Genomic DNA, 144,179 nt, shown 5'->3' on the forward strand with positions numbered 1-144,179 from the left:
TCCTGCTTCTGCGTCTAACCTCTTAGCCGCCTCTGCCTCACCAGCACACACCCTGTGCAACATAGGACAGGCATCTGTATGTGCTTGCCTGCTTCTCTGCAGCCCTTCCATCTAACTTACAGCCTTCCTTCAAGACTTGCTCATCTGTATTTAAACTTGCCCTCCTCCCCCAGGGTTTGTGACGCTACAACACTCGGCACACCTATTCTAGCTCTTATTATACTAAATTGAAATTATTTGCAAATATGTCTCCTCAAAGGCACGAGGAGTGGCTATTCCTCTTTTGCATCCCCAGTGCCCCCCACCCCCCACCCCAGCACAGGGGCAGAGGAGACTCTCAAAGCTTGGCTGAAAGCCAGGATACACACAGGAGGCAGCGCAAGGATTCCCCGGCCAGGTGAGCATCCCAGCACCCAGCACCGAATGAAATCCTTGGGGATCCGCACTTGCAAGTTTGAGAGAAGGAAGATTTTTGGAAGCACAGAAGGCGAACCTGGGCCACCCTCAGTTGGCTGGGCAACACAAACGGGGGAGATGAGGAGAAAAAAGAAGGCCTTAAGGTTTACCTCTTCCATAAGTTTGATTGAGCTGGCCCCACCATCGGTAACTTTTTAAAACTGACCCTGATTTAATGCCTTCCAGCACCTTCCCGGAGCGAACCTGTCCTTATTGCACACCCATGGGGTGGCTCAGACAGGAAACAGGGCTCACAACTGATCTAGGTATTATGGGCTACTTTTAAAGCACCACTTCAATTAGTCTTCTTAACAACTTGTGAAGTATTTTTACCTATTTTACACATTCGAGCGGTTAAAGCATCTTGATCCCACCCCCTTTCCCGGTGGCTGACCTCGTTCTCTGAACGGAGGGGTCCTTGCCCGCCACCTTTTTGGGGTTCAGGGACGCCTAACGCACAGTGGTCAAAAAGTAAGTGCTGAACTCTTTCTCTGCACGGTGAAAAAAGTTGAGGGCAAGGTGCACTTGAGGAGCGGGGTGGGGTGGGCCAAGACGGGAGCGAAGAAACAGGAGGGGCGCAGGGCAGTGCGAGAAGGGCTGGGGAGCCGGCCGGAGCGCCCGGGCGCCGGGAGCGGGGCGGGGCGAGGCACTGGCGCCACGCCATTGGTCCGCGCTCCCGGGAACCGCCCCTGCGTGCCCGCCCGCCGCCCGCAGAGGGGAGCCTGCGGCCGCAGCCGGGCGCGGACAGCGGTGGGGCAACACCTGGACGGGTGCGGGCCGCAGCGTCCCGCGCGCTTTCTGGGGAGAGGAGGCTCGCCGAGCCGCGTCTGGAGGAAGGTAACGCGCCGCGCCGCGAGTTTCGGGGTTTGCACCACTCCGCTGGGTCTGCGGACCTGGGGACGCGGGATGGCGAGAAGCTCTCCCTGCCCGGCTGCGACTGACAGCGGCGGGGTTCCAGTCTCGATTTCTCTGCCCGCTCGGCCAACTTTCTTGCCCTCTCCGGGTCTCTCGTAAATGAGGAAGGTGTTGCTGTTGACGATGCTTTGTAGTGTTCTGAGTTCTAAAACGCGAGGAGCGTTTCGGCACCCGGCAAGCTCCCTCCTTCAAAACCCCGCCTGTAAGCCCGCGGAGCCGAGGCTTCAGGAAACCGAGGTACCGGGTAGGCGGGGGGTTCTGCTGCTCTGTCGCGTTTCTTGGGGCTTTTGAGGACTGACCCTGGGCTTTGGGCTGGCTGTTGGAGGGACCTGGCCGCAGAGGTACTGCCCCCAGATTGCTCAGGTGAAGTCAAGTACGGCGTTAGGACCTATCTACAGGTGGGGTGTTGGGAAGGGGAACTTGGGGACTGATGATTTTTACTTGAAAGCAAGCAGTTTTTGTTTTGGAATTATGTTCCCACACCCAGACCTGGTCCCGTCGTGAGTTCTAAATCACAGGATTTATCATCCTCCAGGATCAGCAACCAGCGCTCCATCCGCAGTGGGCCTCTCTCTCCGCACCCATCCTGTTTCCTCCCTCTTCCCTTTTCCCCCTCCCGCCTTTATAAATCCCCTTGGACTTTGAGGGGCTCCATTTTCTGTCCGAATGCGAAGTCCTTATTTTCATTTAGTGCTGGTTTGTGAACAGCGGCCTTTAGAGTTTTGGGCTCTGGGTTGAGATGGAAGCCTGGAAGAACAGAGGGTCAGCCTCCTGACCCATACAGCCTGGCAGGGATGTGCGGAGGAAGCCCAGTGGGCTGGACACAGACAGACATGGGAATGTGGGATGGATTCAAATTGCTGTCCAGCTTCCCTTCTTGGCAGTCATTCCCAGTGAGGGAATGGTGGCCCAGCTGTCAGTTGGATGCAGCAGCCAAACAGAAGATGATTGAAAGGAGGTGAAGTCTTTGATAGGGTGTGTGTGTGGGGGGGGGGGGTACTGTGGAAGGTCTCCAGGTGCTCCCTCCCCTCCCTTTACCCCTGTAGGGCTTCTGTCCCCTTAGCGTGGTGTCTGGATGACATCAGATGCCAGGACCTGCCCAGAGTGGTAGGGAAGGAGGCAGGGCAGTGACAATACTGACTGTCTTTTTGGGGCATTTATGGGCCATTCTTCTTTGCATATCATATGTCTTTAGTTCTCACAAAGCCACATGAGGAGAGGTATACTGACATTTACCCCATTTTACAAATGAGAAACTGAGGCTCAGAAAGTTTGCTTCCCTTAGTCACATAGCTAGTAAGCAACATAGCTGGGATTCAAATCTAGTCTCTCTGATTCTAAAACCTGTGTTTTTTCCCACCTTTTCTGGTGCTGCTTGAGTAAGGGCAAGTTGGAATTGTACAGCAAAAATAACTATTACTGAGCTCTTAGTAGGTGCCAGACACTGTTTAAAGCATTTTAGAGAAGTCACGCCATTTATGGTGCAGGAGTTTCAGTCATTCTGGTGGGAATAAGTGACTGCCTTAGCCTCTCTCAAACAGCAGTCCTTTTCCAGAATGCCTGCCTGATTCCCCCCAGCTGCTAGTAAGTGAGTGGGGCAGGAGCCCTGTTTGCTTTATCCTAGAAGTGGTTTGAGGTCTAATAAAAGATTGATTGTCCACATCTGATCCGTTAGACATGACCGTTGGCTTGTGAATGATCCCGCTGTCCCCTAAGAGGCCTTTCTCAGGCTTTGCTCAATAAACATTTGTGGAATGAATGAATTAGCACCTTGTGCAGAGTGGTCTGCTGTCCTGTCGAAATGGGGCAGCCTGGGCCTCACCATCCTCAGAACCAAGGGTGCCAGGCCAGGCAGTTCTCCCCTCTAGGCAAGGGAGGCAGAGTGAGCTATGCCCCTGTGGCCTTCCAGATTTGCCTGGTAATGTGTTTTCTGCCACCTGTTTTATAAAGAATTTGAAAGTTATTATAGATGAAAAAAAAAAAAGATTTTTTTTTTTTTTTTTTTGGACTGACAGGTCTCTCCCAAAAAAGAAGGTAGATAAGATGGTAGTGTTTGCCTTAGGGCTTCCCAAACATCTCTGTAGAAGAAATCTCCAATAATGAAACTGACAAGGGGTTAGGGTATAGTTCAGATTGATCCCAGCAAGCTTGAAAATTATTTTAAGAATTTATGTGATTTTTTTCCATGCAATTTCATATGTTGAACTTGGTTTCAATATATAAAACAAGTTTTTCCCCTAAAATATTTATGTAAAATTGGTGTCCTGACATATTGTTTTCTATTCTTGGGGGCTGACAGTATCCAAATGGAGAAGTAGGGAAAAGATACTGGTCTGGTGGTTTGGATACTATTTACGTTTTTTATGCACATAGTTTTCTGGAATAGAGCTTCCCAACCCCTTGTGGAGACAACCCTTTTCCTATTTATCCAAATGAAGAGTGTGTTTTAAAAATAAAAAGTTCTTTATTGTTTGATCCCCCCACCAGCTTTATTAAGATATAAGTGGAATATAACATTTTATAAGTCCATGATGGTTTCATATGTATATATATTGCTACTATTTTTTTTTTGCAATGAGAACATTTAAAAGTTAGTTTCTTAGCAAATATATATATGTGTATATATATATATATAGTGTTGCTAAAAACAGTCACCATGTTTTCTATTATATCTTCAGAACTTAAGTCATCTTTTAACTGGAAGTTTGTACCCTTTGACCAACATCTCCCCATTTCTCCCACTCCCTGGTCTCTGGAAACCACCATTCTATTCCCTGGTTCTGTGAGTTCATCTCTTTTTAGATTACACATACAAGTGATGAGATCATTATTTGTTTTCTTATTACCAGTGGGGTGTGTGTGTATGTATATATATATAAATATATTTTCATTGTAGAAAAAGACAAAATACAGAATAATAATAATAATAATAGATCCATACTCAGAAACACCCAAGGCAAACCTTGGGAGCTAGCCTTCCAGATCTTTTTCTCTGTATCTATATGAATACAATAAAAAAAAAAATGAACTAATGATGGGACACCTGGCTGGCTCAGTCAGAAGAGCAGGTAACTCTTGATCTTGGGGTTGTGAGGTTGAGCCCTATGTTGGGTGTAGAGATTGCTAATAAATAAATAAATAAATAAACTTAAAAAAAAAAAGTCATCTCAAACTCCCTGGGTGGCTCAGTCAGTTAAGCATCTACCTTCAGCTCCAGTCGTGATCTCAGGGTTCTGGGATTGAGTCCCACATCAGGCTCCTTGCTCAGTGGGGAACCTGCTACTCCCTTTGCCTGCCTCCTCCTGCTTGTGCTCTTTCTCTCTTTCTGACAAATAAAATGTTTAAAAAAGAACTTATAAAAAATATTTAAAGTCATCATAAGGTTAATATCGTTTGTGAACCCCAAAGTCTACCCTGCCCCATAGTTAATTCCCTGGTGTCATAGAGTTTCCAGCAGAGGGAAGTGCCTGCCAGCGGGTGGCGGACGAAATGTTACTGGCCTTCAGGATCAAGCTGTGTTTCTTGTGAAATGACTCATGTGTCTCAAGTGTCTTAAAGGTCTCAAATGTAACCAAAAAGGTAGCTCTTCAGTGTTGTTGAAGTGCAAAATGTGAGCAGAAAACTCCAAAACTAAACTGTGCAAGAAGGAGCCTTCGATAAGGTCATTGCTTCTGCAATGCATTTTATTACCTGTGTGACTTCGGGTAACACAGGTAGCTTCTCTGAACCGGTTTTCCCTTCTGTAAATGGCGGATAATGACACCCGCTCTGTCTTCCCCTACCAGAGTCACTTTCGAGGACCAAGGGTCGGGTGTGATTATTACTTGAATTGTGTGCAAGTGTATGTGCTATTAAAAAAAAAAAGATGTTTAAATGTAGAAAGATCAAAAGTATTAGAGGTCTTTATAAAATGCTGGAATCCAGCTCATGGGTTAACATTTCTGTAGGACTTAACTACAGTGCAAATGCTCTATTGGATTCCTACTCTAAATTTTCTTGAAAGAATATGATACCTTAATGGCTAGCATCTCGTTGATCATCATCACAATTCTAAACTGAAGAAAAGGACAGGAAATAGTCCCATCTCACAGAATAAAAGGTGGGCTTGCCATTCATGAGAGCTCTTCATTGGCACAGAGAATCCTAGAATCCCAGGGCTGTCTCTCGTTGCCTTAAGCAAGGGCAGAGGTGTACAAGGAAGAAACAGGGAGAGTAACTGGAAAGGTGGGGTGCCTGTAGGGGCGTGGCTGAACACGGAAGCCACTGCCTCAAGGGCTGCTCCCGGCATGCAAGCATTCAGCTCCTGGCAGTTCTGGAAGGGTCCCTGTATTGGGAGGCAGGCTTCTCGGCTTCTTTTCCTGCCCCAAAGACAAGCTGTGTATTCTTAGTTATGCCTTCTCCTTGAACCTTGGTTTCTTTGTAAAGTAAGGAATTAGGACCAGGGGAGGGAACTTTGAGTCTTAAAAATCTATGATCCTGGTTGTTTTTTCATCTATATCTGCCCACATGGAACTTTGGTAGAGAATTACCGCATCAGATAAATCACATGTGGGGAAAATGTTTCCAATTCCTGTTGCTTCCAGCTTTTAATGCCCCTTATAATATTCTAAGCGTCTCCCCCGTTGACACCCTCACCCAGAACACATGATCCATAGATCAATGAGAGAAGAATTGTTTCTGCTCATCTCTTTATTACTATTAATCTAGAACCTTCTTAGATTTGGGGGAGGGAGAACTGCTTTCGGGAACTTTGGGGAAGATTGGTTGACAGAAGTGTATAGTAAAAGGTTATTTCTGGTTATGAGGCTCTATGTGTCACTACGTACTGGGTACTTGGCCTTGTGCTGTGACTTCTGCAGAATGTGGGAGAAGCACACTCTTGAATGTCTCAGAACTCAAGGAGAGGGAGATACAGGGAAGGAGGAGGGAGAGGGAGAGAGACAGGAGAGAGCAGAGAGTACCGGGTGGGGCTGGAATATGATGGAGATGAAAAGACCAATTTGGGAAAAGACTGAGCTCCCACAGACTTGGATGGGCTGGTTTCATTCTGCACCTACATTGCGTAACACTCAATGGGAACTTAGTAAAGTATTTTTAATGAATTACTAAATGAACAAATGAAAGAATGAATGACTCTTCTGAAATGAAATTTTTGCCGAAATATGGTACGGTGACTGTCAGGTAGTTGCACTGATGTCTTTATGTATGTGAAATGCATACTTTCAACTTACAAAAACACTTTCCTATGCACTATCCTGCATAATAACAAGATTTTTTTTAAAGGCCAAAATAAAGCCTTTCCTAATGCCACACTTTTTAGACACTTCACAGCTACTACTAATAGAAATGGACTTGGTTTATTGTTTTTACATAAGTCCTCTTTCTGTAAAAGCACCAAGAAATACTTGAGGGGTAGGAATATAAGAACCAGTAAACAGTTCCACAAATTTGCGTTCCAAGTCAGAGGGAGAAAGACTGGCATTGTTAAACTTCTGGGTGACTAGACATTTCTTTTTTCCCTTGCAGAAGCATTCTTTTACCCTAAGTATGGACAGAACAGATGCCATCAGCTTCTGATTAGACAGATGTGTTTTGTGCCACCATTACTCATGGCCACAGGCGCCTGGGCTCTCCTGCCACTGACTGAGTCAGCTGATTAAAACACAGGGCTTCGGGGTTGAGGGCAGGGGATGGATCCCAGGCCAAGCCATGTGGCTCAGTCAGATCTGTGCCTGCCCCACTCCCACCGCTTCTACCAGCAATCTGCCCTGGGAGAAAGGCTGGACTTTGGCATGTTAGATTTATTAGGGAAGATTCTTTACCATTGCTTGTTTTAGACTAGTCATTTGAGTTTTAGGAGTTAGGAGTCTGGGTTTTCAGTTTAATTCTTGGACTCTCATTAGAGTGGTTCTCCGATTGTTTCAGGCTTCCCATCTTGGCACGTGGTCACGGTGTGCATCCTGAGACCTTTGCTACCCCAAGTCTGCGACTGTCGCCATGGCATTTCATTTCTCCAGTGTGTCTTTAAAATGGGAATGATCACACCTGCCTCATTAAGTTGCTCTGAATATTAAATGAGGTCACATTGAATCAATGAAACCAGCAAAAATGTCTTGAGATAGTGTTGCTGGGTGTTTGGTCAAAGACTCATCTATTAAGGACTCACCTGTCTGGTGCCATTTTTGATATAACTACAGTTTCTCTGTGTCATGTATTTGAGGTGCCTTGTGAATAGTTGAAACCTCAAGCATTCAGGGGCAAATGTTACTTGTCTACTGTACTGAAGCCCCTGGGGTCAGTAATGGGTTAGGTAGGGCTCATCTTCCTCAAAAGTCATTTCAAAAGTATTTTTGGCATGTTCAAAATTCTGGTATGTCCTTTATTGCTAATATAATATTTCATTATCGCTCTTTGCTTCAGATTGCTTTTTTAAACCCTGTGAGGCAAGTAAATGATGATGATGATGTCTGGGCCGTCACTATGTACTAGGCAGTGTTCTAAGTACTGTACCTATGTCCATTTATTTAATCCTCAGAGTAGTCTCTTATCGATACTATTTTGAGTACTGTTGTTTTCTCCCTTTGATGATGATGAAATTAAGGCACAGATAAGTTGAATAAGTTATCCAAGATGACGTAGCTAGTAAGAAGGCGACTAGGGATTTGAACCCTGGTAGTCTGACTCTAGACTCTAGAGTCCATGCTTTCGATCCTCAGAGAATAATCTTTCCAAACAAAAATGTCACTTTCATTGTAAAATATGAGGACTTCACATTCACCCACAGGGTGTCTGCCTGTACCCTCATAGCATTCCACTCTGTCGTTCATGGAAGGAAGACGCTGAAAACAGTTCTATATGCAGAATGAGGATACGTAGCTTGGCAGATGCTTTGACCTTACAAGATAATACTTGAAAATGAGCCTGTTGCATGATATTCAGGAAATTTTATTACCTAGAGACAGTGGTAATTAAGTTGAAGTCTTGCAGGAAATATCTGGGGGTGAGACTAAGTTACAAAGTGATGAGTCAGCAACTTAACGCCCCATTTCAGTATCAGTACTGGGCTGTAATATAGTAGCTGAAGTGCTATGTCTTAGGAAGTAAAGTAGTAGCTCTGTTTCCATCAGATAGATCACAGCATTTATGGTCTTTGCTTATAAGTGTGAAATTGGGGGTGCCTGGGTGGCTTAGAGGGTTAAAGCCTCTGCCTTCAGCTCAGGTCATGACCCCAGGGTCCTGGGATTGAGCCCTGCATCAGGCTCTCTCCTCGGCAGGGAGCCTGCTTCCTCCTTTCTCTCCGCCTGCCTCTCTGCCTACTTGTGATCTCTGTCTGTCAAATAAATAAATAAAATCTTTAAAAAAAAAGTGCAAAATTGTATCTTTCTTTTTTATTCCTTTTAGGGATGTTATGAATAGCAAGAATATGGTGATAAAAAGAATGTTTACTGTCAACTGAGTATGTCCTATGTGTCAGTCCCTTGCCAGGCCTTTGCTCATCTAATTGGAAGGACAGGTCTCTGAACTAGAAGATGATTACCCATTTTACTGATGAGGAAATAGAAGCACGGAAGTTAAGTACATTGCCCAAGGTCAACAGTTAGTGAATGGCAAAACAAATACTTGAATTCTGGTTACTTACCTTCACTGGAAGCCTAAGCTCTGTCCCCTAGCCAGTACTGCCTCTTTTGGGGGACTTCTGTAGAGTGAGGATGTTAGATCCACATTTACTCAATGCTGGGTTGAAGCAAAATGCTTGGCATGAGGCTCATAACAGATTATTATATTTGAAACTGGGACTGTTCTAGGAAACTGGGAACATTTCTGTTACCATAGAAGCAGTAATGATGGACTTGATATAAGTCTTTCAGGAGAAAAATCTGGTTTTCCCATCATACCATAGCCTAAGGGGTCAGGTGCCTACTTGGCAATTACAAAGCAGGATTGCCCAGGACAAGAATAAGTGAAATATGATCTAGAGAACTGGCAAGTAATTACTTCTTTATGCTTAATTTCTCGAAGACCCCAATTACATTTTATTTGGGGGTATTACAACTTGATAAATGAGAAGGAATATATGAAGAATGGGAGTAAAAACAAAGTTGGTCCTCGTGTTGTAGAGATTTATGACAGAATTCTTTGTACCAGTAACCCTACTCAGACCACTTGAATATGATACTTTTTTACTCTGATAGCATGCACCTGTAGGTGTTTTTCAACTAGCATAATACCCCACCTTTCTGCAAATATAATCCCTATGTTCTTGCTAGAATCCTGCGGATATGTTGCCCTCTGATGGTTAGTAACAGATGGTTGTGAGGTGCAGTCACAGGTGGAGCGTCAGATGCTAGAATCTTGTGAAGCATAGTGGCTGGCAGGGTGGTAGGGGAGGGGCTATAGTGAGGCAAGTGTTTCTGGATTGTGTCCTTGGGCAAGTGTGAGTCTGGAAGTGCATGTTCCCTAGGGAGGCCACAGTTGTGGAATCAAGTTGGCTTTGCAGTCAGACAGCTGTGAGTCTAAACCTCGGATCCATTTATTAATTGTGTGATTGAACAAATAACTTACCCCCTCGGAATCTGAGTTTTCTTTTCTGAAAAAATTGCATCTGTCTTCCATTTCTCACAAAGTGGCTCTGAGGAATCCATGAGATAATGGATATATTAAAGTGTCTTACATGGTGTCTTGCACAGGATGGCTGTTGAGCACCCGTTTCCTTCCCTCTCTCTTCTCCTCCTCCTTTCTTCTTGGTTGCCTCTGTTGGCTCATGAGAATTCCTGTTGTACAGGAACTCTCATGAGTTTGCCATCATCCAACTGTATTTCATCAAATCCTTTAATTTTACAGATGCTTCCATTTCCCTAGAGAAAATAGGAGCTGATGATATTTGCCCTACTCTTTTATAGGGTTTTTATCTCATCATTAAGTTGACAACTAGATTCTGTGAATTAAAAAAAGAACAAGAAAATGCCCATGATAAGGCAACAAAGGTAAAGAGTGCTTACAGTTCAGTGGAAATGTTCTGGTGGAGATACATACAGCTCGTTGTGCAGAAAGCACTGCCTGGGAACGTTGTGGGCAACAGAGGAGGTGGAGCCATGGCCCAGGAGGAGTTTGCTAGATTGAGAAGGGGATGGGGTAGAAAGGACAGGTTCAAGGACTTTCATGTTCCATGGCACCGAGGCAGGAAGGATGTGGGATACCAGGGGAGAAACCATGGTGTTGGCGTACAGGGCTGAGAAGTTGTGGCTGGAGGGACTGCTCAGGTGGTGGGTGGAAGCCCAACAGGGAAACCAGGCCATAAACCTGCCCTTTGCCTTGCAGGCTTCAAGGAACTAATGAAAGTGTCTCAATCTTGTGAATGAGATAACTGGATTTCTTTTTAGGATGAACAGCCTAAATTATGGAAATGATTAACACTGCCCAAGCTATGGAAGATGGATTGACTGACAGCACATTTCTTTGGACTTAGGGGTAGAGATAAAATATATTTTAAGGCTTTCTGCAAAAAATGCTTGTAGAGATGGGGCCACTATTTATTTCAAGACTTCAATAGGAAGGTATATATGTATAGGAAAATAGTGACTCCATATACTAATCTATGGGCTGGACCACTTGGAGCCATATTATTCCAAGAGAATAAATACGCTCTACTTTGGAGCTAAGCATATTAATTTTTCAGTAAAGGACCAGATATGCTTTTGGCAAATGATTGAGGCTTAGATCCAGAAAGATATTAATATATATTTTTTCAAATCTCTGGAATTGACTTTAAGATGCAAGGAGTAGTTGACACCGAGTGCATGCTGAATTTGGGTGGTGGTTTGTTCAATGTCTTGTGCTCAGCAAGTGCCGCTGCGGTTAGCAGTCCCTGGTTTTCCTCAGTGGACGAGCAGATTGTTTTGCGCCACAAAACAATCATTTATGGGCAAATTGCAAGAAACTGGCTGGCCTTTTACCTTCAGTAGTCAGGTCAAACACAAGTATGTACAACTGTGTTTGTGTGTTTCTAGGTCTGTATTTATGTTTTCCTGAGTGTTGTCTGCTTTATCCATACCAGAGGGAAAACCTGATATATGCCCAGAGTTCCTTGGGGAGAGCCATTGGGGAGGTTCATCTTGGTTGCTAGAGATACCTAGATGTAGAGAAGACACTTGCTTCCCCACATGATCTGGGCAGTGACTGGGAACCAAGGGTGTGGGGAGATGTGGCTCCAGCTGCCAGATTCTGTGGGGACACATGTGACCTTACCATGGAGCTGAGCACCAGGGTTTGCTTGGTGTTTGAGGAAGTAAGGCTGGAGTGGATGAGCTTGCTTTTTCCTTCTCTGTTAAGTTTTCCCCAGGATCACTCTCTGGGAAGTCAAGAACTGGAAGCAAGTTTTGGGCTGACATATGGTGCTCAGGGAGCAATATGTAACCAAAAACTCCTGAAGACATCCCTCCTGGGAGTGTTAGCTATGAGTCTTTGAACCTGTCTTCTTCTTCGGCCAAGTGCAGGTCCTTCTCACTGGGTTAATGGAGCCTAGGCAGAATCCTTTGATAGATTTGGGATTAGTCTCTTTCCTTTGTGACCAAAGGCACAAAGGCTGAGGAACTGTGGGTGGGAGGGGTCAGGTCTTTGAATGGTGTATTTGTGTGTTTCCCTATTTCTAGTTACAAAGACCTAGTGTTAGTTTTAATATTTAAATACTGTATGATTGGTTGGTTTTTGTTTCTCCTCTTTTTAGACTATTACTAGATAGTGAACATTTGTTAATGAAAGGTGAGGTATGCTCTAGTGGGAAAAATATCAGATTTTGAGGCGAGAGTTCATTAGACAAACACATGCTGATTGTTTATCATATGCCAGAAATTGTTTTAGGCTCCGAAATCAGTGGGGAAGGCAGACCTCTGTGATTACCATGCAATGTGATGTTAATAGATATAAGCACAGAGGAAGGAGGTGGGGTCATGAGGGAAGGGGGATCAAGTGCCAAGGGCTCCCTGGAAGAGGCAGCACTTGAGAGGAGATTGATGGCTGACCAAGGATTAGAAAGTTAAGAAGGGCAGGAAATTGTGTGGTGGGCACAATTTTATGTTCAAAACAAGACTGGAAGGAGCTGAGGCCAGAGAGATAGGTAGTAAGCTGATCAAAGAGAGCTTTGTGTAACTTGTTGAGGAGACTTTTTAAGATCCTGCCTTGTGTCCTGTTCTGTGTGAAAATTATTCACGTTATTTCTTCTCTGAGCCTCAGTGTCCTTGTTAGTAATAAGAGATATTAATGATTACCTAGCTTTACTTCATGGAATTATAGTGAGACTCAAATGAGATAGAACAGCTAACGGTTATTGAAAACTTACACAAATTAGCTCATTTAATCCTCACCATGACTTTAGGAGATAGGTACTATTGCTAAGCCCATTTTATCGGTGAGAAAGCACAGAGGTTAAGTGATGTCTCAGATCATAAAGCTAATAAGTGGAAGAGTCAGGATTTGAACTGAAGTAGTCTATCTAAAGAGAACTTCTCAGTGTGTGTGTGTCTATGTGTTTATGTGTTTGTCAAGCTCGAGAGCCAAGTTCTTTTGGCTTGAGGTAAAAGAGATGCATAGCTGTGGACTTGCCATGTATAGTCTTTGGCTTTTCCAAAATGCTGATTACCAGTGGGTCTGTGTGTTGGGTGAAAAATATTGTGCCTGCTGCTGGATACCCAACAGGTAAGCTTCTAACAGAAGAGAGGATCACTTTTCCCCAAGAGGAACATTTAGTGACCGGCAAATGATTAATTCTGGAGTGAAATGAACCATCTGCCTCTGATAGGGAGGTTTTTCTGTTGACACATGTCTTGCTGAAAATGGAGTCTCCACCACTTTCACACCAGTGTCCCATTGGAAGATCCAGGGCAGTTCTGCCCTTTGAGTCCCCCTTCATTCTGCCATTATCCACTGTGGCTGGCTGAGGAAGTGGCTGCTTTGCACAATCATCACTGTCCTTTTGGACTGTGAGGAGCACCTTTGACTATCCCTGAGCATCTCCTTTCTGCCCATTGAAAGAGAAGGAGCAGGCAGCCACTCCTAGCACCATAGCCAAAGGCACTGTCACTGTCATCTCTTCTTTCTACTACTCTCTTTCCCCTTTCTACTATTTTCTCTAGTCTCCAGAGCTTCATCTCACCTTCTTTTTCACAGTGACAAGAGGCTTTAGCTCTCACACAGTTTTCTGTGGGACAATTTTCTGTTCCTCCCTGTCTTTGATTGGCAAAGGTCCCTGGTGACATGCCCATTGCCAAGTCTAGGGTTATTTTCTCTGCTCCACTCTGCCTCTGCTCCTTGCGGGACTTGGCTAGGTGGACAGCTCCCTCTTCCCTGAAACTCTTTCCCCAGCTTTGTGACACACTACTGTCTTGTTTTTCCAACCTGACTGCTCTTTCTCTTTTCACTCGACAAGTACAATATCATCTGCTTTCCTCTCTGTGCTTACCCCCCCCCCCCCCCATCACTTCTCTGTGCTTTTTCAGTGCATTCTTTCCCTTGCTGAGTTCAACCATACCCTGCTGAGACTCTAGGTTGGCAACTGCCATGTTTCTAGTTCCAGCCACAGCCTCTCTCCTGAGCACTGGTTCCTCATCTCCCTCTGAGTTCTAGATATGTCCTCTGAATTGTCTGCTGTGTTATTAGTTTTTGCCTTTAACTTGCCTATCTTTCTGAACATTCTTGGTTTGGTGCACAAATTAACTCTGTTTAAGAACTCTTGAGTCTTTTTTGATTCATGCATGTTGCCTGAGGCAAGTTGTTACTGCTTCCTTCCTCGTGTTCTCCCCAAATGATATTTATGTTTCACCTCCTCTGCTTCTTCCAGCCTTCGTTGGCTATTGTCAAGTTTACTGAAAAAGTCTTGGCCCTATGGCTTATAGTCACTAACCATGCTAAATTTGCATGATTGAAAAAGTAAACACACACACACAACACGTGCTTCCCATTACATATCACATAAAGGACAATCTCAGTCTGACATTTGAGACCTTCACTGATCTGATACCAGCCTTTGTTTTTATTTATTTTTTATTTAAGATTTTGAGAGACAGCAAGAGAGCACATGAGCAGGGGAAGACATAGGGGGAGAGGAAGAATCTTTTTTTTTTTTTTTTAAGATTTTATTTATTTATTTGACAGAGAAATCACAAGTAGGCAAAGAGGGAGGCAGAGAGAAAAGGGGAAGCAGGCTCCCTGCTGAGCAGAGAGCCCGATGTGGGGCTCAATCCCAGGACCCTGGGATCATGACCTGGGCCGAAGGCAGAGGCTTAACCCACTGAGCCACCTAGGCACCCCCCCCCCCTTTTTATAAAAAGATTTTATTTATTTTTTTGAGAGAGAGAGAATACAAGTTTGGGGAAGGACAGAGGGAGAAGCAGACTCCCTGCTGAGCAAGGAGCTTGATATGGGGCTCATTCCCAGGACCCTGACATCATGGTCTGAGTCAAAGGCAGATGCTTAGCTAACTGAGCCACACAGGTGCCCAGGAGAGGGAGAATCTTAAGCAGACTCCCCACCCATTGTGGAACCTGGTGGGGCTCGATCTCACAACACTGTGATCATGATCCAAGCCAAAAACTGAGCCTGATGCTTAACTGACTGTGTCACCCAGTCCCCTCCAACCTCCGCTTTTAATTCTTATCTTCTGTTACCTCTTTCAATGAACTCTGTTTTCTATTCAAATCATAGTCCTCTTTCTCTCTAGCTGTACTTTTTTCACGTAGCTTCCTGTACCTGGAGTAATACAATCCCCACCCCCGTTGAGTTCCTACTAGCCTGTCACTTACTCCCAAATCCTACCTGTCCTTAAAACTGCAGCTCAATGGCAAGAGATTCTTACCAGAATCTTCCTGGTTCATCATACAGGAAATTTCCTCTCCCTTCTCTACCTGGCCCAGTTTCTACTTCTTTTGTGGCCATTATCTCATGCCAACTTGTGCTATTACTCTTTACCTACTCCTCTTATCTTCCCTCTTGGTCTGAAAGTTCTTAAAGGAAGGAGACTAAGAGACTTGTTATTTCCTTAATGCCTGGGGCACAGCAGGCTGACACAGTACAAATAATGCTGAATGAATATATTTTGAAGCACTGAATTACGTTCACTATTTTGTTTTTGAAGGATTTCAATACATTAGTTGCTTCTGAGAATTTAGTGGTCAGTGGATGGCTCTTAGATAGATATTTGGAGATTTGTTCCCCTATGTGCCAGAAAGAATTCACACCACAAGCCTGAGACTGCTTATCCTTAGACAGGCCTGCTTGCAAGCTTGGTCCTTTACTGGTGGCTGGGAACTTGGATTTGAGAAGGGTTCATACCACTCTAAATGATAAGAATAACTCACCCGACCTAAATGGTTTGTGCAAACCATGCAGTTGATGCCGAACACCTGCTTTCCTTCTGGGAGTCTGGAATTTGGTTACATACCAGGTGGGGAGTGTTTACCTGACTAGTCTCCAATAAAAATCCTGGGCGCTGAATCTCTAATGAGATCCCTCGTTGGTAACATTTCACACATGTTGTCGGAACTTGTGTTCCTGGGTGACTCTTTTGGGAGAGGACTCTTAGAAGCTTATGCTTGGTTATCCCCAGACTTCACCTCATCTGCCCTTTTTTTTTTTTTTTTTTTTGCTGATTATGCTTTGTATCCTTTCAGTGTAACAAATTGTAGCTGTGAGGATGGCTGTATGCTGCCTTATGAGTCCTCTTAGTAAAGAGCAAAACCTGGGACTGCTCTTAGGGATCCCCTCAACACACTATGAAATTATTATAGGATTTTTGTTCCCTTAGTGCCTGGGTCCTTGATCGTGCTCCTTTGAAGAATGAAGAGGTAGACCAGACGAAGAGTGGTGGGCAGCAGCAGAGCAAAGTTTACTGAGCAAGAGTACAAGGCTCCCAGAGAGGGAGGAGGGCCCGAGTGGGTTGCCCCCAGAGTTTCTAAGTTTGGGGGTTTTCATGAGCTCTTTGGCAGAACTTTCTTAAGCAATCAGGGAGTGCAGAGTCGTGCCAATCAGGGCTTTGGTCACGTATCTGTCTACCTATTGGGTTAATGTCCATGTGCTGATGGTTTTTTCTTGTTGACATCTGGGGGCTTAGGTCTTGCCTGCCCCTTGCCCGTCATAGTAACAAATGCTTTTGGGGTTAATTGTCTTATTTTAGGATGTTTTGCAGAAGTCATTTCTGCAAAGGCTGCAAAGCAGAATGTCGTTGCAGTCCTGTCTAAGCTGAAAAAACGAGAGGTCAGTGCTGTTTTATCTTAGCTGTCCTGACTGTGTTTTCTTGTTGGGGACGCCGACCCTGACTACCTAACTGTCAAACTCCCCCAAAATGCTACAGATACAGAACCAATCCATCCATCCATCCTTTCTTTCTTTCTTTCTCTCTCTCTCTCTCTCTTTCTTTCTTTGCCGAGACGTCAGAGATATGAAAGACTCAGAGAGTCTTACTTTTTACATAAGATTATCCCGGTTCGTAAGACCAGTGTGTACATGGCCTTGTGAATGCATATGGTGCTCAGAAGAATAGACCTGAAAGCTTCTTGATGGCCCACTATAAAATTTGGGCGAGAAAGAGCCATTCAGAAGATTTTGTTGAGTTTTTGTTTTTAATAGCTGTCAGAGTCCCAAAAATTTCAGTTATCAGAACTAGGCTCTTAAAAAATTCTGAGCAATATTTGCCTGGGATCCATTCTCATTACTACTGTAAATCAAGAGTCGAGTTCCTTGGGACATTTTTTCCTGCCTGAAAATAAAGGGTGGGCGGAGTGTCCATCTGTTGGGTTTCTAGTGTGTCAGACATCAGCTAGGTGTGTGGTGCAAATCCCTTTAATCCCCACAAAGACCCTCAAAGGCAGGAATTTTGACCCATATACTATAGATAAGGAAAGGAAACTTAGGGAAGTTACTGTTTTCCCAGAGTCACACAGCTATGAAATAGCCCTGGAGCGTCTGACTCCCAAAGGAGTGTTTTGTTTTTGTTTTTGTTTTTTCATCTCTGTGCTGCCTGACCACATGGTGTGACTTTATAAGGTGATAATTAATAATCAAATCATTTCATCATCCTATCACATTTACAAGTGGCTCAATCTTAACTGGGCCTCTGTCAGGGTTAAAATTTGAGAAGCGTTCACCGCTAGTGCCCAGCAGGTAGTTTGAGAGGAAGGTAGCTTTCGCGCATGCGCCATACAGGTGCGTGCCTTTCCTACCCAGTCCTGGGGTCTCGGGGCGCAGCCTTCTTGCCTCTGTTCATGTGCCTGCCAGGGAAGGCCAGGGAGGGTCTGCTCCGTCGTTTTGCCAAGTCTGCCTCCTCGACAGATTTTGGGCAAAGATTTATCTGGGAACATTTGGCTTTATTAGAGTTGAAAGTAAATAGAGTTGTTTTTTCTTTAAATTATTATTAATAGGACTACAGGAAGGAAAATAGAAATAGGTGCGGGCCTCTTGTATTCTTGTTAATTTCATTCTGGGAAATGCTTTTATACAACATTTCTTTCTGATGATTAGCGCACTTCAATAAGGAAACAACAGCTTGGGTTCCAGAGACGGCCTTGCCAGGTGCTGAACATGAGCAAATAAAATCAGCATCTTGTACGATGCTCGGTGCAGAAAAGGTACACGGTTAACGTTTGCTGAGTGAATGTGATTGGTCGTAAGTAGCTTCCTTCTCTTGCTGTCCAAAGGACAGTTCCCACGAGTGTGCTCTGGCTGAGGAAGAGAATATTCAGTTACTGTTCAATCAGATGTTGAATCTGGGGCCATGCCATCCACCAACTTTCAGAGAATGAAATGCAAATGATTTGTTCATGGTAGGACACAATTTTATTTAGATTATGGAGAATAGATTTAGTGGTGGTGATAGTAACAACAGTGAATATGTAGTGTGTAGTCCTCTAGGCTAAGTACTTTATACAAGCAAACTCATCTCATCCTCACCTCACAAGTTCAAGGAGATATTTTGCCAGTGAGAAAGCTGACTCGAAGAGAGTCTAAGTCACTTGCCCAAGGTCACAGAGTGGGTGGTAATTCGGGAACATGAATATGGATACCTGACAGCCACTTGACCTCTCCCTAGTGGTATTATAAGGAAATAGGAATGTAGGCATTTTCCCCATTTTTCTTAAATTTTGGTAAAATACACATAAAATTTCCCATTGTAACATTTTCTGCCTCTACAGTGGCATCACATTCAAAGTGTTGTGTAGCCATTGTCACCATCCCATTTCTATAACTCTGTCACCGGTTAGTCCCCAAGACCTGACCTTACTGCCCACCTGCTTGTACTCACTAACCTTTGTCTTAAGGTTTATCCTAAACTTTCCAGTTTTCCTCTTACCTCAGGCAAATGAAGCCTGAAAACACCTTCAGGTGATGCCGACTGCCTTGATGACACCTGCTAGCTCAGACCTTTGGAGCTAAACCCCTGACTCTGGTGGAGTGACCCCTGGAATGACCAGCAATTGCCTTCACCTCATTGTAATACTAAACTCTCTGCCCAAAGAGGATCCCTGATCTCATTTACATAATATGAAATATATGTATAGGCATGTTTCCTTAAGGGACAGGTACACCTATATGCCCGCCTCTGCATATGATGACAGAGTTTCCCTTATCTGAATATTCATCCTAACCCTAAACAAAGGTACCCATTCTCTCTCTCTCTCTGAGTTATGGCTTTGGAAGCTATTCCACGTGATCTTCTCATTTGCTGCAAATAAAGTTTTTTCCTTTGTGTGACAACTCACCTTGTGTAGTTTCTGTGACTCACCAAGGAGGGAACTCCCATTGGTTCAGTTACACTTGCACTGAAATTCTATTGCCACTAAATAATAATTCCCTGTTTTCTTCCTACACCCAGCCCCTGGCAACTACCCTTCTACTTTATCCTTCTGTGATTTGACGAAGTACCTCATAGAAGTGGAGTCATACAGTATTTCTGCTTTTGTGACTGGCTTATTTCACTTAGTACAATGTCTTCAAATTCATCTATGTTGTAGCATATACCAAAATTTCCTTCCTTTTTAAGGTTCAGTAATATTCAGTTGTATGTATATACCACATTTTGCTTATCCGTTCATCCATCAGTGGACACTTGAGTTGCTTTTGTGTGTTAGCTCTTGTGAATAATATTATGAACAGGAGTGTACACATATGTCTTTGAGACCCTGCTTTCAATTCTTTTGGGTATGTACCTGGAAATGAGACTGCTGGATCATATGGTACTTCAGTTTTTAATTTTTTTGAGAATCTGCCTTTCTGTGTACCACAGTAGCTCTACCATTTTAGACCCACCAAAGTGCTGAAACAGTGCTGAAACTGAAACAAGGGTTTCAGTTTCTCTATATTCTTGCCAACACTTTGTTCTTTTCTGTTTTTGTTTTGTTTTTTGTTTTTAATAGTAGCCATTCAAATGGATGTGAGGTGGGTAGTCACCTTTTCTGATGGCTGAATAATAGTCCATTATGCACATGGACCACATCTTTTTTGTCCATTCGTCTGTTGAAGGGCATCTTGACTCCTCCAACAGTTTAGCTATTGTGGACTTCCTTGCTATGATCCTGGGAAACAAACTGAAGGTTTCAAATGGCAGAGGGGTTGGGGGATTGGGTATTAAGGAGGGCATGTGTTGTGATGAGCACTGGGAGTTATATATAACTAATGAATCATTGAATACTATATCAAAAACTAAAGATGTACTATTATACAGTGGCTAACTGAACATAATAAAAAAATTTAAAAAAAACACAAATGGATGTGAGGTGATATCTCACTTGATTTCTCAAGTGATTAGTAATGTTGAGTATCTTTTCATGTGCTTATTGGACATTTGTAGGTCTCGTTTAGAGAAATATCCCTTCAAGTACTTTGCTCACTTTGAATCAGGATTTGTTGTTGTTGTTGAATTTTAGGAGTTATCTTTGTATCCTAGATAGTAATCCCCTATCAGATACATGATTTTCAGTATTTTCTCCCATTCTGTGGGTTGCCTTTTTACTTTGTTGGTAGTGGGTAGCGTCTTTTGGTACACAAAATCTTTTACTTTCATGAAATCCCATTTGTCTGTTTTTGTTTTTCTTTTTTTTCTTTCGTAGCTTGTCCTTTGGTGTCATAGCCAAGAGATCATTGGCAAATCCAATATTATGAAGCTTTTCCCCTGTGTTTTCTTCTAAGAGTTTTTTTAGTTTTAGGTCTTATATTTAGGCCTTTGATTCATTTTGAGTTAATTTTTGTATATGGTGTTAGGTAAGGGCCCAACTTCATTCTTTTGCATGTGGATATCCTGTTTTCTCAAGACATTTGTTGAAAAGTCTGTCCTTTCCCCACTGAATGGTCTTGGTACTCATGTCAAATATCATTAGAGGGAATCTAGGCATTTTATTTTATTATTATTATTTTTAAAGATTTTATTTATTTATTTTACAGAGATCACAAGTAGGCAGAGAAGCAGGCAGAGAGAGAGAGAGGAGGAAGCAGGCTCCCCGCAGAGCAGAGAGCCCGACGCAGGGCTCAATCCCAGGACCCTGCGATCATGACCTGAGCCGAAGGCAGAGGCTTTAACCCACGGAGGCGCCCCGGGAATCTAGGCATTTTAAAAGGCCATCTATTTCTTGGTATTTCTTGATTTTATTTATTAAAAGGAAAGTGCAGATGAAGGACTCTACTTTTCATGAGTTCCTGGAGCAATTTCTGGAAATTCTGCTTTTTTCTTTTGCCTCTATGTAAACCTCAAATAATTATTTAAATTTTTATAGAAAGAAATGGGAATTCATGACTGTGTCTTGTCCTCTCCACTAATAGTATGTTTTTTTTCTTTTCCTAAAATTATGAAATTGTAGAACTCAAGCCCACATAAATAGGTTAGACTTTGTAAACTTAAGTTCCCTCATTGAGGAACCAGTTCATGGAGATCCATGATGCCTGTTTGGGAATTTGGATTCTTCTGAGTTTGGAGCTATGGAACTCCACTCTGTGACCCTGAGGAAGTAGAAGGTTTACTGCTTGTTCTATTGTCCTTCAGAGTTTAAATCTGTACTTTTGAGTCATTGGAGCATGGGGACTGAGAAACTGTGAGCTCTTTTCTCTAATGAGTTGTAAAGCACCATCACTTAAAGATGGCAAAGCATTAACTTCTCATTTTGACATGTTTCCAGTTGTGCTAGATGTGTTTTTTAGACCACATAGTTATTTTTAATTAAATATTTTTCAGGGTTCATATTTGTATTGAGGAAGCGTATTGAATAAAACAATGTGAAAATGCAATTACTTGCCAACTTCCAGCCACAGATTCTTCAGGCTTTTTTTGGTAATAGGATTTTTCATTTGTGCAGAACTAAATAATCTGACAGCTGTGAGCCCTTAGCCATGGAAATGCCTATTTATTTGCCCATTGGAACACTTTCCATGACAGAAAATGTTGGGAACATGCCCTTGATTTTTAAGGACAAGTTTATAAAACACTGGTTATGAGATATATCAGTTTACATTTCATGGATTTTATCAAACTTTGAGGAGACTGAGACTTTTCTCCATGTCTGTCTATTAGAGAAGGTTTTTAATTCAGTCTCAAGAGAAAACAACTCATCTCAAAAACATTGACTTTGATTAATAACAATTCTCAAATGACTTCCTTCCTTACAAAGTATTTATATTTTGTAATGAAGAGGAAAGGTAAAAACAAACTCTGAAACTAAGAATCTGGGTGTGGGGAGATACAGTTTATTAACAAACAGTTCTCTTTTATGATTACTTTTCTTGTGAAATCGTTTTGTCTTTTTGATTTACTGTTTCTAAAAGGTATTTGAAGAGGAAAAAAAAATCCTTTTGGAGACTTTTCATAGGAGACATTTCATAGGAGCCCCATTTAAAGATGGTTTGGATTAAATGGACTAGAAAATTAAGCTACAGTTTAAGAGAGAAATGAGTAACCCTGAGTTGGACTAGAAGACAGAAAGGCAAAGACCATTTGGCTGTCAGCTGCCTCCACTGCTTTGTGAGATAGCTGACTCTGAACTATGCCAGAAGAGTGGATTTGGGGGAGTTCTACTGGCAGAGCCTGGGGTCACAGCTAATTTGAAAACCACTCCCCACCAGAGGCTGGGTTGATGTTACGGTTTCCCTGGCAAGTTAAGTCTTTTTTTTATGATTCAGAGAGTTTAATCTTCTACAGAACAATAGGCTTTCCCTGGAGCAGACTGTCCCCTCATCTGACCTTGTTCAGCTGACCTACTTTGACTCTTACTGGGTATACACCTAAATTGAGTGCATAATAATAATCTGTCCTATAGAATTCCCCAGTTACATACTGTGTGTACATTTGATCTCAGCTAGACTGTTAGCATGTCAGGGTTATTAATCCCCTTCTCTTCTACATGCAGCTTTTGTATTCCTATAACAGTTGGTAGAACTCCCAGGGAATGAGGTTGAGAGTGTTGGGTCTCAGTTTGAAGAAGCTGAGAAAGCAAACAGTTTTTGCTGCATGTATTCTCTTCCTTATGAGCTCAAAAGTTTAGGCATGTGACCCGACACGAGTTACTCTCAATATCTTGCTAACCCTACTTCATCCAGGACTTTGATTTAGGCCAGAGGTGAGACAATGAAGTGGGCACTCGTAAGAGTATTCAAGTGTGTATTTGAAGAGCTGTTGTAGGCGTGGTGGAAAACAGCTGTTTGCTGTGTCCACAGTGGACGGTACAAAGGGAGCAGATGGCAGATTAGATGGTAAAAACATTGATAAAGGGCTGGTCAACCTTTAGAATAGGAAAGATGTAAGGAGATCATTTATCCTGATCTTTCCTCTGCAGATGAGGAAACTGAGGTAGAGGCAAGTTGAATGATAAGCAGAGGCTAGTAGGTAGCACAGCTAGGTATGGAGTCAGCCCCCAGGCCTGCAGTGGCTGTTTCTGAAACCCTCCACTCCCAGTCCTCAGTCACTGCAAAGGTTGGAACTAGGTGCTTCAGTGCTCCATCCAGCAAAGCGGAGGGCTCTTCCTTTCTGGAGTTTTTGTTTGCTTGATTTTTTTTTGGGGGGGGGGGGATTTTATTTAATTATTTGACACAGAGAGAGAGAGATCACAAGTAGGCAGAGAGGCAGGCAGAGAGAGAGGGGGAAGCAGGCTCCCTGCTGAGCAGAGAGTCCGATGTGGGGTTCAATCCCAGGACCCTGAGATCATGACCTGAGCCGAAGGTAGAGGCTTAACCCATGAGCCACCCAGGTGCCCCTTGTCTGCTCTTTTGTTTTAAACCTAAATTTAATTTAAACTTAAACTTAAATGTCTTCCTGAAAAGGTGCAAGTCAAGTTCCAAAAGGAGTGGAATTTTTTAAAAAAATTTATTTATTTATTTGACAGAGAAGCAGGCAGAGAGAGAGGGGGAAGCAGGCTCCCTGCTGAGCAGAGATCCCGTTGTGGGGCTCGGTCCCGGACCCTGGGATCATGACCTGAGCCAAGGAGTGGAATATTTTTCAGAAGTTCCTTTGAGCCAGAGTATTTACTGAGTGTTTTTTGCCTTGGAAGATACACATTTGCTCACATGTCCCATTTCTTCTTCTACATCATACTTCATCTCTCTATCCTAAAGCGATTTCTAGGTCCTTTGGTTTTCTCTTCTGCTGTGGAAGTGTGATGGGGCAGGAGCTGCCAACACCACAGGGCACACCTCAGTTTCCCTAAATAGCAGACTAGCAAGGATCGTCAAACTTTTCTTTCTCTCTAACATGTGGGAACCCAGGGATCAGAGGAACCTGCTGGGAGACTGTTCTTGCAATGTAGATGAATTTAGAAAGAGAAAGCACAGTGTTAGACAGGCAGTAGTCATTTAATAAATAATTGTTGGACTGATGGATTACGGTGCTTCTCTCCCTTCTTCCTTTGTAATTATAGAACAGAAAGGGACTAAAGATGCACTCAGCTCAATCTCCTCATTTTATGTGGTCAAGCAAGTGAAGACCACAAATCTTAAATGATTTGCCCAAAGTCCTACAGCTAGTTAGGGTCTGTGCTGGGGCTAGGCACATGCCATTCTGCGTGTTCATATTATATTAGGTTGAACCAAGTGAAATTGCCAATTCTGTGGGACAGAACATTTGTATATCAACAGTTTGTGCAGTGCAACCTAAATATGTTTGAAAGATCAATACTGTATGCTTTCTTAGTTCAGTAATAGCAATAATAACATTGGCCTTCTCTAAAACAAGCAAGCATATAGTAGTGGAGCTTATTGTAAAGGTCAAGAATACTGGTTCTGAATCAGGTGATTCTGGTTTTATATCCTTGGTGTTTGTAAGCTGAAGTTTCCTTGTCTGCAAAACAGGAAAAGTGTGAAGTATATCACTTTTGATTGTTTTAAAAGTTGAAAGAGCTGATTCTTTGAAGGGCTTAGTATAGTGCCTGGCACATAGTAATTACTTAGTAAGTTTATGCTATCATTCATTGTATAAATAAGGAAAAGAATAAAAATCAGAAAGTTTAAAAATGTATAATCCTTCTGAACCATTGTTTAAGATGGACATACCTTTATATACATACCTTTACATTCTATTTCATGTAGAGAATGTGCTTCGAATGACTTTCAGTTTTTAAGACCTTTGCTTTCACAAAATGTGCTGTCGTGTCATGTGAGATCATTATGGTAGAAGTTCAGCAAACACGTGTGAATATGCAGACTCAGGCACAAGCTCCATAAAGGAAGGGGACCTTTTCTGTCACAGTCATACATGATTCTTCCTCAGTTTTTAGCAGAGGCCAAGTATTTGCTCGAGGCTCAAAATGTTGTTGACTGACCAATTGAGCTAGTATATTCTTTTAAAACCTGGACCCTGGAACCATATTCAGTATTTGTCCATCTCTGCCTCATGGATCAGCAAATATCTCTACTGCCTGGGCTTGGAGACACCCATGTGTAAAGTATTTCTCAGAGAACTCCTCCTGACCCAGTGACACATCCAGAACAAATACACTTTCAGACAGCTGCACACTTAGGGTAGAAGTTATTACCCTCAGGGTAAGACTGGACCAAGGCACTCCCAGCCCTGAGAAGGAAGCGGTAGACTTACCCTGAAAACAAATACTTCCCCAGCAGAGAAAATAAACATAGGTAGTCCCTCCTTCCCTTCAGGACCACCAGCCTACCATTCTTGCATCTGTAGGTGCTGTGGGTGTCTTCCCCAAGTATCTAAGCTGCCTTTGGGCAGGATCACTGCCTGGCACCGTGGGGTCAGGGAACCAGCCCAAGACAAGCCTTCTGTAGTGATTTACAGGGAGAGGGCCTTGTGCTACACTGACAGCTGCCCATAACTGCCCTGATTAGCTTCCACTCAAACTGGCCTCTTCCCATTTAGTGCCCCCTTTAGCTCCATTTACTTTGTCCACGTGCCTTCTCTCCTTGTAAATGGAAGCAATGTCTGATCTTCAGAGAAAGGTGTGACATGAAGGGAACACTGCTTACTTATTTAAAAAGATATAAACTTACTCAGAATTGGCTACCATTTTGCAGTATGAGGTGAACACCAGTGTGTAGAAGTATCTGTGGAAGAGTGTAAACATTTCTTGAATTTCTACATAGGTTGACGTTGAGCTCGGCTGTTGATGTACGACATGTCTCAGTCACACAGCCGCCTTGTAAAAAGAAGTATTATCCTCCATTTTCCTAATGGGAAAACTGAGGTTTAGAGAAATGAGCTGCCACTAGATCATACAGAAAATAATCAGTGCAGCTCTGACAAAAGCTATGTATGTATTAGCTACTTTTGTCACCCAGCTGCAGATGACCTTTAATTTTGCGAGGCCTCTAAGGTAGTGGGCACAGCTGTCCCTGACCTCATAATGTTCAGAAAATTGGAGCAGAAGTATTATGAATTTCTAGTTTGTCCAGCTTGACTATGGGGAGTAGAAAATGTATACATTCTTTTGTTCATTTACTCATTTATTAAAAACCCTTCTATTCAGTCTCTAGGCTCAGCATCGTGCTAGGCACTGAGAGGGTATCACAAAAGGTTTAGGACATGGGCCCTATCTCAGGAGCTTTTAAGTACGGTGGGAAGAGTGCTGAAATAGTTACCCGTAATGTAAGAGCAGGTGTTAGATTGGGTGATAAAAAAACAGTTGGTACGTTGGGAGTTTAGAGGTGGAGAAATCTGTGTAGGTGGTTAGGAAAGGTTTCATGTGTTACCCCCCACCCCAGACATACACACAGTTTCAAATTAGTAGTGCTGGTGGTCGCAGAGGAGAGATTGCTTGAAGATTTTTTTTTAATTAAACTTTTTATTTTGAGATAACTGTAGATTCCCATGCTGTTATAAGAAATCCCTCAGTGGTATAACATGATGCACAGCTATAATATAGTAATCACATCCAGGATATTGACGCCCATATCATGTGTGTACCTGTGCCCCTGTGTGTTCTCTTCTGTATAATTTTATCACTGGTATCCAGTGCTATTACCAAGATAATTATGGGTTCCATCCCCACAGGGATCACTCCCATTTTTCTTTTACAACCATATCCATCTCCTGCTTACCTCCACTATCTGCATCCTTAACCCGTGGCAACGATTTATCTGTTCTCCATTTCTGTAATTTTGCCATTTCAAGAATGTCCTATAGATGGAACAATACAGTCTGTAACCTTTGAGGATTGGCTTTTTACATTCAGCATAATTCCACTGAGATTCACCAAAATTGTACGATTTGTTCCTTTTTATTGCTTAGTAGTTATATCCAATGATACGGGTATCCCACAGTTTCACTCTTCACCTGTTGAAGGACATCAGGGTTATTTCCAGTTTCTGGCTATTATAAACCAAGCTGATATTAATGGGATTTTTTTCTTGCTATTTAGATAGCATGGTTAGGTCCAACATTAGGCCTCGAGGCAATTTTATTTTTTCATTTAGCCCTCCTCATTCAGTGGGTACCTTTTGAGTTAGGCATTGCCTGCTTATATTCTACTAAGAAATAGGTAGATGAAAATTACCTTTGGCTCTTAGACTTCAGTGGCCTAGAGCTCTTAGTATATAACCTCTTTGGAGAAAAACTAGAAGTCCAGATCTCATTGAAGCTCCTGTGGCCTCTGATACACCTCACAAATTAAATTTCGAACGTTTTACTCTCTTTAATTCTCCTGGACCAATTTGGGCTTTCTGTAACTTTGCATGATCATTAAAAATCTCATTTATAATCTTAGAAATCAGGGAAATCTGGGTGGCTCAGTTGGTTAAGTGTCTGACTCTTAATCTCAGATCAGGTCTTGATCTCAGCTCAGGTCCTGATCTCACAAGCTCCTTACTGGGCTCCATGCTGGGTGTGGAGCCTACTTCATAAAAATGATCTTAAAAAACAGTCTTTTGCATTATTTCAGAAACAGAAGAATAGAAGAAGTTTCTGCAAAAATTGTTTAAGGATCTGCTTTTCTTTTTATAAAAATGGTAGACAAGGACTTTTATGCCTAGGAGGATATTCAACATTTGCTAGATGATACCCATTTAAGGAAGAAATGAAATCCCACTTTTCCTTCTATTTTCTTTCCCTAAAGCGGGTTTTTATTTCTAGCTGCACTCCAACAAACTGTGTTGTTTGCTTGAGCTCATAATGAAACTCTGTCCTGTCTACTCTGGTATTTAGTAAATATCTTTTTGTTTTCATCTTGTTTCAAATTACAAAAACCTCTATCCTCAGTTGAGATGGAGTCCCACAGAGTAGACCTTCCTGGTCTACTTTGGTGTTTTGTCTTCCAGCTTTCAGGGACACTCTGTGCTTTTCACTGCGTGGGGGAGCCTGCAGAGACTGCAGTGCGGAGTGGGTGTGGGATTTCTCCTGGCTTCAGTTGCCCTTTCCTCACCTCCCCCTTCTTCCCAACCTACCTTGACTTCTGGTTGGCTCAAATGAGAAGTAACACCCAAATAAGAAGATGCTGCCTTCAGTACATGCAGCTGTTACATGTTACAGCAGGCAGAGGGCTGTGGTATGAGTAACTTCTCATTCCCACGGCTGATGGAAACTGGTTTATAAACCCAGATGATGGAAACATGGTTTTCTTCACCAGCTCTGTAGGATGATAGGAAGAAATGAAAACGAAGATTTAAGATGATGGAGTTTTCTTGGGTAGTTCTTTTCTTTTTATTTACTTTTTAATTAATTAATTTTTTAAAAAAGATTTAATTTTTTATTTGAGAGAGAGATTACAAGTAGACCGAGGGGTAGGCAGAGAGAGAAATGCGGGAAGCAGGCTCCCCGCTGAGCAGAGAGCCTGATGCAGGGCTTGATCCCAGGACCCTGAGACCATGACCTGAGCCAAAGGCAGAGGCTTAACCCGCTGAGCCACCCTGGTGCCCCAGTTCTTTTCTTTTTCTTTTTATTTATTTATTTATTTATTTTAGTTCTTTTCTTTTTAAATGAATGTTGGAGTCTGGTTAATTTTCTGTGCTTCTGATGTGCATAAATTTAATAAAATGAGCATGTAATAAAGTTAAGCTTCACGATGGTATCATTTATTTCCCTTGTATCTCAGCCTAGGTAGTAGTGGCATATGAAAGCCATTAATTTTTGGGGGGGTAATATAATTATGGGCCCAGTATTGGAAATGAAAAACCATTGCTGGCTGATGAGTTTTCCTTGATCTTCTTGGTATTTTCTTTCACTCCCCCCACCCCCGCCGCCTGCCCCTCGCCTTTCTCTTGTATCTAAGATGAAAAAAAAAAAATGAGCAAGGCAGAGAATATATTTTTAGAGAAGATTTTTGTCTTCACATTTCTGTTGATTTACTTACTCCTTTTTTCAATACATTTGTGAGGTTCACCACGCTCTTCTTTTTCCTTTTGGTGGCTTTGGCCTTCCTAATGGAAGAATAAGGCAGGAGGAAATTGAGGGTTAGCGGTTAAGCAGCTCACCAAGCCTGAGCTCCTATTTTCAGACCACTGTGTTGCACCATCTCTGCCATTAAACTTTTACAAAAGCCTAATCTCAATCTATCTGACTTCATCAAATGCTTTTCTTGGGCAAATGTTTCTTCTTTGGCTGGGTCAAGTTTTCCCTGGATTTAAGAAAGACGATCCCTTTACTTTGCAGGGGGTTGATTGTAGGACATTGTCTCAGGCCACACCAAGAAGTTTGCCCAGGGTCACATGGCTGTTGAGGCTGAGGAATGACCATCTGGAGCTGGAGGAGGCTGGAAGAGACTGGAGGAGGCTTCTACTGCCTCATCTCTTTGGGCTGTTGTGGAGCTGTTCAGAAGAAATCTGTGGGCTGAATCTGACAGAGATTAGAAAATGAGCCAAGCCAGAGGGTCTGAGAGGATCAAAGAGAAAGAAGTAGGAAGAGTCACAGACTTAAAAATAAAGCTACCTCTGAGACCATCTAGAGAATGACTCTGTGCTTTGTGACGCCATTATCCAAGAGAGATGGGGGGTGTGGAGGGCCAAAGTGTGGACCCTGGAGCTGGGCTGCCTTTGTAGAGTCCTGCACTGCACTTACTAATTATTTCATTTCTCTATACCTGTTTCCTAAGCTGTAAAATCCTTGTCATGTTGTGAGAAAACATTGAGTGAATGATGTAAAGTGCTTAGAACAATGCCTAGGATATATAGAGTAAATGCTTTGTAGTAATTTTTCAATATTGTTATGATCAACTAATAATAACTAATTTCTCTCAGTTTGCTGTTTACTGTCAAGAATTGGGGTACTTAATTTAATTGTACAATACCACAGTCTTTAGAGGAGTTTGCGTACTACAGAAGAGCTGGCTCTGTTAACTTGCTCCTGCCGAGTTGGGATGGAATTATCCAGGCTTTGAGGTGAAACGAAAGTAGCACTCATGAGGTACTGGGCTGTGGTCCCCATAGCCCAGTAGACATGGTTCATTGTAGCCAAATTCTGCCGTGGTCTGAATTTTGCTCTTTCACCAATATGAACCTGAGCATTGTATTATTGGCAGGGGTCTTTGAGAAAGCTCATCTTCTTGACCCTCATTTTGCAAATGATAACAAAGCTCTAGAAGTTAAGTGATTTACCCCAAATCATAGCGAGGGAGCAACTGAACTGGGAGTAAAATGGACCCTGCCTAAGCCCCAGGATGTTCTTTCTCCAACCCACACGAGTTTTCCACCATCATGGCCCGGTGCAGTGTGAGGCACCTGATGGGTCTCTCTCACCCAGAATGTCTTTAGGAGATATTTATGGTGGATTTTTGTTGATTAAAAATTTGGCTCAGGGGGTTGGGCTGCTGCCTTCGGCTCGGGTCATGATCTCAGGGTCCTGGGATCGAGCCCCGCATCGGGCTCTCTGCTCCGCAGGGAACCTGCTTCCCTCTCTCTCTCTCTCTCTCTGCCTGCCTCTCTGCCTACTTGTGATCTCTGTCTGTCAAATAAATAAATAAAATCTTAAAAAAAAAAAGAAAAGTAAAACATTAAAAAATAAAATAAAATAAAAATTTGAGAGTCTATCTTCTTCTGACATCAAAATTATGGATAAAGTGTTTTGTCTAAATATTTTCAGTTTTCTGTTATAGATTTACCTCCACTAGGAGGAAAAAAAGAGAAAGAATAATGAGATTTTATGAGTATTACCTGACCTATCTGTTTTTAGTTTTCTAAATGAAAACTTGAATTCTGTTATCTCAGTTTGTAATTGATATCTATAATATAGAGATATACACAAACATGACATAGTATTTAAGAAGACAGACGGGTAAAGTTACTCCACTTCTCTGACCCCAGTTCCTCTCCTATAAAGAAAAATGATAATGGCACCTTCCTTCCAATGTGGACCAGAGGGTTTGATGTGGTATCTATGGAAACCTTCCAGCCTGGCAGATCTGCATAGAGATGACAGCAATAGCAGTGACTTTGCATATAATCCTGCTAGTCCCTCCCAATGAACAACTACATCTGAACCAAAATAAGTCTTTTTAGGACATCTTTTATGGGGGAGGGTGCCTGGTTTTACCTACTACTTGGGCACCAGAGTCCTGGTTTTACAGTCACTCACTTAGCAACCACCCTGCTTAGCTTTCTCTATGTAAACTTTAGAGCAAAAATTCTCAGGATTTCACAAATTGATTGCAAATGACTGGAAACTCAATATATCTTATCTGTATTATTACATATATCTCTGTATGTATATGTATCTATATCCATCTTCAGTGTTCAGAATATATGTAGTGACAGGTAGAGTCTCTGTGTGTCTTTCCTGTTCCTCTTCACTTAGTCATCATTAGGCCCTTGCCTAAGGACAAGTCTTCAAATCTCCATTGATGGATGTCTATGGAAGGCTTTGCTGCCTCCTGATGAGGGCCTCAAGATGCCAGAAAATCTGAAAAGATGCTGGAAAAGGTTCTGCACTCTGACTTGGTAGCTCGTTTCTCTTTGGTCATTATATTTGTTCTGCAAATAGCACTAGATTCTGATGTGATGGAAGAAGAGGTTTAAATTCCCTTTGGTGGGGGTGCTGGGATGGTTCAGTCAGTTAAGTGTCTGCCTTCGGCTCAGGTCATCATCCCAGGGTCTTGGGATCAAACCCCACGTGTTTCTCCCTCTCCTTCTGCCCCTGCCCCTGCTCATGTGACTTCTCTTTCTCTCTCTCTCTCTCTCTCTCCCTCCTTCTCTCAAATAAATAAATAAAATCTTAAAAAAAAAAATTCCCTTTGGTGGAGTCACTTCCAGCTTCGAGTCCAACCTACAACCCCTTCTTGGGCACTACCATCAATAGTCCCTGCTTTCACCTCCTCACTACTGCTTGTCAGTTACCTGAGTTTGGGGGTGAGACAGGATTGTTATTCTCATCCTATCCTGTATCCTGTGAATTTCATCTCAGAACCTTTGATGAAATAGATATTGTTTGAAATGTTGCCTGTTCAAAAAAAAAACAAAAACCAAAACGGAACCAGAATTCTCTAGGGTTGACTGAAGTATCACTAGTCAGACCTATAATTCTGCCAGGAGTAAACCTTAGAATCCCACAGACAGGTCTGTGGTTTAACTTATATCTCATTCTTCTTTGTGCCTGAGGCTTCCCCTCTCAAGGACATCAGCCTAATCTCCCCAGTTCCTGTTTTTTTGGCTTAAATCCCATTCTGTATGAGGTACAGAGCTTGGGCCTGCTTTATTAAGCCCTTCTGTAATTTTAAGGCTCCATCATCACCTTGAAATCTTTCCCAGCCATTTTCTTCTTCTCTTCCCACCTTAGGAACAGGTCCAGGTTGGTCATTAATTACATTCTTGAGCCTTGGTAGCAATGAATGCAGTCTGGGAAGGCCGGCTTGCTGTACAAGCATGTGATTAGTCACACCCACAGAGAAAAATACTTGACTGAGGCCAGTTAGCTCAGGTAGCTAGAGTAATGGTCAAGAGTGCCAAGGTCAGGGATTTTCACCCTAGCTCAGTGGGTACAGATCACATATCTCTAGCACCATGTGGCCCTCTCCGTGCTCCCCACAATGAGTGCCAAAGGACAAGGCCCAGAGCCACTCATTCCCACTCCTGGGAAAAAGTACTCAGAGCACACACATGCTGATTACTGATGACAGCTAAAGAATGTCTACTTCTTAAATGAGAGACAATGTGCTTCTGTGTGTGTATAAATAGAGACATCCTTATGTTTTTCTGCACTCCACCCTCTAAAGTAGTCCTGTGTTGTCTTCTGCATTGAAACCAGTGAGCACAGGGTGTGAACGGTCTAAATCTTTCATTTTCAAAGCTCACCACAAGTCTTGCTTCTTCCCGGTTCTTGCTCTGATCTCTTCACTTCCCCACTTACCACATGATTGATGTTGAAGTATGCCCCCTGTGTCTGTAGTCTTTTTCCACTTTTGGAAATGTATTCTCTTCCCAGCTCTGTGACTCAGCAGCTGCATGACCTTAGACAAGCCACTTGACCTTGTGGAACCTCAGTTTTCATGTTAGTGAGGGGGGATTATGAGGATGCTTCCTCTTAGCCGCCTTCCCTACCCACCAAGGTTGTTGTGAAGAGTACATGTGCCCTGCGTATAGTGTAAACTCCCAGTGTGGGACACATGGGAGCCTTTATTATTGCTATGAGCCAAAGTCTTCTTGACAACACAAGACAGGTCTTACTCCCTAATAGCTGTCTCAGCAGTGCCTAGCCCAGTCCCTGAAACAGGAGATACTCTCAGTGACAAAGGAAGGGAAGGAGGGAGCAACAGAAAGAAGGGGAGAAACACTTTTTTCAGTTTTTGTATTTTATTTTCCTCCCTTAACATACCTCTATCTTTCAAAATGTTGAGTTTCTAAAAGGAATTTGCTCTGGACAGCAGAATAACTTTTTTTTTTTTCCTCCAGTTGTCCTCCTCTGTGTCTCCTTCCCCCTCAGCTAGCTTGGTTGTGGTGTTGGAATTCATTCTGGCTGTTTGCTTTTATGCTCATGAGGAAAAAATTTATACATTTGGAAGATGTCTGAGTGATTAGAGACCACAGGCTTTGTTTCACAGGTGAGGGCACTGTAACAGATGAGTGACACCAAAGGGTTTCAGTCACTCGTGGCAGAGCAAGGACCTGCATGCTGGTCTTCAGCTGTTCCTCCAGGCAGGGCACAGGTTGACCCCAACTAACAATGTGTTGATGATCATCTTTTAGCTTTGGCTAATCCTCTAAAGCTCTTTCTTAGATCAGTGCAAGGATTTTTTTGTTGCTCATGAGGGTTTAGGAAAATAGGTTTGCTGATGCTACACCATCATATCTCTGCCTGCTCTACACAATTCAGGAGTTTGTTGTATGCTGATAAATTGGGATCAATATAGAGAATAAAAATCCCTTTGTAACTGGTTGCTTCACACATCAAATTTCATAGCATTCTGTACTGCCAAGCTCAGTGTTTTGAGTGTAGGGGTTGGAGGGGAAATCCTGGCTCCTCTTTGCATCTTTGGGTTCCTTCTCAGGGCACTGTGTGCATGGCCCTTCCTTTCTTCACTTTTACCAGAGCTCTTCATGGTGTGTTGGCTAGAACTCAGAGCTAGGCAGCCCTGGTTCAAATCCCAACTCTGCAGCTTAGAGACAAGTCCCCTAACCTCCAGGAACTTCAACTCCCTCATCTGCAAAACACAGATGACATTGCCTACTTTGCTGGTTTCCTAATGCTCTAGAAAGAACGTGTATAAAGATGCAAGAAGGTATTGGAGGAAGATAAAATGTCTGTTTCATCTACTCTTCCATCAAGTCTAACTCCTACCACTTAATTTCATTAATTAACTGTTTTTAAATCTTCTATAATACATGCACATATATGTGCCTTTTAATGTTATTAGTGGTTAATAAGGCATTTTGCTTTTCTGATACAGGATCACATTCTTTCTTGCTGCTTTTCTTTTCTGCTGATTTCCCAGAGCTTGGCTAAGAATTTTCAGAAAGCTTAGTGTATAATATATCCCTTTTGAAAATTTTCCTTCCTTTTGGTAAACACACACACACACACAAAACCCCAAAACCCACCAAGCTGCACATCATTTCTAAATTTGAATCTCCTTTTTTTTTTTTTTTTTAAATTGTGGTGCAGATGGTTAAAAGAGAATTTTCTCAGGGAAAATGTAATGTATATTTTTCTACTCTGCAGAGATGATATCACAGTTCTTAACAGCTGTATATGTTTTTTCCTAATAAGGCAAGGGTTTGGAGATAGTTTATTTTCTTGCCTTTTGAATAGAGAAAACAGTACTTAAAAAATCAATTTCTGGTCTTTTGGACTAACACTGTAAAATCACGTGGGACTCTGCTGGAATGCGGTACAGTATAAGCAAGGAGGCCGGCACAGGGTCAGAGAGTGGGAATACGGAGAAGAACGTGCAGTCTCTACTTTCAAGAGGCCCTGAGGCTTGTAAGGCTGGTAGATAAGTAAATGGACAATTGTTACAGAATACAGAGCTTGGTGAGACCACAGAGTCCAAGACTGTAACCCAGCTTCTGAGGAAAGGGCTAGACTTACTTTCCCAGAGGAGGTGATACCTGGACTGATTTGAAAGAGAACTAGAAGTTTATGAAGCTGGGGAAAAGCTGTATAGGCAGAGAGGGGTCCATATTCTGAAGGTACGAAGGTAAATTTAAGCAACATCTAGGTATAGTGTAGGAGGAAACGGAGAGGAAGCAGGGGCAGATCTGTGGGGGCCTATGGAACTATGAGGGGTGTGAATGAGGAGCCATGGAATGTACCTTCCAGGGAGTCTTACTCCAGGAAAAGGCCTTAGAGGTCAGAACCCAACGTTTTATTTCACAGATTTGGAAACTGAGGCTAAGGAAGGGCAAGTGTCCCACTTTTGGCCACAGAGGTAGTTAGTGGCTAATAGTGTTCATCTTTATACAGACTCGGTGGTACCTGGGAAGTGGGACAGGGGGAGCCTTGACTATGAAATTTCAGTGCAGACTTGTAAAGCAGATTCTCATAGGAACATTTGGCCAAGGATCTATCATGGGGACTGTATGGTTTAGGCTAATGACCCCAGCATGCCTTTTTGCATATTATGTCCTTTAAAGGAAAGCCCATCATCAGTAGCTAGAAATGCTCTTTGGCTATTTTTAGGCTGTGTGGTAGGGGGAATTAGTGGAATTCCTAAGGTCAGCTCCAGCTGTTTTTCTCCAAAAGACCAGCTGAATTTTTCATGAGATTTGCTCATTAGAGTTTTTATCCTTCTATGAGGCATTGCACTGAGTCTGAGTCAGGCTGTCTTTGGAAATAAGTAAAGGGGCTAGAGTTTGGGGAAGACTAACCTGGGATTAGGAGAGTTGCTGTCCTTTTTAATGTTAAGTGCTTTCTAAGATGTGGTTGGTCATCTCTCACACCTTCTCAATCATAGTGAAGGTCCTCCTGGATTACAGCAACTAGCTTTAAAGGATGGCTGGATTTTGAAGATTTTAAGGATTTAGGGATGCCATATATGTAAAGAGTCTGGCATGATGCCTGGGCAGAGGTGATATTGACTATATGATAGTTACACTAAATAGCACCTCCCATTCAGCAATGTCAACTCAAAACACTTAATGAATATCAAGACAGATATTCCTTAGAACTCCTATGAGAGGAGCTTACCTTATTTTATTCTCCTGTAGTTATTTGGCAGACAGTATACTACTGTCTGTTGTGTCTCAGGGCAGGCGAAGTGTCTATATGAAGGCAGGCTGAGTGAATACATTCTTCATTTCTTCTAGACTGCACTATGCCCCCTTTCCTCTTTAGTCTAATGGGGTCTGATGGTGCTCATGCTGTGTTAGACAGTGAGTGGATAAATACAATTGTACGGCATTTTGCAGTTCATAAAATGTCTTTCTGTATATGTTGTCATTGGCCCTCTGTAGGGATTTAATGAGGGAGATGGGCAGTTGTTAGTCTCAATTTGAGAAATGAGGAAACTATGACTCAAGTAAATGCCATGTTTATGGCCACCAAGCTATTAAGTAGGTAACTAGATTTCAAACCAGTTCTTAAGACTTTAAATCTCACGTTCTTTCTCCTTCATGATGCTGCCAACTGAATTGAGAAATAAAGGACCAAGTTTCCAATCCATAAAAGGCGTTTACGGGATGCCTTTAAAGGAACGTGATTCTGTTGTATACCTGACTGAGGAAGGAAGGAGCATCTCCATCATGAGGAATCTGAACATGATGGAGTAAACATAGGCTCTGTCTCACTAGCTCTGGAACAACTGCTGTTTTCTGAGCTAGAGTTCAAGGACATTAAAATAACAAAGTGTAACATATGCTACTGCAAACAATGCTTCCTCTGCTTGTGTTCTGTCTCTCTTGGTCAAATAAATAAATAAAAATCTTTAAAAAAAAGAAAAGAAAAGAATGCTCTTTGAGTGTTGTTAGTTGGGATGAATAGTAGTTTAGAGGCATTAAATAAAGAGAGTGGGCCTTGCAAAGTTTCGATCTTAAGAAGTCTAACACTGATAATGGTTCTCTCTCAAATGGAAAAAAAAAAAAAAAATGAGGCTGTCCTTACTATCCCCAGAACAGGAAGACTGCAGAGATGCTCCTAACATTTTAGTGACTTACTCAGTATTTGAAAGTTTCTTCACTGCTACACGCAAGTATTACTCAGTATTTGAAAGTTTCTTCACTGCTACATGCAAGCCACTATGTGGCTACAAAAGGAAGTAGACATACATATTTCTCTTAAAGAGATGATGGGAATTTGATATGTGTATAAATTACTATAGTGTTGATGTAATTATTGAATACTTGGTGTGCTGGGTACCTAGATACAAATTTTAATCTCAACAACCCAGTGAGATAGGTAGGATACCCATTAACTGAGGCTCAGTGAAATTAATAACTTGCACAAGAGGGTCACACTGTACCAAGGTCTATCTCACTTTAGAGCCTGTGCTCTTTCTAACTTCAGATGGGAGATGTACAAGTAAATATCATAAGGGCTCAGTGAGAGAAGTAATTATTGCCAGCATGTGGAAGGGATATTGGTGAGGTAGAAGGAGGCTGCAGGAACAGCTTCATGGAGGAGGAAGTATCATTTAAGCTGGGACTTGGGTGAGGGCTAAGGTTTGGATATATGCAGGTGTAAAGGTGGTAGACCAGAAGGAACAGAGGTGTGGTGGTGTCGAGATGCTATTGAGCAATGCTTTGGCTGGGATTCATGTGGGAGGAAAGGCTCCATGTGAAATTAGGTTGATAGGGAGCTGGGAATGAGAAGAAATTTGGACTTACTCTGCCATTGGGGAAGAGCTGGGAAAAGTTTTTAAATTGTGGTATGGCATGCTCAAAGTAGGGCTTTGGACTATAAATCTAGCTGGATTGTGCGTAGTAATAGACCCAAGTGAGGGAAAACCAGGAATGAGAGAAGCTGTGTTTGGAGACCATTGCAGCCTTCTCAGTGAGTGATAGAAAAGGAAAGAAAGGATCAATCCAGAGGCAAATGGTAGAGGTTTGGTCAATGGAAACTGGCACCTGATTGGCTGGAGGGCAAGGAGAGGAAGTGTTTATTCCGTGTTGTTGATGGGGAAGTATGCAGTCCACAGAGTTCCAGGCAATAAGCTGGAGATTCAGAGATGAACGAGGACATTATCTGTCCTCCCACTGTGTCTAAGTTCCCTATTTATGCTGTAACAAGTCATCACAAAGTTACTGGATTGAAACAACACAAATTTATTATCTAACAAATGTATTATCTTACAGTCCTAGAGGTCAGAAGTCTGAAATAGGTCTTACAGTGCAAAATCAAGGAGCTGACAGAGTTGAGTTCCTGTTAGAGGCTCCAGGAAGACTCTGTTTCCTTGTCTGTTCCAGCTATCAGAGTCTGTCTTTGTTCCTTGGTTTAAGGCCCCTGCCTCCATCTTCAAAGCACATCACTCCAACCTGTCTTCATTCTCAAGACTGCCCCCTTTCCTCCTGATCATTCTGCTTCCTCCTCTTGAGGATTTTGTGTGTGCCCTGGGTCTGCTTAAATGATTCAGGATCATCTCCATATCACAGGATCCTTCACTTAAACACATCCATGAAGTCCTTTTCACCATGTACCCTAGTCATGTGTTCCAGGAAATAGGATGTAAACATCTTTGGAGACCATGATTTTTTTTTTTTTTATTATGTTCAGTTAACCACTGTATAGTACATAATTAGTCCTTGATGCAGTGTTCAGTGATTCAGTAGTTAAGTATAACACCCAGGGTTCATCACAGCACGTGACCTCCTCAATACCCATCACCCTGTTACCCCCTCCCCCACCCTCCTCCTCTCTGAAACTCCCAGATTGTTTCTCCAGGTCTGTAGCTTCTAGTGGTTCATCTCCCTCCCTGATTTCTCTCTCTTTGAATTTCCCTCCTTTCCTATTGCTTATGTTCCACATATGAGTAAAAGCATATAATTGTCTTTCTCTGCTTGACTTACTTCACTTAACATAATCCCCTCCAATTCTATCCATGTCAATGCAGATGGTGGGTATTCATTGTTTCTGATAGCAGAATAACATTCCATTGTGTATATGGACCACATCTTCTTTATCCATTCATCTATTGAAGGGCATCTCAGCTCCTTCCACAGTTTGGCTGTGGACATTGTGGACATTGCAGCTATGAACATTGGGGTGCATGTGGCCCTTCTTTTCACTAATCTGTATCTTTGGGGTAAATACTCAGTAATGCAATTGCTGGGTTGTAGGGTAGCTCTATTCTTAACATCTTAAGGAACCTCCATACTGTTTTTCAAAGTGGCTGTTCTAACTTGCTTTCCCAGCAACAGTGCAAGAGGATCCCCCTTTCTCCACATCCTCACCAACATTTGTTGTTTCCTGTCTTGTTAATTCTTGCCATTCTAACTGGTGTACGGTGGTATCTCTTTGTGGTTTAGATTTGTATTTCTTTGATGGTTAGTGATGTAGAACATTTTTTCATGTTTCTGTTAGCCATTTGTATGTCTTTTTTAAAGAAGTGTCTATTCATGTCTTTTTGCCCATTTTGGGCTTTTAGTTTTTTTGAGTGTTAAGTTTGAGAAATTCTTTATAGATCTTAGATATTAGCCCATTTTCTGTAATGTCATTTGCAAACATCTTCCATTTTGTGGACTGCCTCTTAGTGTTTTGACTGTTTCCTTTGCTGTGCAGAAGCTTTTTATCTTGATGAAGTCCCAAAAGTTCATTTTTGCTTTTGTTTCACTTGCCTTTGGAGATATCTCTTGAAAGAAGTTATTGTGGCTGATGTCAAAGAGGTAACTGCTTATGTTCTCCTCTAGGATTTTGAGGGATGGAGGATGATGATTTTGCCAACTTCAGAGAGTTGACAAATAGATCCATAAAAGATAACTTGTCATAGTTTTGTTGTGCCACTCTTGTAAACTTTCTTGGCTTTTTCTCTATGCTGTTAATTGTCTTGCTTTTCTTTCCTAACATCCTTCTTCTTTTCTTCAGCCACAAAATGGGGCACCTGTTGTGTGCCAGGCACCATGCTAGGTGCTGGTGCACAGGGATGCCTCTGTCTGCCACCAGAGGAAGCAGAATTAGATGAGGGATGTTAATGCAGACCCAGAGACCAAGATGTCAGACTGTTGACTTTTGGTCTTCTAAAGCTGAGGTCCAGACCTAAGATGAGAAGATTCAGAAGAATTTTTGGTAATTGAAAAATGAGATCCTCCCATCTACCTTCCCTCCCGCCAACCCCCCATCCCAAATTTAGATTTTTTATTTCCTTTGGGGCCCCCTCAGAGGGTTTCCTTTGGAAACCAGGAATTTGATTCCTTAACATGGGGTGGGAAGTCAGAAGATGGGAAACAGTCTAATGAGGAAAAGAGAAAAACAGCAGTAGTCACACTCTACCTCAAGTGAGCATGGAATGGTGGCTGAGTTGGTGAAACATGGTTATTGTCAATAGGTATTTATGGAGCATGTACTGTGTCTCAGACCATTTCACTTATAGCCCAATGTCGTACTTGCTGTGACCCCATAAGGTGGATCTTGCTGCCACATAGTACATAGCAAGCAACAGTATAGACAGAGTCCTCAGGGAGCTGCCAAGGAGCTAATCAAAGGTCAGTTCCCTTCCAGGCATCTCCTGATGCCCAGACCAGTGGGTTCCACTCCATCACAGCAGCATCTGGTATTGGGCAAACGGACTTCCATAGTCAATGGATATGGTAGACATTATTCACAGTTTCAAAATAAGTGTCTTTGTAGAGGATGGAGAGGAGTGAGGAAGACCTTGTATGTGGTGGGAACTTGATGTATCTTTGATGAGATAACTAATGGCCCGACCAGAGGGATCTGAACAGGCCCCGGGACTGGGATGAGGTGCCCAGGGCACACATCTGTGGGCCTATGGACATGAGATTATGAAAGTACTGACCCTAGATGTGTGGGCCCTGAGAGTGAGTGTCTTCTTGCAGTTTGTGCCCTCGGTGCCTCACTTGGTAAGGAGACCTCTCTTGGGAGGCTGCAGCGGTGGAGTGCTGAGCTCACACAACCATGCCTCCTTGAATTTTGTGCCCTGAACCTCTTGTTTGCCTCTCCCCAAGGTCTTGGGGGCCAGAGAGATGGAGGACATGTTAGTTCGAGGATCTCATCTTTGGCTGCACCTTACAATCACCTGGGCGGCTGGGGACTGACCCTAGACCAGTTACATCAGTGTCATAGGGGGAGTTAGAGAAGGAAGAGACCTGGGCATGGCTAATTTTTTTTTTTTTTTAAGTTTTTCAGGTTGATGCTACTGTTTAGTCAGTTTTGGGAATCCCTGAGTTAGTATACTTGCAGAGAACCCCCCACTTTCCCAAGTAGGAATGTACATGATTGTACAGGAGGTGAGGCTTTATGTCGTCCTTCTTCAAGTCTAAGTTGCTGATTGCTCCAGTTCAGTTAACTTTACGATCCTGGTTTAACTCCAGCCTAGTTAATAAATCAGCTTGTTGCTGCACTACCTTCCTCTGAATTTTGAAACCTAGAAAATTATTAAATCTGGAATTTACCTGGAGTGCCTGCTGTTATCCGTGTGCCGGTTTAAGGGGCACTCTGAACTGGGGCTCAATCCAATTCTTAGTCCATTTGCAAGGTCTTATTCAGGTGGAAGATGCCCCTGTCCTGGAGGATAGAGGAGGCCCGCTTGGGGTGTCGCAGCTCTCACAATGGGTAGCTGTGTGACCGTAGGCTGTTGGTCTGACCTCTTCTGCTCAGCTTCCTCATCTGCACAGAGAACTTGTGATGACTATATTCAGCTATTACTTCCATTTTCAGGTTTGCTGTTGTCACACCCGGAAAACAACTGATATACAATGAACATGTTTTACTTTGACTAGATGCTGTGCTCTTTAACCAGTCATAAGTGGTTTCTGACCTTCGGGAGTCCTTCAAGCTGTGATTCCCAGACCTGGCCAAGCATCTGGCAGCATGTGGGAACATTCTAGAAAATGCAGATTCCTGGGTCTCGCCCCTGATTATGATTCTGTAGGTCTTGAGCAAAGTCTGGGAATCTGCTACTCCTCAACTTACATTTGGATACAGACGATGATGAATTTAATTAAAGTGACTGATCTCCCAAATTTAGAGGTCACTATAGAGCTTAAAGTTGATAGAGGTTGTGTTTCTTCATGGAGGCTTTCCCCGGCCCTCAAAACTACATTAAGTCCCCTGGTTAAGAGTTTTATAGCTTCCTGCTCTTCTGCATTGTAGACATCTCCAACTTGTTCAACATCTACCCTCCTTTCCAGAACATCGATTCTCTGAGGGCAGGGACTGGGTATACTATCAGAACTTTCAGAGCATACAATTTACCCTTTCCCAGAAGTGATATCTTGGATTGTGGAGGGTGCTGCCCTTTTGAGGGGAGAGGGTGTTTCTCTAGCATTTTGAACTTAGATGAGCCTCGTAGTGCTTCCCAAGCTGGATAATCAATAAAAACCTGTGGATATGTTGGCTTTTACCGCAGGTCTGTGCAACATCAGATGAAGCTTGTTCTACTGTGTCTTTTTATGATTATTATTATTATTTTAATTGTGTTATGTTAGTCACCATACAATACATCATAAGTTCTTGATATAGTGTTTTAGGATTCATTGTTCACGTATAACACCCAGTGCTCCATGCAATCCATATCTTAATGCTTCCTATTGATAGCTTGTCAAAGGTAAATCATCCCTTTTGTAGAATGCCATCCTGTTTTAAAGACTTGAGTTTTCTGCCCAAATATGAAGTTTATTTTTTAAAAGATTTTATTCATTTATTTATTTGAGAGAGAGCAAGAGAGAAAACACAAGTAGGAGAGAGAGGGGTAGAGGGAGAAGCAAGGAGTCCAACGTGGGGCTCGCCAGGATTATGACCTAAGCTGAAAGCAGATGCAACTGACTGAGCCACCCACATGCCCCCAGATATGAAGTTTAAAATGAATTTCAGCTACCCATTTCCCCAGCTCCTTTCTTTCTTCGCTGTTTTCATCTTTTGGAATCCTGCTATACAAAGAAAATACAGATTTAGCGGGTGGTTCTGGCACACTTATCAAGACTGGAAAATGTAAAAAATTCAGGTTCAAATTTCTCTTCCCTGACATTTCAGGCTCTGTGGGGTCTGACCCCAGGTACCGTTTCCCTGTTCATACCCTATACTCTGGTTACCAGCCTTCTTTTTGAGTCACTTCATGGTTTTGTGGCCCAGCACACTGGCCCAGAATTCCTACTCTCCTCTCTAATTCAGCCTTCAAGGCTCACCTCACTTTATTTCCTTCCTAAAGCCCTTGGTTTGGGCCTCCTTTATTAGTACTTCACATGGTACTTGGAGGACGGTTAGTTGGTTGGGTGTGACCTTGTCTTCCTCACGTGGCTTGTTATCTTGTCTTTGGTTGGGGCTTGATGAAAATATTTTGTTCCTGTGGATACAAGTCCAAACTTTCCTAGGAGAGGCAGAAGTGGGTTTTCAGAAATAATGGGGACATAATCATTAGGTTTGAGTGTGAGATTAAGGGGTGGGGGAGTTGTCACATATAAGGAGTAATTCCTTCTCTCTGTCTCTTTCATTCTTAATTTGAGGTCACCAAGTTAGTCTGTGGGAAACATGAGCTGTCAGCCACATCAGCCTGGAGCTGGAGGAGAAGAACAAACTAAAAAAAAATGATAATCCTCATGATAGCAAAAGCTTTGTATGTTGAAGATGTCTACCAATTTTGATCTTTCGGTTGTTCCTCTAAGAAAAAACAAAACACATTTGTGATTTGGATAACAAGCTAACATTCTTTCTTATTCCATCTGTATCATTTGCTCTTTTACTCAGAGGCTCATTTCATTTAATCATTTTATTTATTCATTCAATTTACATTTTTAAAAAAAAGATTTTATTTATTTATTTGTCAGAAGGAGAAAGAGAACACAAGCAGGGGGAACAGCAGAGGCAGAGGGAGAAGCAGGCTCCTCGATGGGCAAGGAGCCTGATGCAGGGCTCAAACCCAGGACCCTGGGATCATGACCTGAACCAAAGGCAGATGCTTAAGCAACTCTACCAACTAGGCATCCCTCAATTTACATTTTTGAGCAGTTACCATGAATCAGTCATAAGACAATGAATTATGCTTTCCCTTTAAGAAGCCCAATTTAGGCAACATATTGGGTTGAGTAATTTGCACATTTTTAAATAGCATGATGAAGGCCCTGACCACACAAAAAAATATTCATGTAGCATTGTTTCTAGAAAGTACTGTGGACAGTTTGCTTTTCATGGAAACACATCTCTATGTAAGTACAGGAGAAGGCATTCTGATTGAGTTTAAACACATAAAGGTAGGTTCTTTTAGTAACAATGTCTGGTTCCTAGGGTCTCTACCATTCTAAGGGGCTGAGGGCCATGTTATAAATTCCTGCATGTTGACACAGGTGCGTTTCTCCCTCCTTCCTATGCTTTTGCTCCTTTCCGTGTCTGTGCATAAAACAAATTGAAAGGGCTCAGTCATTTTCCTGTTTTTACAAGTTGTTCTTAGAGGAGCCTGCCCTGCTTTGAGGGCCAATGCATGTTGCTCATAGCAGATGACAAAGAAGAAAATAGAGCATGTGTGGAAAGAGGACAGCAAGATGAAAACAGACCTGGACTGGGGATCAGGAAACTGGGGTCTAGTCTCATCTTTGTCCCTGACTAGCTTTGTGATCTTTCTGGGAATAAGGGGGTGGTTAGGTAGTGAAAGACGAAAAACAATGTCTTTGGAACCTTCCAGCTCTGGCGTCATATCACATTCTGCTTGAGTGACTATAAACAAGTGATTTAACTCCTTGAGCCCAATGTTATCTGCATGAGGTAGAGAATCCCTGCCTTGCTGGGTGGGCAGAGAGATTTGTTGGGATCTTGGAGGTAAAACACGTAGCACCACCTGCTCATTTTTCAGTTCAGAGAAAAAAGAACAAGATCATAAAAAGCTTAGACGACGACATGTGAGGAACATCTGAGGGAAGAAGGAAGCTCATCTTCCCCTCAGCGAAGGAAACTCAGGAAGAACAAGAAAGCTGCTGTTCTTTTAAATGGCTCTTTGAAAAGGAGAGTGAGGGACACCTGGGTGACTCAGTGGGTTAAGCATCTGCCTTAAGTGGGGCTGAAGGATCTGGGGATCGAGCCCCACATCAGGTGCCCTGCTCAGTGGGGAACATGCTTCTCCCTCTCCCTCTGCTCCTCCCCCTGCTTGTGCTCTATCTCACTATCTCTGTTGCTATCTTTGTCTCAAATAAATAAATAAAATCTTAAAAAGAATCTTAAAAGATCTTAAGCGATAGAGCACACTTACTTGTGAAGCATAAGGAATAACACGGAGGACATTGGGAGATGGAGAGGAGAAGTGAGTTGGGGGAAATCGGAGGGGGAATCAAACCATGAGACATTGTGGACTCTGAGAAACAAACTGAGGGTTTTGGAGGGGAGGGAGATGAGGGGATGGGTGAGCCTAGTGAGTATTATGGAGGGCATGTATTGCATGGAGCACTGGGGGTGGTGCATAAACAATGAATTTTGGAACACTGAAAATAAAATAAAATAAAATTTTTAAAAAAGAATCTTAAAATCTTTAAAAAATTTTTTAGAAAGCAAGAAAGCAAGCAAACAAGAAAGAAAGAAAGAAAAAGAAAAAAGAAGAAAGAAAGGGTGAGCTGAAGGGGTCAGGGCTAATTGAAGGCAAAGGGTAAAAATTATGGGCAAGTTCAACCATAGGGCCAACTAAGCCTGAGAAGTGGAGCAGCCCCGCTGGGGAATTAGGACTTTGGGCATGGGTGCCCTGGCACAGTGGATTGCGGGTCTGATGACACCAGTGTGGTATGCAGCTAGGAGATCTTCGCGCTGCGCTGGAGGTGAGCAAAGGTTCTCTGATTGTTCCACTCCACTTGTTCCTTCCTAGGCATCCTCTGAGCAATATGTGGGTTATTCCATCTATCCCTTGATGCCACTATGATCTAGGAAGCCTACAGAATACTTGGTTTGATGCCTGATGGTTTGTTTCTGCTGGGAGTGAGTCCCTTCATTGATCAAGGCTGTTTCTGTCCAATGTTGTTTTCCCCAACCCCACCCGGACTCTGGCATATTTATGCCTGCTCTCCTTCTGCCTCCCAGATTTTTCTTTCCAGCCTTCATTCTAGATATCATGGGACTGTCAGGACAATTTGTTTCTATTCTCAAAACCTCATCATGTGAGAGTCACTACTTACTTGAGGATTCCTCCCCTCGCTTGGGGTCTGCAGGCTTTGGTACAAACAACAACACTCATCTGGGGAAGGAAGAGGTGTTCTGTGGGCCTGCCCTTGCACCAGAGCACAGTGGGGGAACAGGCTCTAAGTGGGGTTTGGCCGGGCACCATGATTGGAATTAGGCCTATATGTCTAGCTCTTCTAGTTGTGATCACCAGCAGGCGCCAACTGTTTGGAGCCTTGGTTTTCATCTCTTGCTTAAATTTGGACACTTGACAAGGAGAAGAGTATTGGCTTTTGTAGATGTGGCATAATAGGGCTGACACATGGAAAGCTTGAATTCAGCACTATCTGCACTTGGAGCCCGTAAATTTCCCTCTCATGCTGCTGTTCGCACAGCTGCTCACTCCTTATTTTTTCTCCACAGTGTCCTGCCTTCTCACCATAGCTTCAAATAATCTCTGTAAGAAAAGGGAAAGCAGGAGTAATTATACCCATCACATAGTTGAGAAAACGGAGACTTGGGGAAGTCATAAGAAAGATCTGGAGCTGGAACTCCTGGAATCGTTTGGACCTGGTTTTTCAGTCTGGCCCCAGAGCCAGCTTCATGTGAAAGGAGAAGTGGAAGCTCAGGCCTCTTCCATCTGTGTTCATGTATTAAGTATGTGAGTGCCTAGGAGATGCGAGGCACAGTGCAAGGTACTGGGGTCCCAGAGCTCTCAGGTGCCCAGGCCTTGCTCATAAGCGAATGGAAAATAAGCATGAATAACAAATAGCATGGAGGACATGGGGACTTAGAGTGGAGAAGGGAGTTGGGGGAAATTGGAAGGGGAGGTGAACCATGAGAGACTATGGACTCTGAAAAACAATCTGAGGGTTTTGAAGGGACGGGGGGTGGGAGGTTGGGGTACCAGGTGGTGGGTATTATAGAGGGCACGGATTGCATGGAGCACGGGGTGTGGTGCAAAAATAATGAATACTGTTATGCTGGAAATAAAAATAAATTAAAAAAAAAAAAAAAAGAAAATAAGCATGAGTAGATACGGATTCGAGACAGCGTGATGAATATCCTGACTCAGGAAGTCAGGTGCTAATGAACACACCAGAGTGATGCCTAACCTGACCTTGAGAAGTTAGGAAAGACTTCTGTTCAGAAAGTGACATCTAACCTGAGGTCCAAGAGGTGTCAACCCAGGAAAGGTATGCCAAGAGGAAGGAATAGCATATACAAAGGCCTGGGGGGCCAAAGGAACTGAAGAGTTGTGTGGGGGGAGCCTCAGGCGAAGCACTTGGGGAAGAAAGCTGGTGCCAGTTCACGTGAGTCCCACAGGCCATGGTAAGGAGCTTGAGTGTTAGCCAATGGGCAATGGGAAGTAGTGGAAGGTTTTAAACCTGGGAATATGGCTTAGTCAGATCTCACTTTTAGAAAGTCACTCAGTAGCGTGATGAGAATGGGTGGGAGGGAAGCTGAAGCTTAGAACTTTTTGCTCACCCTGGAAGCTACTCCTTCTGTGAACACGTCGGGAATCCTCGCGGCCAAAATTTATCCCTCCCAATTTTTCCATAGAAATTGCCCTGATTGCTGACTGCCAACTGTGGGCCACTAGTTTTTCTATGCGTAAGCAGAGAATGAAGGTCCATAGTCAGAAGAATTTTGTTCTGCTTCCCAGTTTGAGGAATCTGTGGATGGGAGAATCAAAGGACAGGTCAGCACTGGGGTGGATTAAACTGACAAAACTCCTGGAAGGGGGCGCTTGGGTGGCTTAGTCAGCTAAGCATCTGCTTTGGCTCAGGTCATGATGTCAGGATCCTGGGATGGAGCCCTAGGTCAGACTTCCTGCTCAGCAGGGAGTCTGCTTCTCCCTCTGACCTTCCCAGTTTGTGTGCTCTCTCTCTCTCTCGCTCACTCTCTCAAATAAAATCTTAAAAAAGGGGGGGGGGCTGAGTGTTTCAGTGGGTTAAGCCTCTGCCTTCGGCTCAGGTCATGATCCCAGGGTCCTGGGATGGAGTCCCGAGTTGGGCTCTTTGCTCAGCAGGGAACCTGCTTCCCCCCCACCCTATCTGTCTCTCTGCCTACTTGTGATCTCTCTCTCTCTGTCAAATAAATAAATAAAATCTTTAAAAAGAAAAAAAAAGAAAAGCTACTGGCAAATATCAGCCCTACCACACAAGGGTAGTGGTCGACACTTCCCTGAGCCCTACTCTCCTCATTTGAAAAACACAGATCATAAAATGCTTGCCTTAGATCTCTGTGAGGATCCCATGAAATGATGTTAAGTGCCAGGCATATAGGACATACCCAGTAAATATTTACTTCCTTTTCTTTTTTCCTGTCTTTCCTTAATGCTGCCCCATCTCAGAGTAAAAGCTGGAAATCGTACAGCACTAATGTAAGGCCTAATATGGATGATCTACTTCTTTCTGACCTGCTCTCTCCTATCCTCTTCCTGGCACACTCTGCTGTCCCAGCCTTGACTTCTTTGATGTTCTTCAAACACGCCAGACCTGCTTCCACCTCTGGACCCCCGATAGCAGTGTGGCTTGTTTCCTCACCTCTGTCAAGTTTTTGTTTCCGTGTCATCTTTTCAACAAGACCAACCCTAACCACTCTCTCTAAAACTCCCAACTCCCCCACTCCTTCTTCTATGCTCTGTTATATCACCTTCTGGCAAGTTATATAATTTAATTATTTAGGCGTTTTAAAATTATTATTTAACTTGATGTCTCCTCTGAGGGTCATGTAGACTCCACAAAGACAGGACTTTTTCTCTGTCCTATGTATTGCTGTGTCTCCAGTGCTTGCAACAGTGCCAGGCGCATACTAAGCTCTCAGTAAATGTTTGCGGAATGAAGTGTGTGATTAGCTTCCACGACCGATAACATCCAGAGTATTGGGAACTGGGAAAGCAGCTGGTATTGAAGAGTCTTGACTGCCATCCAAGGGCTCTGCTGCTCTCTCTCACAATTAGGAGTCAGAGGTTTCGGCCCTTCCCTCCTTTCTTTGTAAAATGAAGACATTGCCCTTTGTCTCACTGATTTTGGGGAAAAACCTTTAACTCTTGGAAGCTCTTATGCAGAAGCACTGGTTAGCTTGTGGTTGTACATGAAGGTGTAGAAACCAGCATTTCCTCCTTCAGCAATGCTCCTAGTTACCACCGCTGGACAACCTGAGTTGTTTCTCTCCTTTTATCTCTTCCTGTCCTGTACTCGTTGACTTTAAAAACAGTCTCTCACTGAACCATATGTCATCATCCATGGTTCTCCAAAAGTGGCCTAAATTCAGGTCCTTGCCGGCCTCTGAGGTCGAAGGAAGTTACTATGCATAAAGAAGCTATTCTGCAGGAACGAATAGCCGTCCGCTGGTGAACTTGTATACTTGGATGAGGTTCATTCATTTACTTACTTTCAGAGACTCCCAGTCAAATGGGAGTGACTGAAGGAAGATAAATAATTATAGCGGTGGAGGTGGGTATATGGAGAAGAAAGTGTTTATGTTGGTCAGGCTCCCACAACAGAAGTATTATAGAACAATCCCAAACTTCAGTGGCTTCCAACAACAAATATTTATTTCTTTCCATAATCTCCAGGTCCACTGGGGTGGCCTTACATACTCTGGGCGGCTCAGGTTCTGGTCTGACCTTACATCTCCTTTGCTGGGACTCAGACTGGAAAGGCAGGAGCTACCTGGGGCAGGCTCTTCTTGGGGCCGGTGGCAGGAGTATAAGCAGCCAAGCCAACCCACACAAACCTATGCTTGTACCACATTTGTAGCATTCCATTGACCAAAGTCACGAATCAAGCTCAACAACAGGGAGGTAGGGATGAATAATCTGCTTACTCTCGTGGCATCATGGTTGCATGGCTATTTCAGGGAGGGAGTGAAGAGTTAGGAGGAATAAGTGAATCTACTTTTAATTCTAGCTGAGGTAGTTAAGGAAGGCTTCCTGGAGATGGTAACTTTAATCTTTGAAGGGTGAGTATTTTTCAAGATGAACAACAGGCACCAATTTATATAAATGTGTGTACATTTTAGTACATTCTTAGTATTTGAGTAGTCAGTGTGAGCTACATGCAGAGAGCCTCAGGAATACAAAACAAAGGTCATCAGAGTACCTGTTTTTGAAGTCTATACTTCATGGGGGTGATCAAAGAGAAATATAACACAAAAGAGAAAAGGGAATGCCATGACCAAGTACACTCTTATTTGGGGGGATAGATCAAAAGTGTGAACTCAGAAAGGAAGCTAGAATATATTTTTAGTTGCTATTTTTGGTAGAGGATGCAAGATATGTGCTGTTTGATTTTCATTATTTCACTTCATCTTTACAATCTGTGAGGGACATCCTACTGGCAGGCAAGTGGGAATAAGAAAACTGAGCCTCAGAGTGGGGGGGTCACTTGCTAACGTGACCGAGGGGATATTTCCCAGGGGTTCTATTTTGCCAAAGTCCTTCATAAAAAGGACTCAGTGGTACACGTACTGTTTTATTCTTAAATGAGACTGCCTAAAACTTACTGAATACTTGATTTTTAGTGTCTGCTGTCTGTGAAGCCCTGTGTTTGTTAAAGGGCCCCCATCCTGGAGTAGGGGACCTCTGAAGCCCCAAACAGCTGTGAAATTCTGCATGTTACCTTCTCATTGCACATGGGTTTGAGTGGCCTCAAAGGAAATAGGATTCTTGCCCAAAGTCCTACTTAAAATTCTCACTTTGGTTGGGGGAGGTTGCCTCTCTTTCCCCCAGTTTGTTTACCCGTACCAGTGAGTGTTCTTCGTCCTCAGAAATGAAGGGAGCAATCTTGGGGAGTTGCTCTAGATCCAGCAAGAGTGAGAGGTGGTACCAGGTGAAGAATAACAGTCCGCCCTTTGTGCACATAACCTTTAGGTGATACCAGCTCATGACCTGTCATTACAGAGCCCAGATATGTTCCCGTGCAACATTCCTACTCACGGAGATGTGAGTGCTTGTGAATTTTTATTTCTAGTTTCTTACCCATGATCCACTTGACAGCTGGAATCACGTCTTCCTGGTCATACTGACCTTGAGTGTGACTTTTTAGCCTAATATCTCATGATTTTGGAGAGCGAGAACCAGCTCTTTTTTGCAGCCATTGCTTTCCCCAGTGAGCTGTCAAACATCAATAGGCATTTTGTGCGCTCTCCATCTTGGCGTTCTAGAATTGAGTAGAAGTGTGTTTCATGACCTGTTTTCTCAAGAAGCTGACCAAACTGGTTTCCTTGATCTCGGAGACCATCTCACTGGTCATCTTCTTTCCCCAGGCACGTTTTAAATCTTGTAAAAACGAGCAATGTTTACAGAACTGCCTCGCACTGTCTCACATTCACTGTCTCCTGATTCCCCAGGTATCACGAGATGCTCAGATGTTGCTGCTCTCCTCAAGTTGATGACCCGGATGCAAGAAGAATGAACTGAGTCTGATAATAAACTGAGTCTAAGACTGGTCCAGAGTGGGAGTGGGAGTAGGAATGCCACTGTGGGAACAAGTGACCTGGCTGGTAAGGAATGCAACGTCCTTCTGAGAGCCTCCTCTCTACGTCGTCCCACAGACCACTGCTTCCTCACTGGAAAGGGCGCGGAGGACTTTGCAATCAGGCACCTAAAATTTGGCTGAGCCAACATAAGACTTTTGCTGCAGAACTGAACAAGACATTACTTCATTTAATTTTTTTTGCATCTTCTAATCATTGAGCAACAGGCATAGTCGTTTTGCTTTGAGAACTGTAAGCCAGATTCATTGCTCTTCATTTTGTGTATGATTTTCAAAATGATTGACTTGAGCTTCCTGACAGAGGAGGAGCAAGAAGCCATCATGAAGGTGCTGCAGCGGGATGCTGCCCTGAAGAGAGTTGAAGAGGAGAGAGTCAGGTAAGGGGCTGGCATGGGGGAAGGAGGGACAGTCTGTCAGAAGATGGGACACGTTCTGTTCTCAGCCATAAGTGGAAATTCTGACTTGGAGCTTGAACTTACAGGTTTTAGGTTTTAGGTTACTCCTTGGATGGGGAGTTCTTTCCTTCTTAGTATCTCTTAATTAATCCCTTAGGACTCCTGCCAGAAATAGTCTTTTTTTTTTTTTTTAAAGATTTTATTTATTTATTTGACAGACAGAGATCACAAGTAGGCAGAGAGGCAGGCAGAGAGAGAGAGGGGGGAAAGCAGGCTCCCCACTGAGCAGAGAGCCCGATATGGGGCTCGATCCCAGGACCCTGAGATCATGGCCTGAGCCGAAGGCAGAGGCTTTAACCCACTGAGCCATCCAGGTGCCCCTGAAAAATTTTTTAATTCCTAAGATTTTTAAAAGAAAATAAATCAGGAAGTAGCTCCTATTTCTGCATACTTTGAGAAATATTTGAATTGGTTTCAACAGCAATTGAAATTGGCTCTGACTGAGCCACTCTTTCATCTGTGTCTCACAAGAAGGAGTGGCAGCTTCGACACGTGCTTGCTGAGAGGAGCCCACATGTTCCCTGTCAACATTCCCTCTACTTTCCACTCACCCACAGGGTTGGTAGAAGGAGAGTGAGAGCAGGATGCCAAAGGAGTGGGCTTGAGCCCAGGCCCTGCCATCTGTTACCTGTGTAACCTCGGGCTTTGAAGACCTTGAAAGGCTTCTGGAAAGTGAGTTGGTGTATTAACTGCATAATCCCCATCCCAGGAGTTATCTGAAAGGAGCATAAGCCATGTTCCTATTTCCTGGGACACAGGGCCATGAGTAATGGATCTATTGGCACCATTTCCCATATTTTGACCCTAATCAAACATGCTGAAATTCACTCTAAGCCCTTCAGAGCATCTATTTATGGCTAATAATAGCTCGTAGAGACAGTGCTTAACAAACTAATGATTCACAAATGACAGCAATGAACAGATTGCAAAGGGCATTTTTCTGAGCTCAAACACACTTGTGCAGTTGGTAGGGGCTCAGGGTGGGATATAATTATGCCTCCTTGATGTGTGAGGAAGTTGACTTTGAGACAGGTCAGGTGACTTGCTCAAGCTCATACAACCCATAGGTGTCAGGATTGAGAGTTACATTCTGGTCTTCAGGTCCTCATGCACTAACTCTGCCACTTTTTTTCTGAGAAAACAGTAGCAGACCGGCCATCCTGGCACCTGGCCATGGAGAACGGGGCGGCTGCTTGGTATGAGGTAGGACGCTGAACTGTGATGGTGACAGGTGCTGGAGAGCCTAAGAATGGGACTCTTTACTAGTCATGCACCTCCCTACAAGCTGCCTGTAGTCCTCTATACACCGGGATATGGGGTGGGGGCTGTTCTCCATTTTTAGCAAGTGTGGTGTCTTGAGTATTTTTATCCATGAGGGGCAAAATTTACCCTAATCCAATCCTCCCTCAGAACCTTTTGGTAACACTGATCCTTTACCGAAATACAGTTTATAAAGCCCTTTCATGAATGATGTCCTACGTTTCCTCACAACCATGCTGAGAGTTGGTGAGGCAGGACTGTTACACCCATTTTAAAAAATAAGGAGTGAGGACAGCACAGAGACAATACTAGCTGATTCTTAAAGCATGGTGGGAATTCCTTTATCCTCTCAGGAGGCAAGACAGGGAGACTTGGAAAGAAAGTGGTGGAGCAAAGATGGCCCTGGGCCCCTCTTCCTATGATGTCAGGATGTGCGGACTGTAACTACTGGGTTGCTGAATTCCTTTGATTCCTCCACTGATCAGTTGTCATGTGTGGTCTGCAATTCTGTGTCCCTCTGGGTTAGGGAGAGAGCTTTGTCTTCCTCCTCTTTTAAATGCACTTGGCCCTAGGGACTGCAGGCTACTGAGTCTTCCCTGGAGTTGTGTGTTTGAGTGGAGGTGTTTTATAGGCATCTGCATAGCTGATAGAAAAATCCTCCAGAAATGCCAAATTCTGGCAGGAACTGGGCTATAAGGGGTGTAAGCATATAGCCTCTGGTACCAGCTGTCAGCAGCCCCAGTGACAGGGAGTCCCTTAGTTAAAGCAGTGGGTTTGCAGATTCCCCTTCTGTTCACTGTTTCTCAGGGTGCCCCAGCAGCTGCTGCTGCTGCTTTTTTTTTTTTTTTTTTAAAGGATTATTATTTATTTATTTGAGAGAGAGTGAGAGAGCATGAGAGCGGAGCGGACTCGATCCTAGGACTCCAGGATCATGACCTGAGCCGAAGGCAGTCGCTTAACCAACTGAGCCACCTAGGTGCCCCACAGCTGATGCTTCTGTAAACTGATAGCGAGAAGTCTTGGGATGGCAAAAAAAAAAATCAAGTGTGAGTCAAGCCCTGTGTACTACCACCACGCTGGGGAAGGCATCAAGCACCTGATGTAGACTCAGCCACAGATAGGTTTAGGACTCTGGTCCTGGGGAGGAGTGATGGTGCATGGTGGATGGGGAATGGGGCGGCCGGTGAGTGTGAAGCCCATAGCGGGTGGACACAAAGAGGTGTAGCCCGTGGCCTGGCCTGCTTCACATAAAGAGGATGGCGCTCTGACCCCTCTTTGATTTAGGACTGAAGGGACTTGTGGTTATGGGTCTGAGGCTTTCTGCCCCTAGGCTGGTGGAACTGGATCTCTGGTCTTTGAAAATACTGTTCCGTAGGCTTTTGCTTGCAGCCCCTTTGCCAGCCTCTGGCTGGTTGTCTTTGACTATGGATTAGCTTTCCCTATAGCCTGACAGCTCTGGAAAGATTTTTTGGTCCCTATCAGTGATTTTACAGAGGAAGAAGGTAAAGCCCAGAGAGGGAAAGTGACTAGCCCAGGACCAAATAATCCCTGCCAGAGCCGTAGTAAGACAAAGCTCTCATTCCGGTGCTATTCCCTCCACCCCATGCTGCTATTATTGCCCTTTGCAGTTTGGGAAGCTGCAAGCTGTCTTTGTTAATCATTTGTTAATTTGTGAAGCACTGTCTAGGAGGTATTATTAGTAGCCGTAATCAGACACTCCAGAGTGCTTGAAGTGAATCTCAGTGGGTTCACAAAGCATCATGTTCAGTTAGGGTCAAAATCATTGGTATTCTTTCTTCACAAGATTAGGGAAGAAGTCCCCTGCTTAACCTTGGAGTCAAAAGTGACATGAGTCTGAATCCTCTCCTCACCACTGATCAATTGTGGTTCACTGGACAAATAACTTAACCTCTCTGAGCCTTAACCCAGAGACTGAGAATGACCGTTAACACCAAACCCAAAGGATGAGAGTGAGGATGAAGTAAGATAATTCTTTATCTTAGCATGTAAGAAGTGATAGACATATTTCCATTCCCTTATACCCCACTTCACCTCTGCTTCTAAAAAAGGGCAGAATTCTATGCTTGATAATCTGACTCCTTAGGAGGAAATTACTCCACAAACTCTCCATTATTTAATGCAGTGAAGTTTAATTGAGCATCTACTAAGTACAGGGAACTTCTCTGGACAATGATATGAAGAGAATTCTATAGTAATTAAAATATGGTTCCCGCCCTCAAGGAAACTGACCTTTATCAATAAATTATTCATTATCAATAAATTATTTATTATATATTTATATATAGTATATAAATATTATCAATAAATTATTTATTATCAATAAATTGATAATCCACTTTGCACATTTAAAATCTCAGCTTTGTTTCCCTAACATGATTTTACAGTTTCCCAATACTTCTCCCTAGCTGGTGTGTGGTTTTAGAAACACAAATCATAATTCTGATATTGGCCTAAGCAAAACATCATTAGAAAGGCAAACCTGCTACTATAAATCATTCTGATCTTTCGAATGCTAATTTTTTATGGACTGTGGAGTATGATTCTCCTATAGCTCTGAAAGGATCTCACTAATGCAGTGAAGCACTATTGCCCACTAAGACCAGGTGCTGCCTCCCAGTGCTTTTCAGCACAGCTCTAGGTGAGATTTCACGTTCACGCTGAAATCTGTTTGCCTTCCCTGACATATCCAGGGCTTCCAGTTGTTCACAACCTTGCTCATCTGAGACATTGTGCAGATGACTTCATCTCTGTGTTACCTCCGGTCTGATTTCATGAATGAGAAAGAGGAGTGTCACCCAGGGGAAGTAAGCGTTCAGTTCCCAAATCACTCTACCTGTTTGTGGTAGAACATGGACTCAACCCAAGGGAACAGCCACTGTGGTGTCTCAAGAGGCAGCTGGAAGATACCCGTCCCAGGTCACGGCCACCCCACAGTTGTGTTTCCCGCTGCATCTCTGGGCACACTCTTTACCATGCATGGATATTCAGCTCACTCCCTAACTGCTGGAGACATTCCACAGACCAGCTGTGAGGCAGATATCGGGTTAGATTCTTTCTCTCTTCCTACCGCTTTTTCTTTTTAAGAAACACCATACTGCATACACATATGTAATTTTAGTCTTTTATGGTTTGAAAATGAGACACTCTAAAGGTGGTGTTTCCTGTGCTTGGCGTCATACTGTCAGCAGGATATCCCAGCACCACTCCTCCCACCCCCGTGCACACAGAGCCACATCGCCAGGACGGGCATTCTTACCATAGATAGCATCTCAACTGTGACCACATCTTATAATTCTTAGCTGTTCCCCTAGGACCTAGTTTTTTATTTTTATTTTTTTCCTAAGTAAAGGCAGTTGGCATTGAAGAACTGCTTCCCAGGACCTCTGGGTCCTGGGTAGAGGAACCAACATTTGTCAAGAAACCATATTGTATACAGAGCTCCACATGCATTTGCCCCTTTCATCTGCATAGCAGTAGTAGCTGAACCTGCTTAACACTGAGGAAGTGAGGTAGAAGAGGTCAAGCTCCCTGCATGATTGAAGCCTTGTGCCTCACACTGCAACACCTGTGCTTTCCACTTGCTGTGCTGCTTCTCAGCAGATGGTAGGGATTTACGATGTGTCCACAACACAAGGGACACATGTGTCCTCCCATCTTCCACTGTGAGGAACATATGCAATTTATTTCATTCTCACATGTGTTGGTTTTCAGATTCTCTTTGAAAGGTTAATTCCTTTGTAGAGTGAAGTGTGATGGTCATCTTAGACACCAACATCATGTTTGGCTCACTCAGGATGGAGTAGCAGAAACAGCCTTGACCAGGAGCCTGCACGGCTTTTGGTCCTGGCTCTGTGTGACTTTGGGCAAACCTCCTAACTTCTTTGGCCCCAGAGTACTTTCAATTCACACAGTGTAACCATCTAGTCTAGAATATACTGAGGGGTTTAAAAAAAAAAAAAAAAAGGCTGGGGAATGGGCCAGTTAGCCTCTCTGGACAGCCTGCTGGTTCTTATCTAGTTGATGAGATGACATCAACCAGATAGGCCTTTGCCAAATCATGATGAGTAGCTGAAAGCTGGGGTGTGTTGTGTAAATAAAAAGGGGGGAAAAGAGGATAGGCTGAGGGAAAACTGTTGAGGCCAGCCTGGAGGGTGTCCCTGCTTTTCTGGCTTTCCTCTGGAAGTGTTCACACTCTCTCTCTGCAACACAGGAATTGAGACAGGCATTGGGCTGTCTAAAATTTTGAATTTTTTAAAAAAGATTTTATTTATTTATTTGACAGAGATTATGAGAGGAGGCAGGGAGGTAGGCAGAGAGAGAGGAGGAAGCAGGCTCCCCGCCAAGCAGAAAGCCCGATGTGGGGCTTGATCCCAGGACCCTGGGATCATGACCCGAGCTGAAGGCAGAGGCCTTAACCCACTGAGCCACCCAGGCTTCCCTGAAATGTTGAATTTTTTATGCACAATTCTGAGAATATGGCTGGTATTAGTGGGGATTAATGAACTGTGAGCTATGAACTATAAAGGGGATTAATGAACTAATGAACAAATGAACAGATATGGCCTTTAGCATAAGGAGGAGACAAGATGGCTGTCTTTTACAATTGACTAAATTCTTCGTATGTGATGGTGAGATTGTGGGTATTAAATGAGATGATGCATGTTAGGTGACTTGCACAGGGCTAGTACAAAACATGCTTTGTGTGTATTAGCCAAAAAGAATGGAGGCGTGTCCTGCCTGGAGGGCCAGCAGGACCCTGTCCTGTCTGGGCCGAGGGCTCTTCCTCTAGCTTCACTTAAGCCCACCAGCCTGTGGGTGTTAAGTGGTCTCTTCTCCAGCCTCAGCTCTCTCCTATGCTCCGTGTGCCTACATGCATAGGATGGTAAGGGATGAAAACTGGGATCTTAAGAAACACCTTTTTCTCACTTCAACTAAGTGGTATAAGAATTAGAGAATCAAATGCCATTTTTTATTGGTACAATTAGAGTTGATGAAAAATGAGACATCAACCCGGGCTGATGGAGAAGATTGTAAGAGCACCATCTAGATGGTGGGATTTTTTTTTTTTTTATGATCCTATATCTTTATAAAACATGAGTTTTAATGTCACACATACATATTCATCTATGAAATATTCCAAATGACTAAGATTAAAAAAAGAAATTGATTGATTAAACCTAGCAGGGATTATCATGTGAGGAAAGACATAAATGGCACTTAGTGAATTGGAGTAGTTTCTTATTCTTTTGCCACTTCAGTGATAAGTTAGAAACCCCCTCCGAATTCCTAATGGCTCCCAGCCTTCCAAGGGACTGCGTGTTTCTGCGGACCTGTCTCAGCCAGCGTGTGCTCACGGTGCACTGAGAGCTTAGCATGGTCAGGGCTTCTAGACAGTTGTTTGGGGAGGAGCAGGTCCAGAGTAGCACAGGGGCACCTACAAAATGCCTCTCAGCCAAACACCAAAAATAAGTAAATAAACAGCCTCCTGAAGAGGAATTGAGAGCTGTTAGGTTAGGAAGGTTTGTGATTTCTTTCAACAAGATGATGGCTGATGCTCGATTTCATGTTCGTTCCTATTCTTCCAAGAGTGAGGTACCCTGCCTCGTCCAGAGAAGTCACTGCCATTGTGACGGGTATGGTTCACTTAACCCCAGCAGTGGTAGGATCACTCTTATCTCTTGCCTGACTCAGACTGGGGTGGCCATGGAGCATTTATGTGTTCTTTAATTTACCCACTTGCCAAACAATTGTTGGGTATCAGCTTTGCGCCAGGCTGGGTGCTGGGTGCTGGCCCGACAAAGGTGATTAAGATGTAGTCCTCACCTTCAGGGAATTTGCAGAGTTGACAGATTAGTGGGTGAGACAGATGTGCAAATAGATCATTGGAATATGGTGTGGTCAGTGCTGGGAGTACATGGGGAAGGGCAAGCTGTTGCCCTGTGCCTTGGCAGTCAGGGAAGGCTTCCCCCTGGCGGTGGCATATGAGCTGGGTCTGAAGCAATGTGCTGTCCAGTGAAGTGAGGACAGAGATCCTGAGAGACTTCAGGATATAGTGGCCTCCTACCAAGATGGAGACACTGCTAGGGGCTTTTAGGTAAACACCTATTTAATCACCTCAGAAGTCCTGTCGAGTAGGTCATATTTCCCCCGGTCTTTACAAAGAACTGAAGCTTCGAGAGGTGCACTAACCTGCCCAGGTAGCATATAGGAAGGACCTGTTTGGGAGAGTCTAACGCTCATAGTCTTTCTGCCAGGCCTTTCTGTTTCTAATGTTTAGGGAGGTCAGAAAGAGCAATTTGGAGAATAGTAAGAAGTCTAGAGTACTGGCAAGTAGAGTCTGAGGGTAAGTGCTGGAAAATGAACTTGAAAAGGCAGCCTGAAGCCAGGCGGTCAGGGGCCTCATACGAAATGCATTCACTCCACAAGTACTAAATAAAATCCCACTATTTTCCAGAGATGACAAGCAAAGATATATGGAGTACAGGCTGTGCTGCTGGGGCTCATTTTCTAATCAGGGAACATGGGAAGGACTTCTCTCTTCTGGAATTGAACTCAAACTTGGTCCTTTGGTTGGAGAAGGCAAAAGCTCCATCAGCAGCCCATAGGGGATTGTTTGCCCCATGGAAAGCCATAGGCAATTAGAAACCATTAGAAATGTTTAGTAATAACCAGGACCTCTCTGGTGATTCCAAATCATGAAGTGATGACTCTCTTTGTCAGGGTTTGGGGATGACAATGTGTGTCCAAGTGTTGTGATTGGGTGTGTTTGGAATGGAGTCACTTCTACCCAGGTAACTGGGAGAGGAGAGAAGGTTCCAGCAGAGAGTTGAACTCTGGGTAAAAAGACACTCCTCAGGCACACTTAGGAGAGAGGAAATGTACTTGCTAGAATCCCTCCTTTTGCCCCACTCCCAGGTATGTCAGTGTGCAGTGCTCACACACGGCCCTGATGTCACCTTGGTGTGGCCATAAAACATGTTCTCTGGCTAAGACACATAGATTTGCTACTTTAGGAAGGGTGCATATTAGCTTGAACGACAATCATGAAACCTTCTTGGACTTCATAGTATAGTACCTTCCAGAAGTTCAAAGTCAGCTTAAGGCTTTTATACCCCTTTATTTTATGACTATGTTCTAGAGTTTGTGATTCTCATTTTATTGAGATGGATGGAGAGATGTGGAGTTTAAAAGACTTGTCAAGTAGAGGGCTGGCTGAGAAGATTGCAGAGTAGGAGGACCCTAAGCCTGCCTCTTCCCAAGGATACAAGTAGATAACACTCCCATCTGAAGACTGGCAGAACAAATTCCACAACTAAACGGTGAAGAGGCCAGCTCAAAGAAGGTAGAAAGGGCCAAAACCTGGTCTCAGAGTGAAGTGGACTGGGTCCATCTGCAGTACAGAGGGAGCTGGTGGCACAGAAAAGGGTGAAAAACAGACTTTCACACTGGAGAACCCACAAACTGGAGGATGAATCCCCATAATATTTGCCTTTGAAAGTGAGAGGAGCTGAATTTGTGAGTTCTTCAAGTCAGTGGGATTTAAAGCCTGGAATGTTAGAAATCAGGGGCTTTGCTTGGGGGAGAGCCTGGAGGGCATTAGGAAGCCGAGGCCCCAGCATTAAAGAAACAGCACACAAACAGCTAAAACATACAGCTAGAACCAGCAGTTTGAAAAATACTGAAGGAAGACAAGAGGGAGTGATTTGCTCATCTCAGAGCGTGGCTTGTGGCTCCGAGAGACAAGAATCATGGGGCAACACCTCCAGGAACAAAGGAGCTGGCAGGTGCCATTTACCTCCTCTGCTCCCCAGCATAAACAACAGCCACCTGCAGGAACCAGCCTGGCTCTGACACTTGTTTACCTAACTTGTTTAAACCAAGACACACCACCCTGCACTTTGCTGGATCCTCCCTTTTCAGTCACACTTGCCGTGGTTTCAGCACTCTGGGCCCCTCCCCAGGAAGACCAGTGCAAATCTGGCCAACAATACATCTCCTCACCCAGGCATTGTGTGGGACATCTTTTCCAGCTACAGAGGCAGCAGGTCTCATTATGCAAACAGACAACCACACACTTTGTTAAAATGTGCCCCACTCCTGCTGGGGACCAAACACTGCCCATGATAGGCAAAGAGAGCCTCTGCAGACAACTGGACTAAAGGAAAAAGAGGTCAAGACTCAATAGCAGAGGATACCAACACACCTAGGAAACATTCCCTTTGCCAGGCCCTGGGGAATAGGACATGCAGTGTGGGTCAGACAGGATCTCTTCTTTATAAGGCTACTATTAAGAGCAAGAGACGTAGGGGCGCCTGGATGGCTCAGTGGGTTAAGTCGCTGCCTTCGGCTCATCCTGGGATCGAGCCCCACATCTGGCTCTTTGCTCAGCGGGGAGCCTGCTTCCTCCTCTCTCTCTGCCTGCCTCTGATCTCTCTCTGTCAAATAAATAAATAAAATCTTTAAAAAAAAAAAAGAGCAAGAGAAGTAGCTGACATATCTAACACAGAAACAGACACAGAAAATCAGTCAAAATGAAGCAGAGAGATATCTTTCAAATGAAAGAAGAGGACCAAACCATAGCAAGAGATGAGTGTGAAATGGGTAAAAGTAATATGATAGAGAATTTAAATTAATTATTATAAAGATATTTACTGGAGAAAAAGAGCGGGGGACATCAGTGAAACTCTTAACAGAGAGCTAAAGAATCAGATCGAGAACACAATAAATGAAATTAAAAATACATTTGATGGAATAAATAACATGCTAGATGAAGCAGAGGAATAAATTAATGACCCGTAGACAGAGTAATGGTAAGTCACCAAGCAGAGCAAAGGAGACGAGAGAAAATTATGCAAATCGAGAACATCTTAGGGACCTCAATGATTCCATGAACTATAATAACATTCACATGGTAAGGATCTCAGAAGAAGAAGAGAGAGAGAAGGAGGCAGAAAATTCATTTGAAGAAATATCTGAAACTTCCCTACTCTGGTGAAGGAAAGAGAGATCCAGGTCTGGGAGGCAAAGAAATCCCCCCAAAATTTCAACTCAAGGAGGTCCACACCAAGGCACGTAGTAATTAAAATGGCAAAAAATAGCTATTAAAAAAATGTTAAAAACAGAGAAAAGATGACAGACAGTTACATACAAGGGGAAATCCCATAAAGCTGTCAGTGGATTTTTCAGCAGAAACTTTGCAGGCCAGAAGAGAGAGGCAGGATGTATTCAAAGTGCTGAAAGGGAAAAATCTGCAGCCAAGAATACTCTATCAAGCAAGGCTGGCATTCAGAATAGAAGGAGAGATAAAGAGTTTCTTAGACCAAGAAACTAAAGGGGTTCATGATCATTAAACCAGCCCTGTGAGAAATATTAAAGGGGGCTCTTTGAGTGGAAAGGAAGGACCATAAGTGAGAGTATGAAAAGTAAAAAAAACACAAAAGTGGTAAAAATAAATATTTCTTTAAAAATTAGACAAAGGATTCATAAAAGGATGTAAAATATAATACCATATACCTAAAACATGGCAGAGAGAGGCGCAAAGAATGGGCTTAAGCTTAAGTGCGTATCAACTTAATATAGATTGCTGTATGAAGAAGATGTATACAAAACAGTAACTACAAATCAAAAACCAGTAATAGATATACAAGAAATAAAGAGAGAGGAATCCAAATATATCACCAAGGAAAGCAACAAGCCATGAGAGAGAACAAGAGAAGAAAAATCAGACAAAGTCTGTAGAAACAACCACAAAACCCCTAACAAAATGGCAATAGATACATATCTATCAATAATTACTCTGAATATAAATGAACACCCAACAAAACACAGGGTGACAGAATGGATAGAAAAACAAGACCCATCTGTATGCTACCTACTGGTGACTTGTTTCCGACTAAAACCATAAGAAAAAAAAAATCTGGAAAGAGCAGAAATACATGAAGATTAAATAACATGCTACTAAAAAAAAATAATAATAATAACAAATAACATATGACTAAAGAATGAATGGGTCAACCAAGAAATCAAAGAAGAAATAAAAAATAACATAGAGACAAATGAGAATGAAAACACAATAGTCTAAAATCTTTGGGATGCAGCAAAAGTGGGAGTAAGAGGAAAGTTTATAGCAAAACAGGCCTACCTCCAGAAGCAAAAAAAAAAAAAAAAAAATCTCAAACAACCTAACTTTATACCAAAAGGGGCTAGAAAAAGAACAAATAAAACACAAACTCACCAAATGGAAGGAAATAATAAAGACTAGAGCAGAAACAAATGACATAGAAACTAAAAAAAAAACCAAAACAACAACAACAAAAAAAAACAAACAAAAAACCCACCTCAGTAGAACAGATCAATGAAACCAGGTGGTTTTAGTTCTTTGAAAAGATTAAAACAAAATTGATAAACCTCTAGCCAGACTTAAAAAAAAAAAAAAAAGTACCCAAAGAAACAAAATCACTAATGAAAAAGGAGAAATAACAATCAACACAACAGAAGTACAAACAAATGTAAAAGAATATTATGAAAACTTGGGGTGCCTGGGTGGCTCAGTTAGTTAAGCATTTGACTCTTGATTTCGGCTCAGGTCATGATCTCAGATTTGTATGGTTGAGCCAGGAGTTGGGCTTCACGCTGGGCCTGGAACCTGCTTAAGATTCTCTCTCTCCCTTTCCCCCGCCCTCTGCTTGCTCATTCTCTTTCTCTCCCTCAAACAACAACAACAAAAAGAGTATTATGAAAACCTATATGACAATGAATTGGATAACTTAGAAGAAATGGATAAATTCCTAGAAACATATAGCCAACCAAAACTAAAGCAGGAAGAAATAGAAAAGAGACCAATTACCAGCAGCAGAATTGAATCAATAATAAAAAAGCTCCCAGCAAAGAGGAGTCCAGGACCAGATGGCTTCACAAGTGAATTCTACCAAACATTCAAAGAAGAGTTAGAGCCGATTCTTTTCAAACTATTCCAAAAAATAGAAGAGGAAGGGAAATTTCTAAATGTATTCTTGAGGCCAGTATCACCCTCTTATCAAAGCCAGATAAGAACACCACAAAAAGTGGTGCCCAGGAGGCTCAGTCTGTTACGCGGCTGCCATCTGCTCAGGTCATGATCTCAGGGTCCTGGGATTGAGCCCCACATTGGGCTGCCAGCTCAGTGGGGAGTCTGCTTCTCCCTCTGCCTCTGCCCCCTACTTTTTCCTCTCTCTCTGTCTCTCAAATAAATAAAATCTTAAAAAAAAATCAGAACACCACAAAAAAGAGAACTACAGGCCAATATTTCTCATTAATATAAGTGCAAAAACCCCCAACAAAATAGTAACAAACAAAATGCAACAATACGGGATGCCTGGGTGGCTCAGTGGGTTAAGCCGCTGCCTTCGGCTCAGGTCATGATCCCAGGGTCCTGGGATCGAGTCCCGCTTTGGGCTCCTTGCTCAGCGGGGAGCCTGCCTCTCTCTCCGCCTCTGCCTGACTCTCTGCTTGCTTGTGTGCTTTCTCTCTCTCTCTTTCTGACAAATATATAAATAAAATCGTTTAAAAAAAGCAACAATACATTAAAAAATCATGCACCATAATCAAACGGAATTTTTCCTGGGATACAAGCATGATTCACTATTCACAAAACAATCAACGTGATATGTCACACCAATAAGAGGAAAGGATAAAAACCATATAATTTCAATAGATGCAGGAAAAGCACTGGACAAAGTATAATATCCATTCATGATAAAAACTTACTGTAATGTAGGTCTAGAGGGAACATACCTCAACATAATAAAGATCTTATATGAAAAACCCACATCCAACATCATACTCAATGGTGAAAACCTGAGAACTTTTCCCCTAAGGTCAGGAACAAGACAAGCATGTCCATTATCAGCATTTGTTATTTAACATAATACTGGAAGTCCTAACCACAGCAATTAGACAACATAAAGGCATCCACATTGTTAAGGAAGAAGTAAAACTCTCACTATTTACAAATGACATGATACTGTATATACAAAACTGCTAGAATTGATAAATGAATTCAGTGGAGTCACAGGATACTAAATCAATGTACAGAAATCTGTTGCTTTCCTATACACTAATGATGAAGCAGCAGAAAGAGAAACTAAGAAAACAATCCCATTTACAATTAAACCCAAATCAATAAAATATCTAGGAATAAACTTAACCAAACAGGTGAAAGACCTGTACTCTGAAAATTATAAAACACTGATGAAAGAAATTCAAGATAATTCAAAGAAATAGAAAGACATGCTGTGCTCATGCGTTGGAAGAATAAAGATTGTTAAAATGTCTATACTACTCAAAACAATCTACATATTTAATGTAATACCTATCAAAATACAACAGCACTTTTCACAGAACTAAAACAAACAATCCTAAAATTTGTATGGAACCACAAATGACCACAACTAGCCAAAGCAGCCTTGGGAAAAAAACAAAAACAAATAAAACAGAACTGGAGGTATCACAAATTCCAGATTTCAAGTTATATTACAAAGCAGTAATAATTTAAACAGTATGATACTGTCATAAAAATAGACACGTAGATCAGTAGAATAGAACAGAAATCTAAAAACAAACCCACAGTTTGCTCAATTAATCTTCAACAAAGGAGGAATGAATATCCAATGGGAAAAAGACTTTTCAGCAAATTGTGTTGTGAAAACTAGACAACCACATGCAAAGTAATGAAACTGGACCACTTCTTACACCATACACAAAAATAAACTCAAAATGGATTAAAAGGTCTAAATGTGAGACATGGAATCATAAAAATCCTTGAAGAGAGCACAGGTGGTAATATCTCTGATACTGGCCATAGCAGCATTTTTCTAGGTATGTCTCCGGAGGAAAAGAAATAAAAGCAAAAATAAACTGTTGGGACTACATTAAAAGAAAAAGAAAAAAGTTTCTGCACAGTGAAGGAAACAATGAAACTAAAAGGCAACCTATGAAATGAGAGAAGATATTTGCAAATGACATAAATGGTTAGTATCCAAAATATATAAAGAACTGATACAACTCAGCACCTCAAAAAATAAACAAAAAAATGGGCAGAAGACATGATTTAAATTTAAAAATGGGCAGAAGACATGATTTAAATTTAAAAATGGGCAGAAGACATGAACAGACATTTCTCCAAAGAAGACATACAGAAGGGCATCAGACGCATGAAAAGATGCTCAACATCATTCATCATCAGGGAAATGCAAATCAAAACTACAATGAGATATCACCTCACAGCTGTCAGAATGGTGAAAATTGAAACACAAGAAACATCAAGTATTGGTGAGGATGTGGAGAAAAAGGAATCCTCTTGCACTGTTGGTGGGAATGCAATTGGAACAGCCTCTGTGGAAAACAGTATGGAGCTTCCTCAAAAAATGAAAAATAGAACTACCCTACAACCCAGTAATTGCTTTATTAAGTATTTACCCAAAAAGTACAAAGCACTCAGTCAAAAGGATACATGCATCCCTATGTTTGTTACAGTGTTATTTACAATAGCCAAGCTCCGGAAGGAGTCAGGTATCCATTGGTAGATGAATGGATACAGAAGAAGTAGTAAATATATACAATGGAATATTATTCAGCCATAAAAAGAATGAAATATTGCCATTTACAACAACAGGTATAGAGCTAGAGAATATAATACTGAACAGATTAAGTCAGAGAAAAAAATGCCATATGATCTCACCCACATGTGGAATATCTATACAAAAGAAATGAGCAAAGAAAAAAAAGAGATAGAGAAAAAAAAAAAAAGAAAGAAAGAAACGAAGACACAGACTCTTAACTACAGAGAACAAATTGGTGGTTACTAGAGGGGATGTGGGAGGGATGGGGAAATTAGGGGATGTGGATTAAAGAGTACACTTATCATGACGGGGAGAAAAACAACAAAAATAATGACAACACTTGTCAAGTAGAACACTTTTTTTTTTTTTTTAAAGCAAGTGTAAATTAAGGAGATTTAAGGCTATATTTGTTGGTCCTACAGGTGTTAGCTTTTCAGTGAGCATGAATGATTGTGGAAACCTTGAAAGCAAGTAATTGCACAATCGGAATTTGCCTCTGCCTCTATACCTCCCATCCCCCTACTTCCATAAATTTGATCTTGCCTGCCTCTAGCCTACTTTTTCAGTATTCATTTACCTGGCATTAAGAATCAGGGACATCATTCACCATCCCACCCCCGCCTCCTTCTCCCTCCCACTTCCCCTACCACCAGCCCCCCTCCCACCAGCATGTCTCTGATATACTCATTTCACTAAAACGGAAAGGATTGATAAGCTGATAACTCCTCCACCAGGTATTCATTGGGTATTAGGTGCCAGGCATTGGCAAAGGGCAGTTTTGCGTGCATTAGCTAATTTAATCCTCAAAGCAATCCCATGAAGTAAATCAGTATGATGAACCTCTTTTTATAGATACAGGGACGAAGGCTTAGAGACACTTAATATACCATCTTTCTCTCGGGTATTTGCATTTAAACAGTAGACACAGAAGACTGCAGCCAAAAAGTGAACTGGAAAATTCCAAGCATCATGTGGAGGTCATGGGTGAATTCTTTGATTTTTAAAAAGCGTTAGCCTTCCATCAAAGAGGAATATAAATATTTCTTGGTCTTCTAGGAGATGTGTGATGTCTTCTAAAATATTGAGAGCTTTATTTGCGTGTTTACAGATTTCTTAATGCACTGTCTCAGTGAACTCATTTATTTACTGTAGGCTCTCAGCAAAGTAAAGCTCTTTTCCTTTTGTAGACATTTGCCTGAAAAAATTAAGGATGACCAAGAGTTGAAGAACATGAGTGGCCAATGGTTTTATGAAGCCAAGGCAAAAAGGCACAGAGACAGAATTCATGGTGCAGATATCATCAGAGCATCCATGAGAAAGAAGAAACCTCAGGTAGCAGGTGAGTTGATTTGGCTAGGACATTTTGAGCCAGCATTTGTTTGGGAAGTCATTGTCAGGAGTTGGGAAGGGTGTTAGAATCATTACTGAAATCTGCTGAGGGAAGTCATTTAGGGGTATGCTTTGTATATGATTAGTCCTCCAGCTCAATACCTTCTTGCCCTGGATTCAGATGGATGAAGGCAGGGCCAAGGGACTCAGGGTAATATAGAAAAACATCGGAAGTCCTTTAGACACTGTGTTGAGTTGTAGTGGTATAGACAGTTGGGTTTATAAGGCATTCCTTTGCTTTTAACTCTGAAGATTTAGAACCATTTCCTTTGAGTAGGATGACAGGAAGAGATTAGCTTCCCTTTCAACAACTTTGACATCTGGTACATCTTTAATCAGCCAAGTGTATCATTTAAGGGACTGTAAAGACAGTATTTTGAGAGCTTCTTTAGAGTTCTGTTGGGTTTTTTAAATAGGTATGGTATGCCCTCTCTTTTACTCTGAGCTAGGCTGTCTCAACTTCTGTCCCTGAGAAGAGCCCCTGTTTATATCTAGTCTGTACCCAATGAGGAAAATAGCTGTCACCTTTTGAACATTTGATACATGACAGGAATTTGCTCTCTATTATTTGTAACTATAGCAGCTATCTTAAAAAGTTAGGTAGCCTTGGGGCACCTGGGTGGCTCAGTGGGTTAAGCCGCTGCCTTCGGCTCAGGTCATGATCTCAGGGTCCTGGGGTCGAGCCCCGCATCGGACTCTCTGCTCAGCAGGGAGCCTGCTTCCTCCTCTCTCTCTGCCTGCCTCTCTGCCTACTTGTGATCTCTCTCTGTCAAATAAATAAATAAAATCTTTAAAAAAAAAAAAAAGTTAGGTAGCCTTGCTCGCATCCCTCTTCATTTTCAAGACCATCCAGGCCTTCAGAAATCTCAGGAGGTAAAGGTTAGTATTGTGGATTCTATTATGTGACAGAAGAAAGTAGACTTCTGTGTAAAGAGACCTGTGGGGAATACCACCCTGGAATGTGAATATTTGGGAGTCGGGAGCCCTCGTATTGCTTCATCTTAACATCAATGTAAAAGCATTCCCGGCACTTACTAGCACTGGGGTCAAAAGCAAGTTTCCTGAGCCTCAGTTTCCAAATCTGTAAACTTGGAAAATAGCAACTTCCTCACAAGGTAGTGCAGGCACAAGAAAATGCTGTGCCTGGCACTTAGCATAATTGCTTAATGCTGATTATTTGAAAGGTGCTGGTAAAGAGTCCTGGATGTTCAGAGGCAAAAAGAAGTCACTTCCTGAAGAGGGAGCATGGAGGTTTTATTGGGAAGGCCTTGGCTGGGTATTGAGGAGTATGTAGAATTAGAGACGGGGGGAAGGAAGAGACAGTGGAGAAGAACATTCCAGGCTAGAAACAGTTGTTCTGCTCTGCATTCCAGAGCCCAGCCGCAAGTCGGACACATTGTTGACATCCAGTAAATGCTTGGTAATGATGGTATCTCTGTCCCAAAGAGGACTAGGTGCCCTGAGCATCCCCTGGCCATACATGTTTAGTCCTGACCCCAATTCAGGTGAAATTCACCTAGTGGTGGTCACTATTTTGCTGGAGTGGTCTCTGGAGTTACCTGCACATGTAAAGGTCCACTCTTAGTCTCAGGAGATTCTGCTTGGGGGAAGCCAAAATCAGGTATAATTTTGCAGTTATAATTCTGACCCTGAGGACTCAGACTCATGAGTGATTGCCTTGGCACTGCAGGAAGACCTGAAGTTCAGGTTTGAGCCTCAGCGATAAGAGCTTTAAGAGTGTTATAGGTCATGGAGGTGAGAGATGACCTTCCTGTCTTCGCTGTTTCTTCTTTCAGCCGAGCAGAGTAAGGAGAGAGAAAATGAGGCAAAGGAAAGTTGGGTAAATAACGTCAACAAGGATGCTTTCCTCCCTCCAGAGCTAACTGGTGCTGTGGGAGAGCCAGAAGATGTAGCCCCAGCAAGCCCAAGGTAAGACCGAGCTCACAAGGACAGTCATTGCATGTGGGATTCATGGCTCAGTGTGCTATGAGCACCAACACCAGACGATTCTCACAGGTACTGTGAAGTACATATGAGAGAAATCTGGGCCTTAACATGGATAAAGCGGAGTACTACTCTTTCCCAGCTTCCAGAATTTCTAATAAATTGGAACATTAAGCAAAACTAAAATGTTGAGGGGGGATTTCTTCTAGCACCAACGATAGCTGGTTTTCCTTTGTATTAATGATTTTACCTTAGAGTAGAATGAAGAGGTACTTCAAAATAAATATAGTCACTTCAGAGAAGAGGTGAGTTATGATCAAATTGTCATAACATGGTGTGATGGCAAAAGCTCAAACACGGGAACCAGACGTGAATTCAAATCCTAAATATGCCATTTATTAGCCATTTAATGATGGGCAAGTCATTTAACCTCTCTTTTCTTAGCTATGGATAGTAATGATAATATAAACCAGGAAAGGCTGTAGTAAGAATTAGTGGTAACATATGTAGAATACCTGACACATAGTAGGTGCTAAGTAAATGGCTCTTCAGGATGCAGGTTGTCCTCAATATTTCAGTCTGGTCGTGTTGGTGTTTTCCATACCTGTTACCATCTGTCTGGTCAAAGGGTACATTTGAACCTGATCGTGGAGCTACATTGCCACAGATGTTTTGATGATTTGCTTTTAGGTATGTAGAGATCTTCCCATTAGTGTTCATCCCTTGGGACTGTGGTTGTTACCCTTTGGTGGGAAGGAAGATGCATTTTCTCTGTAGCTCCTCAGTGGAGATGATTCAATTCAGAGTCTCCAGCACTGCTGAAGCCCACAATTTTCCTGATGGTACAGCCACCGAGTCAAGTGCCAAGTCTGAGGCACCTGGGGAACAGAGGTGTTCCCAACATAGTTTACAGGTGAGGGAGAGGGTCTGTAATATAGGCATCAACAGACATTTCAGAGCTGAATATGACTAAAGTTACATCACATAGAAAGGGAATACTGATTCTATTAAGGCACCCATTGTCTATTTCCCTGTTGGAGAGGACTCACTTTGTTTTCCATGGGTGGTAGACTGGACTTTTCCCCCTCTGGGCTGATTTGTAATGTTCTGTTATGTCTGTAGAGGCCATGTTGGCTAGAAGTTAAACAGTAAGTAGCCACTATTTAGCCACTTACTAAAGAGTAAGTAGTCACTATTTTGTGACCTTGTACTAGAAGTGACTTAACTTCTTGAGCCTTTGGCTCCTCAACTGTAAGATGGGATGATAATGATTTGCCAGCAGGATTATTGAGAATTTAATTAGCTAGTAAATGTAGAATTCCTAACATGGTCCACAGCACATAGTAGGCATTCAGTGAATGGAAGTAGGGGCTCTCACAGAGAGTGAGAGCCTACCCCTACCACCTCCCTTTGGTGACTCCCCATTCACCAGCAGTCCCCCAGTGGGATAAAGGATATCCTTCCATAGGGAAAGATGAGACCTGAAGTATTAGAAACTCCAGGAGTGAGAATGAGAGCACAGTCATTTAGAATCACCATCAAGGAGCTGACAGAAGCTCCTAAGAGCCAGTTTGATAGGGGACAAGGATATCAGAACACTGACTGACTAGGTGAGGTGGATACAAGTCCCATAGAAGGAGGAAAGAGATTTGGGGATATCAGAAGACCAACTTAGCTCACTGAACAGTTTTGTGTGGGTCAGACTTCCTGTCCTTCTCCCAAGAACTCATTTCTACCAAAGATCCTGGGGGACAGAGGCACCACTAGGTCATTTTCTTCATGACCTCTGGCAGTCTGGTGGGCGTATCTACCCTCTTCCTCAGTTTGAAGCTACTAATACAGCTCCTGCAATTCATGTCTCCAGTATTTCCTGCATTCCTTGTGTGACCTCAGACGAGTCTTTCTGGTCTCATCTATAAATCAGAGCAGAGCTGCCTCACCAGGATATTATGAGATTAAATGAAATGAGATGTAGGAGCGACTTAGCATTTCATAGGAAGAAAGAAAATTGGCAATTTCCAGTGGCTTTATAATTATGTGATCGTAACATAGATGAGGTATGGTCGAGAAGGCAAGAATAAAAATGTCAGATGCATCTAGTTTGCTTCCCTCATTACGTGACCTGGGTGGTAATCATCATGAACTGTGGAAGGGGCTGATGTATGCTTCCTCCTTCCCATGTCAGAAACTACTACTTGCCTCAGTGTCAGGTCCTTGCGGTGTTTCTCACTTATACTTTAACCTTTGGGAACTGGGTGTGTTAAGTGTATTTTGGGGCTTGTGCTTTTAGAGGAATTGAACTTCAATAGAATGACTCAGTACCTGTCAATATTTTCTTAGCTAGGAGTCAGGTGTCCGGGAGTGTTGTGAGGCAACAGTGACTAGAAATGGAAGTTTCTGAAGGAGTCTTTCTTTCTTTCTTCCTTTCTTCCTTCCTTCCTTCCTTCCTTCCTTTCTTTCTTTCTTTCTTTCTTTCTTTCTTTTTTAATTTAGATTCAATTAGCCAATATATAGTACATGTAGTGTTCAATAATTCATCAGTTGCATGTAACACCCAGTGCTCATTACATCACATGCCCTCCTGAATGCCCATCATCTAGTTACCCCTCCCCCCGACTCACCTCCCCTGCAGCAACGCCCAGTTTGTTTCCCATCATTAAGAGTCTCTCATGGTTTTTCTCCCCTCTCTCATGACTTCCCATTCAGTTTTCCTCCCCTCCCTTATGATCCTCTGCTCTGAAACTAAAAGGTAGTATGCTGAGTGAAATAAGTCAATTGGAAAAAGGCAATTATCATATGGTTTCACTCATATGTGGAATATATGAAGGAGTTTTTCTAATAGACTCTGTGGCAAGATTCCTTCTTTCTATGAGCACAATTCTGTGTGGTCCTGCCTGGGAAGAACTGAATCACTGTGGGTGCCCAGCATGAACTCAACTACCATCCCATACCTGTGTTTTTCACAACTCATCTTTGTTTGCACCTGTCACATGAGGAAGCAGAGAGAGGCTTAATGAACAAAGGATCAGAGAGTGCGGTTTTCTTTAGATTGGCAAAGGAAAGACTCCAAATGCTTACAGTTCCAATGCTGGTTGCTGAATTTTAAGGGCAGTGTTGGCGCCAACTGTGGTAAAAGACTAGTGAATTCATTTCCTAAAAAGTTTGTATTTCTAGTCATCACAGATTAGTACCTTTTATAAAATATAACAAAAAAAATACAGAAAGCAACAAAGGCATGCAAAATATAAACCCTTGATCATGTGCTAGGATGTCTCAGCAAATTGCTATAAATGATTCTAAATGAATACTCTCAATTTCTGTATTTAGCTCATTGTGAACCAGTAACAATTCTCAGACTGGCACTGGTCCATGAACCACACCTTATAGCACATGTCCTTTCCATAATAGTCCACAGGGCATGGCTGAGCCAAAGTGGGGAGTACACCATAAAGATGTGAGAAGCTCTTCCCATGGGGTCAGGACCCTACCATAAAGAAGGTATAACATGTCTTGACTATGGAGAGAGACCTGCTCTGGAATGAGAAGACCTTCTTTTGCTACTTGAGATCACGTGTTCTATGAAACAAGGTTGGGTGCCCTGGGCAATGCTGAAAGTCTAGTAGCATCTCTACTGACAAGGACCATGGATGTCCCTACTGTTGGTGCTTCTTTGGTCTGAAGAAACCTGGAAATGGACTGGTCTTATAGTTTCTGTCTCTCTCTTTAACCTCCTCCTTGAAGATAGTCTCTGTGAAGACTGGAATAGTTTATATTGACTTAGCTCTGTGGCCTCACATGGGGCCAGTACTCTAAAAAGAAAAAAAAAAAAAGATCCTTTCTCAAGTGTGTCCCAAGCTTCCCAATTCTTTCTTCCTTATGATTCCTCTTCCCACGCCCTTCCCCCTCCCACATCCCTCAGTTGCCTGGTACTCTCTCCTTTCTCCTCTAAAGGGATACATTCCACTTAAAGGAATACTTGACTTTGTAATAACTTAAGCCTGTGTGGATGGAAATGTTGAGCTTCTTGTCTTTTCTCAGTAGTCACCCTACTGAAACATGAGTCTGAGCATGTTTGTGGCATCCTAACACACAGACCAAGTCGTTCTTATCATGTGTATAATGCAGATGAGGGCATTTCATTGAAAGGAAGCAGAGGTCTGTCACGTACCTGTCTCCAACACTGTGTGGATTTTCTGCTGGGAGGACTTCCAGTTCCTCAGGGTTTCTGAAGATTAAAGAATTACCTTTTGAATACAGAAAGGTCAGAGGCTTCAACCATGGGAAGCAAGGTGTTAGATGCTGAGAAGACTATGTTAGGGGCTTTGGGCATCTGAGCCAGGGAAGCTTCTAGAGATAGTTACATGTAGGGCAGCTCTTGAAAGATGAGAAGGATTATGGCAGGTAGGCATGGGGAAAGAACAATACAGGCAGACAGGATGATGTGGGGGTCTGGCATGTTGGAAACGTGGAAAGGGTCTAGTCTGATGGGTCTGCTGTGTGAGTGGTGGGCAGTCAGGCTGGAGGAAGAGGCTGGGCCCAGATTGTCAAGAGCCCTGTGTTGGCCAAAAGGCTGGACTTTTTCCTTAAGTCACAAGAAGCCATTAAATGACTTTTTGATCAGGTTTACTTTTTAGAGTGATCACTCTGGTAACTCTGTGGAAGATGGGGTTAGAAAGATCAATTAGAACATTGTATCAGAAGGGGTGCCTGGGTGGCTCAGTGGGTTAAGCTTCTACCTTCAGCTCCAGTCATGGTCTCAGAGTCCTGGGATCAAGCCCGCATCTGGCTCTCTGCTCAGCAGGGAGCCTGCTTCCCCCTCTGTGCCTGCTTCTCTGCCTACTTGTGATCTCTCTCTCTGTCAAATAAATAAATAAAATCTTAAAGAGAAAAAAGAACATTATAACAGAAGCTTAGGTGACAGATGGTAAGAACCTAATGAAGGGAATGGAGAAAAAAAGAAAGGTATGGTGGAGCTTTAGAAATGAAATTAGAAGAAATTTGAAGGGTTGGTAGGATACAGGTATCTGATAACCTATGAAGGATATGTGGGTCATTTAATGAGAAGTTCTCAAATCGGACCTGTAGATCAGAACTGCTCAAGGAACTTTTAAAAATCCAGATACCAAAGGCTGAGTGTCCCTGCATTTCTTTCTCAGGGCTGAGGACATAGGTACTATTTACTACCATGTCCCAAGCATCTAACACGTGGTACGTACTTATGAATAAGTACCTGTAGAATGAATGAATGAATGAATGCCAGCACCCTCTCTTACTGTCCTTCAGCACACTTCTCACTACCTGACTTCGTGTTATATATTTATTGTGTGTATGTGTTTTCCCTTCCCCCCAGATCCTTGAGGAAAAGGACCTTTTGTTTATTGCTGATTGTTTCACTACACTATTCCTAGCACCTAACAGTGCCCAACAAGTGTCTTGTGGAATGAGTGAATGAATGAATGAAGAATAGTGAGAGTCCAACCAACTAAATGAAAATAGTTGATGAGATAATTATGAAATAAAGAATAATGGTGAATGAGGGTTAACGAACAAATGAATGATTCGATGAAGCAATTTGCAGCTCAGGAAGTGAGTAGAAAGAGGAAAAGGGAAAAATTTAAACTCCAAGAGCGGGACTGACAGCCTCCAGTCTTCATTGCTGTGCGTTACTGAGAATCTCTCAGTTCAGTGGGCTCTGGTGGTTATACCATGATGATATACCGTGAGCTCCGGTGATTATAAAAGATGGAGGAGATTGGGAGGGGTATTCTCACGTTTGGACGACTACAAGAAAGGGAAGGGCATTCGGGATAGAGAACTGGAAGGCACGGAGGCAGGAGGGAGCTTGGCTGCTCCAGAGGTTTGTGATGTCCATTAATCAAAAACATCTTTAGAGAAAGAATATCTCCAAAATGAGTTCAGGTAGAACAAGGCAAAGCCTTCCCTGGGGTATTTCTCTCCATGACATTAGCACTTCCCTGTGACGTGGAGAAAGCAGTGAGTTTTCTTACAAGGGAAGCTGCGCGTCCGAATTAAAACACTGTTTTGTTGTACGTTGTAATGAATAAAAAGGCTAGTCTTTAAGCTTCACTGCCCATGCTTCAGTAATACTTCTGCCACCGATCTCCCTCTTCCCTTCTGCTGAATGGGAACCAGGCAAATTCAAACCATGTCTTTAGTTCTGAAATAGTATTTTTTTTTCTACTAATGTTCTTTTCCCTGGAAGGCTCTTGTTTTATCTCTCTCTCAATCTCAATCCCTGTCTTTCTCCCTCTCCCCCGCATCTCTTTCTTACAGAAGGATTAGCTATTTACCTCCATCACCTCAATAACAAGATCAATGTGAGCCTCTTGTCTTGCTCCCAGGGGCAAGGTAGAGGTGAGCTGATCTATGGACAGCGCATTTGATCTTTTGTTCTTGGATGCACTGCATATCCAGGGAGTGACCGTGGTTCTGCCTCACAGAACCACTTCTATGGAGCTCTTTAAAACAATCTTTCTTCATCCTGTAGGATCTTGGATTTACTCAAATCACTTTTGGTGGAAATAGTTGCACTGGGACATCCGTGTGAGAGCAATGTGTAGCATGCAGTGTGGTGGCCCCACACAAGTCATGTTTTACTTCAGAAACTATCGACTTGAAAGGCTTGGCCCAGCATATTTTCTAATTTACTTCTCTCCGTTTATCCCCAAGCCATTTCTTTTGTTTATTCACGTGATGGAGCTTCACTGAGTGTCACTTGGCCAGCATGGCGCTGGGCGCAGGGGGTGTAACACAGCATTTGCTTCCAAGTTTCTCATCGTCCAAAGGGAGAGGTCAACAACAATGATGACGACACATGACAAAAATCACTTGCAGAATTTGCTTCTGGTTCAATACTGTTAATATGTAAGCTGCAAAATGCCTCAAAAGAAGGCATAAGATGTCGGCTGTTATTTTTAACTTTTTTTTTTTTTTTAGAGGGAAAGGTCAGTTAAGGTTCAAAAGCTCTTAAAAGTTGCTTTCATGGGGTACGTGGGTGGCTCAGAAGGCTAAGCCTCTGCCTTCGGCTCAGGTCATTGTCTCAGGGTCCTGGGATCGAACCCTGCATCAGGCTCCCTACTCAGTGGGGGGCCTGCTTCTCCCTCTCTCTCTGCCTTTCTGCCTACTTGTGATCTCTCTCTCTCTATCTCTGTCAAATAAATAAATAAATAAAATCTTAAAAAAAATTTGCTTTCATGTGCTTTGAAGCACTTTAGGGCTGGACAGAGAAGCAGATGGGGTATCTAGCTGCCTAAGTGGTGTGATCGAAAACCCCACCTCTTTCCCCAGCGTCCCTGCCACAGTACCGAACATGATTATTCTGTAGAGCTGAGTCTTCAGAGACTCGTGTTAAAAAAGCAGATACTTTGAACCTTAATGCCAGTATCACAATTTAATACTTTAATAGTTCTCCCAACAAAGTGAGCACATTTTGTCTAAGTGTTCCTTCTGGTATTGCAGGTAGTTTTTGAAGGGTGCCTGAGGAAAGAATTACAAGCACAGGGTGTGGAATTTGGCTTGCTCTGGTTTAAAAAGCTCATCTTGTGGAATGTATTGGATATCTTTTATATGCAGGACACAGTCTCCTGCCTCCGAGAGGGATTCCAAGAAATTCCAGACACAGTATCTGGCTATAAAGCGACTATACTCTCTTAGGATAAATTATGGATCCTTTATGTGAATATCTGATCACATGATAACAAATAGCGCCAGGCAGAGAGCACATTCCTGATCCAAAGTACCAAGGAAATGTGCTGCAAGATTGGAGACAAGGGACCCACTTCCAGTTGGGCTGATAGAGGAGCATCGCATGAGGGTGAAATTTAGCCTGGGCTTGGAGATAACAGCAAGGATTTGGGTGGAAAGCCCAGCAAATACACAAGGGCAGGGCTAGGGGATAGGCTGAGTGCAGATAGCAACCAGGCAAGGAAGTTTTGGGGATAATGAGTAGACAGACAACTTCATTTGGCATGAAGGGTCAACAGGAAAGAAGAGGGGGAAAGTACATTGGGTAGATGGCAGAACATCTCCCGTTGCTTCCGGACAAATTCAGACTTCATTCCACAGGCCTTGGGGATCCAGGGATAGGTAGGGAGCAGTAGAGGGACATGGTGGTCAAAGTTGTGTTTGAGACCATCCCAGCTTAGTGTCAGAATGCTGAGTAGGTTAGAAAAACAGGACTTCAGTATCAGGAGGTCAGATGTGAACCTAATCGAGTCAACAGAAATACAGGAGGTGACAGTAGAAGTAGAAAGGAAGTGATGGATGTGAGAGTCACTGGGAAGTAAGAATCACCTGGACCCCAGTCCCCTTGCTATGAACCATTGCTTTATTAATGTGAGAAGTCAGAGGCAGGATAGCCTAGCCATGACAATGTGTGTCTTTGGGGTCACGGTCAGATACCTGCCTCAAATTCCCAGCTCTTCATTAATTCATTTTGTGACATTGAACAGATTCCTTAGCTTCCCCAAGCCTCAGTTTTCTCATGAGTAAAAGGGGGAGAAGGGTACATACCTCATAGAGGTGTTGCAGAAAGCAGTTGAAAATTCCATGTTTGCTGTAATGGTTCTTGCCAAATAATAGGCAGGCGTGCAAAACATTGCTGTATTCCTCAAGAGAAGCAAAGCCAGACCTTAATCTAAGAAGTTGCTGTATTTTCACAGACAAACTTGGAGGTCTAAGGCTCTTATTTTCATTTTTTTAAAGTAAGCAGACTAACCAAGTAGCTAACCCTGTGTCCCACCCCCATTTCACTTTCCCCTCTCCCAGCCACATGGTAACATAGCAAATACTGTGTGTTTCTGTATTTAGTGACTGGCCCTGTGCTCTGAATGTGTCATTTCTTCCCCTTTTGCTTTCTGAGCAAATAGAAACAAAGGCATTTTTTAAAAAAAATCTAAATAATATGCCTCCTTGTTGCTTGGCAAATAACATGAATTCTAAAAGAAAGAGTCATGGTTACTTATCGGCTGCTGCCTTCCCTGGTGCTGGCTCAGTGGGTTTCATCTTTTCAGTCGGTCACTGTAGTTTTGCACGAGCTGCTCTACACGGCATCACAGGGGGTTATAAAGATGGTCAAGATGGTACTCCTGGAGGATCTCCTGTTTCCTGGGAGAGATGATACGTACACACAGAATGAGGTTGCACAGTAGACATGAGGCACATGGCTGGGTGGAGTCTAGTAAGAGAGAGACTGGTTTCATGTCTGGTTTTATGAGGTGAAATACACACATTCAGAGCTGAGGCCCGGGAGGCCCAGGAACTGGGTTTCCAAGGAGCAGAGAGGGCAAAGCGTCGCGTCCCTGCTTATCCTTTGTTCTTGCTGAGTGGGAGGAGAAAGGAGGACCGTGGTAGGAGAAGATGGATGTTCCATGGACTGCCCCAACCAGCAAACTGGGCTCAGGTCCTCTGATCATGTGATTGCTTTGTGTAAAATGTTCTGAGACAGCCTGCCGTGTGCTATAAAGTTCCTCATGTCCCTCCATGGTTCCTGAAAATGGCAGTCAAGAGAAATGGCTTTCTAGTCCTGGGCTCTTGGCTGTGCATTCTCTTACTGACCAGGTCTTTTTTTTTTTTTTTTTTTTTTTAAACATTGGTTGCTAGATGACTTGATAGAAATGTGTGCCCACGTGTTGTGAGAATTGCATTCTGTAATGTGTTTTTCTATTGGTCTTAATTCTGGCTCCACTGTCAATCCCCATTCTTCTTCCCTGCCCTTCCCCTCCCCATCCATTTCCCCTCTTACTCACACCCATGTGATCAAGATGTATCTTACACACATCTGCCTCAGCTGCTGTAATTCCTTTCTGGAACAATGAGGAAGGTAATGAAAGGAAGAAACGACTCCTTCTGAAGTTCACCCTCTTCCCGGGATTAAGTCTGTGCAAAAAGACCAACTGAAGCGCAGAAGGAAGGAAGGGAAACAAAGCCGCAGGGAAGTGGAGCTCACGACTGCAGCCACCACATTCTTGGGCCGGCTCTGTGGCCTGGGGGCAGATTGTCTCCTCCCCAAACTCCAGTTCCTTTGCTGCTTGGTGGAAAGCCAGTGCCTTCCTGGGTATTTTCCAAGTTGTTGACTCTGTGATGTCACTAAGAGAACAGGTCTAAGTGGGCACAGTGGTTTCAGCCAATAGTGACTTCACCTGTCATGCCTGAGGCAAGGCCACTGGAGCAGGACGTGGAGCAGGGGCTTCTCCTCCCCCTCTAGAGCCCCTCTGACTCTCCTTGTCCCTTCTTCCTCGGTAGCCGTGGGAGTGTCAGCTCAGGAGGGAGCCCTGTGAAACTCACTTTTCTCCATTTACTCTCACCCTGCTCTCATCCTGGGGCTTGGGTAGAGACTCTTCTTGCTTCTTCTGAGCCAGCGGCTGCAGTGCTTGGCCTTAGCCCTCTTGTGTGTGGACAAGAACTTGCTGGCCAGCCTGGAGGGTGGGGTTGAGAGTCCTCAGCAAGTTGTCGGCCCGCACCAGCCTCCCTGCACGGCATCCCTTAGATCTGCTGTCAAGTCACTGTCTCACCTGAATCTTTTCTTCAGTTACTTCCTCCTGAGTTAGAGTAAGCACTGCCATTCTGTGAAATCATGCCATAAAAGTCTTTGGGGCTTTATTTAAGCAACAGTGTCTGCCGCTGCACCACCCCTCAACACCTCCCCCACCCCCACCCCTGCCTTGAGATGAGTTCTTCCCTGTCATCCACATCTGATTAGATTCTGACTTGGACATGAGCCATTTCTACAAATTTACACTGTGCACCTCTTGTGTGCTTGGTACCGTGATAAAAACTGGACAGCTTCTGCTGAATGGTTTTGCTTGTCTCATGCCTGTCTTTTCTTTCTGCTCTGCCCCTGCCTTTGCTTTGCTGCTTACTCATCTCTAGGCCCCAACTCCCTCTCCCTTCCTGGTGTTTGGTTTTACAGATTTCCTCTGCTGTCCTGTATTAAGAGCTTTCAGCTTCAGTGGCACAATTTACTCTTTCTCAAAGGCTGAGGGTTTATTCTCTGAATTGTTTCTTTTGCAGTGCTAGCGTGGTCAGTCCAGCCTCAACCGTGATGGATACATCACAGGAACACAAGAGGAAGTCAGCTGTGTCTCCGGCTAAGGTAGACTGAGCTCAGACTCCGAAGATCTCATCTTTGGCAAGAATGCCATTTTTCTCACTTTAGCAAAGCACCATGAAATAAAGGGGATTTTTTTTTTTTTTTGCACCAAATGCAGATGATTTTTACTATTTAATGTAAGAAGACCCTCTTGTGGTGGAAAAGTTGATGAATACCATGTTTCTGCATTGCTGAAGACTCTAATTTCTTGCCCTGGAGAATAAAAAGTCTTAAGCTACTGGGGGGTGTTTCTTTTTAAGCATTCGCAACGTGACTTGTAGTCCCATATCAATCCAAATTCTTCTTCTTGACTTCCTGAATCTCTGTTAAAGGTCTGCTTGTGGAAGGGGATTGCCAATTTATGAAACTCTAGACAGCAAACATTGATACTCAGTTTTATATTAATAAAACGTTCTATTTACTGATCCCCTTTCTGTCATTGGAATTGATCATAATAGTGATAATGAAACACTTCAAAAACTTTGATAAGTGTCTTTTAATTCTTTATAGGAAAGGTCATTTACAATTATATTTAGTTCAGCTTCAGTCTAGCACAGCAAGAGTCTCATGTGGTAGAAATAGCACACATGAGGCGGGGCCGGGGTGGGGGTATGGGGATTCTGCCCTGATTAGTCCCAGGTTTACCCTAACCTTGATGATTCTATATTTTGTCTAACTTTCTAAGACTCTGGATTATGAGTATATTTTATATAGTTTAATTTTTCTCTGGCATCTATGGTAACTCTTAGCTAGCCACATTAACCAGGACAGTAATTTTTCAAACAGGCCAGGTAGAGTTTACTGGATAAAACTATCAATACTGGAGATAATAAGCATTTGCTAACACTGAGTTGCTGCTATGACATTTAAAATGAGTTTAATAAGCAATCTTTTTCCCCAGCAAAGGAAGAATCCATTTAATAGCTCCAAGTTGCCAGAAGATCAGTTATCTCAACAAACCAAAAGTGAGCCGTCAACAAATGGAAAGGCTGATTTCTTTCAGACTCCAAAAGAAGGTAAATATTATTTTTATGGACTAGATATTTTTATCTTTGTTATCTGTGGACTAAGGGAAATTCTTAGAGTTCCTTTAACTAAAATAACTTCCGAGGGAAAGTGAAAAGTCCTGATGGTTTTCTTATTTTACTATGCCCAATGGTTCCCTGCCTGAGGGAAGGAAGCAGAAATTTTAGAAACTGGAAGTTCATGCATTCCAGTCTTGGAACTGACACTTGTTGTTTGACCTGTGGGCCTTGGGTTCCCCCTCAGTGAACGAGGCAATTTTTGACCAGAGGCATTCAGTCATTCATTTCATGGAGCATATTGGATATCTCCCACATGCAGACACACTTCGTGTGAAATTAAGACTTTGCCTCAAGAAAAAAAAAGCCACTTGACAACGTTGTGATTCTCTGATCTGTAATTATCAGCCTGGTCTCTGAGGAGGCATTTGGTCAGGTTTGTGGCTTAATTGATTTAAGTCTGCATCTTATGGAATTTTACCATTATCCTATGCCATTATGAAGAAATACTAGAAAATTCAGTCTCTTCCAAAGCAACTGTAAAAAGATTCCACAGGCATTAAATATTGGACAAGGGGTAGAAAATTAATGTTGAGTAGTGGAGTTGGAGTTTGAGTTATCCTGTTTTAATATTAGCGTTTTTCCCTCTCTATTGTTTACATATTATGTTATATAGAATATTTTACAGAAAAAAAGGGCACTGGAACATGCTATCTATTTTTTTTAACTTTCTGAAAAAATTAATTTTTGTTTTTATTTTAAATATTTACTTATTTTGAGAGAGAGAGAGAGAGAGAGAAAGAAAGCAGGTAGGTGGGGGTGGAGGGAAAGGAGAGAGAGTCTCAAGCCGACTCCATGCAGAGCACAGAGCCCAACTCGGGGCTTGATCTCACCACCCAGAGATCATGACCAGAGCTGAAACCAAGAGTCAGACACTTCTAACCAACTGCACCACCCAAGAGTCCTGAGAAAATTAATTTTTTGTTTTAGAGATTTTCTTTTTAAAAATATTAATTTTTTTTTTTTTTAGAAAATTAAGTTCCTTAGGGTGCCTGGGTGGCTCAGTCGGTTAAGCATCTGCCTTTAGCTCAGGTCATGATCTGGAGGTCCTGGGAGTGAGCCCTGCATTGGCTCCCTGATCAGCAGGGAGCCTGCTTCTCCTTCCCCCTCTTGGCATCCCCATGCCCTCTCTCTCTCTCTCTCAAAAAAATAAATAAAATCTTAAAAAAAAAAATTAAGTTCCTTTTTCTGGTTTCCATATATAAATTTTTAAAGTGCCTTCTATGTTTTTCCTTAGCCTCCTTAAGGAGTTTTAAAAATCTTTTCTAAAATTATTTTATTGAATATAAAAATACCACAAAGTATGTATGTAAAGCACAGTAATCTTAAATGTACGGTTCAATGAAGTTTGTGCCTGAATTTTAAAATGTTTTTTAATTAGGTCTGTACTTATGATAATACTTTATTGTCTTTAATATTTTACTACTTTTGCTACATGTAGATTAAGTTTATGTTAAAAAAAAAAAGTTTATGTTAGGTGTTTTAAATTATATAGCTATTCTCCATTTGACATGTCATCTAATGTGTTTTAATTTACAGGTGAATTGTCAGAGTCCAAAGAAGACTCATCTATCCCAGAAACTTCAAGCCAAAATTTAGAGAAAACAAAACAGACATTTCCAGGCCCTGAGAACAGATCTCAGGTCAAAGCTCCAATCCCCAAAGCCAGGAAAATGCTCCCCAAATCACATGAGTTAAAGCTCAATGATAACCAGTCTTTTCCCCGACAAAGGACAGACTCCCTGAGCACAAGGGGGGCTCCCAGAGGGATCCTGAAACGCAACTCCAGTTCCAGCAGCACAGACTCAGAAACAGTGCGTTTTCATCAGAACTTGGAACCCAAAACCAAAATGGTGGCCCCTGGCCTCACCATCCATGAGAGAATTTCTGAGAAGGAGCATTCTTTAGAAGGTGACTCCTCCTCAAACTCCCTGGAGCCATTAAAGCATGTGAGATTCTCTGCAGTGAAGGATGAACTCCCCCAGAGACCAGGGCTAAGCCGTGGCCGGGAAGTAGGAGAATTCAGTGTTTTAGAATCTGACAGGTTAAAGAATGGAACAGAAGATGATGTGGATGTCGATGAGTTTTGCAATGACCCTCAGCCTTCTCAATACAGGAAGCCTTTGCCTTTACATCAGTCAGACTCAAACCTGACAGCATCCAAAAATGAAAAACATCAGCTAGTGGCTTCTGGTTCTTTTCCAGTTAATGGACAACATTCTCCCTCAGAAGTTTTAGCTGCAAGACCAGAGTCCATTGAAAATTCATCCACCATCAATGAACACAAAGCTAAACCATCAGAATTATCACAACTTGAATCAGAATTGCCCAAAAGCCCTGCTGGTAAGAAAGTTGTTACTACTAGACTATAAAAACCAACCCATGGGCTTAGAATGGCCAGGCCAGCCCTGTAGAAGCCCTGTTTGACCTCCTAGACATTCCAGCTACAATTCAGACAGGTGCCACTGGGGAATGATTATAGTACCTCTTTTTTTTTTTTTTTTTTTAAAGATTTTATTTATTTGTGTGAGAGAGAAAGCATGTGCCCAAGCAGGGGGAGTGGCAGGCAGAGGGAGAAGCAGGCTTCCTGGTGAGCAATGAGCCTAATGTGGGACTCAGTCCTATGACCCTGGGGATCATGACCTGAGCTGAAGGCAGAGGCTTAACTGACTGAGCTTCCCACGCATCCCGATTATACTATCTATTAATGGGTTTGGAAGTTTTCCTCAATCATCAATAGCTAAAGGGCTAACTAAAACTAAAACCAGGATAGCATGGTTTCTGCCCATTATGCTTTTCCCTAAAAAATGTAACTATAAATTATTTAACCAAATTACAGCATTTTGAATTAAATCAAGGTATGTATATAGAGTAAGAATTAAATATATACTAATACCTTTGTACAAAATATATTATCCACCTAATGCATATTTATTAATTACCATTCAATTAAACTTTGGGTTTTTTGAAAGATTTTAAGTAATCGCTACATCCAATGTGAGGCTGGGATTCACAACCCCAAGATCCAGAGTTGCACACCCCACTGGTAGGCCAACTGGCTCCCCCAGTTTTTTTAGTCTCAGAAAAACCTTCTTTTTTTTTTTTTTTTTTTTTTTTAAATTTGAGAGAGAGACAGAGCATGAGTAGGGGGAGGAGCAGAGGGAAAGGGACAAGTAGCCTCCTTGATGAGCACAGAGCCCAGTGCTGGGCTCAATCCAAGGACCCTGAGATCATGACCTGAGCCAGAATCAGATGCTTAACCAACTGAGCCACGCAGGTGCCCCAGACCTTCATTTTCTTAGCCATTTATTCTTAGATGTTAAAAGTGCTGAAGGAACTTTCTCCTTCAGCTGCTGTGAACTGAGAGGCAAAGAGAATACTGCTTTTCCCTGCTGCCTAGCTCACTAGGTCTTGAAGATCTTACACCTCTCAAGGGATGAGACGCTGTTTTCCCATACAACGATTTCATAATTCTTATGCTTTACAAAACAAACAATGGAAGAAATCATGCTGTGTTTTCTCTCCCATCTTCAGTAAGTGTTCCTCCGGCCCTGTGATAATTTCTTTATAGTCAGGAGAATTTACAGTGGCCGCAGTCCCATGTCCGATGTACTTGTTCTCCCCCTTCCTTACTAGTCAGCAGGAAGCGACCCTGCGTCACTTTGCTTGGCCCGACAGTTCTATACTTGTTCAGATCAATCCTCTTCTTCAAGAGCAAAGCACTTTCAATTACCCATCCCTGCACTCCAGACATTTTAATCATTTGAACACAAAGGAATTTTTTTTTTTAATTAAAAATGAGTAGGTGCTTGTTCAATGAAAAAAAAAAACCTTCATATTAAAGGAACTTACTGAAGTTTGACGAACATGGACAAATAACTGGATGGTGCTCACTTAAGTGCTTATTCAAAAGATGAAAAAAATTCTTTAATATTTTCCTTTATTATCATCCACAGAAAAAATTTGGTAAACCTTTCCTGTTTTTTGAACTGCACCTGCTTTCCCATGGACTACAGACTATCTTTACACTTTTATATTAACTACTTATTTATGCTTTCTGATTTTTATTTTCAAAGATTTATTTATTTTAGGGGTACCTGGGTGGCTCAGTGGGTTAAAGCCTCTGCCTTTGGCTCAGGTCATGATCTCAGGGTCCTTGGATCGAGCCCTGCATCGGGCTCTCTGCTCAGTGAGGAGCCTGCTTCCTCCTCTCTCTTTATCTGCCTGCCTCTCTGCCTACTTGTGATCTCTGTCTGTCAAATAAATATATAAAATCTTTAAAAAAAAAAGATTTATTTATTTTAGAGAGGGAGAGTGAGCACATGAATGGGGGAGGGGCAGAGAGAGAGGGAAAGAATCTCAGGCAAACTCCTCACTGAGTGCTGAACCCAAAATGGGGTTCAGATTCTGTGACCCTGAGATCATGACCGGCGTGGAAATCAAGAGTGGGAATTTAACCACCTGAGCCATCGAGGCATCCCTGTGCTGTCTGATTTTTAAGTACCAGTTGACCATGAAATTTGGGAGGAAGGCATCATCAGCTACACGTATTTTTTTCCCTCTTTGCGGGAGAGAAAGAGCAGGGGCAGAGGGAAAAGCAGACACCTGCTGAGCTGGGAGACCCCCCCCACCCGAACATGGGGGTTGATCCCAGGACCCCAGGATCACAACCAGATCCCAAGGTTGAAGCTCAACTGACTGAGCCACACAGGCATCCCCAGCTACACCTGTTTTGATTGACAGGACTCCTGGCCTTAGAGCTTATGCACAAAGGTCTGCTTACTTATTAATGCCCTGCTTACCACAAAAATATATACAAGTAAATAATGAAGCATAAAAAGAAAATCAGGCCCCAAAAGTGGTAAATGCAAAGTATGTGAATTATAAGGGGTTGACTTTAGCTCTGACCTCCAGGACAGTCAATATCACATTCATTACTACACCGCAGAATACAGAAGAATTCCTCAGAGAAAATGGAACAAACACTACCTTGCATCAAATCTTTAAAATAACTCTTCTTATGTTAAAAGAAATACGCTTTTGTTGTAAAACATTATAAAAGAAGAAATGGATATGGAATAAAACAAATACCGTCTGTGTTGTCATCATGCAGCACTAACTACAGTATTGATAACATTTAATTGTAGAGCTTTTCAATAATTTTCAATATAATCTTAAATTATGTTTATACTGCCAGAAGTTTTTTTACTAGTAGTATATTATAATCATTTTTTCATCATTGTCTTCTGTTAAACAAATGAACACAGACTTCTTCAAGATTTCTCAAAAGAACTTTGCAGTTATTGACATCTATTCCATAGTAAAATGTGTAGTTAAGTGAATCAAGATCTATCACATGCCCATTACTGTATAACCCTTTGTTTTTTTCACACTTAGCCAGAGTTGATGTTTAAAATTAAAGATAGAATTTTATTAACTGAATTGTCCTCTAGTGCATTGAAATGTAGCTGACTTCCTAAAAATTCAGCTGACATAATTTTCAGGAACATGCATTGTACAGCTTAGCATCTGTAAGGAAGGAGGAATGCAGAAACACCTGGTGTTAACTTAAGGGGCAGGTGCCTGAACTCCCTTATCTAAGTCTCCCATGTGCCCTTTGATTAAGGCTCAGAAAGGATTCTTTGCTTTCTTTTTTATTTTTAAAAATAATTTCTTAAAAATATTTTATTTATTTATTTGACAGATCACAAGTAGACAGAGAGGCAGGCAGAGAGAGGGGCAGGAAAAGCAGGCTCCCTGTTGAGCAGAGAGCCTGATGTGGGGCTGGATCCCAGGACCCCGAGATCATGACCTGAGCCGAAGGCAGAGGCTTAACCCACTGAGCCACCTAGGAGCCCCAGATTCTCTGCTTTCTTGATAGTTTACAGCTTAAATAATCTTGTTTAGGTTCTTAGCCATTGGTCAGCCAACATCAGGGAATGGGTGGAGATCACATAATGCATCAGTTTGTTTCGTTTATTTGACTTACAGAAACTACTTCGAAACTCACAGACTGTAGAGGGGAAGTGGGGAATAACAGAGGAGCCCCTTGAGATCATGGTCCTCAAACTGCAGTATGCAGATCAATCACTGATAGTTGTTAGTAAAGATTCCTGGGCCCCTCTTCAGAGATTCTGGTTTAATCTGTTAAGAGGAAGGCCCAGAAATACACATACCATCATTGTACCATTCTAATGTTCTGGAAGGAACTCCAGAAGGTTGTTTTCCCTACTCCTGAAATTCTCCTTGGTCTGTGTTCCTCAAACTTGGTATAAGCCCGTCTAGTGTTTATTAGTATGCCAGTGGGTAGGTGGAGTCATAAAATGAACATGGTGTATCTTCCTACAGTGTAAAGTTCTATGCATAGATTTGAGAGTAGAAGGGAAGTAATACTTAAAATGTAATATGGATCACAGGTGCCTGGGTGGCTCAGTTGGTTAAGCGTCCAACTCTTGGTTTCTGCTGAGGTCGTGATCTCAGGATCATAAGATCCAGTCCCACGTTGGGCTCCATGCTCAGCAGAGAGTCTCTCTCTTTCCCTCTGCTCCTCCTCCCATTATTGCGCACCCGTGTGTACTCTCTCTCTCAAATAAATAAAATCTTTTTAAAAAATGCAACATGGATCAGAATACAAAATCCACATGAGTTTTTTTAAGCTCTACACCCATGTGGGGCTTGAACTCTTGACCCTGAGATCAAATGTTGCATGCTCTACTGACCAAGCCAGCCAGGTGCCCCCATATGAATTTTCAGGATAAATCAGAGACTTCAGAAGAATTTCTCAATTAGGTCCATACCCCATACCTCAGAAGTCTATATTTACCTTCCTTTACTGTTAGAGCAATTCTAGTAGAATATCTTAATTAGGATGGTTTATGTTATAGCCTCTGAAAAATGCTGATAGAAACAGTTAATGGTATGGAAAGTATAAATACAAAGTGCCTATTTAAAAGATAATGTGAGTGATTATAATAATTCTTTTTTTTTAAATTATTTATTTATTTATTTATTTGACAAACAGCAAGAGAGGGAACACAAGCAAGGGGAGTGGGAGAGGGAGAAGTAGGTTTCCTGCTCAGTGGGGGCTCTATCCCATGACCGGAGCCCAAGGCAGAGGCTTAATGGCTGAGCCACTCAGGTGCCCCTGAATAATAATTCCTTGAGCATTCTCTTTCCTTATTTAGAAAAGCATTTCTGTGTTGCAGACGGACTGTCTTGTGTTGAGCCTGAGCCATTTCAGGTGCCAGATCACAGTTCTAGAGACCGTCAGCAAGGTAAGCCCCCTCTTCTCAAGGCCCTACAAACTAGGACGTCCTCCCACTCTGGTCCATTTGCCACTGAGATAAGGAAGACAACTGATGATTCCATATCTAAAGTTTTAGACTGGTTTAATCGAAGTTCTCATTCAGAAGACAATAAGTCACCTCTCCAACATCCCCAGAGAATAGAGCTGAAGGAAGAGACAGACTCAGAATCACCGATTGCTACTGCCTTGGTGAGAGATGACACCATTCTAAAAGAAAATGGCTTGAAGCCTCTATTACCCACCAAAGTTAAACTGAGGTCTATGGAATCTGATTCACCATTCCAGGGAAAGGGAAATACATTGCCTTCAAGAACTTGCCAAAATAATAATGTGAATATCAATCCCAAATCCATTATTTTGTCCCAACAAGGCAAGGAAGATCCAGGCATATTGAAACCATGTGAAATCTATGGCCCACATCAAGGGAATAAAACTATGTATTCTAGCCATGGTTCAAAAAACAGAGGAGAAGGAAACTGGGCACTTTCCCCAATCAGTAACTATCCCTACAGTGCTCTCAAAGGACCTGAGAGAGAAGACCAGGTTCCATGCAACATTAAGAATGTTGGCAGCTTAAGTGAAGAAGAGCCTAAGCTTCATGTTTATGAAAAAAAGAGAAGAAACTCAGAAGTAAATTTTGACTCTTCAACACTTGTCAAAGAACCAAGTTTGAAAGAGAACATGAAGGCAGAGCGAGAGAGCAAAGAAGGAGATCCATGCATCCTGAAAACTCCTTTAGAGACAGAGAATATTGAGTCACTACATGGGGCTACCAAAAACAAGTATTCGAAGAAGCCTGAGGTCCAGTTACAAGAAACTACTGAGGTTCCCAAGAACCAAGTGCAAAGAGAAAAATACAAAAGAGTAAGTGAAAGAATATCTTTCTGGGAAGGCGAGAAAGCTGCTGCTAAGTTAACTCATAAAGAACCCACATCGTCATGCTGTCAAGGGAAACCTCCTGCTAAAGAATATCAGCCTGTGAAGTCCGTGGACAGTTTATCTACAGGCCAGAGTGAATGTAATCAAGCCACTAGCAGACAAGTGGTCCTAGATGAGAATGGCCACACAGCCCATCTCTCCAGTTTTTATTCCTCAAATAAACCTGAAGAGACCAGACCCCAGATATCAGGTCCATCCAAAAACTATCCTTCTGTTGACCAATCAGGTGAAGTGTCTCCATTTCAGAATAAGATAAATGAACATATAAAAAGATCGCCAGTGGCAGAGAGTTGCCATTATGAAAGGGACAGTACTTTACCGGCTTGGCAACATTCTTTGAATACTGGGAGTGCAGCACATTTGCCTTTGGAGAAAGACAAACCTCTAATCAGTGAATCAAATCCCAACTTTAAAGTTATGTCCCTAAAACAGAGAATGGATGAACCCAATACAGAACAGGTCTATAATCACTCTCAATTTGAGAATTTAAGAAAGTTTTGGGACTTAGGAGCCAATCCAAACAGTCAAGAAAATGTTGGGAAGAATACTAACACAGTAAGCCAAAATTATGTGGAGCCATTTTATAGCCAGAAACACAAACAATTCAGTGACATTAAATTATCAGGAAAGCATATCCACGAAATAGGGATGCTTCCAGGTAAAAAAAAAATTCTGGCAAGAGAGGAAATAGAGAAATTAAATTCAAAGCATACACTCCAGGTGTTACCAGAAGAAACCACATTTCCATTGGGACCATCCAGAAAGTCTACTCATCATTTGCCATCATTTGAGTCATCAAAGGAAAATGTGGGAAAGAATATGAAATTGTTTGTTACACCAGTGTTCAAGGAAGAAAAGGATTACTCCGACCAAGAGGTTCAAGAATCCATAGTTAAAACAAGTGCTTTGTCTAAAGACTACAAAGACACTTTTAATGACAGCTTACAGAAGCTACTTTCAGAAGCTTCATCACTAGCCATGCATCCTTCGGGTGGAAAAGTTCATGGAAAACAAAAGTCTGAACCAGATATTTCTGGAAATAAAACATGGCCTCAAGATACAGGTTTTGCTGAGACTGAGGGAGAAGACAAAGGACATAAGGAGAGCATTTATGAGCATGTAGACAAAACAGTAGCTCCTCCGAAGGTTAAGCTGAACACTTTGACTGCTAGTCTAGACAAACTCCTAAAGGAAGCTACTGGAACTTCGCCCTGTGCCTTGCCAAGTGTGTTGGAACCTGTTACCACTAGGATCAGCTCTGAACCTGAAGAGGGTAGAGTTTATGAAAAAGGGATAGAAGGGACAGAATGGAGTCCCAGCACATCAGCCTATCAGAAAGTGCTAATAGCTCCTTTTCCAAAGGGAAGCGAAACTTTGGTAAATACAGCTCTTTCCCAGAAATCTGGAAGTGGCGAATGCCAGCCAAGCACGGAGGATGGGTGTCAGGTAGCTGCAGAAAGTTCTCACCCATCGGGTCCACCTTCCCATCTTTACAGAAAAGATTCTTTTGGGAATGTGGCCAACTCTTCCCAAGAGAGGCCTTCTTCCAGAGATGCTCATCTTGCTCCCCAGGATGAGGCATTACCTTCACAAAGGGAAATTTCAGAGACTGTAGAAAAAGTCATTCTTTCACCTAAACCCACCTTGAATGATATAAATGTTGTATTACAAAAGCTACTGAGAGAAGCTTGCTATCCAGTGGGGAGGGAAGTAGTGCCTGGGGAAGTAAAAGCAGAATTTCCTGAAGGAGTCCAGGCAGCAGGTAGCCCCCCAAATTCTATACCAGGGGCTACAATGGATGTTACAGTTCCAGACAAAGATGATTTTTGTTCCTTCAATGTAGTCCCTGATAAAACTCACAACGCTGGATCTTATTTAGCTGCTCGAGTGCCTCCATCAGAGCAAACCCGTCACTCATGTGATTCCCCTGTTACTCAGTGTGGCAAAGAGTTACCTCAGGAAGTGGCAGAAATTATGAGGGAAACAGTTATTCAACCTAAATCAGAGTTCCTAGAATTCAGTGCTGGCTTAGAAAAACTATTGAAGGAAGCAACTGAACCCCCCTCCTCAAAATACGAAAGTGACCCAGGAACTCTTTCTCCATCAAATGTAACAGGTAGGACTGAAGTGTCCAGGCAAGCTGCTTCCGAATTCCATCCTGAGGAAATCAGAGAAACAGTAAAAAAGTCTGAGGCTCCATCAAGAACGGAGAGTGCTTTTGAAATTGGTTTTGAGAAACTTTTTAGAGAAACAACTGAAGCTCCTCCTTACCAGCTCCAGGTGTCAGTGAAGGAAGAAACTCCTGAGAAGGAGGCTTCCCAGTCAGAGCAGGCCAGTTTCTTGAGGACAGTAACCCATCTTGACTGGACAGCCTCAGAGGCCTCTGAAATGAAGTTTAAGAGTAATGTTTTCCAATCACAAGTCAACCAGTGTGATGAAGTGCTGGGAGGTAACAAAGGTGTGACTGATTTATCAGTAGATCTTTGTGGTTCTGAAAGTTGGGTTGAGATCCCTGGAACCCCGCAGTTCTGTGTGGAATGTAAAATAGGGATCACTAAAACTATAAACCCCGTAGAGGACAGGGAGTGTGAAAGTGAGGTTGCAGGGGTTCGAGAAAAGTTTTCTGGGGAGCCTGGCTTGGAAGAGGCTCCTAAAGCAGTTAGTGTATCCAGATGTAGGCAACCCATTCCTCTCCTGACAAACAGAGAAAACCCTCCAGAAACAAGTAATGTTGAATTGATTCTGGCATCGCCATGTAAGAGAATAGAGAAAGAAGAAGAAAAAGGAGGTTTCTCTGACTCTGATTTTTCAGGTAGAGACTTGAGTTCCAATGCAGACAGCTGGAGAAAAACCTCCAGTGAGCATTCTGAATTTTTTAACTCATTGGTTTAATGAAATGATTTAGGGAATGCTGATGTAAAAGATGATATGGTTTTTAAAACTGGGAGTAATTTGACACACGGAAATAGTGGTAAATTCTTACCATTTTAGGTCTTCCTAGCCTTTCTTAATAAAAAGCTACATTTCCTTTTATGTTCTTTAGTCAATGCATTACATAGAGAAGTTTTACCCACGAGGGAGTGTTTCAGAATCTGACTTTATTCTCAGTAACAGAACTGTTAGGTTTTAAGAGTTGTGTTTTTTTTTTTTTTTTTAATTTGGGGTTTAGAAAGCACTTCTGAAATGTTCAAGCCAGTTTTCCTCCTAGAAATAATTTATCCTGGAAATAATTTTTTTTCTTAATTGACAATGCACACAGAAGTCTCTAGTAAGATTTGTGGCAAGAAAGTGCCACACACAGATGGGCACAAATTTCCCTTTTAGGATGAATATTTTACCACAGTAGTAGCTAAATTCCAGAAACAGAGGGCAAGACTGGATTGGAACCTTCTTTCCTCAGAAAACTTGTGCTGTGGTGTTTTGTTGCCATCCTTTTCCTCTTGTTTTCAGTTATCTGCAGAAATCTGCAGAATCTTCTCTAGAGTATGACTTTGGTCAGATGACTTCATCTGACACCACCTGAGGGCATCGCCTGGCTGGCTGCATTTCTTTGGCTCCAGCCTTGGCTAGGTGAATGAAGAACTTACTCGATTACCACATTCATCTAAGTGGGCTTCGCGTTACTGGTTTCAGCCAGGCTGGGAGCTACAGACCTTGTCTCAGTTTGCTATGGTGATCAACATGGGCATTTTAGCAGAGAAACCCAGAAGCAAATAGGAATGCACAACTCCCCGATTATAGGGATGAATGATAATGGATGCCTTCTGGCTGGGACATTTTAACCACAGTTGCAAAACAGCTGGTGTCGGTCATCCTCCTAGCAGTTTAGAAAATTTGTCATTTTCTAGCACCCCTCAGCACTGAGGAGAATGAATAAGCTTTCCTGAGTGGATGACTCGGGAGGTTTGGTTTCCTTTGCAAGTAACTATAGGGTGTCTTCTTGAAAATGAACTGAAGGATCCAACTTTAATCCTGATTAATCGAATTGAAGCCCCTGTTACAAAGGTTGCTGGTTAGAGGAGGAAAAGTGGAGTATCAGTCTCTGAAACAGGAGTATACATCACCATGTTCAACTTGCTGAAGTAGACTTTCACTAAACCAGCCCGTGAGTGAGGAGGGTAGACTGACCCATAGGAGAGCTTGTACATTTGTCCTTACACTGGAGACTTACCCCTGATGTATATAGCTTTGTTTATAGGGTATCAGCATAACTGATTGAATAGTAAAAAGCCTGTCTAAAAATGAAATCATCAGTATTAAATAACCACCCAGTCAGAGCTCAGAGAAGATATTTAAAAGTTACAAGCCAATAAGAGGTACAAAATGGTACAACTGTAGTTTTATATACTGTAACCTAAATTTTTATTTTTAAACAATTGGCTGGTGGTGGACTGGAGGAGGGAGGAATTTGCTTACAATGTACCACAATTTTGGTGAGCAACCTAACATATTTCACTTGGGCTGAGCTCTTATTCAACCAATACCTCAATATGTTCCTTAAAAATTTTTTAAAAAAAATGCTCCATTGTCAAGTACTTAATATGCTGGGAAATTATGCACATTATTAGCATATTAATGTCTCCAAGAAGGTCTATAGTAAGAAACCTTTAAATTGGAACACAGAGCATTCCAAATCCAATTCATCTTAGAATCCATTTGCTCTAGAATGCCTATTAACATTGGGGAGAACTGGGATGCATTTCAGGAAAGTATTGTGTATAAAAGTGGTTCCCAAATTCATTGACTCATTAATGGACTCATTCATTGATTTAGCAGCTTCTTCTTCTTCTTTTTTTTTTTTTTAAGTAGGCTCCATGCCCAACATGGGGCTTGAACTCATGACCCTGAGATCAAGAGTCACATGCTGTTACAGCTGAGCCAGCCAGGCACCCCTAGCAAACATTTTTGAAGTGCCTATTGCCAGCCACTGTTCTAGGCACTAATAATGTAACAGTGATGAATGATCATATTCAGACCAGAGCTAATCCATGATGGAGTTTTAACTGTCAAAATGAAAAAGTTAAGATATCTAGAGATTTTTTTTGTAACATTAGATATATTTAATTTAAAAGACTGTCCTTATTTTGAGGATATGCCCCACCCTTCTTTTTTCCTTTGGTCCTAACATGCCTTTTTTTCCCCCTAACATGCCTTTTTAAAAAAATATGTAGTTATTAGTACATGATAGAACCCCCTACACACTTTAAAATGACATAATAAAATAAAAAGTTGACTACCTCATGTCATTTCCCAACATTTTGTTGGAAATTTTACTAGCTCATGAATCCCCAAGGGCCTGCAATCGTTGATTTGGAGAATTCGCCCATCTGTGTACCTGATTATACACAGATGTTAAACATCTGAATCCTGCCTTCTATGGTTTTCAGCTAATTGTTTTAATGCTCCTAAAACCACTTTGTGGTTGTCTTCAAAAGCTAGAAGTAAAGTGGAAAGATTCAAAGTCTGGCATAGAACAAATCATGGGCCTAAAATAGAGGTGTGGATGGCTCAGAGATCACTTTTCTATTCATGTGGTTATCTTGTTCCTTTATGATTTATGCTTGCAAATACTTCTTGACTAGGAAAATGGTTTTTAAAGGATCTGCAAAGAGTGGAGAAATTTTGCTTTTTTTTCTGAGAAGTGTTTCATAGTACAGAGGCTTCTGACTCTCCACCTACAACACCAAAGTCCATTGGTTCTTAAGAGTTAGGATTTTGGGGGTCTTTTTTGTATTGCGCAGTGTTCAACAATTTTGTCTCGTAACAGGTTCAGAAGAAGAACCCAGTCCTGTCTTGAAAACTTTGGAAAGGAGTGCTGCTAGGAAAATGCCTTCCAAAAGTCTAGAAGACATTTCGTCAGATTCACCAAGTGAGAATAAAGGTTGCCCCATTGTTCACGCCCCCCGTCTAAGCTTTAAAATGCTCATGTGCTTTTCTGTGGCCTCACTGCATGCTTTCGTGCACTGAAGCCCCTGAGGCGGGGGTTAACAGATGACCGTAACCTTTCCAGTGTGAGCAGAAGAAGCTCATCCTACAGTGACTAGAACCTTCAACATAGTGCCTGAGGTTTGGTTACTAGAACACTAGGTTTCCTTGGATTGAAGAATCCCAGCTCAAGCGTTTCAAATCCAGTGAGTTTTAAATGACTGGGGTAGCTGGTGGTTCTAGTAAGAATAGCTAACCTTTATTGAGCACTGTGTGCCAAGACGTGGCTAAGTATTTCACATGCATTATTTCATGTAACTGGCATACAGAACCCTGTGAGAGATGATGGTTATTCCCATTTTACAGATGAGGCAAATGAAGCTCAGAGAGGTAAAGTACCTTGTTTAGTGTCACGCAGCAGAGCTGTGAATCCGAATCAATAGTCTGCTATCAAGAACATTTATAAGGTGACCGTCTTATATATGATAGTGTTGGATGTCTGATGAGTTTTGCATGATATGGAGATGAGTTGGTCCCTAGCTTCAAGGACTGTCCTTTCTCTTTTATCCCTTCTCTTCACACATTTCTTTTGGATACTGGAACTAGAAGCCCAAAGACTACCTGGCCTGCAACACATTAGGCACACTGTACCCCCCAGCTGTTGCTGTATTGGTGAAGGACTTCTTGAGTACTAACATAAAGCATTATACACACACACACACACACATATATATATGTATGACTTGCAAGTTGACTTAGAAATCCTGACTTTTAGAGGGTTTGCTCTTAATCATTTTTAAGCTAAGAGGCACCCCTGGGAGTGCAGAGGGTCATGAGAAAAGTTACTGAATGAAATTTAATCACTGCCACACTCATATGCTGGAAAGTTGAACATTGTCATGTTTAGTATATGCTTCGGCTATCTGCATTTGAAACTAAAAAGTCAGAATTTTAAAAGAAAGGGGGGAAAGCCACTCTATTAAATAATTCCTAAAAATCAGAGATTTTCAGGGCACTCAAGCCCCTGAGGCGGGGGTTAACAGTATTCCCATTTTGGAATGCAGTTCTATCCCTACCAGAGATCTTGGAATCTCAGGGTTGGAAGTGACCTTGAAGGTCATCCATTTTAAACACCCCCCAATGCAGGAATTCCCTATAAAGCCTCCTCAACAGGTGGCCAACCTCCCCACATCCGCCTGAATGCTCCCACAGAAAGCGAATCCTGCCCTTTGTTGGACCGCCCTAATTGTTCTTCCTGATGTTGGTGATGGGTCCCGAGGGGGGGGGTATCCAAAAAACAAAAAACTCAGCAAAAACTGTCCAGTTTGGCAAACCTCTTGCCTGTGAAGCATGGGGCTATTTCCATGGTGCAGCTTTAAAATACTCAGGAATGTGCAGGGTTAAAAAAAAAAAAAATCACCATCAGCTGACGGGTATTCCTGCACGCTCCTTTCCAAATACCGATACCCACTCTCACAGTAGCCTGCCAAGATTCCACTTAGCAGCTGGTCCCCAGTTACATCTCTTCAGTTGACTTCCCAAGCAAGGCTCCCAGAGGCATACACAAACGATGATGCATGCACAGAAATATTTGCTAATGACCATGGGTTTGAGAAGGTGTTAGTCATGGCTAGCATCTTACCCTTTCCAGAAGAATAGAGAGGCTGTTGTTGCCGCCCTGTGTTTTCTCCTGCTGCTGGCCGATTGCTTGCTCTTAGCTAACCCTCTAACCCTGGGGAGTCCGTGTGCAGCAGTGTGCTGATGTAAGCTGCATCGGGGCTGAAATGGGAGCTCCCGCTATGGCACTGGTTCAAGTAGCTAATCTAAAGAGAAAGTATTTTGGGGAAGACATCTTGGTTGCACCCCTCACTGCATCTTGACTAATTGCTTCCAACTCCGGGGGCTTCCAGGGACAGTCTCATTGTTCTCTCTCGCCAAGGGTCAGCCGTGTTAACCATTTGTTAATTTCTCCTGAACAGATCAAGCAAAAATAGATAATCTGCCAGAAGAATTAGTACGTAGTGCTGAAGATGGTAAATATCTTTATGTATTTGCATGTCTGTCTGTGTATTAGGTTCTGGGGCGGTTTGGGCAGTCGCTGGGACGCAGCTGTTGGATAAATAGAAGAACGTCATTTGCCACTATGTGATGAATGGTGCCTAAGTTATTATAAAATGGTTCTGACTTGATGCATTTAATACTAACTGTTTATATTCTCAAGTCTTCTGCTGGTGATACTGTTGTAAGGATCGCATCAGAGACCTTTGGAAAGCGAGGGTTTCTATAAATAGGAAATTGTATTTCTATGGGTATGAGCTGATTTTTGCTACTCTGACTTGCAGAACTCCTTGTGAGGGCAGGAAGCGTCGGGTGGGTTCTGGGTTAAGTTATTCCTATATTTTTCTCATGTCTCAGCATTTGGAGCTATCTGGGCATAGCTAGTAAAGCTTTAACTTCAAAGGGAAGAGTCCCAGAACCAGAGTCAGGATCCTGCCTTGGCTCATTTAAATAGCTAAATATAGACTAAGGTAAAATTAACTGGTTCAGAATATTAAGGAGCCCAGAAGATCTTGAAGTTTGTCAGTGGATTGAGTATTACGTGGTTCACTTACAAAATATACAGGGTAATAGTGGTATAGTGGGGGAAGGGATGGAAATGAGTCTGATTTTTATAGTTGAGCATTTATGCAAATGTGTAATTTATATTTGTACACCAGAATTGTGTTTTCTAAATTCCCTTTACTATAATAATAAAAAATGTCTATGAACTAAGCTTCCCCCATAAAATGTAGCATTAGAACTCCTCAAAGGTCATTGCTTACTTTTGTGTCATAGTTTTGTCTTTCTCATTTTATGCTTATAACAACTTCGTGGAAGTGGGTGGGGCAGGGATTTTCATTTGCAGATAAGAAAAGCTCAGAGAAATGAGGTGACTTGTCCAAGATCCTATAGCTAGTTGGTCAGTGGGGGCAGGGGGTTGAGGGAGTGGTAGCAACTAGAAGTGCAGCTTTGTTACTCCTAATGCAGTGCTCCTTCCATCCCCCAAGCTATGTGGGCTCAGTGACTTAGTAGAAAGATGCCAGACATCTCCTATACTGGATGTTGGATTTTTAGTTGAATAGAAGACCCCTAATGAAGAGTCACTCTGGGGAATAGATAAAAGCACGCTGAAAACCTGTCAGATGTATTCTGCAGACTCTGTTGTGAAACTGACATGTGAGCCTTACTTTCATGTCTCTTTAATCCTTCTTGTAAAATGGTATTTATTCTCAATGTTGCTTTTCTGAGTAGATCAAAAAACAGATCAGGAACCAGACACAAATGAGTGCATACCAGGAAGTGAGTAGCAGGATCTTTCTCACAAATGACTAAATGTTGCCACTTTACATGGTGTTAAATATACTGAAATAACTAACACTATTAATCATGCAGTATTTGTTATTGGTACTAAAACTCTTGCAGCTTATAAAACTATTTCATTCTGACAGGGGTTTTATGAAAAAACATTTTCCTGCCGCCAGTGTTGAAAGATTAATCCGTGATTTCGCTATGGGGGAGTTACATATTTTAAAATTTTTTATGCAGACATATATATGTACTATATAAATATGTAATTGCTGGATAGTATTATACTTCTGTAAGGCTCTCTGCCCTTTGAGTCTTTTCTTAAAATGAAGTTGGCACCTTCTGTTATCACTTGGCTTTATGTTGCAGTCTGGTCTCAAGTACTCGATTTCTTGTGGCCTTTACATAAGACTGTAGACATAAAACAATTTATAATGTATTTGGACCTAAGAAAGAATTGTGCTTTTACAGTTAGTGTGCATTATGGTTGTGTATGCCTCTTTCCATACCTATGGAAGCAAATTGTATCATGTCCAGGGTTTAAGCTCTGAGGTTCAAAGCAGGATTCAGTCTATATTCAATCTATAAAGCAAGTGAACATCTGAATCTTAAGAAATAAGTATATACTTGTGGTGGCTAATGTCCGTCCACTAATTTATACTCACGACCAGCCAAAGATAATGATTGTTTACTCTTTTCTGTTCAATCTTAAGATTGCTGTACTTAACACTGACTTCTGTCTCTGGGACAAATAGCACATTAAGAATGTATCTGTGAGGTCCAGCAAAGCATGCAGATATGCGTATGTGTCTTCTTAGCTTCCCAGTTTCAGCCCAGTTGCATAATGCTGGGCGCTGGAGGTATGAAGATAATGATACACATGTCTGCCCTTAGGAGATCACGAGATTTATATTAATAGTTGCCCAGTAGTCCGGATGTGCTAATACAACTTAATGAGAAGAGCAGCTAAATGAGGGAGCCATTTGATAGAGAAACAAGGTGCTTTTGCTAGAAGGCCATGACATCCAGCCTGAAATCTGAAACTTTGCTCAAGAGGTCTGCCTGCCAGAGGTGAAGGTGCTGAGCTTTGGCCCATGACCTGAGCAGTTCTGAAGAAGTACATAGGCAAAAAGACAATCCAGGTTTCGGCCCCTGTTGCATGTTCTCTGCCCACCTGCTGCAGAGGAGCCAAGACTTGTGTCCCTCGGGGCTGTTGGGTACAGAGGTTTCTCCAGTTGCTTTTGCACTGGCAGATACTCAAGTTGGATCATCTTGTTTTTATCTTGTTAGGTTTTGTTCACCATTTAGCCCGAGGACTGAAAACAATGCATGGACATGGACATATATGCCAATGTATCTGTGTCTTTGCTCATGACCAAGCTTAGTTAGGTCAGACCACAGAGGCTATCATGTACTGAATTCTGGGTGGATTAATTTCTCTCTCTTTTTTTTTATGGTATTTTCCAAGATGACTCTTAATGTATGGGCTGAGATTTTTTCTTTCCTCTACTAAAGAGTGTATTTTTACCATAAAACAAAATTGAAATACATGATCAAGACATAAATTACTAGAGCCTAATATTTGTAAAACTGGCTACATTTGAGTAGCAGATATACATTTTGAAAATAATAGGCAGCAGTACTATGATAAAAAGTTTTTGCATTCTTATTGGGCTCTACTGTGTCCTCATGGGACCTAACCTTATACTCCTGCAGTGCAAGTCACCCAAATATATCCACATACACATTACTGTTTAATGGGTTGTGATTAAAGTAGGTATCATCTTGTGAGTCACTGTAAATGGATTTTGATACATTTGAGAGCCAAAGGCTAGAGGAGAACTACTATGTGAATAAACAAATATTTATTATGTATAGTTCAATTTTCAGTTTTTCTTCATTAATTTTCTTTTAACTGAAGATGAATTTAGCTAATGCTTAGGGCTGAATTTGAGCCTCTTGAGTTATATATAGAAATATAATTTTATTTTTATTTATTTTTCTGGTATCTGTTTCACTGGTAAAAACCAAGACAGTATATTTGTATCACATCGAAAAGGTAACTTAAACATTATCAGATAATATTAATTTTTAGCACATAATTATATAGAGCATGCTCTGTGCTGGGCACTGTTCTAAGGGCCTTGAAACATACTAACTCATTCAGTATGCAAGCTCTGATTCACCATAAGAAAAGCTTAGACACCAATTTTTAGATAAAGAAGGAGATAGGTTTCTAACTAGAGTTATGCAGATGAGGAATAGAATTCATCATCTCATTGTGACTTCCACACATATCCGTACTTTATCGAAAGGTATCTAAATAAGGTGTCTGATACCTTTCTATCACAAAAGTATCTAAATAATCTGTTTTCAAAAGATAAATAGTTTGAGCTCATAGTCTTTCATAATTCTGAGTGAGAAACATTATCAGAGAAGTAATCCCCACAATCACTGAACAAAAAAGCCTTCCCTTCCATACTCAATAGCCAGGACACTGTTATGATTGAGTTGTGTCCAGAGATCCTTGCTGTCCAATGAAATAGTTTTCCAGCCTGTGGCATGTTTTAAAAATACATCCCAAGGAGATGAACCAATAAATCACACATCTTGTGGTTCCAATCTCTGGTGTGGGAAATAAGTGAGTGCCCATTCACAATGGCAGTATGTTTTAATATAATTCAAATCCAGCTCCGGATTAATGAAACTAACAGTCTTGATTGTTACTTTCCATTGGTTCAACTCCTTGCCAGTTCTCTGTATAATTTATGAAAACTGCATGTTGCTTATCTTATCCTGTGCATGTAAACTATTGTACCTTTAATCTTTTTGCAAAAATATCTCATTCATAAAAGAAAGAAAAGTGTTTTCAACTTATGCTTTATGTTTGTTTGATAATGTGAGGATAATTTTGAATGGAAATGCTGCTGTTTAGTTTCCACAGTGCCTTCACCACCTGATAATCCATTTTCCCACCCTGACAAACTCAAAAGGATGAGCAAGTCCGTTCCAGCATTTCTCCAAGATGAGGCAAGTCTGTCTTCTGTAATTTCAGAAAAAATAGAACCAAATAGGTGCATTTGCTATGCCAAGGTTGGTGTGTTTGTATTCAGCGGTGGCAGAGACCAAAGAGGTCAGCAGGACTGACCCCTGCCTTTCCTATCAATAGAGGCAGTGTTGTTGATCCTGGAACAGGCAAGGCATGTCTCATTTGACTCAAACAGTAAGTCATTTTGGTGGTGAAGTCAAGTTGCATTGATTTTCGGAATGTGACTTTTGTTTCAAAGTGGGTACAAAATAAGAAATCCAGGCAGAAATATGTTGGCGTGAGCTAACCACTCTGTAGTTTCCAGTAGAGCTGATCTGTGAGAGCTTCATCTAGGTAGCATGAATAGCTTGGAAGCATTTGTTAAACTGGTAAATTGACAAGGACACAACAGACTTTATGGATATCTGTTGGGTGTAGGCCGTTGACATACATTATCTCATTTCATCATCCACCATGCCTGGAAGGTAGGCCCCATCATTGTTACCAGGTATTACAGATAAGGAGGTACTGAGAGGTGAGAGGTGAGTAAACTCACTCGGCTAGAAAGGGGTCGAACCACGATGGAGTCTGCATCTGATTACCGTGGTTAGCCATTATACCTGCTGTCTCAGGCTGGAGCAGGACTATTATCTTGCTATTCAGTCAGTACTTTGTAAACACCAGACACTTAATATTCCTTCTGACATCTAACTCTCACCAACTAAACGTGGTGGGTACAATTTTCTCCATTTTTTATAAGTGGGAAGTGCTTGCGAGAGCTTTCCCCCACTTTCCCCCAAATCCAACAGCTGCTAAGAAGTAGATCTAGGACTTTAACTCAGGTCCTTTGACTTAATTAGGATTCCGTGTTATGGGTGGAGGGATGGGGAAGGAGTGCACTTGTAATGAGTCCCGGGTGATGTATGGAATTGTTGAATCACTATATTGAACACCCGAAACTAATATAACACTGGATGTTAACTAATCAGAATTAAATAAAAACTTAAAAGGCAAAAAAAAATTTTTTTAAATTCCATGTTCTAGCCAGAGTAGTTAGGATCTTGGAGTCAGACATTCCTAGCACTGGCTATGCTACTAATTTGGTGTGTGTGACTCCAGGCGAGTTCCTTAATGTCCCTGAGTCTGGTTTCCTAGTCCTGTCTCATTAGGCTATGAGGAGTCAGCAAGATAATGTGGGGGAAACATACAGCGGAGTGCCTGACACAGGGTGAATACCAGTAAATCCTAGCTGTTACTCTTTGCAGTTTGGGTCTGATTTTTGAGGGTGAAGTAAAAAGCATTATCCTCAAACATTCTCTTAGTAGATGAAAGGTGAAGAAAGTTCTAGACAGCACACAACTCAGGTACCACCTCCCTGACCTACCGGGCAACCCTCTGTCTATTCTTGGGCCTTAGAGGAGCTATATCTGCAAATGCATAGCCTTCCATATGCTTACCAGCCCAGGTTACAGTTCCTTTGAAACGAATCCCTCATTCTTTGAAACTAAATCCTTAGTTGGAAGCCAACAGTAGGCAGCCTCAATGAGTTCCTGCTTTCACACCTTTGTAAATAGGCTTTGGTCTTGGTTGGCCATATGAATGAGGTGTGTAATTACTTAAAAGGCAAGCGACCCCAGTTCCTGGTCTTCCATTTTTCTCCTCTTTCAGTTTTAATGTGCCACCTCATCGCTCTACACAATAGAGAGTCCAAATTGAGTTTGTGTATCAGAGATGCCAAATGAAGCTGTAGAATTTTACCTTTCAAAGCACATGGGTCAGACTGAATGTTAAAGGAAATGGTCATGAAGCCAGGCCTTGCTCCTCCGTCCACTCTTTCTTCGAGGCTTAGCATCAGTCACGTTCCTTGAATTCCTGCTACGTGGATATCGGCGTTCCAGTTCAACAAGACAGGATCCCATCCCTCAGCAATTTACTCATGTCCTGATACACTAGATAGAGCATAGTACATGCTGAAATAGAGGGAAACAGTACGTGCTGCCAGCATGTGGGGAGAGAAGGTGATAATGGACACATGGTGGTGTGGGGTTTTTTTAATCCTTGAGGGAGGGTTTCTTATCCATATAAGTGATAAATTTTATTTTTCTTTAACTCCTTCCTTAATCTGCATTAGAATTGGCATCTGTTTTATGATACATAATTGCATGGCCCTGGGAGACGTTGGCATGTACTAACTCCTCCATAAAGGTATTTCCCTAACTCCACTGAACTGCTCCAAAAACCCTCTAACCCCCAAAGGAGCTCATTCTGAATCATAGATTTTTAAAGCTACCATCTAGTAAACTTTAGCTCTAAAGATAATTAAATGTATTATTGCCCCCCCCTTTTTTAAAAAGATTTTATTTATTTATTTGACAGAGAGAGATCACAAGTAGGCAGAGAGGCAGGCAGAGAGAGAGGAGGAAGCAGGCTCCCTGCTGAGCAGAGAGGCCTATGCGGGGCTTGATCCCAGGACCTTGAGATCATGACCTGAGCCAAAGGCAGAGGCTTTAACCCACTGAGCCACCCAGGCGCCCCATCCCCCCCTTTTTTTTTTGAACTAGGAAAATATTTCCTGGGACATATTTAAAATAAGTACCTTTGTTTTTGTTTTGTTTTATTTTTTTTTCAAAAAATGTATTAAAATCTACTGTGGGTAGAATTGAATATACTTGAATAAATATAATTTAGTATATACTTCCTTATAGCACTAAAAATATAAACACAATAGCACTATAGAATTACATTAGAGGTGGTTTAAAATTTTTAAAATTTGTGTGTATATAACTTTTAGTTTAAACAGGTCACACTAACATTTATTTTTTTCTAGTTTAATAGTGTCTCCAGTAAAAGATTTGATTTTTAGGGATGTTAAGGCTGTATTAATAACAAGAGGAATTAAGCATGACATTTTATATTTTGACAGTAAATCTTAGACCGTTTGTTGTCTGGGTAAAGTTAATTTCTCATATATATCAATAAAGTTCTCCACGTAACAGAAATGCACAATATTAAAAGAGTGACAAGAAAGCTCACAGCAGTGCTGACTTCTGTAGCGTCCTGGGCCCACCTTGGAGGTAAAAAAACAAATCACTTTGTTCTTTGCATAGCAAAGCCCTGCTGTCCTCCTTAGGTGAGGTCCATGATAGACCACCGCTTCATCCCGACTCCCATTTCCTGGTGATTAGCACCAGAGTCCTTTGAGCTTCAGAAATGTTCATAGATCTCTGGGATACCAAGGTATCATGTTTTTCCAAGGAGAGATGCTGACCTTTGCTCATTCTGAATTTAAATTTTGTGTATCTTATATGATGTTTTGTAGAGTGATGACAGAGAAACAGATACAGCCTCAGAGAGCAGTTACCAGTTCAGCAGACACAAGAAGAGCCCGAGCTCTTTAACCAATCTTAGCAGCTCCTCTGGCATGACGTCCCTGTCTTCTGTATGTAAACAAAGCCTCTATGTTAATATCTCTCTGCTTCTCTGAACCTTGCTCTGCGGTGCTCCATGCTTGCTATAAAGTAGCCTCCTGTTGTATTTCCCAGATTCCAAGGGCACAAGTTTTTTCTCTAACCTGCAATTAGCTTTTGGCTAGCTAAATCTTTGTTTTTCTTTTTTTAAGCACAAAAAGAGTTCGTATCCATTAGAAATGAATTTTTTTATGTAAGTACTTAAAAAATAAACCCAAATTTCTAACAAGATGAACAGCTACATTGTTCCGTGCAACAAATGGGGTAACTTGTGTAAAGTCTACTTGTATCAGATATGTTTTATATTTCTGTTTGCAGGTATAGAATTGTGCCTGTCTTTTGGCAAACCTGATGAATAAAAGCACTGATTCACATAAGAATAGAAGTGATTCTTTGCCTTATGGAAGGATTCAGAACAGGATTTGTATTTTTATTAATATTTTTAAGATTTGTATCTATTGATTTGACAAAGAAAGACACGGCGAGAGAAGAAACACAAGCAGGGGGAGTGAGAGAGGGAGAAGCAGGCTTCCCACCGAGCAGGTCCCAGGACCCTGGGATCATGACCTGAGCCAGAGGCAGACGCTTAACTACTGAGCCACCCAGGCGCCCCTCACAAAAGGATTTTAAAAGGAAAGCTCCTTAACTATAGTTGTTCAGGTTCAATGTAGAAAATTTGACTTTACCTGGAACTTCTTTCATAACATGAGGTCATTGTGTGCATGGAGTATGTGTGTAGAAATATATATGAAATATACCCACATACACTTATCCAGATAGTTCTCTGATATACACACCATCTCACAAGGTATGCTAACCAAATGATAAAGCTGCCCTAAAATTTTACTAGCCTGCCGTTTTCCAAACTTAAAAAAAAAGAAAAATCTGTTTAAACCGAATTTCTGCTGATGATCCTTAAATGTATGGCCTTGGGAAGGCTTTCAACTGTCTTCATCAATCATCCGTTCTTTACCCTTCCTGACCTCTACAGGCGTATGGTCCACTAAGCATTTTCCTAGATTCAGTGGATGGGTAACATAGTAAGATTCCTTTTTAGTGCCTTGGAAATTTGATAGAGCAGTGTGTCACTGTGATTTGTGTCCCTGGGGTTTCTCACATCCTCTTTCTTTACGATCTTAAATACTAAGCATGCCTAAAAATGGAACTCTGAATGCCCCCTACCATAAAATCCCCTGCTTTGGAAATGAGCCAGCATCTAAATAACTTTGCATTTTCACTTGTCATCTGTATCTTTTACAGGCAACTTTTTCTTAAAACATTAGTCGTGTCATATATCACGTCAGGTTGTTGGTTTTGGTCTATCTTTATGCCCTATCACCTGCTTTAAATGCAAACTAGAGAAATAGTAGCAAGCCAACATCATATTTGTGATTCTTGCACTGGGTCCATGAACAAGATAGGAAAAAACACTGCATGTTTCTAATGCCTTCAGGTAAGCGGCAGTGTGATGAGTGTTTACAGTGGAGACTTTGGCAATCTGGAAGTGAAAGGAAATATTCAGTTTGCAATCGACTATGTGGACTCACTGAAGGAGTTACACGTCTTTGTGGCCCAGTGTAAAGACTTAGCAGCAGCAGATGTTAAAAAACAGCGCTCAGACCCGTAAGTACAATTTGGAGTCACTGTTTTCTCTCAGTTATTCGTAATCTTGTAGAAATTGAGAAAGAAAGAAATTAAAGAGTGGATATGTGTGGGACTGTGCCAAAAAGAAATGTTTGAGAAGAAAAATTGGGGGAAATGATGTTTTATTTACTCTATAAATATGCCAAACTTAATAAGCTATAAAAATGTCAGAGAAGCAGAAAATATTTCAAGTGGAGGGGACCTTTGAGGCCATCTTGTCCCATTCATTCTTCTAACAGATAAGGAAACCAGGGCCAGAGAAGATAAATGACCTATTTATATAAATTCAGAGAGTCAGCTTCAAAATGGAGAATGAGGTCTTGAACCCCAATCTCTTTCCATGACTCTCAAACTTCTCTAAAATTAGAGACATGTCAGGCCATACTTGAAAATGTTCAGTGGTGTGAAAACAGTTAAGATTCTAGAATGAGGTAGTTTCTAAATTTAAATTACATTTTACAGAAGAACTTTAGGGGGAATTACCAGCTCATCTTTAGATCATAGACTTAATTGAATTTCAGTTTATTTGCAAAAGTTAAATGGTATTCTTTGCTTTCCCTGTGCAGAAGTCAGATTCTTAGTTATTTTGCTAGCATAGGCCCAATCCTTTATGCTTTTATTATCAAAACAGCTGGGGTCAGTATCCTTTTCTTCCCCATTGAATATGGCTTGCTTATGTGTGTGCTGAGATCAATTTTTGTTTTCAAAAATCAGTAACAATACTTTTTAAATAAGTTCTTCAAGCACCAAAGCCTTTTCTCAATAGGAAACAAGCCAGTATAATTAAGCACTACATTAGAGGTCTGTCCGCCTCACCCCCTACATCAGGTAAGGCCAAGGGAAGAAAGGGTTCAGGAAATAGTCCTTAAAATTTTTCAAAACAGTATAAAATGACCAGTTCTGTTGTATGTGTTTATAATTTTAAGTATAAAAGGTGTTGCCTTACTTAACTGCTCTTCTTACTGTCATGAAATAATTATTTCTGTTAATTACCAATGCATTTTTCAAGGCAGAGATGGAAACATCACTTTTATTTTCTCTGACCTTCTTGTCTGTCTACTTCTCTTTTTAGATATGTGAAGACCTATTTGTTACCAGACAAGGGCAAAATGGGCAAGAAGAAAACACTTGTAGTGAAGAAGACTTTGAATCCTGTGTATAACGAGATACTGAGGGTATCTATGAACTGTCTGTCTAGGAAAATCCTAAATGATGAGCTGTCACTGTGATTTTCATGTCGATAGCTGTGTCTTCTTGGGTAGTATCTCTACAGATGAAGTCAGTCATGGAGAGAGAAGAAGGGAAAGGATAAACATGTTCTGAGACACTGCTTTGCATGAGACCATACACCATGAACATTGGATGCCTTCTCTCCCTCACTCCCTCCATTCCCACCAGGAGGGTATATTACCTGCCCCTCACACATGAGACTTAGAGAAACAAAGGAGTTTGCTCGAAGATACATAACTGAAAACATGGACCACTATAACTAAAAGAGCTAGCAGAATTGTAATTCTGATCATGTTATTGCTCTGCCCACAGTCTTTTAGGATTTCCATTGCCCTTAGAAGCAAGTCCCACTTTACCGTGCCTCCAGTCCCTTCACAACCCAAGCTCTGGCCTCCTCTTTCCATTTTCAGAGTCTCAGTTCAGGTCACCCTGATTGCTTTCTGTTCTTTGGAGGAACGATGCACATTTTCTCACACTCCTGGACCTGGCATTCTATCAGACTGGAGAACTCTTTCCCACATTCTATCCTGAACTACCTCCTCCAGCCTTAAATGCCTCTTCCTGTGAGAGGCTGTCCTTAACCCCTCCTCAGGCACCTTGTTTTATATAAGGCTTTGTTAACACTCTGCACTTTAACTACTGGCTTCGTTGTCTGTTTTCCCTTTAAACTGTAAGTTCCAAGCAGGCGGACAGGGACCAGCTCCATGTCATTTATCAGCTGTGTGCTTTTGGGCAAATGACTTAACCTGTCTGTTCTTCAGATCTGCCAAAAGCAGGTAATATTAGTACCTGCCTCTGTGCTTCAGTAGTTGTGAACATTAAGAGTTAATAGGTGGAAAGTGATTAGGATACATTAAACACATGAACATTGACCTTTAGTATAGTGTCTAGATAGATACTCAAAAAATGTTTCTTGGAAGGAGAGATGGATGGACAGATGCATAGAAAGTATGCCTGGCTCAAATACCCATATTCCGTTTTCCCCCAGACTGCTTAAGGCTGCCTTAGTCATCATAATGTAAAACTACAAATATACGAAGTGCTCCTCATTTCCCCTGTCTGAAAAGTCTGTCCCACTATTGGATTATCCTCTGAGAAAAGAGTCAGAATTAAATTAATTTTCAGTCCTTCATGGGTCAGTTTTTTATGGATTTCCTTTAGCCACTTTTTAATTACAGTTTGACTATGATATACCTCAGTACCCTAGCTATTTCTGGGTCAGCTACTTCAACCCTATGCTCAGGAAAAGCCAGCTAATTTTACTGGTAAACTCAGAGAAAGGCAAGCCCGCTACAACCAAAATGGATATTCAAGTAGTACATCATAAAGCCAAATAGAGATTATTTTTAGATTAGAAGTACTATTATCCCTTCCATGATTATATATAATCTAGGATTGACTGTATTTTAGATAAAAACTGTAAAGATGCCAAATGTTTTCCACTTAACCATATGAAGCGGGAAAAAACAAATATATCTTCTCTTTAAAAAAATACCTTGTTGTTGCAGGATATCTATAGTGGGAGATGTTGTGTGTAAATGGGAGCAAGTGGCATATGGGAATTCTCTGTACTTTCTGTTTAATTTTGCTGTAAATCTAAAACTGTTCTAAAAAATAGAGTCTGTTAGAAAAAATACCTTGTCCTTCGGTAGAAAACAGACCACAGGATTAAGCTTCATTAGTGTTTTTAGGCTGAATTGGGTTTATGTTATATCTAGTTTGAACTAAAAACATCCAGCAAAAATGAATAGTTGGCTTTTGTTTTCAGAGACCCATTACTGGCTATGATATTTGAACTGTGGTTTGCTTTTCCAGAAGCAGAAAGAAAATCAGCTTTTGTGAAAGATGGATTTAGCTCTTTGAAACAAGATACTTAGAATAAGATGACTTTGCAATGTTTTTGAGACTTGAAACCTAACAAATGAGAAAACCTGATCTGTGCAGATGATTTTTCTCTTCATCTCTGTGTCATAACTTTGGTTATAAAATAATAATATTCACCACTTTAATTTCCTTCTTTGATCTGCAGTATAAAGTCGAAAAACAAATCTTAAAAACACAAAAGTTGAACCTCTCTGTTTGGCATCGGGATACATTTAAGCGCAATAGTTTTCTAGGGGAAGTGGAACTTGACTTGGAAACTTGGGACTGGGACAACAAACAAAATAAACAACTGAAATGGTACCCTCTGAAGCGAAAGGTATGTGCAGACTTGGTTGGTTGGCTGGTTGGCCGGTTGGCTGGTTGGGGATCTAATGTATAAGAGAAAGCTACTATAATTGCATTTTAATTCACAATGGTTATCCATAGTTTGGTTTAATTGTATCTTTTCACTTTGTATCATATGTCTCTCTTTATATTTTATTGTTTTTTTAAAGAGAGAGAGCCTGTGCAAGTGTGTGGAGCTAAGAGGGATAGGGGAGAGCGAGAATCTTAAGTGGGTTTCACGCTCAGTGTGGAACCCTACACAGGACTCAGTCTCACAGCCCTGAGATCATGACCTGAGCCAAAATCTAGAGTGGGATGCTTAGCTGACTGAGCCACCCAGACACCCCTGTACCATATGTCTGTTATGCTCTTTCCGATATTTTCTATTCTTTTTCTTTTTTCCTCTCTAGATTTCAGGCTAGATTTCCTCTCTAGATTTCTAGATTTTTGCTAACTTATCTTTCAGTTTAATAATTTTCTTATCTGCTATGTCTAAAACACCCATCTTACAAGTTCTCAACATTATATTTTACAGATTTATATTTTCATTTGATTTTTTATAGACTTCTTCTCTGCTAAAATTCTCCATCTTTATATTAATCAAAGTTATTTAAGGTATATTTCTGAAAACCCAGTATCTTAAACATTTGCAAGTTTCTTTTATCTAATTTTTTTATCTTGGTTTGGTCATTTGGTCCTTTATCCTGGTATGCCTGTTTATTTTTTATTGCACACTAGACATTGTATATTAAAAACTTTAGGCATATTTTGAGAGGATTTTCTTTTGTTTCTGACACACAGAGTAGGGATAGACAATCTAATCTGAGAATGAACTGACTGGAAGCTGGGGTTCAGTTTTCATGTGGTCCAGTGTAGTTTTTGCTTGCCCATATTCCTAGGCTATGACCCTTTGGAGCTTCTAAGTGAAAGCCTAGAGAAGTAGTTCTCAAATTTTACCATCCGTCCAGTTCTACTGAAGGACTTACTAGAGCACAGATTTTCAGGCCCTATTCCCAAGGTGTCTGAGCTGATAAGACCTGGGCCCAAGAACATGCATTTCCAAGAAGTTCCTAGGCATTGCTGATTGCTGATGTAGAGTATGGCTTGGAGACCATTCGTTGAGAGCGGCTGATCAGGGGTATTTTCTAAGACTATTCCTTGCTGGCTGCGGACTCCAATTTTTGTCTCCCCAGCCCTACAAGACAGGCAAAAGCTCTGCTTGAGCTTCTTCGTCTCTTTCATTAGGCTTTTTTCTAGTTTGGCACTACTTAAAAATAGCTGATGCCTCAACATGAAAAGCAGAGAATGTCAGGCTCAAATATTTTGTCCACTTGAGTCCTGTCTATATTAATAATTCTTCAGCTCCTTCCAATAAATTTGTTTAATCCAGTTTTAAAAAATATTCTCAGTGTGAGGGTGAGTTTGAGCCTAGCCAGAAGTCATAAATAGCAACAATACAAATCATTGTTTAGTATCTACATAATATAGCGCCTTGACTTAAGAAATGGCTCCCAAATATTGCATCAAAATCACCTGAAGCACTTATTTCTAGTCTTACCCAAGACTCACTGGGTGTGAATTCCTTAGAAGATGTCAAGACCTTTTCCTTTTAAACTAATGTCAGTTGCATTTCTGATTCATGACCATGCTTTGACAGGCTCTAAAGAACCAGAATCTGAAAATAAAACCATCTCTCTTATACTCAAAAACAATAGACATACGTTTTTAAAATTATTGTCCAGTCTTTGTTATTTTTAGAGACCTCACATCATGTGATCTGAAATAATCAGGTTAATGCAGCTTTGAAAATGTAATGTTTGGCTTTTCTTCACCCTACTTTCCCACATTCATCTTACTCAAAGAGAATAATACAAATAAATAGTTTTATGTGCTGGCTGGGTGACCAATAAAAAAAATGTGTGTTTTTATAAAAACCAAAGCATCCCAGAACATTTCTCCTCTCCCCAAGAAAGCCATTCTGATTTCTCTACTATCTGTGAGACTAAAGGCTAAGAGCTGTTTTTTCAAGATACACAACATAGCTTTCCCAGATATAAAAGCAACAGTTTAGCTCTGTTGGGGAAGGAAATTTTAATCCAGGTCACTCATGGTTAATACATAGTTGCAGAATTGGGGCAGTTATGCTCTCATAACAGAACATCAACAAACAGTAAAGTCGTTTGTGTCTCACACCTACTAACAGCCTTCATTTTCCAGACAGCACCGATTGCCCTTGAAGCGGAAAACAGAGGTGAAATGAAGTTAGCTCTCCAGTACGTCCCAGAGCCAATTCCTGGTATGTAATGACTTTCATCCAGGTTTGTGCCCCTTCCTGATTCTTTCCCTCTCCAAGGATTTCTTTGGACTCTGTGATATTTTCAAAGGTGAAACCCTAAGCAAATTTGTTAACTTAGTAATACCGTGGACCAAATGAGTTAATTTACAGTAGACAAATTCATATTTTCTTATTGTGGCAAAAACACAAAACGTAAAATTTGCCATCTAAGCCATTTTTAAGTGTACCCTTTGTGGTCAACAACAATGTGTTACGTATATTCACATTGCTATGAAGCAGAGCTCTAGAAATTTTTCACCTTGCATCTCTGAAACTCTGTACCCATTAAACTATACCCTCACCTTGTCCTTCTCCCAACCCCCTCCCAACTACTATTCTACCTTCTGTTTCCATGAAAAAAAAATCCTCATCTTACAAAATTCTCTAGTTTACAGATCTTGTTTTAATTTTCACCTCACTCTCCAAAAAGTTGGTATCTGCACAAAGTGAGTGGCCTTTTCCATATTCAGAATTTGGACCTATTGGTAGTGTTAGGGTAAGAATGGACACTGAGTGTTTTTTACAGGTGAGAATTAGAAAGATTCTTACAGAGCCCCTAGGAAATTAGAACTCATTGGTTCTCTGTTCTCAAGGCCTCAGCAGGGCAGAAATCTTTTTCCTCAAGGTTACCAATTGTACCTTAATGTAAGGGCCTTGGGTCTACAGCTCCATTAAAGAGCAAGAGACTGGAAAGAAATGCATGCCAGCCCCCTCTCACTTCCCAAGAAGTTCTACAAGTTTTTCTCCTTAAGAATCTATATGAATGGGGTGCCTGGGTGACTCAGATGGTTAAACATCTGCCTTTGGCTCAGGTTGTGATCCCAGGGTCCCGGGATCCCCAGGCTCCTGCTCAGTGGAAAGCCTGGTTTCCCTCTTCCACTCCCCATGCTTGTGTTCCTGCTCTCACTGTCTCTCTCTCTCTGTCAAATAAATAAATAAAATCTTAAAAAAAAAAATCTATATGAATGTTATGACTGAAATCAGAGGTTGCAACTCATATGTTTTTAGTAACCAAGCAGTGAAACTTGTAGGATGAAAAAAATAATGGATGGTAAAGGCAGTGATTGAACTGGAGAAAGGCATTCTAATTCGGTTAAAAAAAAAAAAAAAAAAAAAAAGAATTGGCGGGTAAGCAAAACCTATCTTTAGGCCCATATGGCTGCCAAACCACCTTGTTGTTACTTCTGGATCTTCCTAAAAGGCAGATTTCCTTAATATATATAATTTGTATCCTATCATTTATGGCCCACGTGCATAGAAATTCTGCCAATATCTTTTCCTCTACTATCATTTCTTGGTTGGGGAGAGGGCAAAGGGGACCATGTGTTGTGATGGGCTCTACCTTGTCTGACCTTTTGCTCATGAGGATTTTCTACCCTGGAATGGCTTCCTTTTCTCCAGATCTTTGGAGAGCTTGAGAAGAAGTCCCATCTTTTCCATAAAGCTTTTCCTGGCTATATCCTTTCACCCTCACTGATTGCATCATTATTTAGAATATTACAGTGAGGGGCGCCTGGGTGGCTCAGTGGGTTAAAGCCGCTGCCTTCGGCTCAGGTCATGATCCCAGGGTTCTGGGATTGAGCCCTGCATCGGGCTCTCTGCTTGGCAGGGAGCCTGCTTCCCTCTCTCTCTCTGCCTCCCTCTCTGCCTACTTGTCATCTCTGTCAAATAAATAAATAAAATCTTTAAAAAACAAAAAACATTACAGTGAGAACTTGGCATTTCATTCTGTATTACATTTTTATAGTTTTTATATGAATTACTCTGTTTAGTAATTTGATGAGACATAGATTTCTCATATCTCTTGTATATCCAATGACATTCCTAGCATAGGCCTGAGTACATCAGAGATACTCATTAAATTCTGATTGGCCGACCAGGTTAAACTATTCAGAAAACTATGGCAGTGGCCCTCTGTCCATGTGCACCCATTCTAGTCAACAAGTGAAGAGTAAGCCAACTTCTCAGGAATTCATTATCATTAGTTGCTATTTGTATGTATACAATGTTCCCATAAAGTATGTAACCACATTTAACAAGAGTGGTACCTTAGCTAGTACTTATTTTGATTACTTTATATTCAGTAGGTTTCAAATGCCTCCCATTAACAGCAACTGAAGTTAGTATTAATATTTGAAAGGGAGATGCATTTCATTGAGATGTATTGAATATAACTATAACTGGATGATTTACATACCTGATATCTTTAATTTGTCCTGAAACAAGCCAAACCCAGAAAGAATGATACAGTATTCTGTACTTAGAATCGATATGATTTTTTCTTTTTTTTTTTAATTTTTAAAAGATTTTATTTATTTATTTAGAGAGCAAGCATGAGCTGGGGGAGGGGCAGAGTTAGAGGGAGAGAGAGAATCTCAAGCAGACTCCACACTGAGCAGGGACCCCAGTGCCATGACTCTGAGATCATGACCTAAACCGAAATCAAGAGTCAGATCCTCGTCCAAGTGAGCCACCCAGGCATCTCTGGGCTGGCTTTAAGTACTGTATGATACAGGAGTTCAAATGATATCCCTTAAACCTTCTTCCTTTCTCTCTCTCTCTCTCCATTTCTCAATTTGCTTCCTTTGGGTTTTTACCATTCTTTTTTTTAAGGGTTTATTTATTTATTTGACAGAGAGCACAAGCAAGGGGAGTGGGAGAAAGAGAAGCAGGCTCCCCACTGAGCAGGGAGCCCAATGTGGACTCGATCCTAAAACCCAAGGATCATGACCTGAGCCAAAAGCAAGCGCTTAACCAACTGAGGCTCCCATCTTCCCCAATGTAAATTATTTTCATAGAACTCTCTGAGCACAATGTAGCCAGACTAGGGAGGATTTAGGTAAGAATGTATAGATTTAACCAATTAGGATCATATCCTCAAGCTCTAGCTAGTATCACTGTGCCAGACCATTTTTAGATTGGCATTTTTGGATGTAGTATTGCCAAGAGAAGAATGGCAGTGAAATTTTATTTTCTGTGCTTTTCCCATTACAGGTAAAAAGCTTCCGACAACGGGAGAGGTGCACATCTGGGTGAAGGAATGTCTTGATCTACCACAGCTAAGGGGCAGCCATCTAAATTCTTTTGTTAAATGGTAACACCATCTGTAACTCTGCTTCTCTCAGTTCTACCAGATCCTGGTCTTTGCTCATTGTTTTAGCTCTCAATATCTGTGATGCTGAAACTCATCATTCATGGTTTAAATGACATAACTCGAGACAGTAATGACATGAACTAGAGGAATCTTTGACATGAACCCCTAAGCATTTGCTTAGTTTTAAAACCATAAAGAGGGCATACATACAAATGAAACTGGGACCATGTACTCAGATATGGAATGTCTTCTAGGAGATATATTTGCTGGTGGATAATAGTCAGTATAAAAAAACTCATCAGATTTCTAATGGTGAGATGCCATGCCCCTGACTCCTTGGTGGTGCAGGGTGAATTCTGCCTTCTGTCCCTTGTCCCACCTTTGTGAACTATTTGCAGAAGTTCTTTTGCCTCATCCTGCAAATATGTAGAAAATGACTTGCTAAACAGACCCTTACTAATAGTTTGTCATAGTACCTTAAGACAATTTGAGTTCAAAGTAGCAAACTTTTTTTCTCTGTTCTATATATAAATGCCTGGCATCTGTCAGTTGTAACTCAACAGATATTAGTGCATGTTCTCTTAGCTCCCCCTGACTAATTTCATTTACATAGATTTTCCCAGAAGATCAGTTAGAGCTGTTTAGATTTTTATGGCAGTATTTGTGATTTTCCCTATACGAATTATTCATAGATGTCAACTGGCAAGATTTTTCAGCTCAGGTCAGTCTCTCATTCTGAGACTGCTCACAGACCTTCTTGTGTTTATAAGACATATCATGGGTTAAAAGCAGAAAACAGATAATCAAGAATGTTTCCAAATGCTAAAGGAATCCTCAAGCAATTGCTACCACATTAAGCATTTACTAAATGAAAGCACTAAACTAAGTTGTTTGCTTCATATGTAATTCTAATATTAACCTTATGAAATAGGCATCAGCATTCTCATTTTAAAGATGAAGAAGCAAGAGTCTGAGAAATTATGTGACTTCCCCTGTAATACACAGCCAATGAGTAACAGAGTCAGGATTCAAAGCACGTCTGGTCCGCTGTTAATCACCACCGTCACTGCCATTATCACCACCACCAACACATCAACATCATCACAACCGTTACCACCATCATCACTACTGCCACCACCACTGCCATCACCACAACCATCATTACCACCATCGCCATTATCACCAACACCGTCGCCACCACTGCCACCAGCATATCAATATCACCATCACTGCCATCATCACTACCACCACCACCTGTGCCACCATCACCACCATCGCCGCTGCCACCACTATCATGGCTGCCACCCCTGCCATCATCACCACCACCACCACCACCACAGTCACCACCACCATCAACATCACCATTACTATTACCGCCATCATCACTACCACCATCACTGCTGCCGCTGCCACCCCCACCACCATCATCTCCACCACCATCACCACCCCACCATCACCACCACCACCACTGCCTCTCTATACTCTACACTTCCATTTCCTTCGGCCAGTCTTCAGTAGTTGTATTGAAATTCAATGAGAGCACAAATGTTCACCATCTTATTAAAATGCTTTCACAATAATGATTCCTTTTATAGTATCATCCTTCCAGATACAAGTAGGAAAAGTCGTCAAAAAACCAGAGCTGTAGGGAAAACCACCAATCCTGTCTTCAACCACACCATGGTGTATGACGGGTTCAGGCCTGAAGATCTGACAGAAGCCTGTGTAGAGCTTACTGTCTGGGACCATTACAAATTAACCAACCAGTTTTTGGGAGGTCTTCGGATTGGCTTTGGAACAGGTAATATTTGTTACCCTTTTAATCCTCTATGAGCCAAGTGCTTCTGGGGATGCTTGGAGTTTGTCTGTTTTTTCCTAATGAAAACAGATACTCTATTTCTATTAAGTATAATGAAATGAATGAGTGAAGGAATGTCAGGCTGTATGCCAAGGGCTCTAGATATGAAGATTAACAGGATGTAGTATCTGTCCACACAGAGCTTAAGTTATTGTGTGTGGGAGGCACAAAAAAGCCTTCTTCACTACTCTTCCCTGAAAAAACACTTATATCTTTTCATGACTAAAAGTGTGCTTTAAATAATCATAGTAAATAGTATTTATGGGGCACCAGTCACTGTACTGAGTGCTTCACTTATATTATTTTGTTGAATCCTCACAGAAATCTTGTGAGTAATTACTGATGTTATCCCCAGAGGAACTGATGTTCCAAGAAATGATGTAACAGAACTTATCAGTATGAGGGCCAAGATTCAAAGTTGAGTCTGTTAGACACTAAACCCCAAACTACACTTTCTTAGAGATCATCTGGTGTTACTTCCCACCCAATGCCAGGCTTTACCCCTACTACCTCACTGTGTCCCTGACAGATTGTCAGCCAGCTTTTCTATGAACATGAAGAGAGATCATTACTCTCTGAGTAGAGGGAATAGTCCCAATTATGGACTCCTTTGTTAACAGACATTTCAGGTGATTAAACAATTCTTTCTTATAATGAGCCCCACATATGCCCTTCTGGTGATATTAAAACTATCCCTTGCTGTCTTCCATTGATGATTGTAATTAGGGGATGATCCATTTTTTTCCCTCCAATGAACTATTCCTTTCTTTCTTTCTTTCTTTCTTTTTTTTTTTTTTTAAAGATTTTATTTATTTATTTGACAGAGAACACAAGTAGGCAGAGAGGCAGGCAGAGAGAGAGGAGGAAGCAGGCTCCCTGCTGAGCAGAGAGCCCAATGCAGGACTCGATCCCAGGACCCTGAGATCATGACCTGAGCCGAAGGCAGCGGCTTAACCCGCTGAGCCACCCAGGCACCCTGAACTATTCCTTTCTAACTGCAAAGCTTCCTTTTTTTTTTTTTTTTTTTTCCCTTTTGCAGGTAAAAGCTATGGTACTGAAGTGGATTGGATGGACTCTACTTCAGAGGAAGTTGCTCTCTGGGAAAAGATGGTAAATTCCCCCAACACTTGGATTGAAGCAACTCTGCCTCTCAGAATGCTGCTGATTGCCAAGATTTCAAAATGAACCCAAAGTCGACTGGCTCCCACTGAAAACTACTAAGCAGGTGGAATCTGATCTTGCAAATCTGACTGTGCAGACAGATTTTCGTCTGCTGCCTCTTGCCACTAATGGAGGCTACACAGCATGTTAAAGTCAACCTGCATATGGTTCTTTGGTTAGAAGTCCCAAGAGATTTAAGCAAGAATAACGTGTGTAACTTACTTGTGACTTCGGCATGAGAGAAGATATTTGAGAAAGTTAGGAAAATCAAACAGTTGCTGCTGCTTCAGAGAAAAAGCCATCAAAAAATATTAAATGTGGGGTGTTTCTACCCAGCAAAATATTCTAGTTTTCCGTCCCGTGTTTCACACCACATGCCATGCAGTTAGAAGGGCCTGCTTGCTACTCAGTGGTTGAAAACCCTTGCAGGAAATGAAAATATGCAGTTTTTGGAAGAGAGGGACAGGAAAAAAACTCCTAGAAGGGGGATAAAGGCAGAATATCCGTGATAGTAAAGAACTGACCATAGGAAAACTATTTACTCTGTAATCTCTGTTAAAATACGGAATTCCGGTTTAGGGCCGGAAGACTCAATCTACTGCATGTATTCCTGCCTTTGAAAGTGCTTTCCCCTGTCCCACTGTCAAAGTCTCCTTTGTGCTTTGGTGCCACCCACTGGCTCATCGGTGGAATTCGGCTTTTGGCTTAATTTTCTCCTAAGATCTCAAGCCTGTATTTTGTAATAGACTGTGTAAAACTAAACCAAAAACAAAAACCTTGCATATATAAGATTCTGTCGTTCCTGTAACTCTATGAAATTAGCATGAGAGTGTTCACAGAGAAGCTTTGCAATGAAGTTTTAATTAGAATGTAAACTGTACTTCCTATGTATGTAAAATTTCATAAAGTATTTTGTAAAAACCCTTACAGTAAATTACTATATGATTTAGTTGTGTTGTCCAATTAATCTGACTTCTTATTTTGAATGAAATACTTTATGGTAGGAATCCTCAGATTTAAATTTCCTAGCAAGGCTAAAGAACTGCTTAGCTAATATTTCTCAAGTCTTTACTGGAACTCTGGACATCATTTCCTCTAAGTGGGAAGCTCTGACTATGTTATTGAAACTGGAATTTTTATTTTTAAGAAATAGTTGAAAAGCATTGAAGGGAAGTAAACATTTATTTTTGGAAAGTTTCCCATGGAGGCATTTTTGGGCTTATTTTAATATATAAAGCATTACATCCTCCTCAGGACCCAACTTGCTTGCCTTCCTCAAAACAAGCAGTGATTTTAATGTAGGTTAGGGGGAGCCTGCATGGTCAGGAGTGTGAGACCCTACAATAGGTGTCTATCAAATGTCACTGAAAATGACCAGACTACTTGCTTCCTCTAAAGATGTTAGAATCTTCTACCCATTTGCCAGTAAGAGTGGCTAACCTAGAACAATGTCCTTCCCATTGTCTCACAAGGTCTTTTAGGAAGACGTGTAGTCCAGCTCTATGCCCCGATTCTGTTCTGGCCACAGAGGAGGGACAAGATTAGCTGAGTGGAGACACACCTCCTAGGTTGGCCAGGGATAGTAGCCAAAGTCCAAATCTTGTTCCAGCTCCTGCACATCAAGGTACAAGCTCCTTTCTCAGCCCTTCTTTCAGTTACCTGCTCTGCCACCTTCTAACATCCAGCCAGCTATGAAACAGTGCGACTGGTTCTAGTATCTCCCTCTGGGATTGCCTGCCTCCTCCTGTTCTCAAATCCCTGGCATTTGGAACACCATAGAACCACCTTTGGTATCAAAATGATTTGGGTTTGAGTTCTGGCTCTATCACTCTCTGGGTGACATGGGATAACTTGCTTAACTGCTCTGTGCCTTGGTTTCTTTGTTCCCTATAAAGTATAAAATGTAGATAACAATGCCTACCTTTCAAGAATATTGTTAGAGTTAAATGACAGAAGATGTAGAAATGCCCAGTCCTGCTGTATAGACAAACTCTGTAAGTAGTAGCTTCAAAGAAAGAGACATCAAAAGACTCAACAAAGGCAAGTAGGGGAGACTCTGGTCATCACTAGGGAGAGCATCGGCCCAGTTTTATGCTTCAGACGCCTGGGGAGGAAGTATACTGGATATTTTCAGATTCAATAGTAGGTGGGGGGAAATGATAGAACAAGAAAAACCACCATGCAGAGAGGAGCCCGAAGTCTTTATTACTAAACTGCAAATTCTCTAAGACAGATGTTATCTAACTTGTTTGTTAGCATCTTACACCACATTATACATAGTAACTGTTTGTTGAGTAAATCAGTGAATGTATATTGATTAGAGTCTTGGGAGACTAGAGTCGGGAGATTCTTAGATTTGACAAGTCATCTATGGACTTACTTATTTAAAATAATTTTAACATTTAGGTGTGTCTGGGTGGCTCAGTGGGCTAGGCCTCTGCCTTCAGCTCAGGTCATGATCTCAGGGTCCTGGGATCGAGCCCTGAATCGGGCTCTCTGCTCAGCAGGGAGCCTGCTTCCTCCTCTCTCTCTGCCTGCCTCTCTGCCTACTTGTGATCTCTCTCTAGCGCTCGCTCTCTCTCTCTCTCTCTGTGTCAAATAAATAAATAAAATATTTAAATAAAATAAAATAATTTTAACATTTAATGTAAAATATTTTTAGTGTGGAAAATCTGTTTAATCAACAAGTATCATTGAGCATCCACCACACGTAAAGGACATAGAAAGGTGGAGAGAGAGGAGAAAACATCCAGAAGCTCATCCCTCAAGAAACAACTGCTGTTAACACTTTCAGTACTTTTCCTGTTATCTTTTTCTTTTCTTAGGAAATATGCTCTGTGAATTCACTTTAGCACATCAGACAACCGTATGTGGTAATCAGCAAATAATACATTCAATATATGTGAGACCCTTTATGCTTAAATGAAGAGGACTGTTCTAATTTTATAGTCACTTGTCTCATCTTTACAAGTTTCATTTTAGTATACGAGCTTGAAATTTAAGGAAAAGAAGAGAAATGAGGGGAAAATACAGTTAAGTTTAATCATATTTTTGAAGTCTTTGGAATCCACTTTCATAAAACTTCAATATCCTATAATTTCAGAAGTTATTAAAATTTAAGTTCAAAAAATTTCCCCAGTCTTCCAACATCACTTTCCTTTTGTAGACATGAGACCCTGATCTTTGAGACCAAAGCGAAAACCTGAAACTTCTTTCTGATCTGTTTTGCTTCCAGTGAAATCTGAGGCATTGAAAATCCACCCAACATCTGTAATGACACCCAGACTTCTTCCTTTTCATCATGACTTGAGAGACTAAGTCTGAACATCAGAAACAGCGCCTGTGGGAACAGTCAACTTTTCATTCTGTGCTTAAGTTTTCCCAGCATTTAAGATCATTCTGAATTTTAATTTTTTTACCTTTTTTCAGTTCTCTTTTCAGCATAAAATTAAATTCCATTGCCATTAAATTCCTTATAAACATGATAATGTTTAACAGCTGCATAATATTCTAAGAAAATATAATTTCTTAACATTGTCTCTTTTTTGAACATTTAGGTTTCCAGCTTTTAGTTGTTATAAACCAAAGTGCCATGAAAAGCTTTGAGCAACATTTTTTCTTTTGGATTATTTCCTAAACAAAACTCTTCCCCAGAAGGGCAATCATTAGTTCAAAAGGCATAAACATGTTTCAAGTCCTGAATACCTACTGTCAACTCACTTTCACTAAGAGTATGAGAGAGCACCTATTTTGCTGTACCCTGGTCAGTCCTGGGTAGTTTTAAAATAGGGGGAAATTTTTGACTAGACTGGTAGATGAAATGATATCTAATTTTGACTTCTATTTTTCCGATCACTGATAGCCTTCGATACTTGGCCATTTCCATCCTCTTACCTGTGAACTTAATTGTTCATTTCTCTTTTACGATGTTAATGCTTTATTGATTTGTTCAGGCTCTCTACAAAAATATAAATCTATTGTCTGTTATCTTTATGGTGGGTATTTTTCCCAGTTTGAAATTCAGCACATGTTTAAAGTGCCAGGCACTGGTCAAGGATACAGGATGGCCCAGACGCAGCTCCTGCCCTTAATGATCTTAGGGCTTAATAAAGGGAGGCAGGCAGGTGACCACGGAGTACAATAAGGCTTTCCCAGTTTCCATTAAAAATGTGAGCAGTCTACAGCAGATGCACTCAAAGTGAGTGGTCAGTTCTCATGTAAATCAGGGAAAGGCTTCTCAGAGAAGATGATTCTGAGTATTGATGCTAAGTAAATTAGTGCAGCAACAAGGGACAAGGGGGGGAAAGGCATTCCAGGCAGAGAGAATGCCTCAGAGGAGAGAGCGCTGGTCCCTTCGGGGAACTTCAGTAGTTGGGTTGGACTAAGGCGTAAAATGTCAGGTCCCGAGACATAAGAGGCTGGAGAGACCTCAGAGCTCACAATTTCAAAGTGAAAATAACTTGAGCTGTTCAGCAAAGTCAAATTAAGCTTTTCCTTACTCATCTTTTACATAATGTTTAAGCTGAGAAAGTCCCTTCTGACCCAGGGTTTTTATGCTTACCTTAATTTTCTTCTAGTTTCCATTTTTTAATACTTTAACTTTATTTTACTCGTGACATGTAACTGTGTAATACCTCCAGAATTGACCTGGGTATATAACCGTAAGCCTCATTTGGATCTTTTTTCGGTTGTAATGTTTATCACATCTTTGCTGTTCGTTAAGCTTCTTTCTGTAACCTTATTTGGCTAATGGGTAAAAACAGGGAATGCTACATATCTAGTAAGAGGTATTCCAAACCGAGGACCATGGTAAGGGAAACGAAAGAAATTTCGTTGGGGTTTGCTCTTTTACTGAGCTGTGTTGAACACTGCAGGTACAACTCACAAAGCCCTTAGGATCCTGACTCCCCCGGGTAGAGCTGCTGTTTTGTTTTTATAGATTGCAGATTTTTAAGGAGCAAACGTGTTTCCACACGACAGCGGGAGTGGGGAGAGGGAGAAAAAATATGTCCCCGCAGCTTAATTTGTTTACTCCTCCCAGAAATTAGGTAGAGACGGGTTTTCTTCCCCCGAGGCTGTGTGGAAACCCAGTGGGGTTGGCATATCCTCTCTGTCCAGTACAGGCAAGATCCCGGGCTGGAGCTGAGAGCTGAGAGCTGTGATTGGTGATTTTTTGAAAAGGCAAGCATAACCCGACTGGATTGGTTCTGGACTCCCCCAGACCCCCCTGTTACTTCACAGCAGTCTGGAGACCTGCCCACCAATCACAGGGCTCCTTACTGGAAAAAACAACTGCTGGAGCGTGCTGGGAGTCCCTAGCAACACTCTGAGAATTTTGAATCTGACAGGGAAGGAGTGTGCAGTCAGCCGATGGTGGAGGAGAGCAGCGTCTATGCCTCAGAAAGAGAAGCCTCTCAACATGGATCCTCCAGCCCCGGAAGAGCCCTTAGAGGAGCAAACCAAAAAACTAGAAAAGCAGGAAGAGGAGATGGAGTTTAAGGAACTGGATGGTCTCAGGGACGCTTTGGCAAACCTCCGGGGTCTATCCGAGGAGGAGAAGAGCGAGAAGGCGATGCTTTGCTCCCGCATCCAAGAGCAGTCCCAGCTCATCTGCATCCTGAAGCGGAGGTCAGACGAGGCCCTGGAGCGCTGCCAGATCCTGGAGCTGCTCAACACAGAGCTGGAGGAGAAGATGGTGCTGGAGGCTGAGAAGCTGAAGGCCAAGAGCGCGCACGCCCAGCAGCTGGAGGAACGCTTTATGACCTTGGCAGCCAACCACGAGTTGATGATCCGCTTCAAGGACGAACACAAGAGTCAGAACGTGAAGCTCAGGGAGGAGAATGAGAAGCTGAGGCTGGAGAACAGCAACCTCTTCAGCCAGGCTCTGAAGGACCAGGAGGCCAAAGTGTCGCAGCTCACCGCGCGGAGCGAGGCCCTGTCCAAGGACCTGGAGACGGTGAAACAGAGATGCGCTCAGGAGGCCCACCAGGCGCAAGCCAGAGAGAAGGAGCTGCTGGAGCTGCAGAGCCAGCGGGCCGGCGCCCACACCAAGGAGGTGGAGCAGCTGCGCAGCCAGCTGCAGAGCCTCAAGCAGAAGCACCAGCAGGCCGTGGAGCAGCTGGCCAAGGCCGAGCAGGCGCACGGCAGCCTGAACCAGGAGCTGCAGGCCAGGCTGCAGACAGTCACTCGCGAGAAAGATGAGCTGTTGCAGCTGGCCATGGAGAGGGGCCGGGTGCTTCAGAACAAGCAAGCAGAGATCCGGCAGCTCGAGGAGAAGCTGGAGACAGCCGAAGTGGCCCGGAGGCATGCCCTGGAGAGGTTCGAACAAGAGGCAATGGCCGTGGACAGTAACTTGAGAGTCCGAGAACTTCAGCGCAGGGTCGACGGGATCCAGAAGGCCTATGATGAACTCAGGCTGCAGTCTGAAGCCTTCAAAAAGCACAGCCTGGATCTTTTAAGCAAGGAGAGAGAGCTCAATGCCAAACTCCGCCATCTCTTTCCATAGGAAGCTTCTGTTTCCTATTTCCTCTAATTTAGAATTTAACTTTGTGCCTTAGCATTATGACAAGAGTAAAGTTGGTTTTCCATTTATTATACTTTTAAGCACAAAAGGGAATTCAAAGAAAAGCTATTTTACTGTGGTGATGTGGTTGTTACTGTTGTAAGGCTAGCACTAACTTTCAGCCCTACCACCTAAAATACACATGACATACCAGGTGTCTTTCTGTGCCTTGGAATTCCTCCTAAGTTTGCTATCATTAACTCCATCTTCCCCATAACTTATTCATTCTCAATCCCAGATATCTTCAAATAGCCCGAGACTTTAAATTAGCAGCTCCTGTGGACTTAAATCTTAAAAGTGCAAGGAGATGTACTATTGTGAAAACAGTTTTGCATAGTTCCCCCTTGTAGCTAGGCAGGTCTGTAGTCTCCCTTAGTTGAAAATAGAAACTCTAACAGTTTAATAGCATAGAGAGCTTGCAGAAGAAAGTGTCCAATTTTGCAACTGACAAACAATTGCTTGCTTCACCTGCTTTACAGCAGTATCCTTTTGATTTTTATTTTACTTGTACTAGCTTGGAAAAACAAAGATTGAAATCATTAAATTTTTCACCAAAATGGGCAAACTTTATTACAGTCATTCTATATGAGCAGTAAGATTCAAATAAGTGAAATCATCCAGTGTTTATGTTTCCTGCAAGCTTAGATCACATTCCATTTTCTTGCTTTTTTTTTTTCCTTAATAAAAACAGGATTTAGTGGTGCAAGTATGCAAGTATCAGTATGCATAATATGCTAATAGGCAAAAGGCCCCAATTTAGGGTAACAAGTCAGAGCAGACCAGCTATGATACATAAAGCAACACATAGTGATTGTTTTGTTTCTATTAGCATTATTTCCTTGCAATTACCTTTTCCTTTTTAATTTTTTAAAACTTTTCCTTATTTAAAAAAACATCTAAATGAAATATATATGTATAATTACAGCATGGTTTGTAGGAATACCTAAATATCTAGCTATTTAAAAACATTATAGTTACATCTATTTATAGAAAGTTTTTAAAGAGGCAATTATAAAAAACACTTTATGCTTCCTTATTTCTGTATTTTTAGTCAATACATAAACATTATAAATATCTCTCAAAATAGATTGTAATTCTGTATTTTTCTTACCCATTTGGTGCCAAGGGTCCCAAGAGTTACCTAATAATTTGGATGTATTAACTATACTTGGTATCTTTTTGATAAACAATTTTTGAGGGTTACTCTACCTCGGGCAGTTTTTTAAACCTATTTTCTCACAGTCCTATTAAGATTGTGGTATTAAATACAAATTCCAAGAAACCATGATTTTGGCTCAAAAAGACTTTACTTCCTCTTACACATTCAAGAATCAGAATATAGGAGCTAATTTAATTACAGTTATCCTTTATTGGGGTCATACTATTTATCATTGTGCTAAAGCAGTTTGGATGGCTTGTTTACTTATTTAATCTGTAGGGCCATGTGAGAAGGTAATTATGTTTACTTCTGTCGCAAAGAAGAGGAAACTGGGATTCAGTAATTTTTCCAAGGCCATTTGATCCCTGGGGGTGCTGGGATTTTGATGACAACATCCCACTGAGATTCCTTGACTATTTGCAGAGTGCCAAGCTCAGGGTTTAGGCACTAAGAAGTAGCATGAAGAAGCACTTTTTCTACCCTGGCAGAGCTCCCACACTAGTCTAGGAGCAAAAAAAAAACAAGTACATACAATGTGCTATGTCTTCCTGAAGGTGTTACCAGATCGCAGTAGGTAACACACACACACACACACAGCAGCTAACTCACCCTGGGGTAAAGATCAGGAAGGTAAAGAGGATTAATTGGCAGGGATGACTAACACAGGAGTTGATATGTAAGTCGGTTCTTAAATAACTAGAATTTCATCCGTGTAGAAAGGGAAAAAGTCTCATCTACACGATGAGACAGCATCGTGTAGAAAGTCATGGTGTTTTTTTTTTTTAAATGTACAGGATATTTGTGGACATAATAGGTAGTTGGGAGGAGGTTCGTAGAAACATTATCTACAGATAAGACTAGAAGATTAAGTTGTGGACAGAAGACAGGGAGCCTCAAAGGCTACGCAGACCCCTTATAGTGGAGGGTGAAAAGGAAGAGGGGCAAGCGTACAAACGCAGCCACAGAAGCCCTCCTTTCCCCAGCCAGGTTTGGGCTGCTTCACCTGTGGTCTGGTGCGCTTGCGTGCCTGGTGGGCATGTGTGCCTAGAGCATCCTTGCCTTTATCCCATCATTGCCCCCAACCCTTTCTGCCTGTCCAAGCTCCACCCACTGGGCCCAACCCGTGTCTGGAGGTGGGGTAGTTCGCCCAGATTTCACGCCCAACCTCCGTGGAGGAAGCATCTCCTGGGCAGAGACAAGGTGGGTCTTATAAGCTGGCTAAGAGCAGTTTGGGCAACGAATCTTGGCGTCCTCATACCGAAATGTGGTCTAGTGGAGGATTTAGCCCATGGTACTTTCTTTAGATGGGGAAAGGTGTATCTGGAAGAGTGCGGGGGTAGGTAAGGTAGGGGGACACGGGCATGTGTCCCCTAAAACGTGGGCACAAAGGCATGATCTCAGGTGCCCGGGTCTGAGGACAGTCCTGTTCAGTCATGCTAAGGCTTTTGTATTAGGTTGTATGACATGAAATTGCCACTCTGGGGGTTATAAATGATTAGATAGTGACTGTTTTGTGATGTTCACTCTAATACCCCTTTGAAAGATATTAAAAGGATAGGATAGTGGCTAATGAGAAGATGGACGCCTACAGAATTGATGGAGGAGACTGATGTGGAGAACAAAGATAAAAGAAATGTAGGAAAAATTAAATTTCCTTACAACTTAGAACCCATTGACAAGTACTTGGGATAGGCATAATAACTTTCTTCCAGGAATTCAACTGCCTCAAAACTTTGCTGAAGGCAGAAGGTAACCTTAGCTTGACAGTAGTCCGACCTCCAGGATCCTGTAAGTCTTCTTTAACATATAAAAATCCCTTTGGAAACCTCCTTTATATCTACACCGCCCTTTGCCCATGCCAAGATATATGTTAGCAATCATCCTCCAAGCATATGGTCCACTGATAAATATCTGAAGGGTCTCATGATTAAGGTTTTACTAGACAGTAGTGAATGACATTATCCTAGGGGCAGCTAGCTCCTCGGGGTCCTGGAAGCCTTGCTTCCAAATTCCTTGGAGACTTAAGCTATCTCTAACACACTCCAAACTTACAAGTATATAATCAGTCTCTTATCATGATCTCAGTGCAGCTTTTTGCCCATGGTCCTGTCTCGTGCTTTAATAAAACCACATATTTTTGCACCAAAGACATCTCAAGAATCCTTTTTTTTTTTTTTAAGATTTTATTTATTTGACAGAGAGAGATCAACAAGTAGACATAGAGGCAGACAGAGAGAGAGAGGGAAGCAGGCTCCCCACCGAGCAGAGAGCCTGATGCGGGACTCGATCCCAGGACCCTGAGTTCATGACCTGAGTTGAAGGCAGCGGTTTAACCCACTGAGCCACCCAGGCGCCCTCAAGAATCCTTTCTTAACCTTTAGTTTCTGAACCCTAATATTTCATATCAGAGCCCACAATACAGAATAGAAAGTAAGAGGATTGTGAACCTATCATGTGTCAAGTGCTTTTCATTTCAGCCATATTCCAACACCAGAAGGGAGGTTCATTTATCACTGTTTTAGAGATGAGAAAAGTGAGACTCAGGAAAGTGACTTGCTCAAAAACCAGAAGGCTTTGGTGGGGGCAGAGGGGGAAGGGACAGGAGAAAGGTTTGAACCCAAGCTCCTCCGGCAGGCTCAGCTTCATAGGTGTGTCACCTGCATGGAGGCCCCACATTTGGTTAAATGCTCTGCTGTCAGTGTCTTGAGATTGTTTTTGTTGTTGTTGTTGTTGTTGTTTTTAGAGAGAGTGAGTGGGACTAGGGGTAGTTGAGGGGCAGATGGAGGGAGAGAGGCTTCAACTGACTGGACACCCACTGAGAGCCCGACTTGTGGCTCCTTCTCACGACTCTGAGATCATGATCTGAGCCAAATCAAGAGTTGGATGCTTAACCGACTGAGCCATCCAGGTGCCCCAAGATTCCTAATAATTGTGACAAGGAGTTCCACGTTCTTCTTTTGTGCTGGGCACTGCAAATTATGTGGTTGGGCCTGTTTTCTGGCTCAAAAGTCCATGCTTTCTCCCACTATACAGACTACCTTCTAAATGGCCACAAAAAAGCATTATTGTTTTCCCGCTCTGTGCTCCACAGCACTTTGCATTCCACTGTCTCAGTGCTTATCTTGTTTTAATCTGTGACCCACAGTCAGATTTGGGGATGAGTGACAAGTGTAGTTATTGTGGTATGCTGATGTATAAAATGATGCTTATCACTGGAACAAATATAAAAAGTAAAAAGTCACCACCTCTAGACTACTGCCCTTGAGGGGAAATTTGAAAAACAACAAAACTCTTTTCCAAAGCAGACCTGTAACCCTGGTGAATTTTTTCTGCAACATCCACAACAAGTAACCCTGAAGTGAAAGTCAGCAGGACAGAGACTCTAAAAACAAATAGTGTGTGAATAGTGCTGTGTAGATAGTGTGATCTTTTGTGTTATGTTTTTGTAATCTCAGTGTGCCTCTAAAGAACTTCTTTAGTTAAAAAACAAAACAAAACAAACAAAAAAACCATGGTGAAAAGGGCTAGAAAAGGAAGGAGAGCTATAGAAAAGGTGAACGGGCTGATGTTTTCATACTCACTCTGCTTCCATTAGGGAATATTCATTCAGGTTAATTTGTTTTTAGTAAGGTATTAATAAAAAATTTATTTCTTCCCAACTCCACTATATGAAACAGCTATTTATTTATTTATTTATTTATTTATAGGCTCCACTCCCAGCATGGAGCCCAATGAGGGGCTTGAATTCATGATACTGAGATCAAAAGTTTGATGCTCACCAGACTGAGCCACCCAGGCACCCCAGGTTAAGTAGTTCTTTAAAGAGCATTGAAGGCGTACCTGCCTGGGCACTTGCTGTTCTATACAGGCCTTGTTGACCCAGATACCTCTGGGTGGAAGGAGATGCCTATTGGGTAAGCTATTGACAGTGCTGTTGCACTACATCTACTGAGATTAACAGAACCTTATCAAGCAGGGAGTCTTTTTTTTTTTTTTTTTTTTTTATCTTGGTCTCCTAAAAAAAGTTGGAATTTTGGGGAGGTGGCCAAGAATTGGCTTTTCTAATCATGTGTCCATCTCCCTAAGGAGAAGCTCAATTTTATTTTCTAAACACTAAAAACATCTGATTAAATTTAAGGGCCTAAGGCTGTACAGATGAGTCTGCTACCTGATGCAGTTCTCTCTAAGCCTTCTGTTTATTTCACTTTGAAAAAATTAATCCAAGAAAACTTTTCCCTTGGACAGATCTCCCCGGTCGTTCATTACACATTCAACTGACCACAGTGCCGCCTTCCTCAACCACCTCACTCCTCAGTTCTACAAAGGGACTCATCTTAGCTATTTGCCATACTGTGCCTATTGAATGCTCTAATCCACTCCTATTTGTATTAGTTTAAAATAATCTTCTCTTTCATGTTTGAGATTGTTCATTACAGCATTGTTTGTAATAGCAAAATATTGGAAACAGCTTAAATACCATCAATAAAGCACTGGTTAAATAAACTGTGGGCCCTTTATACTAGAGAATATATTGCAAATGTATTTTTTTAATAAAAGAAAACAGGGGCGCCTGGGTGGCTCAGTGGGTTATAGCCTCTGCCTTTGGCTCAGGTCATGATCCCAGGGTCCCAGAATCGAGCCTCACATTGGGCTCTCTGCTCAGCAGGGAGACTTCTTCCCCCTCTCTCTCTGCTTGCCTCTCTGCCTACTTGTGATCTCTGTCTGTCAAATAAATAAATAAAATCTTAAAAAAAAAAACAAAAGACAAGGGGCACCTGGGTGGCTCAGTGGGTTAAGCCTCTGCCTTCAGCTCAGGTCATGATCCCAGTGTCCTGGGATTGAGCCTCGCATCAGGCTCTCTGCTCAGCAGGGAGCCTGCTTCCCCCCCCCCACTTCTGCCTCTGCCTACTTGTGATCTTTCTCTCTCTGTCAAATAAATAAATAAAATCTTAAAAAAAAAAAAAAAAAGGAAAAGGAAAGCTCTTTGCATATGGATATGAAAATATCTCCAGGATACAAGTAGGGAAAAAAACCAAACAGGGTACAGAATAATACCTGTAGCAACCTGTAGCATACTGTCTTCCACATAAGGGGAAAAGAGGAATAAGAATGCAAACATAGGGGCGCCTGGGTGGCTCAGTGGTTTTAAGTCTCTGCCTTCAGCTCAGGTCGTGATCTCAGGGTCCTGGGATCGAGCCCCACATTGGGCTCTCTGCTCAGCAGGGAGTCTGCTTCCCCTTCTCTCTGCCTGCCTCTCTGCCTACTTGTGATCTCTCTCTGTCTATCAAATAAATAAATAAATAAAAATCTTAAAAAAAAAAGAATGCAAACATATATTTAATTCCTTGTGCTTAAATACATATTGAAAATAATAAATACTAATAAAAGTGGTTATTAGTAGTATGGAGGGGTATGGGGACTGGAATGGTGAGGTATAGGACTGGGAAGGAAACTCAGTATATACCGTTTTATGTCATTTGACTTTTTTTTTTTTAACATGTATTATTTGTTTCAGGGTACGGGTCTGTGATTCATCAGTCTTACACAATTCACAGTGCTCACCATAGCTCATACCCTCCCCAGTGCCCACCACCAGCCACCCCACTCCTCCCACTCCTCTCCCCTCCAGCAAACTTTAATTTGTTTCCTGAGATTAAGGGTCTCTTATGGGTTTTCTCCCTCTCTGGTTTTGTCTTATTTCATTTTTCCCTCCCCTCCCCTAGGATCCTCTGTCTTGTTATTCAAATTCCTTATATCAGTGATATGATACATGCGTCATATGATAATTGTCTCTCTCAGACTTATTTCACTTAGCATAATACCCTCTAGTTCCATCCACATCATTGCAAATGGCAAGATTTCAATTGTTTTGATGACTGTATAATATCCCATTGTATATATATACCACATCTTCTTTATCCATTCATCTGCTAATGGACATCTAGGCTCTTACCACAGGTTAGTTATGTGGACATTGTTGCTATAAACATTTGGGTGCATGTGCCCCTTCGGATCACTACATTTGTATCTTTAGGGTAAATACCCAGTAGTGCGATTGCTGGGTCATAGGGTAGCTCTATTTTCAACTTTCTGAGGAACCTCCATGCTGTTTTCCAGAGTGGCTGCACCAGCTTGCATTCCCACCAACAGTGTAGGAGGGTTCGTTCCCCTTTATCCACATCCTCACCAACATCTGTCGTTTCCTGACTTGTTAATTTTAGCCATTTTGACTGGTATGGGGTGGTATCTCATTGTGGTTTTGATTTGTATTTCCCTGTATATCATTTGACTTTTAAGCCATCTGAATGTATTACCTATTCAAAAAGACAACATAATTAAAAACAAAGAATCTTCCATTTAACTGTTTAACTTCCTAGTAAGCTCTGTTTCTGTGTAGATGACTTAGAAGGCCTGCAGATTTTTCTCTCTCCAAGAGTTAAGTAGACAAAACATATTTTATAGAGAGCCAAATATGGCCTGACAGATTTAGGTCAGGCCATCCAATTGAAAGCTGCTGCACTCACAAATGTTCAACAACATATGGCTAATAACAATTTCTTTCCCCCACCAAATGCCATCTAAAGATGACTATTTCTCTCCCGAATTTAAAGATTTGAATGTATTAACTTTTCTCATGGATTTTCTTATGTCTGTGTGACATGAATTTTAGATCTTAGAGAGAGTATTTTCTCATATATTAAAGCCTTTAGGCTGGTATTGGTTTTGCCCAAACAGACAAACAAGAGATGGTAGAGGGTAGGGCAAGCTAAGCAATTCTGATCTTTCCGTTTTAATAAATTACTCATCTAATGTACCTCATTATTTATTGAAAGCCGTTAATTGGCCAGGTACTGTACCAGGTTCTGGGACACAATGTGAGCAAGGCAGAGACCTTATCCTCCTGATTTTCCCTCCTGGTGGGTGAAGTGGCAGTTAAGCTAAAGCCTGTTAAATGTGGTAAGAATTGCCCAAAACAAGAGATGAGGAAAACAGTAGACTATGGTAGCTCAGCAGCCTTCAGAGCATGTCCTGTTGCTGGTAAGAAACTGCCTTTCCCAGTAGTCATGCCACCCAGGGCTGCAGACTAAGCAGTCGCAGTAGACTCTTACCACAGACCCTGCAGTCAGATTAATCTCATTATACTCACATCCATGTTTACCTCCGTCCCTGGCAGAAGTCTGAGCCTTCATAATCTGGCCCAGTCCTCCCCCCGCCTCCATCCCCACTCAAATCCTGCCACTAGGTCCTTTGAAAACCTAGATCTGTGATCAGCAAACTACCAAGGTATTAGAGCAGTGAATGAAGGAATGTACTGGCATCAGACCGTCTGGTCATTTACTGGGGGACCTCATACTGGATGAAGCTAGAGAACAGAGCTAAAACTTTCAGTGAATGAGAGATATGACCAGAAGATGGCATGAATTTCACACTGGTGTAACCATAAAGAGAAAAAATTATCTGAATTTAGGAAAGAGGTTTTTGGTTTTTTTAAAGATTTTATTTATTTATTAAAGAGAGGAGTAATAGCACAAAGGGAGAATGAGAGGGAAGAGCAGACTCCCTGCTGAGTGCAGAGAGCCTGATATGGGGCTCTATCCCAGGACCCTGAGATTATGACGTAAGCTGAAGGCAGATGCTTCACCAACTGAGCCACCCAGGCATCCTAGAAAACAGCTTTTTTAAAGGAATATCCTTAATAGGCAATATTCCAAGGAAAACTAGAATCACAACCAAATCATTAGTTTTATGGTTAGTTGTAATATTGGCATTATTTTAAAACTATTATATTTTTAAAGTATTTTTTAAACTATCATACATATGAGTTTTGTATATCATATGTATGAGAGAGAATGAGAGAGGCTAAAGCAAAACTAATTATATTCGTGTTGCTAGGCACAAAATTTTCAGTGTGCCTGTTAAGATCGTAAAAAGTAGAGTAAAGCATTTGATGTTAAATTTGAATAAAAAATATCAGTCTAAATCTATGGGCAGTTTTTCTTTGAAAAAATAGATATGTCCCAGCTCTGTCAACTGAAAGGCCTAATTTCAGTGACAGTCTGATATGAGCATCCCTCAGGCCCAGTTTGTGGCTTCCAAAAACTCTTTTCCATTAAAACGAAGGACTCTTTGGAGAAAGGGCTAATTCCAGATCTGTAGCTGGAAACGTACACAATGAACCTGATACAGTTAGTTGTACCAGAAAGCAAGTAAACTGTCAAAGACTAACACAGTTCTCTTAACAAGACCTGAGAATCAAGTTGGAGAGGTTCCCAATGGCTAAAAATGAATAATTTGACTACAAAAACAACTGCAATTGAGTGAAACAAAACTGAATATTTAAAAATCTGTGAGTTCATTATGATACATAAAAAAGACAAACAGTAGCAATAATAAAAACAACAACGAATGCAAAGCTCATTCGTTACTAACTGAAAAGTCACTATTAAAAGGAATTAATTGATCATTTATCTTCCTTTTCCTGTTCCCTGTATTTTAGGGTGACAAAATGGCCCCTATGTGATGAAACATAGTTGTTTTTCAGAGAATCCCAGGTAATTAAAGGAATAAAAGAAGTTAAAAGGCATTATTTTATAACCCGTAGTGAAATAATTTATTCAGGCACTGATCATCATTAGGTGAAACTATTAGGAGAAAGGTTAACGGAGACTTTTACAAGGGAGGAGGAATTAGAGTGTCGTCATTTGAAAACTCCATCATTCTTAGTATCACTAAAAACAGGAAAGCTAAACATGCATGTGCTGTCGGATGCCTGAGAATGTGCACCTTTTCTTCTAGGAAGTGTTCTGGCCATAAATGTGTGAAGCGAACTAGGCCTGGAAGTAATTTCCCACTTACAGGACTGATGGGGCTAATGGGAGAATTAAAATGGCACCACAAGAAGGCAAACAAACAAATCTAGAATATGGGACATTCAGTAAAACAACTGGCCTGATTTCTTCAGTCAAATGGCACTGGGGAAAAGGGGTGTAGGGGATGCCGTCCTAGAATAAAAGAGAATTAAGAGACATACGAGGAAATGGAATACATAGAATTGTTTGGATCCTGATTTAACCAAGCCATCTGTAGATAGAAATTGTGGAACAACTGAATATTGACTGGGTTCAAATGATACCAAGAAATCCATAGTAATGTTACTGGTTGCAATCATGACATTGTGGTTATAGGAAAAAATGACCTTAGAGTTAAAAATGCGTATCGGCAGCACATATACTAAAAATGCGTAGTGACACATGTAAGGGTAAAAATGACATGATTTCTAGGGGAACCTGGGTGGCTCAGTTAGGTCATGATCTCGGCATCCTGGGATTGAGCCCTGCATCGGGCTCTCTGCTTGGCCGGAAGCCTGCTTCCTCTCCACCCTCCCTGCCTGTCTGCCTACTTGTGATCTCTGTCTGTCAAGTAAATTAAAAAAATCTTTTTAAAAAATGACATGATGTCTGGAATTTTTACCTTAAAATACTTGAGCAAAAAGAGGCAGGGAGATTACACAAGTGTGGCAAAATCTTAATAGTACTTAGACCTGGATGAGGAATATATAGGGATTCGGTATACCCTTTACTTTTGCCTATGATTGCTAATTTTAAATATTTAAAAAAAGATTTTAAAAGGGCTGAGGTTTCTGAAGGAATGAAGAAGAGAAATAATTTGGAATTGGCAATAGGAAACTAGGGGAGCTCAGCCACGTTTCAGCTCTGGGGTGCCTGGGGTGAGAGATGAGGAGTGGAGTCTTTCCTATCAGCACATGAAAAGTCCTGCTTTTGCCCTTCCAAATCTCTATCCTTGAAACTTCTACACCTGCTGTCCCTTCCCCGCAAAGCAGTAATTCTCAACTTCAGTGGCAGCAACTGTGGGGCTTGATTAATTGGGAGACATCCCAGTACTTTGTTACTATTTTAGTTGATTATAAATGTTGGTCATTTTTAAAGAAAACAAATCTGATTCCAAGATTAGTCCACGATAGTGTTACTTTCATCCATTTGCATTTAGAAATGCTCTCTTGAGAGGAGGACAAAGGAATGGAAATATAGCTAGCACACTGGGGATTGCACATAAGCCATGCGAATATGCAGTGCTTGTAAAGATAATCCTGCAATGCCCAAACACTGTCAATCCCACAGTCTTCAATTTTCATTCAGTAAGAGCTTCTCATGGTTTTACTTCCTGCTCCTCACAGATTATACTTTCATGGACGAATAGGCAAACTAGATTAAAACGAGCGTTTGGGCCTCTGTAGCGCTATTATCCAATTCTGATTTACCTGCATTCCCTACCATCTCTGCTCCAATCCTCTGCCATAGAAAATCCAGTAAATGCAGGCATTAGTGCTGAAGTCACGGTCTTCATAGAGGACTTGATAGATCGGTATTCACCATTTATTTCAATCCCTCTTTTAAAGTGCTTTCCCCCCTATTACAAAAATGGAAAAGCTGTAACAAAAGAAACACAGGAGCAAACTCTATTTGCCAGACTCCGCTGCAGTGCGGTTATATTTGGAAGATGCAAATGAGGTAGGGGCCCTCCCCCTGGCCCCCCTCCCTCCCTGCTTTGGCTGTTGTTGCTGCCAGGCATATTCTTAGAAACACTGGGTATTTCTGCAACAACATCCCTATATTCATTCACTAGTTTTATGGGATAGAGTTTTATATATAGCTAGCCCCCTAATCATTAGATAGTACCTAATGATTCTTGTCTCCTAGTATTCAATTCTCGTGTAGTCCCCTTTCACGGGAAGTAAGGTCTGTGTGACCAATAGATTACTAAAGAAGTGATGGCATGTGACTTCTGAGGCCAGGTCATAAAAGACATTGCTGCCTCTTCCTTGGTGTCTGGGACCATTCACTCTGGGGGAAGCCAGCCACCATGCAGTGTTGACATTCACGCAACCAATGGAGAGGCCCACATTGGAAGGGGACCTGAATTTTCTTCCAGCCATCTCAGAGGTGGATATCTAGCCCCAGTCAAGCCCACAGATGACTGCCTCTCCAGCCAAAATCTGAATTCCATGAAAATTCTAGAGCCAAACTGCATAACAAAAGCACTTGAAAATTTCTGACCAACAGAAACTTCAAGAGATAATGTTTATTATGAGTTTAAGCCACAGCCATAAGCAAATATCTACTGTTGTTTTAAGATTTTTGGTAATTTGTTAGGCTGCAATAGATAATACAGGGGGTGGAGAGTGTGGGCAGTAGTCATGCACTTGGACCCAAATCCCAGTTTTCTATTTTACCACTTTCCCAACTGGGGCAGAGATAGCAGGTCCCTATCAGGCCTGTTTGGCTACTTTGTACTGAGAAGCATTCTTGGTCATGCAGCATAGTGTCTACTCCTCCAGTCCTCCCAATGACTTCATGTGCACACATTCTCAGCATTACTAAGTTTTCTGCTTAAAATAGCCAGGTTGGTTTCTCCATCTGAAATTAACAGCGAGACACTAGAGACATTCCTGTTAAAGTCAGAAATAAGACAATTGACAGTATTATTTAACATCAAGGCAGAAGTATTTCATGATCAGTCAAGATAATAAAAAGAGTATTGCAAAGGAGGAGGTGAAATTGTTATTATATATAATAAGGTGATGTAACTGTCTACCAGGAAAATCTGAATGAATAAATTGAAAATAAAAACTATCAAGAGTTTTCAGTGGAATAATCAGTAAAAAATTTAACAAGGAAGATCAAAAAGATTTCCTTTGCAGCAACAATAATCACTTAGAAAATATAAAGAAATAATGCAGCCCAGTAGCAAAAAGTACATAAAATAACTTGGAAAAATAAACTAATAAGTTCAATGCAATGTCCATGAAAATTCCAGCTCTTTTTGAACTTGGAAAAGTTCATGTTATGATGTTATCTGGAAGGTTCTTTCTTTATTATTCTAGATACCATAGGCTTTTTTTTTTTTTTTTCCCTTTGCGGAATTGTTGTCTTTTAGTTGAGTTTTGTGTTATGCCTTCCACTGAAACTGGAGACCTTCATTTATTCATTCAACAAATATTTATTGAAGTCTAAGCTGTGGCAGGTACTATTCTGGATATTTGGGATCTATCAGAGTCCAACTTCCCTGACATTTGATTTCTAAGAAACAACCATATAAACATAGCTATTCGTTGAGGCTCTTTGCTACTTTATTCATTATCCCAAAGAGAAGTTTCTTAAGACCGTAGAACTGGAAAAGTGGCTATGGAATTCATATAAAGTTTACTCATGAGCAAACAAAGTAAAATTTCTTCTTTTGATTTGCCATGGAAGCTTAGTTTATTATTAGCTCAACTTGAGTAACTATAAGATTTTATGTCTATCTTATTCCAATACAAACTTTCCGCTCTTTGGAACTCCTTATCTTCCTATTTCATCTAGATTTTCACTAGCCTTGCTTTTTAAAATTTTGAATTTTTTTGTTTCATTGTATTTTACTGTACTTCTGAACTGCTTCAAATCTCAAATACCTTGTGCAATTAGAGGAACAATATTACACCAAGAAGAAACAGAAATATCCAGAATGTGGTGCCTTTTTTTTTTTTTTTTAAAGATTTTATTTATTTACTTGAGGGGGAGAGAGTGTGAGAGAGAGCATGAGAGGGGAAAAGGTCAGAGGGAGAAGCAGACTTCCCACCAAGCTGGGAGCCAGATTCAGGACGGGATCCTGGGACTCCAGAGTCATGACCTGAGTAGAAGGCAGTCGCTTAACCAACCAAGCCACCCAGGCGCCCCAGAATGTAGTGCATTTTTAAGACAACTAACTGCTCTTGTCTCTTCAAAAAGCCAATATTAAGAAAAGCTAAATAATACAAAGGACTCTTTTAGAGTGAGAAATGGGGGGAAAAGAAAAGCTTTATAAAAACATAACCAAATGCAGTATATGATACTTGATTGGATCCTGGCTCAAAGTAAAGTATCCTCTATAAAAGATTATTATGAGGAAAGCTGAAGGAATTTGAATATGGCATGGATAATAGATAATGTTAGTAAATGATCGTTAATTTTCTCAAGACCTTATATTAGTGTTATGATTATGAAAGAGAATATTCTTATTCTTTTTTTTTTTTTTAAAGATTTTATTTATTTATTTGACAGAGAGAGATCACAAGTAGGCAGAGAGGCAGGGAAGCAGCCTCCCTGCCCAGCAGAGAGCCGGATGCGGGGCTCCATCCCAAGACCCCAGGATCATGACCTGAGTGGAAGGCAGAGGCTTTAACCAACTGAGCCACCCAGGTGCCCCGAGAATGTTCTTATTCTTAAAGATATATACTTAAGTATGTTGGGGTCATGTGTCTGGTCTGCAACTTTGGGATGACTCGGCAAAAAAAATTGTATTTTACAAACATTTACAAACAGATCAAGTATATATGGCAAATGTTAATTGTTGAATTGTTGTGTCTGGGTATTGGATAGTATTGCAGAATTAGTGTGGATACCGTATTGTTGTTCACATATTCTGTGAAATATTTGGAAATTTTTAAAGTTATATATATCTTTTTATTATGCACAGATAAAAGATATAAAACTTCGGTTATTATAAAACTGAGAATACTTAAGTGAAGTGATTTCCTATGCAGTAACACGTCTAGGGAAAGAGACTGATACTTTAACTTTCTATGGGGTTTAAATTTAGAGACCCTATTATTATGGTCCAACTATCACTAGAACCACTAGAGATGATTGCTAGAATTTTGATGTCCAATGTTACACAGACCTACAGACCCATTTTTGGGTAATTTACATATTCATTACTCCCGGAGTAGTAGTTTCACACACCTGATTTTGAGAATCATTATCTTAGATTTTATATTCTGCATTTACACTTCCTAACATATTCATCTCAAATGGCAATTTTTTCCTTTTTTTTTTTTTTAAGATTTTATTTATTTGTCAGAGAGAGAGTATGTGCGTGGGTGAGCATAAGCAGGGGCAGGGGTGAGGGAGAGGAAGGAGGGTCTCTGCTGAGCAAGGAGCCTGAGGCAGGACTAGGACACTAGGACACTAGGATCAGGACCTGAGCTGAAGGTGAGCTGAAGGCAGACATTTAACCAGATGAGCCACCCAGGTGTCCCTCAAATGGCAATTTTCTTATATTTGGAAAATATGCTTCAGGAATAATTTTTTAAATGAATCAATAAAACCTTATGTTAAAACCATTTCAAGGAATTATAAACTCTACCTGACAGAGATGTATCTTTTGTTCGTTATATTTTAGTATGGAGAAGAGATCACAGCATTGTCACAAAGACTTAAGGGGGAAGAAACTTCTGAAATTCGTAAAGAACATTTAGTTGAAGAAATTTAGTTGAAACCCCAGAGTTCTAAGGAGAAGAGTTTCCCTCTATAGCCCATTTCAGTATTTATTTTTTAAATCAGAATTTTTTATGATTTCAAGTAAAGTCAATGTCAGAGAAAATATGATCCTGAAACCCTGATCAGAATAAATAAAATATAAAATGTAAAAAACTAATTTAAAAACCCGTGGTTATCAAAACTAAGCACGTTCATAAAATGGCCAACGCAACACAGAAAAGAATACAACAGAGCTGTTCAACCTGGCCGCGGGGTTTTTAAGGGTACTCTTTTTACCCTGATAGATGAAAAACAGCAACAAAATCAGGCTCATTCAGGAAAAACCAGAAACTATTCTATTTAGAATGTGATTAATAGTCCTTTTCAGAAAAACAAAAAACAAAAAAACATGTCGGTTTCATGACACCCGCCCCCCAGCCCCCGCCATACAGCAAACAGGAAAAAAGTCACACACACCATTCACTCAACAAAACGACCTCTGTTAACACAACCGGCAATACAACCATCACTCACACCGTGAGATGGTGGCAGTACAAAGACTGGCACGCATGTGCGCACCCACGCGTGCTCACGATCACGCCCACTACAGAACACACACAGAAAATAGGTTTGCAATATTATCACAGACAAGGACAAGACGATTTTTTGGTTGTTGTTTAGAAAATGCATAGAAATGGCTTAGACATTTTAATAAAATTAGTATGATAAAAATTTGGAAAAATTATGTTGAATGACTTATTTACCTCTCTCTCTCTTTTTTTCCCCTGGTACTCTGTTGAGTGAAAGGATTGCGCATTACAAACGGAAAGGGAAAGGAGCAATTTCAGGCGGTATCTGATCACCAGTCGTAAAATTCCAGGGAAATGCAGGATAACTTTAAGATTATTCGTAAATTTGGTATTTAAGAGTTCAATTCTGAGAGAGAGTAGTTTCACTTGAAGTTGGAAGCCTGAATACGGAAGCTCGAAAAGCGAAGGCGGAGAGAGTAGACTGTCTCTCAATAAATTCAGGTTTTGTTATTTTTGCCGCTTGCGGACTATGACATCACTGGAAAGCTGAAATTACTCCCATTCCAGACCTCACTGAACTCTCGCGATACTAGAGCCCTGTGGAGCGCGAAACGCCGTGGGAGGGGCTGGGGTGAGATCGACTGACTTCCGGCCAGGCCGTTGTCTGGGTGGCGCGGTCGAGTCATCGCTGGGCCTCGCAGCTTCGCTCTCCCATCCCTCCCCCCCGCCCCGGCGCGGGGGGTCGACCAGCCAAGTGGGGTGGGAGGTGACTCGGACCTTCCTCTTCGTTCCGCTCTGGTCAGCTCCCTGGCCCCCCGCGCTGGGGTCCCTGGGGCCCGCGAGGCCCGGTCTGAGGGGCCGGGGCCTACGTGGGCCCGCCGCTGGGCCCCATGAGGCATAGCCTGACCAAACTGCTGGCGGCCTCGGGCAGCGACTCCCCAACCCGCAGCGACAGCCCGGCTCCAGCCGCGACCTGCTTGCTGCCCCCGGACCTGACCCGGGCGGCGGCGGCGGCGGCGGCGGCGGTGGCAGCGGCAGAGGAGGAAGAGACGGCGGCGGCCGGATCTCCCGGTCGCAAACAGCCGTGCGGCGACGAGGGCGAGTTGGAGGCCGGGAGGGGGGGCCGCGGCGGCGTGGCCGTGCGCGCGCCCTCGCCCGAGGAGATGGAGGAGGAGGCGATCGCCAGCGTCCCGGGGGAGGAGACGGAGGACATGGACTTTCTCTCCGGGCTGGAACTGGCAGATCTGCTGGACCCCCGGCAGCCGGACTGGCACCTGGAGCCCGGGCTCAGCT

General features: G+C 41.8%; 3 protein-coding genes across 30 annotated transcripts in view; all 3 read left to right on the plus strand.

The window, feature by feature from the left end:
* Positions 1–1,154: 1,154 nt before the first annotated feature.
* On the plus strand, positions 1,155–121,290 carry SYTL2 (synaptotagmin like 2). Of its 21 annotated transcripts, none has more exons than XM_032357437.1 (20): positions 1,155–1,293; positions 51,797–52,319; positions 68,464–68,615; positions 70,462–70,594; positions 81,641–81,722; positions 82,621–82,735; positions 84,341–85,144; positions 90,007–93,162; positions 96,814–96,927; positions 98,951–99,004; positions 100,263–100,310; positions 103,252–103,346; positions 106,664–106,783; positions 108,265–108,434; positions 109,528–109,630; positions 111,715–111,885; positions 114,111–114,189; positions 117,223–117,322; positions 118,918–119,123; positions 120,220–121,290. In XM_032357437.1, the coding sequence occupies exons 2-20, from the start codon at positions 52,207–52,209 to the stop codon at positions 120,363–120,365; spliced, it is 5,961 nt and encodes a 1,986-aa protein (XP_032213328.1). In that variant the 5' UTR covers positions 1,155–1,293; positions 51,797–52,206; the 3' UTR covers positions 120,366–121,290. The 21 variants fall into 21 exon arrangements, with proteins under 21 accessions (XP_032213328.1, XP_032213339.1, XP_032213340.1 ...); XM_032357448.1 differs by having other exon boundaries at positions 90,007–90,075; XM_032357449.1 differs by having other exon boundaries at positions 90,007–90,075; positions 96,814–96,915.
* A 3,648-nt stretch (positions 121,291–124,938) lies between these two features.
* Positions 124,939–128,561, plus strand: CCDC89 (coiled-coil domain containing 89). Its single transcript, XM_032359592.1, has one exon. The coding sequence runs from the start codon at positions 125,734–125,736 to the stop codon at positions 126,844–126,846; it is 1,113 nt and encodes a 370-aa protein (XP_032215483.1). The 5' UTR covers positions 124,939–125,733; the 3' UTR covers positions 126,847–128,561.
* Positions 128,562–143,651: 15,090 nt separating this feature from the next.
* The window catches only part of CREBZF (CREB/ATF bZIP transcription factor), a 6,294-nt gene continuing 5,766 nt past the window's right edge, over positions 143,652–144,179 (plus strand). For all 8 annotated transcript variants that reach the window (XM_032357068.1, XM_032357065.1, XM_032357066.1 and 5 more), the window contains exon 1: positions 143,652–144,179. This exon is cut by the window's right edge. In XM_032357068.1, coding sequence (XP_032212959.1) covers positions 143,777–144,179 — 403 coding nt within the window. In that variant the 5' untranslated portion in view covers positions 143,652–143,776.

The sequence above is a fragment of the Mustela erminea genome, chromosome 9, assembly GCF_009829155.1.
Source record: "Mustela erminea isolate mMusErm1 chromosome 9, mMusErm1.Pri, whole genome shotgun sequence".
NCBI classification, from domain to species: domain Eukaryota; kingdom Metazoa; phylum Chordata; class Mammalia; order Carnivora; family Mustelidae; genus Mustela; species Mustela erminea.

Bases quoted from the DNA above. Each gene is read 5' to 3' on its own strand.
- SYTL2 (XM_032357437.1), top strand. From the start codon at position 52,207: ATGATTTTCAAAATGATTGACTTGAGCTTCCTGACAGAGGAGGAGCAA. The intron at 68,616-70,461 runs GTGAGTTGATTT...TTCTTCTTTCAG, and splicing joins GAAGAAACCTCAGGTAGCAG to CCGAGCAGAGTAAGGAGAGA. The intron at 111,886-114,110 runs GTATGTGCAGAC...TTCATTTTCCAG, and splicing joins GGTACCCTCTGAAGCGAAAG to ACAGCACCGATTGCCCTTGA.
- CCDC89 (XM_032359592.1), top strand. From the start codon at position 125,734: ATGCCTCAGAAAGAGAAGCCTCTCAACATGGATCCTCCAGCCCCGGAA.